The sequence below is a fragment of the Phyllobates terribilis genome, unplaced genomic scaffold (genome assembly GCF_046119375.1).
Source record: "Phyllobates terribilis strain yellow unplaced genomic scaffold, ASM4611937v1 Scaffold_3__8_contigs__length_932513732, whole genome shotgun sequence".
Classification (NCBI taxonomy): domain Eukaryota; kingdom Metazoa; phylum Chordata; class Amphibia; order Anura; family Dendrobatidae; genus Phyllobates; species Phyllobates terribilis.
This window is the reverse complement of record NW_027362763.1, coordinates 859,966,152-860,107,964: the sequence shown is the minus strand read 5'-3', so window position 1 is coordinate 860,107,964 and position 141,813 is coordinate 859,966,152.

The window sequence follows — 141,813 nt, the reverse complement described above, 5'->3', positions numbered from 1 at the left end:
CCTGCTCTTGCTACTGCTGCTGCTACTGCAAGATTTAGGCCCTAATTTTGGGAAATGTGGAGAATTCTGATTGTGTCTCCATACATTGGGTTGGCTGTAGTGGGACAGGTTTGGGTCTGCATTAAACTACTTGTAGTCTGATGACATTGATGCCACTTGAGTGGTGTTAGGCCCTCATTTAGAGCAATGTGAACATTCCTGGTTAGGTCTTCATCTCCTGGGTTGGCTGTACTGGAAGAGGTGTGGGTCTTATTTACACTATTTGTACAATAGTGAAATTGATGCCACTTTACTGGCGTCTGCCACTAGTTTTTTTAAATGTGGGGAATCCTGATTGGGTCTCCATCTATTGGGTTGGCTGTAGTGGAACTGGTTTAGGCCTCCTTTGGAATACTTATACTCTAGTGAAATTGATGCCACTTTGGTGGTGTTAGTCCCTCATTTAGGGCAATGTGAACATTCCTGGTTAGGTCTCCATCTCCTGAGTTGGCTGTACTGGAACAGGTGTGGGTCTTATTTACACTATTTCTATTGTAGTGAAATTGATTAGACATTGCTAGTGCCTGCCACTAATTTTTTGAAATGTGGGAAATCATGATAGGGTCTCCATCTATTGGGTTGGCTATAGAGGAACTGGTTTTGGCCTCCTTTGCAATACTTATACTCTAGTGAAATTGATGCCACTTTGGTGGTGTTAGGCCCTCATTTAGGGCAATGTGAACACTCCTGGTTAAGTCTCCATCTTTTGGGTTGTCTGTACTGGAAGAGATGTGGATCTTATTTACACTATTTCTACTGTAGTGAAATTGATTACACTTTGCTGGCGTCTGCCGCTAATTTTTGGAAATGTGGGGAATCCTGAATGGCTCTCCATCCATTGGGTTGACTGTAGTGGAAGAGGTTTTGGTGTCCACGCATTTCTATAGTTATACTGTAGTGAAATTGAGCATTTGGTGCAGATATTATTCTTCCCAAACAGGTACACAAACATGATAAACTCTAATTTGATTTTTAATAAACAACCATCAACTGCCCCATCAAACACCTCTGCTGCTTCTTCCTACTCCTCTGTTACCATGCCAAGTTGTGTCACACAGGTGTCTGACAGAACCAGCTGTATACCCGCTGCAGTTAGGCTGAGTGACAGCCCATCAGCTGTAAGTGAAGCGGACATGCCTGCTGTGTTTGTTTTTCTTCTGAGCACACCACACGTTTCTCAATCCACCGTAACATCTCCGCCTGCACCTCACTCATGGTCTATCGGTTTTTCTGTTTCACCGTACTCTGTCCTCTCTCAGCACTGCAGCCAGCCCTCAATCCCACTGTTGTGGTTACGTAAAAGTTTGCTTCATCTTACACATGACAAAGTTAAGAGGTTGAACTCCATCATCTTCAATCTTTTGGCCACGGAAATGGTGGTCTTAGGCCCTATTTGTTTAAATGTAAACACTTCTGATTGAGTCTGCATCTCCTGGGTTGGCTGTAGTGGGACAGATTTGGGTGTGCATTAAACTACTTGTAGTCTGATGACATTGATGCCACTTTGGTGCTGTTAGGCCCTCATTTAGGGCAGTGTGAACACTCCTGGTTCGGTCTCGATCTCCTGGGTTGGCTGTACTGGAAGAGGTGTGGGTCTTATTTACACTATTTCTACATTAGTGAAATTGATGCCACTTTGCTGGTGGCTGCCACTAACTTTTTTAAATGTGGGGAATCCTGATTGGGTCTTCATCTATTGGCTTGGCTGTAGTGGAACCTTCCTGTTCTGCAGTCTAAGTTGTGTAAGGTTGCGTACCAGTCCTTGCTGCACTCCTGATACAGACTGTGTGTAACAGGTCTGGGAGGCGGAACCTCTGGGCTACTATACAAGGGAGCGGTCCTTGTAAGGGAGCGGGTGGCGACCAGGCAGGCAGTCACAGCAGGTGACCGGGACAGTCTCTGGGTGTACGGGCAGGAGGTCACGGCAAGTGATCAGGGCAGTCTCTGGAAGAACGGGCTGGAGGTCACGGCAAGTGACCGGGGCAGTCTCTGGAAGAACGGGCTGGAGGTCACGGCAAGTGACCGGGGCAGTCTCTAGGTAAGGGGTAGGTACGACCTGTGATGGCTGAACCTCCAGGTAGGCTAGCAAGGCAGATGGAGGATGTGTGCTCCCAGGTGAGCAAGCGAGAGTCTCTGGAATAGCAGGTGGTCACAGCACGTGACGGCGGAGCCTCCAGGTAGGCAAGCAGGCAGGTAGCGGAGAAGCGCTCCCAGGTGAGCGGGCAAGAGTCTGGAATAGCTGGTGGTCACAGTACGTGACAGCGGAGCCTCCGGGCAGGCAAGCAGGCAGGTAGCGGAGAAGCGCTCCCAGGTGAGCGGGCAAGCTGGTCCATAGACAGACTGACCGGAGTTGTAAGGCAGACCGTCGGACCTCAGGCAAGCAGGCAGGTAGCTGATGTGCGCTCCCAGGTGAGCGGGCAAGTTGGTCCTTAGACAGACTGACCGGAGTTGTAAGGCAGACCGTCGGACCTCAGGCAGGCAGGCAGGTAACAGGAAATCAGGCAGGATTAGGACAGCAAGCTGGCAGGAATCTGGCAGGTAACTGGCAGGTAACTGGCAACGGGACCTGAGGGCTGAAGCAGAGTAGAACGGTGCAACAACATTGCTCGGGCACCTCCATTTTGGAGGAGGTGCCTTATATATGGTAAAGTCCTCCGGCCATTGGCCGGGGACTCCTTAGGACGGCGCGCGCGGCCCCTTTAAGAGGGAGGGAGGGCGCGCGCGCCCTAAGCACAGTGGCCGGGAAGGAGCGCGCGCTGCCAGCAGAGCGGGAGAGGGACGCCGGGCACGGAGCAGAGCGGTGAGGGGAACAGCGTCCCTGCCTAGCAGAGGGCAGGGACGCCGGCACTACAGTACCCCCCCCTTTAGGCCCCCCCTTTTTTAGGCCAGATAGAAATTTAGCTAGGATGAGAGGGGCATGGATGTTCTCCCGGGGCTCCCACGTTCTCTCCTCAGGACCAAACCCCTTCCAATCTACCAGAAAAAAGGTCTTTCCTCTTACCCTTTTGGTGGCAAGAATGTTCTCTACCTCAAACTCGTCCTCAGCAGAAACCGGAGCAGGAGGCGTACCTGTAGACTTGGAAAAAGAGTTAAGCACCACGGGTTTGAGGAGAGATACATGGAAGGAGTTAGGGATCCGTAAGTTGGCCGGGAGTTTCAATTTATAGGCCACCGGGTTGATCTGACTGATGACCTCCAGAGGACCGATGAACCGAGGCCCTAACTTGTAAGAAGGTATCTTGAGTCGAACATATTTAGATGAGAGCCAGACTTTATCTCCTGGACGAAATTGTGGAGGATCCAGGCGTTTTTGTCAGCGTGTCTTTTCATACGCTCGGATGACAGAAGGAGTGCGGACCGGGTACTCTCCCATATGGAGGATAATTTGCTAACGAGAGATTCCGCAGCCGGGTTGTCCACAGAGGTGGAGACAGGAAAAGGAATCCGAGGATGCTGACCAAAGACTACAAAAAACGGGGATTTGGAGGAGGATTCGCTCTTGTGATTATTATAAGAGAACTCGGCCCATGGTAGGAGATCCACCCAGTCAGAATGGTGGGCATTAACGAAGTGCCGGAGGTAACTGGTCAGGTTCTGATTGATCCGCTCCACTTGACCATTGGACTGTGGGTGGTAAGCGGAAGAGAAGTCCAGGGTGACGTCTAGTAGTTTACAAGTGGCTCTCCAGAAACGTGAGGTGAACTGTACCCCACGATCCGACACGATGTGGAGGGGCAGGCCATGAAGACGGAAGATGTGGCGGATAAAGTCTTTAGCCAGCTCGGGTGCAGACGGAAGGCCTGGCAGGGGAATAAAGTGAGCCATCTTGGAAAAGCGGTCAGCGACCACCCAAATGACCGTACAACCGGCAGAGACGGGAAGATCTGTTATAAAGTCCATTGCTATATGCTGCCAGGGGGCAGCAGGTACAGGAAGCGGAAGGAGGCGTCCGGCTGGCAGATGTCTCGGGACTTTGTTGCGGGCGCAGGACACACAGGCAGAAACAAAGTCTATTATGTCCTTGTGCAGGGTAGGCCACCAATAGTGCCGGGCAATAAGCTGGAGGGTCTTTTTCTGACCGGCGTGGCCAGCTAGTTTAGACGAATGGCCCCAGTGTAGGATCTTCTCCCGATCAGGTACTGAAACAAACGTCTTACCGGGAGGGAGACGATTTAGACTCACGGGAGCCACCTGCATTACTCTGGCGGGATCGATGATATGTTTAGGTTCTTCCTCGAGATCGGACACCAGAAAGGATCGGGACAAGGCGTCTGCTTTGACGTTTTTGTCAGCCGGGCGAAAATGAAGAACAAAATCAAAGCGAGCAAAAAACAAGGACCACCGGGCTTGGCGCGGGTTAAGTCTCTGGGCATGCTGGAGGTAAGCCAAGTTCTTGTGGTCAGTGTAAATTATTACCGGATGAAGAGCCCCCTCGAGTAGGTAACACCACTCCTCCAACGCCAGCTTGATGGCCAATAACTCTCGGTCTCCTATGGAATAGTTGCGCTCAGAAGAGGAGAAGAGTTTGGAGAAGAAGCCACAAGTTACCATTCTCCCGGAAGATGATTTTTGAGTAAGTACCACTCCGGCTCCAGAGGAGGAGGCGTCAACTTCCAGGAAGAACTGCTTGTTGCCGTCCGGGCGATGCAGCACCGGGGCGGAAGAGAAGGCCTGTTTTAGGGAAAGAAAGGCCTCCACTGCTTCGGGCGGCCACTCTTTGGGATTAGTACCCTTACGGGTGAGCGCGGAAATTGGGGCAGTCCGGGAAGAGAAGTGCGGGATGAAGAGGCGGTAATAGTTGGCGAAGCCCAGGAACCGTTGAATAGCCTTCAACCCCTCTGGTCGGGGCCATTTCTCGATGGCAGACAGTTTCTCAGGATCCATTTGTAGGCCGGTCTGAGAGATAATGTAGCCCAGAAACGGAAGCGAGGTCTGCTCAAAGAGGCACTTCTCATATTTAGCGTAGAGATGGTTCTGCCTGAGCCTGAGCAGGACCTGACGAACATCCCTCCGGTGAGTCTGGAGATCCGGAGAGAAGACCAAGATGTCGTCCAGGTACACCACTACGCAGGAGTAGAGAAGGTCCCGGAAGATGTCATTGACCAACTCTTGAAAGACGGCAGGAGCGTTACAGAGGCCAAAGGGCATTACCAGATATTCATAGTGGCCGTCCCGGGTGTTGAATGCCGTCTTCCATTCATCCCCCTGACGGATACGAACCAGGTTGTACGCCCCACGGAGGTCCAGTTTGGTGAAGATTCTAGCCCCCCTCAGATGATCAAATAACTCCGGAATGAGCGGAAGGGGGTACTTATTCTTCACCGTGATCTGGTTAAGGCCTCTATAGTCTATACAGGGACGGAGAGAGCCGTCCTTCTTTTTGACGAAAAAGAAGCCTGCTCCCGCCGGGGAGGTAGATTTCCGGATGAATCCCCTGGCCAGATTCTCCTCAATATATTCGGACATTGACCGGGTCTCAGCAGCGGATAATGGATAAATACGCCCACGGGGAGGAGAAGTACCAGGTAACAGGTCGATAGGGCAGTCGTATGGTCTATGAGGGGGTAGTGTCTCTGCCTCCTTTTTATTAAAGACATCAGCATAAGACCAATAAGGAATCGGAAGTCCAGGTAGATTAGCTGGGGTAGGAGAAGGACGGACGGGATGAACGGGAACCAGACAGGTCTTATGGCAGCCCTGTCCCCAGCGAAGGACTTCTCCGGTCTGCCAGTCAAGAATGGGTGCATGTTTCTGGAGCCAAGGTAGGCCTAGCAAGAGGGCGTGAAAGAGTCCAGGCAGAACATGGAAGGAGATACTTTCAGAATGCAGCATTCCCACCTGCAGAGTAATGGATTCGGTGATGAGTTGGATGGGGCGTGGTAAGAGCCCCCCATCCACGGCAGCAACAAACAAGGGTACAGCCAGAGGTTTGGTGGGGATGCAGTATTTCTCTACCAGGGACTGTGAAATAAGATTCCCGGCTGCTCCAGAGTCCAGTTGGGCTAGTTCGAAATAACGGTTCTCCCCGTAGACGATTGAAACTGACAACAGCAGGGATGGAGAGGATTTATTCTTGTCTAGGTGGACCTCTCTGAGCGAACCTAGACACAGGCGTTTCCCGACCTCTCCGGGCAGGCACGGATCCGGTGCTCCTTACTGCCACAGTAGAAGCAGGTCCCCTCGGCACGGCGTAAGTCCTGACGGGTCTTGACCATCTTGGTCTGGTCGACCTGCATAGGCTCAGGAGGGTGTACCTGGTTAGAGACAGAAGGAGTGACGGGTTTCTGAAAAGTAGGAGCTAGACGTGGTAACCTCCTCTCACGGGTGACCTCTCTGGCACGCTCCTGGAACCGTAGGTCAATCCGGGTGGCAAGAGTTATTAAGTCATCGAGAGTGGTAGGAATGTCCCGACCGGCAAGTTCATCTTTAATACGGCCGGACAGACCCTCCCAGAAGACGGAAACCAGAGCGTCGTTATCCCAGGCCAGCTCCGAGGCAAGGGTACGGAACCGTATGGCATATTGGCCCACGGTGAGACTTTCCTGACGGAGGCGTAGCAACGATGATGCGGATGAGGTCTTCCGTCCGGGTTCGTCGAAGACTTTCCGGAAAGCCGTGAGAAAAGCAGGCAAGTTGGACACCAGGGGGTCTCCTCTCTCCCATAGAGGATTTAGCCAGGCCAGGGCCTCCCCGGTGAGATGGGACATGATGAATGCAATTTTGGCTCGGTCGGAGTTAAACTGGTGGGACAATAGTTCAAAGTGCAGGGTGCACTGATTTATGAAGCCCCGAGCCTGGGCTGAGTCGCCTCCGAAGCGAGGAGGTGCAGAAAGCCGAGGTCCGGGGTAGGATATCATGGTGTTAGTGGACAGCGGAGCTGCCGGATTGCGAGACATGGCACTGGCGGAGGTTGTTGGTGGAACAGTCAGAGTGTCCAGGCGAGTATTGACATTCCGCAGGTGACCCAGGATGGACTCCTGTTGGGACCTTTGACGGGACAGTTCATGACACAGGTCCGAGAGCGAGGGAGCTTGGGTGCCACCGGGTTCCATGGCCCGAGCAAACTGTAACGGGTCTGGGAGGCGGAACCTCTGGGCTACTATACAAGGGAGCGGTCCTTGTAAGGGAGCGGGTGGCGACCAGGCAGGCAGTCACAGCAGGTGACCGGGACAGTCTCTGGGTGTACGGGCAGGAGGTCACGGCAAGTGATCAGGGCAGTCTCTGGAAGAACGGGCTGGAGGTCACGGCAAGTGACCGGGGCAGTCTCTGGAAGAACGGGCTGGAGGTCACGGCAAGTGACCGGGGCAGTCTCTAGGTAAGGGGTAGGTACGACCTGTGATGGCTGAACCTCCAGGTAGGCTAGCAAGGCAGATGGAGGATGTGTGCTCCCAGGTGAGCAAGCGAGAGTCTCTGGAATAGCAGGTGGTCACAGCACGTGACGGCGGAGCCTCCAGGTAGGCAAGCAGGCAGGTAGCGGAGAAGCGCTCCCAGGTGAGCGGGCAAGAGTCTGGAATAGCTGGTGGTCACAGCACGTGACAGCGGAGCCTCCGGGCAGGCAAGCAGGCAGGTAGCGGAGAAGCGCTCCCAGGTGAGCGGGCAAGCTGGTCCATAGACAGACTGACCGGAGTTGTAAGGCAGACCGTCGGACCTCAGGCAAGCAGGCAGGTAGCTGATGTGCGCTCCCAGGTGAGCGGGCAAGTTGGTCCTTAGACAGACTGACCGGAGTTGTAAGGCAGACCGTCGGACCTCAGGCAGGCAGGCAGGTAACAGGAAATCAGGCAGGATTAGGACAGCAAGCTGGCAGGAATCTGGCAGGTAACTGGCAGGTAACTGGCAACGGGACCTGAGGGCTGAAGCAGAGTAGAACGGTGCAACAACATTGCTCGGGCACCTCCATTTTGGAGGAGGTGCCTTATATATGGTAAAGTCCTCCGGCCATTGGCCGGGGACTCCTTAGGACGGCGCGCGCGGCCCCTTTAAGAGGGAGGGAGGGCGCGCGCGCGCGCCCTAAGCACAGTGGCCGGGAAGGAGCGCGCGCTGCCAGCAGAGCGGGAGAGGGACGCCGGGCACGGAGCAGAGCGGTGAGGGGAACAGCGTCCCTGCCTAGCAGAGGGCAGGGACGCCGGCACTACACTGTGCCTGCTGCACTCCTGATACAGACTCAGCCTGCTGCACTCTGATACAGACTCTGCCTGTTGCACTCCTGATACAGACTCTGCCTGCTGCACTCCTGATACAGGTTCCGCCTGCTGCACTCCTGATACAGACTCTGCCTGCTGCCCTCCTGATACAGACTCAGCCTGCTGCACTCCTGATGCAGACTCGGCCTGCTGCACTCCTGATACAGACTCTGCCTGCTGCACTCTGATACAGACTCTGCCTGCTGCACTCTGATACAGACTCTGCCTGGTGCACTCCTGATACAGACTCTGCCTGCTGCACTCCTGATACAGACTCTGCCTGCTGCACCATCTAGTCTGTCCTACTGGGTCCAGCTGCTGCACGTCCATTGGTTTGTCCTGGAGTGGCACCTGGCGTTTATCGGGAGCCAAGTCTAACCTCACCATCAGATATTCTAGTGAACAGTCCGATGCTCGCTTAGTCACGCCCCTCCAGGCTCTCCGGGGTCCGTGGCACAGTGGTTCCACAAACCTTGTCCGTGACAGTGCGCCCTCGCAGGCAGGGTCCTCTCTCCTGTTGTACCAGTCAGTGACCCCTTTTGACATGTAAAGCGCAACTGAATAAATGTCGCTGTCACAGTAATAATTGTTATAGTACTTGTACTCTGGGTCAATTAATGGCACGTCCCTGGTGTCTACACCTAATTTGATGTGTTTTGGCAGCTTTTGGTCCAATTTCTAGGTGTTGTATATACATTTTTTTGGTCCCCCCATTGACTCCTATGGGATTCGGAAATGTTCGGAGAATAAATTTGGCGAATATCAATTTGTTCGGCGAACTTTTCCGAACCAAACATTGAAATGCTCGATCATGCCTACTGAAGAGCCACCTCTTCCGACAAGCCTACAACCTGCAGTAACCCTCGCCCCACCATACCGCTGCATGACCAGCTGTACCCTCACCTACTGTATCCTCACCAATCCCTTGTAGACTGTTTGTGCGCCCTCACGGGCAGGGTCCTCTCTGCTCTTGTACCAGTCAGTGACCTCTTTTCACAAAAGCACAATGGAATAAATGGCGCTATAATAATAAGTAATAATAATTATACTACTTGTACTCTGGATCAATTGATGGCACTTTCCGGGTGCTGCCACTAAATTGATGTGTTTTGGCAGCTTTTGGTCCCGTTTGAAGGTGTTATGTATGCGTTTGATTTTGGAACCCATTGAATCCAATGGCGAATATTCGACAATTACATTGGCGAATATTGCAAAAACGGCGATTGTAATCCAAAGCGAATATTGAAATATTCGCTCGTCTCTAATCAGAAACACCCTTAAAAAAACGATGTGGGTGTTGCATCACGGTCACCCTGGTGATATGGTGATGGAGGATAAGGAGAAGGAGGAGGGCGACATAAAATAGAACAATTCCTGAAGTATATACCCATGTCTAGGTGTGAAAGGGTGCATGGGAATAGACCCCCCAAAAAATAACCACTGGATTTGAGTTTATGTTTGATGCTATCATCTGGTGGTATTGAGAAGTATGGCCCAATCCAGCCCTTGTTCATTTTTATAATTCATGACACGTGTCCAGCTTGGATACCCAACAGTTGTAAGGCACAAAGACAGAGAGGAATCATGGAGGATGCTGGTATGGTCGCCAAGGTAGTCCTTCAGCATCTTCTAAAACTTTTCCCTCTTTGTCAGAGTACCCAATGTATCAGGGCCTGGGTGCTGGGAGGGTCTGAGAAAACTGTCTCGGACCTTTGACAGCGTTTTCCTGCCTCTGCCGCATCTGGTTTGTGTCTCCCTCGCTTGTACTCCTTGGTTGTCCAATGAACTATCTGACTGTGACCTCTGCCGCCAGTGTTGTATGATGGGATTTTTTTTTGCTATGAGCCTGAACTTAATATCTCCAAAAATAAACTCCTTCGGTTTCCTCCCTCTACTAACCTACCCATACCTGACTTTGCAATTTCCTTTAGGTGGTGCCACCATAACTCCCACTCGGCACGCCTGCTGTCTTGGAGTCATATTTGACACACAACTTTCCTTTATTCAATGTGGAAAATCACTCACTCGCTCATGTCACCTGCACCGTATAACATCTCCAGAATTCGACCTTTTCTCATCTTTGATACTGCAAAAACTCTTATTGTCGCACTAATTCACTACTGCAACTCTCTTCTAATTGGTTTCCCTCTAAACAAACTGTCCCCTCTCCAATCCCTTCTGAATGCAGCAGCCAGGGTCATATTTCACCGATGCCTCTACCCTGTGCCAGTCATTGCACTGGTTAGGTTAAACAATCACTACAGAATACAATACAAACTCATCTCTCTCACCCACCAAGCTGCCACAGTTCTGCAGCAGCCTGTATCTCTTCCCTCATTTCTGTGCATCAGCCTTCCTGTGCCTTTCGTTCTGCAACTGATCTCTAAGACTGACATCCTCCTTAATCAGAACCTCACACCTCCATCTCCAAGAATTCTCTCAAGCCATGCCAGTTTTCTGTAATGGCCAAAATGCGTACAACGCGATGGTCACGGTAAAGACAGCGTAACATAAAGTCAGCCCATAATGAATAAGGGATAAAGTTGGGGGGTGTTATTTAAAATAAAGTGTTTGTGTGTTTTTTTTTACTTAGTCGGTTAATAATGGCGGTGTCTGATAGATGCCTCTCCATTACTAACCTTAGGGTTTGATGTCAGCAGACATTACACAGCTGACATCAACCCCATAAACCATTACCCCGATTGCCACCACACCAGAGCAATCAGGAAAGGCTGGGCAAAGTGCCAGAATTGGTGCCTCTAATGTGATGTGCCAATTGTGGGGTGGCTGTGGGCTCGTATTTTTAAGCTGGGAAGGGTCAAATAACCATGAACTTTACCAACTTAATAATATAAGTGCCCAGCTGTCTGCTTTATCTTGGCTGGTTATCAAAAATAGAGGGGACCCCAAGTAATTTTTTAAAAACTATTTATTTAATAGGTTAAATAAGGCTAAAATAAACACCCTTTAGTGCCACATGAAATGCACTAAATAGTGTGAGATTACTATGTGTAGGGGACTTGTGACATTAAATATCTACAGGACATCTATCCTATCTAATTTACATATCTATAACATATATATATTCCTTTGAGATGTGTGCGTAAAAATCGGGCAGCACATGCTCTGTGTGCTGTCCGATTTTATTATCCCACCCATTGACCCATTGACTTGCATTAGTGAGTGCAAACCAATTCTCGCAGACAATCGCAGCATGGTATGATTTCTTTCTCAGTGTGATTCCAGCTGAGAAAAAAAATGCAGATGAGCACTGACTCATTTAATAACATTTTCTTCTATTTCCTGAAGTTTCTTGACCTGCGTTTTTTTCATCATTTTTTCCCAGTAGTTTCAACTTTAAAAAGGGAGTGGTTCTGAAGAATGAACTTTGTGTTTACATGGCAGTGCTATATGGTAATTTTTTTGCCAAAGTTTTGCAATGTTTTTCAAGCTGATTCCAGAGGAATTCACCTGAAAAAGACACTGTGTGCACAACCCCTTAGGGCAAAGCTTCTAGAAGTAACTTTAATGCCTTATTCAGACAAACATATGAAAAATCATCCATTTTTGTATAAAGAATAAGGGATAATTTTTCGTCTGCATGAAGTTCCATATGTTATCTGTATGGCATCCATATGTCTGTTTTTAGCATTCTCATGACATCCATAAATCAAAAAATTTAAAAATAATTTGAGACCAAATCCAGTTTCCTATGTAATTAATTGCAATGGATCAATTTAAAAAATGGATGCCCTACAGATTCTTTTAAGCAACTTTTGAGTTTAATGATCGGATCAAAGTAGTCTTACTTTTCTGGGTCAAAATCCGAGCGATTTTTTTTACGCAGATGTGAGCAAGGCCTTCAGGTCAGAATCAGTTTTTAATATCAGCACGTGCATAAAAAATTAAATGCCATAGGGACACAATTATTTGGCTTCATTTTTAACAGATGCCTTGAATTAATAATGTACAGGGACAGTACAGGTAACACTAATAATAGATTATAGGAACACAGCATCCAGGAATAGTTATAGCAAACTAGGGACCGGCGACATTGTAACATAGAGTTGCACACACCAAACCACCTAACCGTAGCTATAGGGGTTGCTCAGGCACCTCTATATTGGGGAGGATGCCTTTTATACAAGATGTCTCCCAGCTATTGACTGAGAGACACCTTGCAGGCGATTACTTTAACAAAATGCCTCCCAGCTGTCAGCTGTGGGCATTTTGCCATGTGCACGCGCTGCCCCTTTAATAGCAGGAGCACAGTGCGGCGTTCATAGAGGAGGAGGAGACAGCTCCTGAGGATGCTGCTGCGTCCGGGCTGGTGAGCAAGCCGGCGTCCTCGCATAGAGGTAGGAGGGGAACCATGCGGGGGCACCGGCTACAGACGTTACAACGGTGACAAAAAACAAACTGGCTGATACTATGTCTCAGCAATAGTAATGGAAAGGTGTCTGTCAGACCCCACCATTACTAATTGTTGTGAAAGTGTTAAAATAATAAACATGCTTTACTTACAAAGCTCTTAGCTAATTTTATTCAACAAATTGATCCTAAGGATATCAGATATACCTCTACTGAATTCAATATAGTTCAAATTGTTAAACCTTGTAAAAACCCAAAACACTACAAAAACATAACAAGAATGAAAAAAAGTTCAAGCGACTTCCAGAAGCTTTGTCCTAACGTAACTGGTGTTATCTTCATTTCATCAGTTGTAGTGTTTACATTGTCTTGTATTATTTGTATATAACTGCATTATAGTCCCCCAAAATTATTTTCTCTATTGAACCCAAGGTCCTCCAGTCCAACACTGGCCATAATGTGCTAACTTGAGATCAAATATCAAATACAATTTACAGCTGTGTTTCACTGCTAGTTTGACAGAGAAGACAAAAAAAGGAACATTGAGTGCAGCACTTGTCGACAAAAGTGAAAAAAAATTGATCCTTGTTATACATTTAAAGAACAATTAAGTAAAGAGAAAAAAATATCAAATTGTTACCAAAAAAGTCCACATTAAATGGCAACAGTTTATTCTCATTTTGTTTTCTTACCCTAAACAGTTTATTCAGAATGGTAAACTGCTGGTTTCTAAATATGATTATTATTTATTGATATACTAAACCGATAGAAAAAAAGTGCAAGGCAATAAGATACGAATAAAAATCTAATTTTATTTCAACATCAATTAAAATTGAATAAGCTAAATAACATAAACATTACACAGGACATTCATGGCTGGTAAATACCATAATGACATAATGGACCCACAATATATACAATCAACTACAATAGAAAGAGGGTACAATCATATGTTACAGAAGGATACCAATGTAATGAAGGTATTGAGGTACAATAAATGTAAATTGTAATTAAAAACAGATCAATTACCACAGGATAATTTAGTATATTTTCATAAGTATGGAGTGTAGAAAAATGCACAGTGGCAATAAGGGAAAAGTAATAAATCTCACCAGACCATGAAGAACCGCACCCAATTCACGTTTCGCATCTAGATTCGACAAGGAAGAGGAAAGAGGACCCTGCCCTTGCAAGCTTACATTCTACAGGAAGGTGGGGAAGGAGACAGTAGGTGGGGGGATTGCAGCAACTCTGGATTAGTGAGCCGGGAGCTCCGGTGGTGGTAAGGAGACAGCGTGATCATGGCTGGCTATAAGCTTTTTTGAAGAGGTGGGTTTTCAAGTTCCGTCTGAAGGATCTGAATGTAGCAGATAATTGGACGTGTTGAGGCACAGAATTCCAGAGAATGGGAGATATTCAGGAGAATCTCTTGGAGGCGATTGGGTGAGGAACGAATAAGTGTGGAGGAGAGAAGGAGGTATTGGGAGGACCGGAGATTACGTGTGGGAAAATGTTGTGAGATTAGTTCGGAGAAATACAAAGGAGACAGGTTATGGATGGTTTTGTTGGTCAGTATTAGTAGTTTGAACTGGATATGCTGGGGAATTGGGATCCAGTGAAGAGATTTGCAGAAGGGGGTAGCAGAGGAGTAACGAGGAGAGAGATGACTTAGTCGGGCAGCAGAGTTAAATACAGACTGGAGACGTGCAAGAGTGTTAGCAGGTAGGCCGCAGAGGAGGATGTTGCAGTAGTCGAGGCAGGAGATGATGAGGGCATGCACAAGCATTTTGGTAGATTGAGGGTTGAGGAAAGGACGGATTCTGGAGATATATTTGAGCTGGAGACGACAGGAGGTGGCGAGAGCTTGGATGTGTGGTTTGAAGGATAAGGCAGAGTCGAGGGTTACTCCAAAGCAGCGGATGTCCAGTACAAGGGAAAGTGTGATGTAATTTATTGTGATAGATAGATCAGGTAGGGAAGATACACGAGATGGAGGAAAAATTTGTTAAAATGTCTTAATCCCAGATATGTATTGAATTAATATACTACCTATGCATGTCCAAAAATTTTTCACTTTAAGGAGAACCTGTCAGAACAATTTTACAACGTAAAGACATGCTGTAATTGTGCTGTAATGCAGATTAAACTGATACATTTGATGAAGAAATCCACTTTGTGGTTCTTCTTTAATCACCATTTGAAGGTTTCTGCTAATTAGACTTTAGTGCACAGGAGCTGAGTTTTTCCCTGCCTGTCTGTAATTTCCCAGCCCCTACGTCTGCCTACGATGTTTCTTTGACAAGTCACTGCTGAGATTTCAAATAGAGAAGGCAGGTCAATGTAAAACCAGATGCAAGCGGAGGGGCCCGGTAATCACAGACAGGGGGGAGAAGACACAGTGTACAGTCTGGTCCCTGTGCACCAAAGTCTGATTAGCAGAAAACTTAAAATGGTGATTAAAGAAGAACCTCAAAGCGGATTCCTTTACCAGAGGTATCAACAGGTATCAATGTAATCAGTATTACACCGCCATTACAGTCATGTCTTTACTTTACATTACAAAAATCTTGCTGACAGGTTCTCTTTAAATAAATGCTGAAAATGAAAAACCTCCCTTAAGGCCTTTTGGACTATTGGTTTGAATTCCTAAAATCTAGGATGCCCCTTCTTGCATCAATTTCCTATCCAGATCATGAATTCTAGGCCATACTTTGACAGCTCTACTGTTCCAGGTGCATCTCACTAAATTAGAATATCATCAGAAAGTTAATTTATTTCAGTTCTTCAATACAAAAAGTGAAACTCATATATTATATAGAGTCATTACACACAGAGTGATCTATTTCAAGTGTTTATTTCTGTTAACGTTGATGATTATGGCTTACAACCAATGAAAAAACAAAAGTTCTTATCTCAGTAAATTAGAATACTTTATAACAGCAGCTTAAAAAATGTTTTTAAAATCCGAAATGTTGGCCTACTGAAATGTATGTTCAGTTAATGCACTCAATACTTGGTCGGGGCTCCTTTTGCATCAATTACTGCATCAATGTAGCATGGCATGGAGACAATCAGCCTGTGGCACTGCTGAGATGTTATGGAAGCCCAGGTTGCTTTGATAGCAGCCTTCAGCTCGTCTGCATTGTTAGATCTGATGTCTCTCATCTTCCTCTTGACAATACCCGATAGATTCTCTATGTGGTTAAGGTCAGGAGAGTTTGCTGGCCAATCAAGCACAGTGATACAGTTGTTTTTAACGCTAGAAGTCCCAGAGAGGGGTCATTTAACATTTCTACCTTTGGAACCCAAAGACGGGTCGAATGACCTGAAGGATTTTAGCTAACATCCTATAATCACCGTCTTTTGTTCTGTAATTAAGGCCATTACTGTCGCACCGCAGGAGGTTGTTGTTTTCCATTGAGTTTAGCCATTTAGTTTCTAGTTAGTGCTATTCAGTTTATTGTATTTGATAAAATAAAGACTATACATATTGTATTTAGTTTAGTTTTATTTGAGCAAAAAAGCACTGAAACAATGAATCGATTTTTATATATTTTAAATAGAGAATTAGAAATTTTAGAGCAAGGTACAGCTGTGAGTAATGACCAGAAGCATTTGTCTAAGGCCTCAAGCACACTAGCAAAAAAAAATCGCGCGAAAATTGCATCGCAATGCGATGTGATTTTTTTTCTGCGATTTGACAATGTATTTCAATGGCACCAAGCACACCTGCGATTTTTTCGTGCGATTTTTTTCATAGGTGTGATTTTCCTGCGATTTTTTTTGTGCGAAAAAATCCCAACGGAGTGATCTATATGACCAATGGGACAGATCGCAAAAAAATCGCAAGTAGCTGCGATTTTTTTGCGATTTTTTTCGCACCCATTGACTTGAATGGGCTGCGATTTTTTTCGTGTGATTTTTTTTGCGCGAAATTCACACAAGAGGACTGAAATTTCCGTGTGAAAAATATACAAAAGAACAACTGTTATTTGTTTCCATGCTTTTTATTTTATTTTTATTTTTATTTTCAATAAAGGGTTATTTCACACCAACATCAAACAATAGTCACATTTTCAAGATGAGCAGTGTATAAGCGGCATGGCCAAACAAATGTGACAAGACAGTGAACAAGAAAACAATATCATCAAATTATACAACAGGGAGGGATGTTGGGGGAGGAGAAGTGGGAAGAGGGGAGGGGGGGAAAGGTAAAGACAAATACATGGGGGTAGGGGAGTAAAGGAGCACGCATCAAAGGATGCTTTTTATTTTTGTTATAAAAATAATAAAAAAAATACAAGGAATAAAACAATTCCACACATATTTACAATAGGCTGCAGTGGGGGGCTGCGGGTGTGTGTGTGAGTGGCATGTCCTTCTTGTGTGACTAGCATTTCAGCACTCACTCAGCAGTCTGTCTGCACTGTCGGAACATACCTGGCACTGCCTGGGTATGTCCCTGGTACATTTGCCACACGTGTATTTGTAGCAGTCAACACATCTCTCAGTTGCACAATTGTTCGTGCATCGATGGTTGACCTGACACTTCGCCCTTTTGCCAGGGCTGGGTGTGGAAGGTTGTTGCCGAAGGAGTTTCTCCTTGCGTGCCTTCTTTTCAGTCACATGAGAGCCACCTAACTCTTTTGCAAGCTCAACCAGGAAGTCCACCCGTCTCTCCTGCACCCCAGTGCATGCCTGATAAAGAACATGAGCATTCAGTGCTGCCATGTCAATCATGTTGTAGAACACGGCGACTGGCCATCTCCGTGTTCCTGCACGCACGCTGTACTCCCGCACCATTTGGTCCATTACATCCACACCGCACTTTGTGTGGTTGTATTGTGTGACCGTGTTTGGCTTTCTTTTGTTAGTATCCTCAGTCTCAACCACGCTGTGCATGCTGCTGAGAATGTAGACGGCCTTCTTTTGTTTGGGTGCATACACTGTCAGTGTGGCACCCGTGGTTGAAAACACCTGAGTGGTGAATTCAGTGCGGTCCATCTGTCTAGCGGATTGAGGAATTTCCCGGCGACTCTTGTTGACTGTGCCGAGGATAGTGGTTTTCCGGCTAAGCAGTCGTTGTGCAAGTGACAATGATGTAAAGAAATTGTCCGTGGTTACAGTTCTGCCCTTGTCCATGAATGGTTCCATCAGCCTCATCACAACAGTTTCGGACAGTCTCTCCCTGCTGGGACGACTGGGGTCCTTGCCAAGATATGGGAGGTCATTACAGATGTACTTTGATTTCAAGTCACAAGCCACCCAAAACTTGATGTCAAACTTGTCTGGTTTTGTTGCAATGTATTGCAGAAAACAGCAGCGAGTCTTTGACGGGAAAAGCTGTTCATCAATAGTGATGTGTCGGCCAGGGTTGTAGGATGCGATGCAGTTGGTGACAAACGATCTCCACACATCGGAGATTGCAGCAAACTTATCGGTCTCCACTCGCTCACTGCGTGTGAACATGTCATCAAAGCGTAGGTGTTGCATGATGTCTTGGAAGCGGTTTCGGGTCATAGTTGCAATGATCCTTGGGTTTGCCAGGTTTGCTGACCAGCTGTCACGTAGTGATGGAACCTTGGTCACCCCCGCAAGATAATGACTGAAATAAATGCCATTAGTTCTGGGAGACCCATGAACCAATCCACCTGCTCCGTGTGATGTGCATGTTGAGTAGTCCATTCTTGAATGCTACGAAGCATGTCAAGAGTGATAAAACAGAGGAGGCTCTGAAGGTGACTCCGGACACTTCGTCTGGCCTTAGCACTTGGCTCTCCATCTGTAGGGTACGGTTCTATTGGGGTGAAATGGAGACGTTTCCCCACTTGTACTTCACGCCACACTGTGCCATCTTTTGCGGTCCCTGTCGGCTCACTCGCCAACCGAGCTCTCTTTTTTGGTAGAGGAAGAGTCTCCTCATCTGCAAGATAAATGATTTCAAATTAACATTTTGTTTTGGTTCTAAATAAAAAAGATAGTCAGGAAATAAAAATAGGTAATTTGAAAAATCAACCTGAAGACAGCTCAGAGTCTGAATCTGGTTGAAGGACTATGTCTTCTCCATCTGAGTCAGAAGGGTTGGTGTTGCTCAGGATCAGTTCCAATGCCTGTTGAATGGTATGCCTGCTCTGCATTTTGTTTCCTATTTATCCCCCACACACAAAAGGCTGCATGCAAATTTGCTAAGGTGTTAGCAACCTTATGCATATCCCCTGCACAACAATGCAGCTGGGGGGTGGGCAGACACACTCAGGAACAGCTTACATTCTTTTGTTTACACTCTCTTACAAGACCTTTGTTGAGGTGGATCAACACAATTGCCCCTTGCAGATTCCTCAGGCAATGGCCACATTTACAAATGAAAGGATGCTAATTGGAGCCATCAGAGTTGTCAGTTTGGACTAAGGGTCTTCAGGGGGGAGCTCGAAATTTCTGGGACTTCTAGTGTTCAACCAGGTATTGGTACTTTTGGCAGTGTGGACAGGTGCCAAGTCCTGCTGGAGAATGAAATTTCCAACTCCAAAAAGCTTGTCGGAAGGGGGAAGCATGAAGTGCTCTAAAATTTCCTGTTAGACGGCTGCGCTGACCTTGGTCTTGATAAAACACAGTGGACCTACACCAGCAGATGACATGGCTCCCCAAACCATCACTGATTGTGGAAACTTCACACTAGACCTCAAGCAGCTTGGATTGTGTGCCTCTCCACTCTTCCTCCAGACTCTGGGACCTTGATTTCCAAATGAAAATTGGAACTCTGGGACCTTGTGGAGTGTGTCAATTACTGCCTTCTGGACATCTGTCAAGTCTGCAGTCTTCCCTATGATTGTGGAGCCTACTGAAACAGACTAAGGGACCTTTTTAAATGCTTAGGAAGCCTTTGCAGGTGTTTTTGTTAATTATTTGAATTTACTGAGATAATGACTTTTGTGTTTTCATTGGCTGTAAGCCATGATCATCAACATTAACAGAAATAAACACTTGAAATAGATCACTCGGTTTGTAATGACTCTACATAATATATGAATCTCACTTTTTGCATTGAAGAACAGAAATAAAATAACTTTTTGACGATATTCTAATTTAGTGAAATGCACCTGTATATTAAGAAATAAAGATAAGTGGATTGTTCTGCTCAAATTTGAGTCAAATTTCCTGGAATTTGCCGTTCCATGCAAATTCAAGCGATTTGATTTGCGAGGATTGGCAAAAAATATGCCCTGTTTCATGCCCTGTGTCATGTCACATATGCTGTACACTCAGTGAGGCGGCACATGGTTAGAGGCATGGCAGCACGGCCTTCCCCATAATATCCTGCAGCAATACGATCACATGGTGTAGCACAGCCAATCATGAGGGCTATCACAGGCAGTATAATCATAGGGGCCTGCCAAGAAACGCCATTTTATATCAGTATTGTGCAGGGATACGAGAGCACACAGCCTATGGATAGAGAAAGGCCTAATGTGATTCTGTGTACTACTTTAGTGCTGATGTACCAGATTGAAAAGGGGAGCAATAGTCTCAGTCTGAGAATAGAAATCCAATATTCAAGTGATTGACAATGATTTGTTGTAGAGTCTAGTGATGAGCGAGCACTAAAATGCTCGGGTGCTCGTTGCTCAGGTCGAGCAAATTGGAATACTCGAGTGCTCGACCCGAGCAATGAGCCCAAAGTAAGTCTATGGGAAACTCGAGCATTTTTCAGGTGGCTCCCCCCGGCGGTCTACAGAGGGCCTAAAAATTGACCAAATCGATGGGAACAGTGCTAAAATGACATGGGAACAACATGGGGAAGATCCCTGGAAGCATCTCTGACTCCCAGATCACTGCTGTCAGCAACGTGGTCAGAGTATTACGCCACTTTTACGGACTCACAATAAAACATACAAAAACAAAATGGATTTTCCTGGGAAATATGTTAAGGAACATCCTTTCCAGGGTAATGACTTGTATATAAGGCAAAATAAATAACCAAAAACAAAAATACTCCTCCACAACTTGGGCTATGTTCACACATAGCGTTTTTGATGCGTTTTTGCACTTTTGCATTGCTTTCAACCAAGACAAATGCATTCACCAGGAAATGTCATTTTAACATTTTACTACCTTATCTGGCCATGTGGGGTGTGACACATCATCAGACACATGCATACAGTGCTGAAAAGACATGGAACAGCATGGGGAAGACCTCTGGAAGCATCTCTGACTCACTGCCTAAAAGTGTGCCTATCATAAGTGATCCTTGGCGCATGCGAAGATGCCTCCCGCCATGCACCTGTCGTTGCAGACTTGCAACAATCACTGTCCACGTCCTTGTCCCAATGCAGCGTTCAGTTGTCCCTACCCCATTCCTTGGAATGCAAGCGCAAGTATGCAGGCAGCCACCCACCCACCCACAGGCAGCAATACTATACTGCCAAATTTTTGACAGCTGCTTACACTTGAAATGTGGCCTCTTAGGCTCATGGAGGCGGAAGCTTTTCACAACCTAATGCCGGTGGCGACCGGGTGTCCATACTCGGTCCCCAGCCGCCACTTTATTTCCCGGTATCGCCTCCGCCTTCCACAAGCACGGGTCCCACAACATTATCCGTGCCCTCCCCCGTGCACTTATTGGGAAGGACCGCCTAACCACAAACACGTGGATAGGTGAATGTGGCCAGGGACGATACGGAGTCAGTCCACAACTTTTTTGCTGAGAGTTGTATTTAGCTCGGTGAAAGGACTGGCATAGAGGGAAACCGTATCTACCCTGCGTGTCATTTCTCCCAGGAAGTCCTGTAATTGAGCTTATTGCAGAAGCAATGGCAGCCCGTCCAACATCATCTCGCACTTGTCGGTGGTGCTTTGACACACACACATCTTCCTTTGCGCATTTAATTTCTTGAATACAGAGCTGGACAATGGCCTGCTCTGTAATGCGTTTTGAGAAATAACATGCATAAGCATGACCGATCCACATTAAAAAAGCAGCCATAGAGTGTACGGGAACCTTCCCCCACACTTTTCTTAGCCAGGGCTGCTTTTCGGCAGGGTTGGACGGGCCCACCAGAGAACCGGAGACTACTGCGGCGGGCCCTGACTTCTCCTTCAGGAGAGTTCATAGTGCCGAGGTGAGGCCATGATGATGATAGAGGCCACCATCTGCTTAGTTTTCTGTTACTTGGAATGCAAGTGCAAGTATGCAGCCAGCCACCCACCCACCCACAGGCTGCAACACTAAACTGCCAGATTTCTGGGCAGTTCTTTGCACTTGAAATATGGCCTTTTAAGCTCGTGAAGGCGGAAGCTTTTCACAACCTCATGCCGGCGACAGCCGGGTGTTCATACTCGGTCCCCAGCCGCCACTATATTTCCCGGTATCACCTCCGCCTTCCACAAGCACGGGAGGTCCCACAACATTACCCGTGCCCTCCCCAGTGCACTTACTGGGAAGGACCGCCTAACCACAAACACGTGGACAGGTGAATGTGGCCAGGGACGTTACGGAGCCAGTCCAAAACTTTTTGCTGAGAGTTGTATTTAGCTCAGTGAAAGAACTGGCATAGAGGGAAACCGTATCTACCCTGCGTGTCATTTCTCCAAGGAAGTCCTCTAAAGCTGCTTGCACTTGAAATGTGGCCTGAACATTACTGCTGGTACTTTTCTGTGGGAATTTGCTTGCCTCCTACCAGCCTGGAATATTTCCAGCAAACTATGGTACAACGCCATGGTATTAGCACTGCCCCCAGTACCAGTAGCGAAGCCATCCCCAATTTCCTTTTCAGGAATTTCATTTCGTAGACTGAGTGGCTGCCCAAATACATTTTCTCACAAAGGAGCTGAAGATAGAGTGGCAGTAGGTGCAAGTTTCTCCAGCCTGTTAGATATTAGAGGGTGAACGGCAGCACATTGGATCAGTGGTTAGCACTGAAGCATTGCAGCGCTGGGATCCTGGGTTCAAATCCCAGCAAGGACAACATCTGCAATGACTTTGTATGTTCTCCCTGTGTTTGCGTGTGCTTACTCCTCAGTAAAAATAGTGTCCAGGAACCTTCCCACACACTTTTCTTAGCAAGGAAGGCTTCTCGACAGGGTTGAACGGTCCCACCAGAGAATCCTCTGGTGTGCCTTGGCTTCTACCTCAGGAGAGTTCATGATAGCACTAACTTTGCAGCTGCTATGGGGCTCTTGAGCGGGTGAGAAAGGTTATCCCTCAGAAACAAATCCTCTGGTGGGCACAATGTTTTTCAATCTGAAACAGCTTCTCAGTGGGAGTTGTATTTCACCACAGCCATATTCTTTAGCTCGGTGAAAGGACTGGCATAGAGGGGAACCGTATCTACCCCGGCTGTCATTTCTCAGTCACCAGGCTCCGTCACCAGGTTGTCACACAAGACCATGCCTGGCTGTTTATTCAGAGGTGAGAACCACAGATCAGGCTGCTGTGTTACAACTCTGCAGTGCTGGGCAGTTTGTCAATTAAGCATTAAGCATGTTATCTTCAGCACAGCCTGTTGCCGCTTGGCCAAGGCAGTGCTGCAGTGCTGTCAGCTTGTGACTGATGTAGTCATTGTGGAGATGGAGGAGGAGGTGCATGAGCTGAACAATGTGATTACATTGAGGTTAAACTGGTGACGCTGTTTTTTATACTAAAGAAAGATCCTATGGTTTTGTTTTTTTTACATTATTTTTTAAGATAAATGCATTCACCGGGAAATGTCATTTTAACATTTTACAACCTTATCTGGCAATGTGGTGTGTGACACATCATCAGACACATTTTATTTATGATGGAGGGACTCTGAAAGTCATAAAGCCTATTTTTATAGGGCCATCAGACGGCCCTTACTATTCTTAAAAGGCCAGCAGTTGGCCCTCGCTATTGTTAGAGAGCCATCAGCCGGCTATGCTTTGTTGTTCCCATTATTAACAAGTGGGTCTCCTATACTGTTATTGCGTATCCAGTGACTGCAAGGTCTGCCAAAAATTTGCACGCAACCCAATACCCCTTTGAAGAGACATAGAGGAGGGTCTCAGTAAAAAAAATGTTCCCATTATAAAGAAGCGGGTGGTAATGCCCATGCTGTGACTGCAAGGGCTGCCAAAATTTGGGAAAAACCCCACTAAGAATTTAAAGACACATAGAGCAGAGCCACAGTAACGACAAATTCCATTTAGAAAGGAGAGAGTCTGCTATACAGTTATAGGGTATGCAGTGAGTCCAACGGGTGACCAATTTTAGGAAAAACCCCACTAAGAATTTAAAGACACACAGAGCAGGCCCACAGTAACAAGTACGACATGTTCCCATTAGAAAGGAGAGGGTCTGCTATACAGTTATAGGGTATGCAGTGAGTCCAACGGCTGACCAATTTTAGGAAAAACCCCACTAAGAATTTAAAGACACACAGAGCAGGCCCACAGTAACAAGTACGACATGTTCCCATTAGAAAGGAGAGGGTCTGCTATACAGTTATAGGGTATGCAGTGAGTCCAACGACTGACCAATTTTAGGAAAAACCTCACTAAGGATTTAAAGATACATAGAGCAGGGCCACAGTAACAACAAATTCCCATTAGAAAGGAGAGAGTCTCCCATAGTGTTGGCCTATGCAGTAATGCAAGGGCTGCCAAAAATTTGGAGGCACTTCAATGACCTTTGGAAGAGATGTGGAGGAGGGCCTCATAAAAAAATGTTCCCATTAGAAAGGAGTAGGCCTCCTATACTTGTAATGCCCATGCACTAAGTGTATAGGCTGACAAACATTTACCCCTGGGGGGTATACATGAACATACTGTATACATTTTTTTATTTACAGGCATCATAAACACCCTTTAAAAAAATTATGTGGGTGTTGCATCACGGACCATGGTCACCCTGGTGATATGGTTGTGGAGGATGAGGAGAAGGAGGAGGACAAGAGCAAATAGCCAAAATCAGGAAGCGTATACCCATGTGAGGGTGTGAAAAGGTGCATGGGAATACACCTCCCAAGAAAAGACACTGGATTTGAGTTTATGTTACGCTGCTATCATTCGGTGGTGTTGAGAAGTCTGGCCCAATCCAGCCCTTGTTCATTTTTATAAGAGTCAGCCTGTCAGCATTTTCAGTTGACAGGCGGATGCGCTTATCAGTTAAAATTCTACCAGCGGCACTAAAAACCCGCTCTGATAAAACGCTGGCGGCAGGGCAGGCCAGGACCTCAAGGCATATAGAACCAGTTCATTCCACGTATCCAGCTTGGAAACCCAATAATTATAAGGCACAGAGGAATTGCGGAGGATGTTGGTACGGTCGGCAAGGTACTCTCTCATCATCTTCCCAAACTTTACACTCCTTGTGAGAGTACCACGCGCCTCAGGGCCTGTGCGATGGGAGGATCTGAGAAAACTCTCCCACAACTTTGACAGTGTTCCCCTGCCTCTGCTGGATTGAAGTTGTGTTTCTCTCGCCTGTACTCCTTGGTTGTCCAACGAAGTGTGCCCTCTGCTGCCAGCGTTTTTAGATGGGAATTTCTTTAATTGTTCCGCAACAAGGGCCTTCTGGTACAGCCCCATTTTTGTAGACCTGTCAGCCTTAGGAATAAGAGATAGAAAGTTCTCCTTGTAGCGTGGGTCTAGAAGTGTCACCAACCAGTAATGACTGTCACCCAAAATTTTGAGAACGCGAGGGTCATGGGAAAGGCAGCGTAACATAAACTCAGCCATACTTGCCAGACTACTAACAGGCAAGACTTCCATGTCCTCACCAAGAGGATGACTGACCATGCTCTCCTCCTCCTCCTCTCTGTTCTCTGGCCATCCACGCTGAACAGACGGTATGACAGCTGTGCAGGTAGTACCGTCTATAGTGCATGAAACTAGCTCCTGTCATTCCTCCTCCTCCTCCTCCTCTTCCTCATTGTCACCCAATCCACGTTGGGATGAGATGAGGCTTGGCTGTGTGTAATCACCCTGTATGGTTCCTTGCTCCATATTATCGTGCTCCGCCTGCAATGCATCCTCTTTGATTATGAGCAGAGAGCGTTTCAGAAGACAGAGAAGCGGGATGGTGATGCTAATTATGGCGTCATCGCAGCTCACCATCTTGGTGGAGTCCTCAATGTTTTAGAGGATGGTACATATGTCTGACATCCATGTCCACTCCTGAGGTCTTATGTGTGGAGTCTGAACTGAATACCGACGGGCTTGTTGATGCTGGTACTCAACAACTGCCCTCTTATGCTCACAAATCCTTCCCAACATCTGCAGTGTAGAGTTCCAAAGCCTGGGGACATCACACACCAGTCTGTGAGCCGGAAGCTGCAAATGCTGCTGAAGCACGGCAAGGGTGGCGGAAGCTGTAGCTGACTTTCTAAAATGGGCACACAGGTGGCGTACATTAACAAGCAGATCCGGCAGCTCCGGGTAGGATTTGAGAAACTTCTGAACCACGAGGTTAAGCACATGGGCCAGGCATGGTACGTGTGTGAGCTCGCCTCGCCTCAGAGGCTGTAGGTTCAGTGGTGTGAGCCACAGATCTGCCTACTCTTTCAGAGCTGTCCACAACTCTTCAGCATTGTGCGTTTTTTCAGCTAAGCATATTAGCTTCAGCACAGCCTGTTGCCGCTTGGCCGAGGCAGTGCTGCAGTGCTTCCAGCTTGTGACTGATGTGGACATTTTGGAGATGGAGGCTGATGAGGAGGCTGAAGAGGATGAGGTGTAGGAGCTGTAGACTATGGAGGCAACCCTGATTGACCTAGGGCCCGCAATCCTTGGCGTCGGGAGGACATGTTCCGCCCAAGGTCTGACTGGTTCCCGGCTTCCACTATGTTAATCCAGTGTGCCATCAGCGAGATGTACCGTCCCTGCCCACAAACACTTGTCCACGTGTCCATGGTTAGGTGGACTTTACCGGTAGCTGCATTCTTGAGAGCACGGCTAATGTTTTGGGACATGTGTCGGTGTAAAGCGGGGACGGCACACGGGGAGAAATAGGGCGGCTGGGGACCTAGTACCGAGGGATGGCCGCCGCCATCAGGTTGTGGAATGCTTCTGTCTCCACGAGCCTAAAAAGCAACATTTCGAGCGCAAGCAGTCGTGAAATGTGGTAATTTAGTAGTGCGGCCTGTGGGGCATTGACTGCATATTTGCGCTTGAGTTCCAAGGACTGGGGTATGGACAACTGAACGATGCACTGGGACAAGGACATGGACGTGCTTCCTGATGCTGCTACTTGAGAGTGTGCAACGACAGGTGCAGGGCAGGAGGTGTCTTCGCATGCAACATGGACAGGGCATAGGCTTGCATGCACATCAGCGGAAGAAGCAATGGTGCCACCCGCAGACACTGTTCCTGGACCCTGGGGTTCGGCCCACAAACTCGGGTGCTTTGCTGCCATGTGCCTGATCATGCTGGTGGTGGTCAGGCTGGTCGTTTTGCCACCCCTGCTGATGCTGGCCTGGCAGGTGTTGCAAATGGCCTTTTTGTGGTTATCGGCAGAGTTTTTTTTAAAAAGAAACAGACTCGGGAAGACCTAACAATTGTACTGGCAACTTCCTTTGTGTTGGTGTTACGGGGAACGGTTGCCTGCCTTCTGTCTGCAGCCACCACACTGCTTCTTCCTGCCTGTTGGGGTGCTCTTCTTCCTTCCCCCTGTGTGCTGCTGTCCTCGCTCTGCATGTCCTCCTGCCAGCTTCGATCAGTTACTATTTCATCCACCACCTCGTCTTCCACTTCCGCACCCTGGTCCTCCTCCTGACTTTCTGGCAATTGTGTCTCATCATCGTCCACCTCTTGTGACACTTTCCCACCGTCGCCTTCCTGTGACCGTGGCTGGTCAAATATTTGGTCATCGCTACACATGATCTCCTCTTGCCCTGCTTCAAGTGGACCGGGCGAGAGGCCCGAATCTATAAATGGAAAAGTGAGCAACTCTTCAGAGTGTCCAAGTGTGGGATCAGTTGTCTCTGGGTTCTCGGCATGGTGGGTTGAAGGAGTATCAGGGTGAGGAATATGCGGTCCAGACTCACGGCTACTGAGACTTGACCGTGTAGAAGACAGGGTGGTGATGGTGGTGGATAAGTGACTGGAAGCATTATCTGCTATCCAACCAACAACCTTTTGACACTGCTCTGGGTTCAATAGTGTTGCGGTCCCCTAGAAATTGGGACAGGAAGGTCAGGCGAGAAGATGTGGGTGTTTGTTGTGGCACAATTTCGGCTTGCCCACGGCCTTGTCCTCGGCCTCTGCATGCACCATTACCATCACATCCAGTTCCCCGTCCATTGCCACGTGCCTTGCCCATTTTAAATGGAGGACCGTATCTTCCATGCTCACTACAAATGACTGAGTTTGGAGCGAACTTATATGTGATCCTTGTGATGGAGAAAACAGAGTTTTAAATACCTGGCATGTAGGTAAGTAGTTTGAACAGCAAACTGCGGTGAATTTCTTCAATGACACACTAAAGGAAATTTTTAATGGAGGCCAGAAATGGCAGTATTTTCTGACAACGTATATGTGAGCCGTGTGATGGAGAAAACAGAGTTTTAAATACCTGGCATGTAGGTAAGTAGTTTGAACAGCAAACTGCGGTGAATTGCTTCAATGACACACGAAAGGAAATTTTTAATGGAGGCCAGAAATGGCAGTATTTTCTGACAACGTATATGTGATCCGTTTGACGGAGAAAACACAGTTTTAAATAGCTGGATTTCTAGCGCTCTAATTTGGAAAGGACCTGGCTGTATTCTGCAGTGCCAACAAGCAAATGGTGCAGAAAAAATGGTGTTCTCTGGAATGCTTTTTAAGCAAATAATGAGAATTAAGATCCAAAGAAAAGTATTCCTGGCCCCTGAGACCTGGGCCTTTGTATACAAATATCTAACAGCAGCAGAAGGCAGAATTGGAATGGAGCCTCTAGTGCTATATGCACTGCAGTCTGCTATATACACTGCCTGCCTATACACCCTGCCTGCCTGATATCTCTGCAGATGGATTAGTCCTCAGAAGGACTGTTTGTTAAGATGGATATGTGTAATGTACGGTTTTTCTCCCTACACTGCCTAATACACAATCAAATCTGTCCCTGACGCAGCAGCAGCTCTCCCTACACTGTCTGATCCGGAGTGACTGTGACGAGCATGGCGGCGCCAGGTCTGATATAGACCTGATGATGCTGTGCGGGCAGTCAATCACTGTAATGCCCACAACCAACATGGCTACAGCATTATAATGCATGGCAGGCAATCCCTGCATGTTCATTGGCTCTCTAAAGAGCGCCAAACATGCAGGGAGGGGACCCGAGTTCCCACCCGAGCAACCCGGAAATACTCGGCGAGCGCCGAGCATCTCGAGCAGTGAGATGCTCGGGCGAGCACCAAGCAGTAGCGAGCATGCTCACTCATCACTAGTAGAGTCTCATCATCACCTTATATTAGCAACTCTTTGTGGGCAGCAGAGGGCAGTAGTTGAATACCAGCTACATGACGTTGATATTCCGCTCAGCCTCCGAACATAACAACAAACGAGTGGCCATGGATGCCTGACATCTGTGTTGTTCTACAAAAATTCAAGAAGTCAACCAAGATGGTGAGCGGCGATGACAACAATCAGTATGACAATCTCGCTTCAGTGTCTACTCAAATGCTCGCTGCTCACAATTAAAGAGGAAGATTTTCATGCAGACCAGGTGGCGCTGGAGGAATAAAGTAGACAGGGTGATTTTTTCCAGCGTGCCTCATCTCATCTTCAAATAGTGAATTGAGCGATAATGTGGAGGAGGAGGAACACTGTTCAGCATGGATGGCCTGAAGAGGAGGAGCATGAGGAGGAGAGGGAGGAGGAGATCAAGAATCACCCTCCTGGTGGGGACCGAGAAGTCTTGCCTGTTGGGAGTCTGACACACATGGCAGGCTTTAGGTCCTACTGCCTTTCATGTGACCCTCACATTATATGAATTTTGGCCACAGCTGATTACTGGTTATTTACCATTTTTGACCCACACTACAAGGAGAACTCTCCATCTCTCCTTCCTACGACAGAGAGGGCTACTAGAATGGTGCAATACCAGATTATCTTAGCTGGAAGTTTGTAAAAAAAATCCCATCTACCAATGCTGGCGGCAGAGGTCATAGTTCCGAATCCTTGGGTAATCAAGGAGGAGACACGTGGGAGACACACAACAGGTCCAACAGAGGCAGGGGAGAGATATCAGGTCTGAGACAGTTTCACTAGATCCTCCCAATGCCCAGGCACTGATGCGATCAGTACTTTGACGAGGAGGGAAAGATTTTGGAAGATGGTGAAGAAGTATCTAGCTGACCGTACCAGCGTCCTCCGTGATTCCTCTGTGCTGTACAACTATTGGATGTCCAAGCTGGACATGTGGCATGAACTGGCCCATTATGCCTTGGAGGTGCTGGTATGCCCGCTAGCATTTTGTCAGAGCGGGTTTTTAGTGCCGCCTGGGTCATGATAACTGATATGCGCATATCTGCCTCTCAACTGAAAATGCTGACAGGTTGAGTCTTATCAAAATGAACAAGGAATGAATTGGCACTGACTTCTCAACCCCACTGGATGACAGCAGTGGGATGTATAGCCAAATAAAATCTTCTCACCCAAACAAGGGTATACTGTTCTTGTTTTGCAATTTTTAGTGTCCTCCTCCTCCATCATATCTACCGGGTCACGATCCAACTCTCGCTCCTAATTTTTCAAGGGTGTGTATGATGCCCTACTATATAATTTTCAAAGGCCTACCTGTAAAATCATCATGTATATACATTATATATATATATATAAATATATATATATACATATATATATATACAGTACAGACCAAAAGTTTGGACACACCTTCTCCTTTAAAGATTTTTCTGTATTTTCATGACTATGAAAATTGTACATTCACACTGAAGGCATCAAAACGATGAATTAACACAGGTGGAATTATATACTTAACAAAAAAGTGTGAAACAACTGAAAATATGTCTTATATTCTAGGTTCTTCAAAGTAGCCACCTTTTGCTTTGATGACTACTTTGCACACTCTTGGCATTCTCTTGATGAGCTTCAACAGGTAGTCACCCGAAATGGTTTTCACTTCACAGGTGTGCCCTGTCAGGTTTAATAAGTGGGATTTCTTGCCTTATAAATGGGGTTGGGATCATCAGTTGTGTTGTGCAGAAGTCAGGTGGATACACAGCTGATAGTCCTACTGAATAGACTGTTAAAATTTGTATTATGGCAAGAAAAAAGCAGCTAAGTAAAGAAGAACGAGTGATCATCATTACTTTAAGAAATGAAGGTCAGTCTGTGCGAAAAATTGGGAAAACTTTGAAAGTGTCCCCAAGTGCAGTTGCAAAAACTATCAAGCACTACAAAGAAACAGGCTCACATGAGGACCGCCCCAGGAAAGGAAGACCAAGAGTCACCTCTGCTTCTGAGGATAACTTTATCCGAATCACCAGCCTCAGAAATCCCAGGTTAACAGCAGCTCAGAGTTCTAGAAGCAGATACATCTCTTCAACAACTGTTAAGAGGAGACTTTGTGCAGCTGGCCTTCATGGTAAAATAGCTGCTAGGAAACCACTGCTAAGGACAGGCAACAAGCAGAAGAGACTTGTTTGGGCTAAAGAACACAAGGAATGAACATTAGACCAGTGGAAACCTGTGCTTTGGTCTGATGAGTCCAAATTTGAGATCTTTGGTTCCAACCACCGTGTCTTTGTGCAACGCAGAAAAGGTGAACGGATGGACTCTACATGCCTGGTTCCCACTGTGAAGCATGGAAGAGGAGGTGTGATGGTGTGGGGGTGCTTTGCTGGTGACACTGTTGGGGATTTATTCAAAATTGAAGGCATACTGAACCAGCATGGCTACCACAGCATCTTGCAGCGGCATGCTATTCCATCCGGTATGCGTTTAGTTGGACCATCATTTATTTTTCAACAGGACAATGACCCCAAACACACCTCCTGGCTGTGTAAGGGCTATTTGACCAAGAAGGAGAGTGACGGGGTTCTACGTCAGATGACCTGGCCTCCACAGTCACCAGTCCTGAACCCACTTGAGATGGTTTGGGGTGAGCTGGACCGCAGAGTGAAGGCAAAAGGGCCAACAAGTGCTAAGCATCTCTGGGAACTCCTTCAAGATTGTTGGAAGACCATTTCCGATGACTACCTCTGGAAACTCATCAAGAGAATGCCAAGAGTGTGTAAAGCAGTCATCAAAGCAAAAGGTGGCTACTTTGAAGAACCTAGAATATAAGACATATTTTCAGTTGCTTCACACTTTTTTGTTAAGTATATAATTCCACATGTGTTAATTCATAGTTTTGATGCTTTCAGTGTGAATGTACAATTTTCATAGTCATGAAAATACAGAAAAATCTTTAAATGAAAAGGTGTGTATATATACACAGTAATATACAGTATACAGTACAGACCAAAATTTTGGACACACCTTCTCATTTAAAGATTTTTCTGTATTTGCAGAACCTAGAATATAAGACATATTTTCAGTTGTTTCACACTTTTTTGTTAAGTATATAATTCCACATGTGTTAATTCATAGTTTTGATGCCTTCAGTGTGAATGTACAATTTTCATAGTCATGAAAATACAGAAAAATCTTTAAATGATAAGGTGTGCCCAAACTTTTGGTCTGTACTGTATATATATATATATATATATATATATATATATATATATATATATATATATATATATATATATATATAACATTATATACACATATTGTTAAAAATGTGAATGAGAGGTCCTTAGTGCACCAATTCTTCCCCCTTAACATCCTCTGCACGTCCCCTTATGTTGAAAGACTTCTCACTTTGGAGCACTGCTTGAACTGAATCCCTGGCCTTGCATGTCTACACTGACACTGAAGGAGCCGAGAGTGCACACACAGTGTCAATGAAGGTGTGCTCTGATCTCTTGCTCATTTGCTGCAGCCCCTCAATGTGCAAAGCAGCATACAGCAGGCGCCCGATGGAGGAAAGAGGGATGAGAACATGCTCACACCAACACCGTGTGTGCTCTCGGCTCCTGCAGTTTCAGTGCCAGCATGCTCTACTGCAACCTGGGCAAAGTGCGGCCCGCGGGGCACATCCGGTCCCCTGGCTGTTCCCGTCTGGCCCGCAGACTGAGTCAGCCGTGGGCAGAAAACAGGGGCCCACAAGCCGCACAGCGCCCTCCCCCGCCTGTCTTCTCACTGCACACTGTCGCCGCTATGTGCATCCTCAGGATGCAGACAGCAGTGACTGCATTGGTGGAAGATAGCACCGCCAGCTCCCTTTTCCACCAATCATCGCGTGAGACAGCTGATGCAATGACGTCATTTCATAGTAAGCTGTGCACTGCGAACCGGAGACAGAAGAGGCACTGCGCCGAGTATGAGTTTGTTTTTTTCATGTGTATGGGATATTTTGTTGGACATGAGGAGGCTGTGGGGCTCTCCTGCTGATCACGGGGAGGCCGTGGGTCTCTCATTGCTCAATTTTAATGTTAACATATTAATTACAGAGTTAATTTCAGCCTATTGGTTCGGCCCTCCACAACAGTCATGGTCTCTCATGTGGCCCCTCTGGAAAATGAATTGCCCACCCCTGGTCTACTATCATCATCGGCTGTCTATGTGATCCTATGTGCAGTGAGTGGGTGCAGCAGAAAGGAGAGAAATATGAGAGTAAGTGCGCACCTAACACTGTGTGCTCTCGACTCCTGTAGCAGATGTGCAGGATGGGGAGTCAACTCAAGCAGTGCTCCAGTGAGTTCGGCCAATCAACATACGGGGAGGCGCACAGCATGCTAATTGATTGGGCAGAACAGTGTACTGATCTCTTAGCAATGCCAAAGGTGCACGGAGAACCTCTCATTTACATATGAAATGCAATTTTTATAACATAAAAGTAGTGAAATTTGTACTTCAGGTATAATTTTTATAGAAGCATAGTTCCCTATCTAAATGTATAATTGGTTTAAAGGAGTATTCCCATCTCCAAGATCCTATCCCTATATGTAGTATGTGTAATAATATTATTATTAGCAAATACCTTACACATTATTCTACACATGTAGTATAGTTCTTCTGATTCGCTATGGCGCTTACTCCATGTGCAGGGCATTGCAGTAGCTTGGGTATCTATGGTTACGACCACTCAGTGACTGCTAGTGGTCATAACCATGGATAACTAAGCACTGCAATGTCCTGCACATGGGGTAAGAGACATAGCTAATTAAAAGAACTATACTAAATTTCTAATTGGAGGTATTGCTATTATTACACCTACTACATTTTTGGATAGGATCTTGGAGACGGGAATACCTTTTTCATTGGAGTTTTGGGAGGACAGACTCCCTTTAAAACCCCTTTATGACATAGGGCTCCTAGGCCATCACCCCCGGTTCAGTGAGGGCTCCGGCGCTGAGCCCGCACTGAACCGAGCACATGTCAGCTGATTCTTACAGATGACATGTGCCCGCAACAGCTGCGGATGGAATCGCGATCCACCCGCGGCTGTTAACATGTTAAACGCCCCTGTCAATCTCCGACAGCGGCATTTAACTCGCGCTTCCGGGAAGCGCGTCACTTACCCTGGCCATCGGCGACCCCATCACATGATCGCGGGTTGCCGATGGGTGGTCATGACAACCCTGGCTCTGCAGCAGACACCAGTGGTTGTCATGAGCTGGTCGCTATGAGCGCCACCTAGTGGTCGGCGCTCATAGCACAGGACTATTTCTGCTGCATGCAGGGGATCTGCTCGTCCCCTGTATACTGCAGAACCGATCAAATGAGTGCTGCTTCTAGTCTCCTATGGAGACTATAGAAGCAAGCAAAAAGTGAAAAAAAATGTTTTAAAAAATATAAAAAAAAATAAAAAAATATAAAAGTTTAAATCACCCCCCTTTCGCCCCATTCAAAATAAAATAATAATAAAAAACCTCACATACACATATTTGGTATTGCCACGTTCAGAATTGCCCAATCTATCAATATAAAAAAAGAATTAATCCGATCGGTAAACGGCGTAACAAGAAAAAAATTCTAAACGCCAGAATTACGTTTTTTGGTTACCGCAAAATTGCAATAACGAGCGATCAAAACATCAGATCTATCAAAAAATAGCATCAATAAAAACTTCAGCTCGGTGCGCAAAAAATAAGCCCTCACCTGGCCCCAGATCCCAAAAAATGGAGACGCTACGGGTCTCGGAAAATGGCACCATTTTTTTTTTTTTTTACCAAACTTTGGAATTTTTTTCACCACTTAAATAAAAAAGAAACTGTACATGTAATAATGGCAGGTCAGTTTTAGCATTCAGTGAACGTGGTAAAAAAAGAAAAAAAAAACATCTGTGGTACTGCACTTTTTTTGCAATTTCACTGCGCTTGGAATTTTTTTCCCGTTTTCCTGTACACGATATGGTAAAACTAATGATGGCGTTGAAAAGTACAACTTGTCCCGCAAAAAATAAGCCCTCACATGGCCATATTGACCAAAAAATAAAAACGTTATGGCTCTGGGAACAAGGGGAGAAAAAAACGAAAACGCAAAAACGGAAAATGCTCCGGTCCTTAAGGGGTTAAGAACAGTAAAAATAAAACCAGACAGTATTCAGATAAACGGATGGCATCAGAGTGATATTCGTTTTTTCGCAGATCCATTCATTTAGATGGTAGCGTTTGAAAAAAGCACACAAAAATCCAACAGACATGTGAACATGCCTATAGACTATAATACAGTGCATTGTGAAAGTATTTGGCCCCCTTGAACTTTTCTACCTTTTGTTACATTTCTGGATTCAAACAAAGATATAAAACTCTAATTTTTGGGGGAAGAATTACCAACAAGTGGGACACAATCGTGAAGTGGAACGAAATTTCTTGGATATTTTAAACTTTTTTAACAAATTCAAAACTGAAAAGTGGGTCGTGCAATATTATTCGGCCCCTTTACTTTCAGTGCTGCAAACTCACTCCAGAAGTTCAGTGAGGATCTCTGAATGATCCAATGTTGTCCTAAATGACTGGTAATGATAAATAGAATCCACCTGTGTGTAATCAAGTCTCCGTATAAATGCACCTGCTCTGTGATAGTCTCAAGGTTCTGTTTCAATTGCTGAGAGCATCATGAAGACCAAGGAACACAGCAGGCGGGTCCGAGATACTGTTGTGGTGAAGTTTAAAGCCGGATTTGGATACAAAAAGATTTCCCAAGTTTTAAACATCTCAAGGAGCACTGTGCAAGCGATCATATTGAAATGGAAGGAGTATCAGACCACTGCAAATCTACCAAGACCCGGCCGTCCCTCTAAACTTTCATCTCGAACAAGGAGAAGACTGATCAGAGATGCAGCCAAAAGGCCCATGATCACTCTGGATGAACTGCAGAGATCTACAGCTGAGGTGGGAGAGTCTGTTCAGAGGACAACAATCAGTCGTACACTGCACAAATCTGGCCTTTATGGAAGAGTGGCAAGAAGAAAGCCATTTCTCAAAGATATCCATAAAAAGTCTCGTTTGAAGTTTGCCACAAGCCATCTGGGAGACACACCAAACATGTGGAATAAGGTGCTCTGGTCAGATGAAACCAAAATCAAACTTTTTGGCCACAATGCAAAATGATATGTTTGGCGTAAAAGCAACACAGCTCATCACCCTCAAAACACCATCCCCACTTTCAAACATGGTGGTGGCAGCATCATGGTTTGGGCCTGCTTTTCTTCAGCAGGGACAGCGAAGATGGTTAAAATTGATGGGAAGATGGACGGAGCCAAATACAGGACCATTCTGGAAGAAAACCTGTTGGAGTCTGCAAAAGACCTGAGACTGGGACGGAGATTTATCTTCCAACAAGACAATGATCCCAAACAAAGCAAAATCTACAATGGAATGGTTCAAAAATAAACATATCCAGGTGCTAGAATGGCCAAGTCAAAGTCCAGACCTGAATCCAATCGAGAATCTGTGGAAAGAGCTGAAAACTGCTGTTCACAAACGCCCTCCATCCAACCTCAATTAGCTCGAGCTGTTTTGCAAGGAAGAATGGGCAAGAATTTCAACTTCTCGATGTGCAAAACTGATAGAGACATACCCCAAGCAACATGCAGCTGTAATCGCAGCAAAAGGTGGCACTACAAAGTATTAACTCAAGGGGGCCGAATAAAATTGCACGACCCACTTTTCAGTTTTGAATTTGTTAAAAAAGTTTAAAATGTCCAATAAATTTCGTTCCACTTCACGACTGTGTCCCACTTGTTGATGATTCTTCCCCAAGAAATTAGAATTTGATATCTTTATGTTTGAAGCCAGAAATGTGGCAAAATGTAGAAAAGTTCAAGGGGGCCAAATACTTTCACAATGCACTGTAAGTACACGTTTTATTCGTGACAAACATTGTTAGGCTATGTTCACAAATCATGGTTTTTTCAGAGTTCATTTTCTGCAGCAAAACCTGATCTCTTGCCAGGAGGTTGTTCAGGATTTTTGTTGCAGTTTTCCTACTTTTTTTTGGTGTGTTTTTTCTCACTGTACTTTTGTCTCTGTTATGTGTGTACATAAACTTCAGTGAAAAAAATAATCCCATTCTGGTTTAGGCACAAAAAACGCTGAAAAAACCATGATGTATGTTCAGCTTTGCTTCCACCACAGAAGCATGAACACAGGTCACCAATGCAAGACATATGAGAAACCATATTAACCAGAATTTCAAATATACAGTGCAGGAGGTGAATTGTTCAGGAATAGTTTGACAGTGCATTGAGTTTGTATTTACTATTTTACTTTTATTTAATTTTTCACTATGGGGTCAGCCATTGAATTGCTCAGGGATTGTTGAATTTCACACCTGCCTGGGCCACAGGTATTGTTCAATCTCACTCCTAGCTCAGCCAATGTTTAAACTGTACATATCACTAACTTAATTACACTATACTAATAAAAACTACCATCTCAGTGACCAAGAGAAGATGGTAAAATCACAAAAATAAATTAGGTTCATATATTGCTCTACTTGCTTATTTTCACTAAAAACACAGCAAAACCTGATAGTTATGTTCACACTAGGCATTTTTTCAGCGTTTTTTTTTTCACTACCTATTACTTCCAATGAGTGAAAAACACTGAAAAAACGCTGAAAGAAGTGACATGCTTTATTCTGAAAAAAAACATGTAAAGCACAAAATCCTGATAAAAAAAGCCAAACCCAAGATGTGTGCACAACACATCTGTCCTGTTTTTTTTCTAATGCTGGACAAACCCTTTTTAAACAAGAGGTAATCATAGAGAGGGACTCCTTTATCAACAGATAAAAGCCCCCAATATGGTCAGCGAACACTTGGGTGACATCTAAGAATATTAACTAACTATGCTAAGGAAACATTTTTGTAAAACCCTATAAAAAAAATTAAATAAAAAAATTAAAAAAATTGTTAAGATGCTCAAATGTGTGACCTAGACATCAGTACACAAAATCTAAGCTCTTAGAGAAATACTTCTCTTTATTCATACAACTATATGTTATACACTTTGCAATTGTAACAGTTTCCAGAAATAAATTACAGTTTAATTTTACTTCTCCACGAAGGGAACATATTATTGCCTGTTTGTCCATCAGCAGTGATATACACCAGACAGTTCTCAGCACTACTGGAATCAGTAACTAGCTTTCCCTAACTGACTACACAGTTGGTGACCGGTCCCATATCTCAGTTACTCACAAGGCACAGCTTCTTCTTGGACACACAGTCTGGCTGCAGTCTGTACAAGCTCCCAAACGTCCCCTAGGAATCAGTCACATCTCGTCTCCTCGGAGGACTTCCTGGTTCTGTGTTTCCCGGGCTTTTTTACAGATCCCCGGGCTTTTTCTTTACTTATTTTTTGCTGACCCCTAATGGTCGGACTAAGTCATTGCAGGAGAAATTTATACTGTCAGTAATATAAACTCATTACTAAAAAGACATGTCAACATGTTACAGATATCACATCAGTCGGGTTCTGTTACCTGGAACCCCCACCGATCAGCTGTTTTCAGTGCTGGTGACGGACAGTTGTTGGCAGTTGTGGAGCAGAGCAGCACAACTCCATCCACTGTGTAGTGACGATGGCCAAGTACTGCAGATTCACTCCTATTCATTCTAAATGGAATGTCTGACAGCAGTCATTACAGAGTTGATGGAGCAGTGCTACTCTGTTCCACAACTGCCAACATATGGCAGCCGCCAGCACTGAGAACAGCTCATCAGTGGGGGTGCCAGGTGTCAGGACCCCACTGATCTGATAACAGTAAAGATAATGGAGCAACCCATTAAGCAGCATATGCATTTTAGGGATCAAGTCGCATCTTGAAACTGCAATACTGCTACACCAGAAATGTTAGTTTAGCCGGGAGTTGGTGTAGTTTTGTGGTGTAATTTACTCCACCTTAGTGGCATAAAATATGATGAACCTGCCAGGTGGGCACACACTGCAAACATACCACTCACACACTGGCCATGGCACTCACACACTGGCTGCATACCGCACACAGCACTCACACACTGGCCGTATACCGCACAGAGGCACTTACACACTGGTCGTATACCACACACAGCACTCACACACTGGCCATATACTGCACAGAGGCAGTCACACACTGGCCCTATACCAGACACAGCATTCACACATTGGCCGAGTAGCGCACAGTGGCACTCACACAGTGGCTGTATACTGCACACACCCTTCACACACAGGCTGTATACCCCACACAACCCTCACACACTGGCAGTATATCACACACAGCACTGACTCAATGGCCATATACCGCACACAGCACTCACACACTGGTCATATACCGCATACAGCATTCACACACTGACCGTATACCGCACACAGCACTCACACACTGGCCGTATACCACACACAGCACTCACACACTGGCTGTATATCGCACAGAGGCACTAACACACTGGTCATATACCACACACAGCAATCACACACTGGCCATATACCGCACAGATGCATTCACACACTGGCCGTATACTGCACACAGCACTCACACACTGGCAGTATACCACACACAGCACTCACACACTGGCCATATACCGTACACAGAACTCACACACTTGTCATATACCGCATACAGCACTCACACACTAGCCGTATACCACACACAACACTCACACACTGGCCGTATATGACGCGCCCCCTGGGCCATATTCTTTAGGGGGAATATCCGGAGCCGGATCCGATGGGAGTTGTAGTCTTCCGAGTGGCTGTGACCCGGTCCGTGCCCAGGGTGTCAAACTCAGTTGTATGTGGCAGTCCTACAGATGTTAATAAGTTCTTAATGTCGACTACGCCACCCGTTGTATTGCGGTCACTATGGCCGCCGCTGCAGCAGGGTCCGCTGAGGCTGATGGTGTAGGTGCAGCTTTGGTGATATAACCCCCAACGGGTGGGGTATAGCCTCAGGGGGTCAGGTGCAGAGGATGGGGGTTGTGGTGGTGCAGCATAGATGTTAAAGGAAGACAGAGTCGGGTTATGCAGTTTAGGATATTTACTCACTGCTGATGTTCCGGTCACTCCAGCTTCAAGTGACCTCCCGAGCCGTGCTGCATCCACCAGGTCCTGGATCCAGCCAACCCCCAAGCGAGTCCGGAGCGTGACCCTGAGCTCTCCTTCTGTCCTTTCTCTGGCCGTCCCCACTAGTGATCCACCCAGGTCCAGCTCCCTCGGGCCTTCTGTTGGGAGACCCTTGGCCTTGGGTTCCCTGACCCTCCACGTGGTATGCCTTCGTGGTGGATGTGGTGGGTGGCCGTGGCAGACGCTGCCCACGGCCTCCGGTCTCTGGCTGGGGTGTGTTTTTGCCCCCACCAGCTTGGGTTCCGGTACCCTGATGCCGACTCTTCACCCGGGGATTTAATTTGGGTTCTTAGAGTCCTCTCTTCTGTTTCCCCCTCTGGGTCTCTCTTTCTCCTCTCTCACTCTGGGTCTCTCTTCTCCTCTGCTCGCTGACTTTCTCTCTGCAACTGACCCTGTTCTTAGTTGGTGCCCACCTTATATATCCCTCTATGTGTGAGCTCAGGTGACCAGCACCCAATGAGCTCCTATCTTTACCCAGGCTGCTCCCCCTATCTGCCCCTACACTACTTGGGATGTACCACCCCCCTCCCACTCCAGCCAGGAACAGACTCGGTCGTACCTGCACATTTCTAAGTGGGAGTACCGTCGGTCTGCTCCTCGGAAATGGGATGTATGTAGTGCATGCAGCCTACCGAGCTCAGTTCCACACTCCATCCTTACCCGGGAGTGGAATATCACACCTCTGGGTTGAGGTGCAATACCCCTGTAGCAGCCGAATCCTCAGGGTGCTACATTCCCCCCTGGTAAATCACAGCACGTCCTCGGGCTGTAAGACAACACCAAAACATACAAATTTTTGCATAAACATATAAAACATATAAAACAACATATATTAGCATAAAACTTTTCATATAAAACATTCTCGTCGCCTCTGGCTCCTCCTCCGGTCACTGTGCAACGTGTGACCGGGTAAAGTGCGACAGTCTCTCTGGAAAACTGGTTTTCCTATAAAACCGGTAGGGGGCGCTTTAGGACGCGCAACTATATACAAGGAATATGGCCGCTCTCAGTCCTCGGCCAGGTATTGGGGAGGAATGACCGCTCTCAGTCCTCGGTCAGTGGGATTAAGGGAAATACGGGTAACAGTTCACACTTGCTGGTCCCAACGGGGACTATATTATCAGCAACAGTTTCTTTGGTACCCCTACGGGTAACTATATACAGCTTCTACTCTGCCGTACTCAACGACGACGTCCTCCTGCTCTTTCTTTGTGGTTACCTTTGGCTCTAGTTTCAGACCCGTCCGGGTCCTCTTGTTCTTCCTCCTCACACCGCAGCTCTTCTTCCGTCAGACGATGCACATGGAGGGCGTAGGGACCTTTGGCACACTTGTGCCGGGTGAAGGTGACCTCGTCCCCGATGTAGAGGTCACGACCTCTGTGTCCCTCCGGTAGGTGGGATTCAACGTCTCTCCTGGTCACGAAGACGTCGCCTGGGGTGCAGTGGTCTCGGATGAAGCCCCACCCATGCTGCATGTTAAACTTGATCACAGTCCCGGTGTTGCGGGGACTATGCGCTGCACGGGGGTCTCTCCTGGTCCGGCTCTTCTGCTCCGCGCTCCTTATTTGAGCTTGCTGTTCCCGGACCCGCCTCTCTCTCCGCTCCCTCGCAAACTCCTCGAGCTGCTGTCGGCAGCACTCAGCACGCTCCGCTGCAGCTGCCCGGGTTTCTTGAGTGAACCCCATTAGATCTTCTCCGGTGGGGTCCCACTCAAATTGGGTCTCTTCAAGCGGGGGCGAGATCCTTATCACGGGCTTCGGAGCCGGAATCAGGGGTGCACACATGGCCCCAACCCTCCTCTGGTGCTCCAGTCCATAATATTCCTGGGGCCAGATGAAAGGCTGCCCGTCCGGCCACGTGTGCTGGGCAAACAAGTCCTCTCCCAGACGTGGCACCCTTGGTTTTACGGGCGCGGGCGCGGTGGTGGTGGCGCCCGGGTTGCCCAGGCCTTGCGGCCAGGCCTGGGGCACCTGGAAGGTGAAGGGCACCGTTAGGACGGCGGCGCCCTGGGCTACCTGGCCTTGCGGCCAGGCCGGAGGCTCCGCGGAGGTAGGGGGCGCTGTTGGTGATGCGACGCCCGGGAATTCTAGGCCCTGCGACCAGGCTGGTGTTGCTTCCTGTTTTGCCACGCTCGGGGTCGTTGCGCATGGCGTCACAGGGGTCGCGGCGGCGGCTTCCGGTTGGGGCCTAGTCTGCGTCGGTGACATGGCGTTTTCGGGCACAGCAGGGGGACTTTCGGGCTCTGCGACGGGGAGCTGGGGCAGGTAAGCGGTTTCCCGGTTTGGGGTATAGACGTCCCCTTTACCTGCCTCCATGCGTTCGGCTCCCTTCTCGGCGCCGTCTCCGGCCTTGGGTCCTCCCGCGCCATCCTCAGAGGCGGTCTGTCTCCTCATCTTGGCTGGCGTGCTCCGGGTCTTGGTTTGCTGGGCCATCTCTCGGCTCCACTCCGCCAATGTCTCTCGCTGTACCCGGGCCATCCTCCGTGCGAGGCCCTCCAGGGCAGTCTGTGCACACTCCCGGTCTCGGGGGAGCTGTGCGAGGACCTCCACTAGGCCTAGTGGGGTCGTGGTTTCCAGCAGGCTCCTGACCAACGGGTCGGTGCTGCTCTGCTCTTCTTCCAGCAGGCTCCTGGCCAGCGGGCCGGTGCTGCTCTGCTCTCCTTCCTCTGTCTCTAGCAGGCTCCTGGCCAACGGGCCGGTGCTGCTCTGCTTTCTCGCCATCTCCGGGTAAGCTCCTCCGCTACTCTTCTCCAGGCTTCTTGCCTCCGGGTGCGCTCGCTCTAGACTGCTCCAGGCGGCACCCATCTTTGTTCTCTCCTTTCGTCTCCTCCCCCTTCGAGGGCGGTCCCGGGGCCACTTGGTGACTGTCAGCTCCAGGGGCAGTTCTTTCACGCTGACAGACACCTCTAGCATCACAGTCTCTGTTGGTGGGGGCGGTTTCCACTTTTGGCGCCATTTTCGGTCCTGGCCCACGATGGGAGGTGGCCTCTTGCCACCCTCTGGCACGCCCATAATGGCGTCCGCTCTTCCAAGGCGGGAAACCTTTGGAAATGGCGGGAATCGTCTCCCAGTGGCGGGAAACTCCATGGATGGCGGGAAAAAGCTGTTAATGGCGGACAACCGGCGGGAATCGACCTGTGATGGAGTCCGATGGCGGGGACCCTCCAGAACCGGCAGGAGACTTCTTTTTGAGGTAAACTTGTTCTTTTCTTCAGGCACGCAGTACCCGGTTGTTGCGGGCACGTAATCCTGCCGACTACGCCAAAGTTGACGCGCCCCCTGGGCCATATTCTTTAGGGGGAATATCCGGAGCCGGATCCGATGGGAGTTGTAGTCTTCCGAGTGGCTGTGACCCGGTCCGTGCCCAGGGTGTCAAACTCAGTTGTATGTGGCAGTCCTACAGATGTTAATAAGTTCTTAATGTCGACTACGCCACCCGTTGTATTGCGGTCACTATGGCCGCCGCTGCAGCAGGGTCCGCTGAGGCTGATGGTGTAGGTGCAGCTTTGGTGATATAACCCCCAACGGGTGGGGTATAGCCTCAGGGGGTCAGGTGCAGAGGATGGGGGTTGTGGTGGTGCAGCATAGATGTTAAAGGAAGACAGAGTCGGGTTATGCAGTTTAGGATATTTACTCACTGCTGATGTTCCGGTCACTCCAGCTTCAAGTGACCTCCCGAGCCGTGCTGCATCCACCAGGTCCTGGATCCAGCCAACCCCCAAGCGAGTCCGGAGCGTGACCCTGAGCTCTCCTTCTGTCCTTTCTCTGGCCGTCCCCACTAGTGATCCACCCAGGTCCAGCTCCCTCGGGCCTTCTGTTGGGAGACCCTTGGCCTTGGGTTCCCTGACCCTCCACGTGGTATGCCTTCGTGGTGGATGTGGTGGGTGGCCGTGGCAGACGCTGCCCACGGCCTCCGGTCTCTGGCTGGGGTGTGTTTTTGCCCCCACCAGCTTGGGTTCCGGTACCCTGATGCCGACTCTTCACCCGGGGATTTAATTTGGGTTCTTAGAGTCCTCTCTTCTGTTTCCCCCTCTGGGTCTCTCTTTCTCCTCTCTCACTCTGGGTCTCTCTTCTCCTCTGCTCGCTGACTTTCTCTCTGCAACTGACCCTGTTCTTAGTTGGTGCCCACCTTATATATCCCTCTATGTGTGAGCTCAGGTGACCAGCACCCAATGAGCTCCTATCTTTACCCAGGCTGCTCCCCCTATCTGCCCCTACACTACTTGGGATGTACCACCCCCCTCCCACTCCAGCCAGGAACAGACTCGGTCGTACCTGCACATTTCTAAGTGGGAGTACCGTCGGTCTGCTCCTCGGAAATGGGATGTATGTAGTGCATGCAGCCTACCGAGCTCAGTTCCACACTCCATCCTTACCCGGGAGTGGAATATCACACCTCTGGGTTGAGGTGCAATACCCCTGTAGCAGCCGAATCCTCAGGGTGCTACATATACAACACACAGCACTCACACACTGGCTGTATACCACACAGAGGCACTAATACACTGGCCGTATACCACACACAACACTCACACACCGGCCATATACCGCACAGAGGCATTCACACACTGGCCGTATAATGCACACAGCACTCACACACTGGCTGTATAGTGCACAGTGGCACTCACACACTGGCCATATACCACACACAATACTCACACACTGGCAGAATACCGCACACAACACTCACACACTGGCCTTATACCACACACAACACTCACACACTGGCAGTATACTGCACACAACACTCACACACTGGCAGTATACCGCACACAGCACTCACACACTGGCCGTATAACGCACAGTGGCACTCACTCACTGGCTGTATACCGCACACAGCCCTCACACACTAGCTGTATACCACACACAACACTCACACACCGGCCGTATACCGTGATCTGACAGAAGAGTGTGTAGGAGCTCAGAGGGAGAGGAAGTCGCACATAGCTAAGGCTGGCCATGATCATGACTAGCACACATTGTCCTACTCCAGATCTGTGCCCGCTGTTCTTCTATCTCACCTCCAACTTACAAAAGCCACTTAAACACATTAAACAAACTGCATACACAACTAAGAAACCTTACACTGTTAGCTACATCAATTGAGCACAATTAAACTAACTGCGATTAACAGTGAATTTATTCACAGAAAATATATATTTTTTTAAATTCACTGAACCTGGCAAATATGAATTTCTAAAGGTTTGATCATCTCTAATTAATACCAATACAAAATTGAGACAATTTGGGAGAGATGGGTGTGATTATATAAAATGGAGTGTGGGTAACATGCAAATTTTCAAATCATGAATAAATTAGGTTGGTTGTAGAGAGGCACAAACGAGATCAAAATGATAAATAAGCTCGCATTCAGTTCATCTGTCATTGTGATGGGGGAGAAATATCATTACTAAATGAACTCTGAACTAAGCAGAGGGAGATAATATGGTATTCCTGGAATCGAACAGTGTAGAATGTAACACACACACATATTCTACATACAGGGAAAATGTAGTGGAGTACTGGTAGGAAAAGAAGTTAGGGTTGCTACCACTAATACACATGCATTTATAATGACAGGGGAGATCATATGAAAGATGCAAAGTAGTGAAAAGGTGCTGGCTGTAGGAACCACTATGTTGGTGAATGGGAGCATAAGGCTATGTTCACATGTTGAGTTTTGCTGCGTTTTTTTGCTTTTTTATGCAAATTAAAAGCTGCATTTTACAGTAGCAGCAAAGGCTATGGATTTCAGAAATCTCATGCACACACATTTTTTTCCTGAAATGCTGTGTTTTTTTTAAAACTGCAGCATGTCACTTCTTTCAGTGTTTTTGCAGCGTTTTTTTCACAGATAGAAAGCAATGAATGAACGTGCAATAAAAGCAGCAAAAACACATCAAAAAACGTTGCTATCACTTTTTGCTGCTTTTTTAGTGAAAAAAGCATGCACAGCAGGCTGTGAAACCCATTTGTTTTTGTGATTTTCCCAAGTTTAAACCATAATGTCTTGGTCTCCTCACCAGAGAATGGCAGTTAGGATTAATGCTGTTTAATTAAATTAGTGCTATTTGTAAACATTGGCTGACCAATTGTGAAATTTAACAAGACTTTACCAACTCAAAAGCTGACCAAAGTGTAAAAGTAAACAATGTTCTACAAACTCAATGCTCAGCCAATGTCTTCAATACAACTACCCCAGCTGTTACATTTGTAATTGTGTATTTTTTTATGAACTCATATGAACTTTTTTGTTCAGAATAGTCACTATTTTTTCAGACATAAATCTTTTTCCACTTAATTATTTGATCAAATTGCCCTATGTTCCAAAAATGGGTTTATGGTTTCACATATGTCTTGCATTGGTGACCTAATACCTTGCATTGTTTATGCTTCTGTGGTGGAAGCAAAGCTTTGCTTTGGGATACTGAAAAACGCAGCAAAAATGGAGCAAAAAATGAAGCAAAACCTGCTTTTTGTAAGCAGCTTCTTTACTGCCAAGAAAGCAAGTTTGCTGCAGAAAAAAACGTGTGAGCATAGCCTAAAGGTTACTATAGGGAGCTCATTTAGGTGAGCAGGTATCGCTTAAGTAGTTAATCAGAAGTGAGGGTGTTCATTAATATAAAGCATGCAATGTGATATACACATACAGAACGAAAAAGGAGTCAATATCACCAAAGAAAATCAAATTGCAAAATTATGTATATGGCAAAATGACTCTCTCTATGCTCTTCTTTTTAATGGAGTCAGTTGTGCGCATGCACGGTGTGACCTGTACACTGGTGCTTTGTCTTGCGGGACGCATGTGCTGAGATCACTGGAAGTGCACCCCCTGACCTGCGCGCGTCACTGCATGATCCGCAGGCAGCACTGGTGTCTCGGCGCATGCGCCTCTGACTTCTTACATCCGGCTTGAGCAGTATATAAATACACAATTTCACCATGTATCACAGCTCTCCCTGAAGAAGGTGTTTTCTATACCGAAATATGTGTTGGGGCACGAGGGTCCACACTGGGAGGCATGGGTAAGTTATTTACATTGAAATATACGTGTTTGATTATGTAGTTCATTTTGAATGGGTTTTCTTTGATGGCCCTTATGAGATACATAACAAATACTTCGGCCTGGATAGTGGCCCGCTATGCACCAGTTAGTTTAGGTATAATATACTGAAATATAACTGATAGTAATTCATATAAAAAATTGACTAAATTGATTTATACTTACTGGGATGGTGTGATATATGCTGTTTTATGTGCGTTATCTCTGAACCTGATCCATTGTCTCTCCTGTGTAATTTTCCCCTCTATTTTTGAGCCAGTCTGTCACATCATCTGATCTACATAGTGGAAAAAATATTTCCTTTGTGCTGGTGCTAATTAGCACGGCTCTTTCCTTTTTAATATTGTCTGTTATTTGGGATTAATTATTAATAAAATAAAACATTTTGCAATTTGATTTTCTTTGGTGATATCGACTCCTTTTTGGTTCTGTATAGGTTATATAAGATTGTTGAGTCTACTTCACCGACTATGTGTACGGTAGTTCAGGAATTTTCTGTTTCCAATATGATATACATGTCTCATGACAATGCTCCTTCCTTATCCACGTACATATCTGATCTGATGGAACCTTGTGGCAGTGCTATGTGTGTGAGCCCTAAAAATGTAAAAAAAAAATGAATGAGCATATGAGTTGTTGGTCTATACGTCTATGTGTGTTATCAGTCAAAAGCTCCAGCACCAGAAATTTAGAATAAACTAAAGTTATATTTAGAGAGCGCAGAGACACAAGAGTTATGTGCAATGTTCACCAATATGGGCCTCAATTCTTTTATTTATATGTCTCATCAGATGCTTTAGTGCATATACCTCCACAAACTATGGCTACTGTCATCTCAGAGCTGCTACTGAACTGCTATACTAGATGATTCACTGCTATGCTATCATATTTGCATGAGGTTCATAATTAGGTGAAGTAGTTGGACACCAATATTCCCGGCAAGAGGCAATATCATTGTGCACAGTAACTTCCTGAAACACCAATGTGGATCATTTTTCAGAGTAAGCATGGCCATCAACTTCCATCTGACATTCTGATGCAGTATAAGACTTGAGCATTTGTAGCAGTCATCTGCTGAGAAGTCAATTACTTGTAGATGTGTTTGCGCTTTATATAGTGAATGACTACTTACGCCTTAATTAAATGTCTATAGACCGAAAAAAAACTTGCCATCGTTTGCAGTTTGTTTCACCTGATACGGCACTCTGAAAAGGTCATGACAAAACCCTCTGTAGTAAAAGCTGCCATTTATGGCTTTAATGTGGTTGTTTTGTATCCAAACTAGTAAAATCCAATAGGTATTCATAGTATTTGCTGGGCAGATAAAGGATAATCCATGTAGACTATAACACAAATCCATTAATTTATACAATTTACGTATTACAGCTCTGTAGCAGTCTTAAATTGAATGATGGGTTATTTGGAGCATGTCACAATATGACATATTGGTAGGTCTATGTTAAATATATCTAAAAGCAAGAACAAGAACAGAAGACATGCTATGAAGCAGTGATCACCAAGATAAATATGTAAATTTTATTAATCAAAAAAAGATAAATACATGTGCACATCACACAAAAAGAGATGTAAGGCTGTGTGCCCACTATGCGTTTTTCAAGCGTTTTTGCCTCGGAATTTCCGCAGTGAAAATGCTTAAATGCTTGGTAATTCGTGCCCCATGGTCCCCAATGATAATCCGCATGTGCTGTGCACATGCTGCGGAAATTTCCGCTGCGGATTATCATTGCGGAAAAATCCGCTGCATGACCATTAATTTTGCGGACACGCAGCGTATTTGCCGCCATTGACTTGCATTGAAACACTTCATATCCGCATCACTACATGTGCACAAGCAGATATGAAGCGATTCAATGTGTGGATGGTACCCAGGCCTGGAGAAGAGGAGACTCTCATCCAGACCTGGGTACCATAGAAACTGTAAAAAAAAGAATTTAAAATAAAATATAAAGATTATACTTACCTTCCGATGTCGCCCAGTCTCAGCAGCGATGCGTGCGGTGTGTTGGGCGGCTCGTGGTGGTGTAAGGACCTGACTCGACAACATTGAGCTATGTGACAGGTCACGCGACCGCTGACGTCGGCAGTCGCGTGACCTGTCACATGACTGAATGACGTCATTGCAGGTCCTTCACACCACCGCGAGACACCGGGGAGACCGGATGGAGCGGAGAAGGAGACCAGGGCCATCGGAAGGTAAGTATAATCTTTATTTTTTATTTTTCACCATTCTTATTCTTTTTTTTTTAACTATTACTTGGTCACACTATATAAATCCATGCCAGTTGCAAGGATTTATATAGTGTGACCAAGTTGTCAATCACTTTTCCAAGTGATGCTAAAATCGCTTGGAAAAGCGCTTGATAACCCGCATGCAAAAATGCATGCAAAAACGCTTGACAAACGCTTCTACCTGGTGGGAAAAACGCATGTAAAATCTGCATGTGAGCGTGGGAGGGTGAGAATGTGAGGGTGAGCAGGTGAGCGTGGGAGCGGGTGAGCGTGGGAGCGTGTGAGGGTGAGAGTGTGAGGGTGAGCGTGTGAGCGTGTGAGTGTGAGCGTCGGAGCATGTGAGTGTGGGAGCGTGTGAGGGTGAGCGTGGGAGCATGTGAGGGTGAGCGTGGGAGCGTCAGAATGTGAGCGTAAGAATGTGAGCATCTGAGGGTGATTGTCCGAGGGTGAGCGTCAAAGCGTGAGCGTCAGAGCGGGAGCATGAGCATCCGAGCATGAGCGTTAGAGCCAGAGCGTGAGCATCAGAGCGTGAGCGTCAGAGCATGAGCGTGAGCGTCAGAGCCTGAGCATGAGCGTCCGAGCGTGAGCATCAGAGCGTGAGTGTGAGCATCAGAGCGTGAGCGTCAGAGTGTGAGCGTGAGCATCAGAGCATGAGCGTCAGAGCGTGAGCGTCAGAGCCTGAGCGTGAGCATCAGAGCGTGAGCGTCAGAGCCTGAGCGTGAGCGTCAACCTGAGCGTCAGAGTGTGAGCGTCAGAGCGTGAGCGTCCGAGCGTGAGCCTGAGTGTCAGAGCCTGAGCGTCAGAGCGTGAGAGTCCGAGCGTGGGCGTCAGAGCGTGAGCATCAGAGCGTGAGCATCAGAGCCTGAGCGTGAGTGTCCGAGCATCAGCATGAGCGTCCAAGCGTGAGCGTCAGAGCGTGAGCGTTAGCGTCGGAGCGTGAGCGTCAGAGCGTGAGCGTCAGAGCATGAGCGTAAGAGCGTGAGCGTCAGAGCGTGAGCATGAGCGTCTGCGCGTGAGCGTCTGCGCGTGAGCGTCTGAGCGTGAGCGTCAGAGCATGAGTGTCCGAGCGTGAGCGTCAGAGCATGAGTGTCCGAGCGTGAGCGTCAGAGCGTGAGCCTGAGAATCAGAGCCTGAGCATCAGAGCCCGAGCGTTAGAGCATGAGCGTCCGAGCGTGAGCGTCCGAGCATGAGCGTCCGAGCGTGAGCGTCAGAGTGTGAGCATGAGCGTCAGCGTGAGCGTGAGCGTCAGCGTGAGCGTGAGCGTCAGAGCCTGAGCGTGAGCGTCCAAGCATGAGCATCAGAGCGTGAGCGTCAGAGTGTGAGCGTCAGAGTGTGAGCGTCAGAGTGTGAGCGTCCGAGAGTGAGCATCTGAGCATGAGCATCAGAGAGTGAGCGTGAGCATCAGAGCGTGAGCGTCCGAGCGTCAGAGCGTGAGCATCCGAGAGTGAGCGTCAGAGCGTGAGAGTGAGCGTCAGAGCGTGAGCGTCTGAGTGTGAGCGTCAGAGAGTGAGCGTCCGAGCGTGAGCGTGAGCGTCAGCGTCCGAGCATGAGCGTCAGAGCATGAGCGTCTGCGTCAGAGCGTAAGCTTCAGAGCGTGAACGTGAGCGTCAGAGCCTGAGCCTGAGCGTCCGAGCGTGAGCGTCAGAGCGTGAGCATGAGCGTCCGAGGGTGAGCGTCAGAGCGTGAGCGAGAGCATGAGCGTAAGCGTCAGAGCGTGAGCATGAGCGTCTGAGCGTGAGCATCAGAGCGTGAGCGTCCGAGCGTGCGCGTCCGAGCGTGAGCGTCAGAGCGTGATGGTCTGAGCGTGAGCATCAGAGTGTGAGTGTCCGAGCGTCCGAGCGTGAGCGTCAGAGCGTCCGAGCGTGAGCGTCAGAGCGTGAGCGTCAGTGTGTGAGCGTGAGCGTCAGAGCGTGAGTGTGAGCGTCTAAGAGTGAGCGTCAGAGAGTGAGCGTGAGCGTCAGAGCGTGAGCGTCCGAGCGTCAGAGCGTGAACGTCCGAGAGTGAGCGTCAGAACGTGAGAGTGAGTGTCAGAGCGTGAGCATCTGAGTGTGAGCGTCAGAGAGTGAGCGTCCGAGCGTGAGCGTCAGCGTCCGAGCGTGAGCGTCAGAGCATGAGCGTCCGAGAGTGAGTGTCAGAGCGTGTGAGTGAGCGTCAGAGCGTGAGTGGCTGAGTGTGAGCGTCAGAGAGTGAGCGTCTGAGCGTGAGCGTCAGCGTCCGAGCGTGAGCGTCAGAGCATGAGCGTGAGCGTCAGAGCGTAAGCTTCAGAGCGTGAGCGTGAGCGTCAGAGCCTGAGCGTGAGCGTCCGAGCGTGAGCGTCAGAGCGTGAGCATGAGCGTCAGAGCGTGAGCATCAGAGCGTGAGCGTCCGAGCGTGAGCGTCCGAGCGTGCGCGTCAGAGCGTGAGCATCCGAGCGTGATTGTCCGAGCGTGAGCGTCAGAGCGTGAGCATCAGAGCGTGAGCGTCAGAGCGTAAGCGTCCGAGCGTGAGCGTCAGAGCGTGAGCGTCTGAGCGTCCGAGCGTGAGCGTCAGAGCGTCCGAGCGTGAGCGTCAGAGCGTGAGTGTCAGTGCGTGAGCGTGAGCATCAGAGCGTGAGCATGAGCTTCAGAGCGTGAGCGTCCGAGCGTTAGAGCGTGAGCGTCCGAGAGTGAGCGTCAGAGCGTGAGAGAGAGCGTGAACGCGTGAGCGTCAGAGTGTGAGCGTCAGAGCGTGAGCGTGAGCATCAGAGCGTGAGCGTCAGAGCCTGAGCGTCAGAGCCTGAGCGTCAGAACGTGAGCGTGAGCGTCAGCCTGAGCATCAGAGCGTGAGCGTCTGAGCGTGAGCGTCAGAGCCTGAGCGTCAGAGCGTGAGCGTCCGAGCATGAGCGTCAGAGCGTGAGCGTCCGAGCATGAGCGTCAGAGTGTAAGCGTCAGAGCGTGAGCGTCAAAGCCTGAGCGTGAGCGTCCGAGCGTGAGCGTCAGGGCATGAGCATGAGCGTCCGAGCGTGAGCGTCAGAGCGTGAGCGTCAGAGCCTGAGCGTCAGAACGTGAGCGTCAGCCTGAGCGTCAGAGCTTGAGCGTCCGAGCGTGAGCGTCAGAGCCTGAGCGTCAGAGCGTGAGCGTCCGAGCATGAGCGTCAGAGAGTGAGCGTCCGAGCGTGAGCGTCAGAGCGTGAGCGTGAGCATCAGAGCGTGAGCATCAGAGCGTGAGCATCAGAGCGTGAGCGTCAGAGCCTGAGCGTCAGAACGTGAGCGTGAGCGTCAGCCTGAGCATCAGAGCGTGAGCGTCTGAGCGTGAGCGTCTGAGCGTGAGCGTCAGAGCCTGAGCGTCAGAGCGTGAGCGTCCGAGCATGAGTGTCAGAGCGTGAGCGTCCGAGCGTAAGCGTCAGAGTGTAAGCGTCAGAGCGTGAGCGTCAAAGCCTGAGCGTGAGCGTCCGAGCGTGAGCGTCAGGGCATGAGCATGAGCGTCCGAGCGTGAGCGTCAGAGCATGAGCGTCAGAGCCTGAGCGTCAGAACGTGAGCGTCAGCCTGAGCGTCAGAGCTTGAGCGTCCGAGCGTGAGCGTCAGAGCATGAGCGTCAGAGCGTGAGCGTCCGAGCATGAGCGTCAGAGCGTGAGCGTCCGAGCGTGAGCGTCTGAGCGTGAGCGTCAGAGCGTGAGCGTGAGCATCAGAGCGTGAGCGTCAGAGCCTGAACGTCAGAACGTGAGCGTGAGCGTCAGCCTGAGCGTCAGAGCGTAAGCGTCCGAGCGTGAGCGTCAGAGCCTGAGCGTCAAAGCGTGAGCGTCAAAGCGTGAGCGTCAGAGCGTGAGCGTCCGAGCATGAACGTCAGAGCGTAAGCGTCAGAGCGTCCGAGCGTGAGCGTCAGAGCGTCCGAGCGTGAGCGTCAGAGCGTGAGCGTCAGTGCGTGAGCGTGAGCGTCAGAGCATGAGCGTGAGCATCAGAGCGTGAGCTTCAGAGCATGAGCGTCCGAGCGTTGGAGCGTGAGGGTCCGAGAGTGAGCGTCAGAGCGTGAGAGAGAGCGTGAACGCGTGAGCGTCCGAGCGTGAGCGTCAGAGAGTGAGCGTCAGAGCCTGAGCGTGAGCGTCAGAGCGTGAGCGTCAGAGCCTGAGAGTCACAGCTTGAGCGTCAGAACGTGAGCGTGAGCGTCAGCCTGAGCATCAGAGCGTGAGCGTCTGAGCGTGAGCGTCAGAGCCTGAGCGTCAGAGCGTGAGCGTCTGAGCATGAGCGTCAGAGCGTGAGCGTCAGAGCATGAGCGTCAGAGCGTGAGCGTCAGAGCGTGAGCGTGAGTGTCAGAGCGTGAGCATGAGCATCAAAGCGTGAGCGTCAGAGCGTGAGTGTCTGAGCGTGAGCATCAGAGCCTGAGCGTCAGAGCGTGAGCGTCAGAGCGTAAGCGTCAGAGCGTAAGCGTCAGAGCGTGAGCATCAGAGCATGAGCATGAGCGTCCGAGCGTGAGCGTCCGAGCGTGAGCGTTAGAGCGTGAGCGTGAGCATCATAGTGTGAGCGTCAGAGCGTGAGCGTGAGCATCATAGCGTGAGCGTCAGAGCGTGAGGGTCAGAGCGTGTGTGTCAGAGCGTGAGCATGAGCGTCAGAGCCTGAGCGTCCGAGCGTGAGCGTCAGAGCATGAGCATGAGCGTCCGAGCCTTTATGTCAGAGCGTTAGCGTCAGAGCGTGAGCGTCAGAGCGTGTGCGTCAGAGCGTGAGCGTAAGCGTCTGAACGTGAGCGTCAGAGCGTGAGCGTCCGAGCGTGAGCGTGCAAGTGTGGCATTGCGTCAGCGTCATTGCGTGAGCGTCCAAGCGTGAGCGTCAGAGCGTGAGCGTGAGCATCCGAGCGTGAGCGTCAGAGCGTGAGCGTCCGACCGTGAGCGTCAGAGCGTGAGCGTGAGCATCAGAGCGTGAGTGTCAATGCTTGAGCGTCCGAGAGTGAGAGTCAGAGTGAGCGTCAGAGCGTGAGTGTCTGAGCGTGAGTGTCTGAGCGTGAGCATGAGAGCGTGAGCGTCTGAGCGTGAGCGTCTGAGCGTGAGCGTCGGAGCGTGAGCGTAAGAGCGTGAGGGTCCGAGCGTGAGCGTCCGAGCGTGAGCGTCAGAGCGTGAGCGTCCGAGCGTGAGCGTCAGAGCGTGAGCATGAGCGTCCGAGCTTGAGTGTCAAAGCGTGAGCGTCAGAGCGTGAGCGTCTGAGCCTGAGCGTGAGCGTCCAAGCGTGAGCGTCCAAGCGTGAGCGTGAGCATCAGAGCGTGAGCGTCTGAGCCTGAGCGTGAGCATCCGAGCGTGAGCGTCAGAGCGTGAGACTGAGCGTCAGAGCCTGAGCGTCAGAGCCTGAGCGTCAGAGCGTGAGCGTTAGCCTGAGCGTCAGAGTGTAAGTGTCAGAGCGTGAGCGTCAGAGCGTGATCGTGAGCGTCAGAGCCTGAGCGTCAGAGCGTGAGCGTCAGAGCGTGAGCGTGAGCGTCTGACCGTGCGCGTCAGAGCGTGAGCATCAGAGCGTGCGCGTCAGAGCGTGAGCGTCCGAGAGTGAGCGTCAGAGCGTGAGCGTGAGCATCCAAGCGTGAGCGTCAGAGCGTGAGCATGAGCGTCCGAGCGTGAGCGTCAGAGCATGAGCGTCAGAGCGTGAGCATCAGAGCGTGAGCGTGAGCGTCAGAGCGTGAGCGTCAGAGCATGAGCGTCCGAGCGTCAGAGCATGAGCGTCTGAGAGTGAGAGTGAGCGTCAGAGCGTAAGCGTCAGAGCGTAAGCGTCTGAGCGTGAGCATCAGAGCGTGAGCATGAGCGTCAAAGCGTGAGCGTCAGCCTGAGCGTCAGAGCGTGAGTGTTCGAGCGTGAGCATCAGGGCCTGAGCGTCAGAGCGTGAGCGTCAGAGCGTAAGCGTCAGAGCGTAAGCGTCAGAGCGTGAGCATCAGAGCATGAGCATGAGCGTCCGAGCGTGAGCGTCCGAGCGTGAGCGTCAGAGCATGAGCCCGAGCATCATAGCGTGAGCGTCAGAGCGTGAGCGTGAGCATCATAGCGTGAGCGTCAGAGCGTGAGGGTCAGAGCGTGTGTGTCAGAGCGTGAGCATGAGCGTCAGAGCCTGAGCGTCCGAGCGTGAGCGTCAGAGCATGAGCATGAGCGTCTGAGCCTTAACGTCAGAGCGTTAGCGTCAGAGCGTGAGCGTCAGAGCGTGAGCGTCCGAGCGTGAGCGTGCAAGTGCGGCATTGCGTCAGCGTCATTGCGTGAGCGTCATTGCGTGAGCGTCAGAGCGTGAGCGTGAGCATCCGAGCGTGAGCGTCAGAGCGTGAGCGTCCGACCGTGAGCGTCAGAGCGTGATCGTGAGCGTCAGAGCCTGAGCGTCAGAGCGTGAGCGTCCGAGCGTGAGCGTCAGAGCGTAAGCGTCAGAGCGTGAGCGTCAGAGCATGAGCGTGAGCGTCAGAGCGTGAGCGTCAGAGCGTGAGTGTCTGAGCGTGAGCGTCAGCCTGAGCATGAGAGCGTGAGCGTCCGAGCGTGAGCGTAAGTGTCAGAGCGTGAGCGTCAGAGCCTGAGCTTCAGAGCGTGAGCGTCCGAGCGTGAGCGTCAGAGCGTAAGCGTCAGATCATGAGCGTGAGCGTCAGAGCGTGAGCGTGAGCGTCAGAGCGTGAGCGTGAGCGTCAGATCGTGAGCGTGCGAGTGTCAGAGCGTGAGCGTCCGAGAGTGAGCGTCAGAGTGTGAGAGTGAGCGTCTGAGCGTGAGCGTCCGAGCGTGAGCGTCAGAGCATGAGCGTGAGCGTCAGAGCGTGAGCGTCTGAGCGTGAGCGTCAGCCTGAGCGTCAGAGCGTGAGCGTCCTAGCGTGAGCGTGAGCGTCAGAGCGTGAGCGTCAGAGCCTGAGCTTCAGAGTGTGAGCGTCCGAGCGTGAGCATCAGAGCGTAAGCGTCAGAGCATGAGCGTGAGCGTCGGAGCGTGAGCGTCAGAGCGTCGGAGCGTGAGCGTGAGCGTCAGAGCGTGAGCGTGAGTGTCAGAGCGTGAGAATCTGAGTTTGAGCGTCAGAGCGTGGGTGTCAGAGCGTGAGCGTCAGAGCGTGAGCGTCCGAGCGTCAGAGCGAGAGCGTCCGAGAGTGAGCGTCAGAGTGTGAGAGTGAGCGTCTGAGCGTGAGCGTACGAGAGTGAGCGTCCGAGCGTGAGCATGAACGTCACAGCGTGAGCGTCACAGCGTGAGCGTCAGAGCATGAGCATCAGAGTGTGAGCGTGAGCGACATAGCGTGAGCGTGAGCGACATAGCGTGAGCGTCTGAGTGTGAGCATCTGAGCGTGAGCGTCAGAGCGTGAGCGTCAGAGCGTGAGCGTCCGAGCGTCAGAGCGAGAGCGTCCGAGAGTGAGAGTGAGCGTCTGAGCGTGAGCGTCCGAGAGTGAGCGTCCGAGCGTGAGCGTGAACGTCAGAGCGTGAGCGTCACAGCGTGAGCGTCACAGCGTGAGCGTCAGAGCGTGAGCATCAGAGCGTGAGCGTGAGCGTCAGAGCGTGAGCGTCTGAGCGTGAGCGTCTGAGCGTGGGCGTCTGAGCGTGAGTGTCAGAGCGTGAGCGTGAGCGTCTGAGCGTCAGAGCGTGAGCGTCTGAGCGTGAGCGCGTGAGCGTCAGAGCGTGAGCGTCAGAGCATGAGCGTCAGAGCATGAGCATGAGCGTCTGAGCGTGAGCGTCAGAGCGTGAGCGTGAGCGTCAGAGCGTGAGCGTCAGAGCTTGAGAGTGAGCGTCAGAGCGTGAGCGTCAGAGCGTGAGCGTGAGCGTCTGAGCGTGAGCGTCAGAGCTTGAGAGTGAGCGTCAGAGCGTGAGCGTCAGAGCGTGAGCGTGAGCGTCAGAGCGTGAGCGTCCGAGCCTGAGCGTCAGAGCGTGAGCGTCAGAGCCTGAGCGTCAGAGCGTGAGCGTCCGAGCATGAACGTCAGAGCGTGAGCGTCCGAGCGTGAGCATCAGAGCGTAAGCGTCAGAGCGTGAGCGTCAAAGCCTGAGCGTGAGCGTCCGAGCGTGAGCGTCCGAGCGTGAGCGTCAGAGCGTGAGCGTCAGAGCGTGAGCCTGAGCGTCTGACCGTGCGCGTCAGAGCGTGAGCATCAGAGCGTGCGCGTCCGAGCGTGAGCGTCAGAGCGTGAGCGTGAGCATCCAAGCGTGAGTGTCAGAGCGTGAGCATGAGCGTCCGAGCGTGAGCGTCAGAGCATGAGCGTCAGAGCGTGAGCGCCAGAGCGTGAGCGTCAGAGCGTGAGCGTGAGCGTCAGAGCATGAGCGTCCGAGCGTCAGAGCAAGAGCGTCTGAGAGTGAGCGTCAGAGCGTGAGAGTGAGCGTCAGAGCGTTAGCGTCAGAGCGTAAGCGTCAGAGCGTGAGCGTCCGAGCGTGAGCGTCTGAGCGTGAGCATGAGCGTCAACGCGTGAGCGTCAGCCTGAGCGTCAGAGCGTGAGTGTCCGAGTGTGAGCATCAGAGCCTGAGCGTCAGAGCGTGAGCGTCAGAGCGTAAGCGTCAGAGCGTGAGCGTCAGAGCGTGAGCGTCACAGCGTGAGCGTGAGCATCATAGCGTGAGCGTCAGAGCGTGAGGGTCAGAGCGTGTGTGTCAGAGCGTGAGCATGAGCGTCAGAGCCTAAGCGTCCGAGCGTGAGCGTCAAAGCATGAGCATGAGCGTCCGAGCCTTAACGTCAGAGCGTTAGCGTCAGAGCGTGAGCGTCAGAGCGTGTGCGTCAGAGCGTGAGCGTCAGAGCGTGTGCGTCAGAGCGTGAGCGTCAGAGCATGAGCATGAGCGTCCGAGCCTTAACGTCAGAGCGTTAGCGTCAGAGCGTGAGCGTCAGAGCGTGTGCGTCAGAGCGTGAGCGTAAGCGTCTGAACGTGAGCGTCAGAGCGTGAGCATCCGAGCGTGAGCGTGCAAGTGCGGCATTGCGTCAGCGTCATTGCGTGAGCGTCCAAGCGTGAGCGTCAGAGCGTGAGCGTGAGCATCCGAGCGTGAGCGTCAGAGCGTGAGCGTCAGAGCGTGAGCGTCCGACCGTGAGCGTCAGAGCGTGAGCGTGAGCGTCAGAGCGTGAGCTTGAGCGTCAGAGCGTGAGCGTCAATGCTTGAGCATCCGAGAGTGAGAGTCAGAGTGAGCGTCAGAGCGTGAGTGTGTGAGCGTGAGTGTCTGAGCGTGAGCGTGAGAGCGTGAGCGTCCAAGCGTGAGCGTCAGAGCGTGAGCGTCCGAGCGTGAGCGTCAGAGTGTGAGCATGAGCGTCCGAGCATGAGCGTCTAAGCGTGAGCGTCAAAGCGTGAGCGTCAATGCTTGAGCATCCGAGAGTGAGAGTCAGAGTGAGCGTCAGAGCGTGAGTGTCTGAGCGTGAGTGTCTGAGCATGAGCGTGAGAGCGTGAGCGTCCGAGCGTGAGCGTCCGAGCGTGAGCGTCAGAGCGTGAGCGTCCGAGCGTGAGCGTCAGAGTGTGAGCATGAGCGTCCGAGCGTGAGCGTCCAAGCGTGAGCGTCCAAGCGTGAGCGTGAGCATCAGAGCGTGAGCGTGAGCGTCTGAGCCTGAGCGTGAGCATCCGAGCGTGAGCGTCCAAGCGTCAGACTGAGCGTCAGAGCCTGAGCGTCAGAGCGTGAGCGTTAGCCTGAGCGTCAGAGCGTAAGTGTCAGAGCGTGAGCGTCAGAGCGTGAGCGTCCGAGCGTGAGCGTCAGAGCGTAAGCGTCAGAGCGTGAGCGTCAGAGCATGAGCGTGAGCGTCAGAGCGTGAGCGTCAGAGCGTGAGTGTCTGAGCGTGAGCGTCAGCCTGAGCGTGAGAGCGTGAGCGTCCGAGCGTGAGCGTGAGCGTCAGAGCCTGAGCTTCAGAGCGTGAGCGTCCGAGCGTGAGCGTCAGAGCGTAAGCGTCAGATCATGAGCGTGAGCGTCAGAGCGTGAGCGTCAGAGCGCGAGCGTGAGCGTCAGATCGTGAGCGTGCGAGTGTCAGAGCGTGAGCGTCCGAGAGTGAGCGTCAGAGTGTGAGAGTGAGCGTCTGAGCGTGAGCGTCCGAGCGTGAGCGTCAGAGCATGAGCGTGAGCGTCAGAGCGTGAGCGTCTGAGCGTGAGTGTCAGCCTGAGCGTCAGAGCGTGAGCGTCCTAGCGTGAGCGTGAGCGTCAGAGCGTGAGCGTCAGAGCCTGAGCTTCAGAGTGTGAGCGTCCGAGCGTGAGCATCAGAGTGTGAGCGTCCGAGCGTGAGCATCAGAGCGTAAGCTTCAGAGCATGAGCGTGAGCGTCGGAGCGTGAGCGTCAGAGCGTGAGCGTGAGTGTCAGAGCGTGAGCGTCTGAGCGTGAGCGTCAGAGCGTGAGTGTCAGAGCGTGAGCGTCAGAGCGTGAGTGTCAGAGCGTGAGCGTCAGAGCGTGAGCGTCCGAGCGTCAGAGCGAGAGCGTCCGAGAGTGAGCGTCAGAGTGTGAGAGTGAGCGTCTGAGCGTGAGCGTCCGAGAGTGAGCGTCCGAGCGTGAGCGTGAACGTCAGAGCGTGAGCGTCACAGCGTGAGCGTCAGAGCGTGAGCATCAGAGCGTGAGCGTGAGCGACATAGCGTGAGCGTCTGAGCGTGAGCGTCAGAGTGTGAGCATCTGAGTGTGAGCATCTGAGCATGAGCGTCAGAGCGTGAGTGTCAGAGCGTGAGCGTCAGAGCGTGAGCGTCCGAGCGTCAGAGCGAGAACGACCAAGAGTGAGCGTCAGAGTGTGAGTGAGCGTCTGAGCGTGAGCGTCCGAGAGTGAGCGTCCGAGCGTGAGCGTGAACGTCAGAGCGTGAGCGTCACAGCGTGAGCGTCCGAGCGTGAGCGTCAGAGCGTGAGCATCAGAGCGTGAGCGTGAGCGACATAGCGTGAGCATCTGAGCGTGGGCGTGTGAGCGTCAGAGCGTGAGAGTCTGAGCGTGAGCGTCAGGGCGTGAGCGTCAGAGCATGAGCGTCAGAGCATGAGCATGAGCGTCTGAGCGTGAGCGTGAGCGTCAGAGCGTGAGCGTCAGAGCGTGAGCGTAAGCGTCAGAGCGTGAGCGTCCTAGCGTCAGAGCGTGAGCGTCAGAGCTTGAGAGTGAGCGTCAGAGCGTGAGCGTCAGAGCGTGAGCATCAGAGCGTGAGCGTGAGCGACATAGCGTGAGCGTCAGAGCGTGAGCGTCTGAGCGTGGGCGTCTAAGCGTGAGCATCAGAGCGTGAGCGTCTGAGCGTCAGAGCGTGAGCGTCTGAGCGTGAGCGCGTGAGCGTCAGAACGTGAGCGTCTGAGCATGAGCGTCAGAGCATGAGCGTGAGCGTCTGAGCGTGAGCGTCAGAGCATGAGCGTGAGCGTCAGAGCGTGAGCGTGAGCGTCCTAGCGTCAGAGCGTGAGCGTCAGAGCTTGAGAGTGAGCGTCAGAGCGTGAGCGTCTGAGCGTGAGCGTCTGAGCATGAGCGTCAGGGCGTGAGCGTCAGAGCGTGAGCGTGAGCATCAGAGCGTGAGCGTCCTAGCGTCAGAGCTTGAGAGTGAGCGTCAGAGCGTGAGCGTCTGAGCGTGAGCGTCTGAGCATGAGCATCAGAGCGTGAGCGTCTGAGCGTGAGCGTCTGAGCCTGAGCGTCTGAGCGTTAGAGCGTCAGAGCGTGAGCGTCAGAGCGTGAGCGTCTGAGCCTCAGCGTCAGAGCGTGAGTGTCAGAGCGTGAGTGTCAGAGCGTGAGCGTCCGAGCGTCAAAGCGAGAGCGTCCGAGAGTGAGCGTCAGAGTGTGAGAGTGAGCGTCTGACCGTGAGCGTCCGAGAGTGAGCGTCCGAGCGTGAGCGTGAACGTCAGAGCGTGAGCGTCACAGCGTGAGCGTCACAGCGTGAGCGTCCGAGCGTGACCGTCAGAGCGTAAGCGTCAGAGCGTGAGCATCAGAGCGTGAGCGACATAGCGTGACCGTCTGAGCGTGAGCGTCAGAGTGTGAGCGTCAGAGCGTGAGTGTCAGAGCGTGAGCGTCAGAGCGTGAGCGTCCAATCGTCAGAGCGAGAGCGTCCGAAAGTGAGCGTCAGAGTGTGAGAGTGAGCATCTGAGCGTGAGCGTCCGAGTGTGAGCGTCCGAGCGTGAGCGTGAACGACAGAGCGTGAGCGTCACAGCGTGAGCGTCCGAGCGTGAGCGTCAGAACGTGAGCATCAGAGCGTGAGCGTGAGCGACATAGCGTGAGCGTCAGAGCGTGAGCGTCTGAGCGTGGGCGTCAGAGCGTGAGCGTCAGAGCGTGAGCGTCTGAGCGTGAGCGTGAGCATCTGAGCGTGAGCGCCTGAGCGTCAGAGCATGAGCGTCAGAGCATGAGCGTGAGCGTCAGAGCATGAGCGTCAGAGCATGAGCGTGAGCGTCTGAGCGTGAGCGTCAGAGCGTGAGCGTCCGAGCGTCAGAGCGTGAGCGTCAGAGCGTGAGCGTGAGCGTCCTAGCGTCAGAGCGTGAACGTCAGAGGTTGAAAGTGAGCGTCAGAGCGTGAGCGTCAGAGCGTCCGAGCATGAGCGTCAGAGCGTCCGAGCGTGAGCGTCAGAGCGTGAGCGTCAGTGCGTGAGCGTGAGCATCAGAGCGTGAGCATGAGCTTCAGAGCGTGAGCGTCCGAGCGTTAGAGCGTGAGCGTCCGAGAGTGAGCGTCAGAGCGTGAGAGAGAGCGTGAACGCGTGAGCGTCCGAGCGTGAGCGTCAGAGCGTGAGCGTGAGCATCAGAGCGTGAGCGTCAGAGTCTGAGCGTCAGAGCCTGAGCGTCAGAACGTGAGCGTGAGCGTCAGCCTGAGCATCAGAGCGTGAGCGTCTGAGCGTGAGCGTCAGAGCCTGAGCGTCAGAGCGTGAGCGTCCGAGCATGAGCGTCAGAGCGTGAGCGTTCGAGCGTGAGCGTCAGAGTGTAAGCGTCAGAGCGTGAGCGTCAAAGCCTGAGCGTGAGCGTCCGAGCGTGAGCGTCAGGGCATGAGCATGAGCGTCCAAGCGTGAGCGTCAGAGCGTGAGCGTCAGAGCCTGAGCGTCAGAACGTGAGCGTCAGCCTGAGCGTCAGAGCTTGAGCGTCCGAGCGTGAGCGTCAGAGCCTGAGCGTCCGAGCGTGAGCGTCCGAGCATGAGCGTCAGAGCGTGAGCGTCCGAGCGTGAGCGTCCGAGCGTGAGCGTGAGCATCAGAGCGTGAGCGTCAGAGCCTGAGCGTCAGAACGTGAGCGTGAGTGTCAGGCTGAGCGTCAGAGCGTAAGCGTCCGAGCGTGAGCGTCAGAGCCTGAGCGTCAGAGCGTGAGCGTCAGAGCGTGAGCGTCCGAGCGTGAACATCAGAGCGTAAGCGTCAGAGCGTCCGAGCGTGAGCGTCAGAGCGTCCGAGCGTGAGCGTCAGATCGTGAGCGTCAGTGCGTGAGCGTCAGAGCGTGAGCGTGAGCATCAGAGCGTGAGTGTGAGCTTCAGAGCGTGAGCGTCCGAGCGTTAGAGCGTGAGCGTCCGAGAGTGAGCATCAGAGCGTGAGAGAGAGCATGAACGCGTGAGCATCCGAGCGTGAGCGTCAGAGAGTGAGCGTCAGAGCGTGAGCGTCAGAGCCTGAAAGTCAGAACCTGAGCGTCAGAACGTGAGCGTGAGCGTCAGCCTGAGCATCAGAGCGTGAGCGTCTGAGCGTGAGCGTCAGAGCCTGAGCGTCAGAGCGTGAGCGTCTGAGCATGAGCGTCTGAGCATGAGCGTCAGAGCGTGAGCATGAGCTTCAGAGCGTGAGCGTCCGAGCGTTAGAGCGTGAGCGTCCGAGAGTGAGCGTCAGAGTGTGAGAGAGAGCGTGAACGCGTGAGCGTCCGAGCGTGAGCGTCCGAGCGTGAGCGTCAGAGCGTGAGCGTGAGCATCAGAGCGTGAGCGTCAGAGTCTGAGCGTCAGAGCCTGAGCGTCAGAACGTGAGCGTGAGCGTCAGCCTGAGCATCAGAGCGTGAGCGTCTGAGCCTGAGCGTCAGAGCCTGAGCGTCAGAGCGTGAGCGTCCGAGCATGAGCGTCAGAGCGTGAGCGTTCGAGCGTGAGCGTCAGAGTGTAAGCGTCAGAGCGTGAGCGTCAAAGCCTGAGCGTGAGCGTCCGAGCGTGAGCGTCAGGGCATGAGCATGAGCGTCCAAGCGTGAGCGTCAGAGCGTGAGCGTCAGAGCCTGAGCGTCAGAACGTGAGCGTCAGCCTGAGCGTCAGAGCTTGAGCGTCCGAGCGTGAGCGTCAGAGCCTGAGCGTCAGAGCGTGAGCGTCCGAGCATGAGCGTCAGAGAGTGAGCGTCCGAGCGTGAGCGTCCGAGCGTGAGCGTCAGAGCGTGAGCGTGAGCATCAGAGCGTGAGCGTCAGAGCCTGAGCGTCAGAACGTGAGCGTGAGTGTCAGGCTGAGCGTCAGAGCGTAAGCGTTCGAGCGTGAGCGTCAGAGCCTGAGCGTCAGAGCGTGAGCGTCAGAGCGTGAGCGTCCGAGCGTGAACATCAGAGCGTAAGCGTCAGAGCGTCCGAGCGTGAGCGTCAGAGCGTCCGAGCGTGAGCGTCAGAGCGTGAGCGTCAGAGCGTGAGCGTCAGTGCGTGAGCGTGAGCGTCAGAGCGTGAGCGTGAGCATCAGAGCGTGAGTGTGAGCTTCAGAGCGTGAGCGTCCGAGCGTTAGAGCGTGAGCGTCCGAGAGTGAGCATCAGAGCGTGAGAGAGAGCGTGAACGCGTGAGCGTCCGAGCGTGAGCGTCAGAGAGTGAGCGTCAGAGCGTGAGCGTCAGAGCCTGAGAGTCAGAACCTGAGCGTCAGAATGTGAGCGTGAGCGTCAGCCTGAGCATCAGAGCGTGAGCGTCAGAGCGTGAGCGTCAGAGCCTGAGCGTCAGAGCGTGAGCGTCTGAGCATGAGCGTCTGAGCATGAGCGTCAGAGCGTGAGCATGAGCTTCAGAGCGTGAGCGTCCGAGCGTTAGAGCATGAGCGTCCGAGAGTGAGCGTCAGAGCGTGAACGCGTGAGCGTCCGAGCGTGAGCGTCCGAGCGTGAGCGTCAGAGCGTGAGCGTGAGCATCAGAGCGTGAGCGTCAGAGTCTGAGCGTCAGAGCCTGAGCGTCAGAACGTGAGCGTGAGCGTCAGCCTGAGCATCAGAGCGTGAGCGCCTGAGCGTGAGCGTCAGAGCCTGAGCGTCCGAGCGTGAGCGTCAGGGCATGAGCATGAGCGTCCAAGCGTGAGCGTCAGAGCGTGAGCGTCAGAGCCTGAGCGTCAGAACGTGAGCGTCAGCCTGAGCGTCAGAGCTTGAGCGTCCGAGCGTGAGCGTCAGAGCCTGAGCGTCAGAGCGTGAGCGTCCGAGCATGAGCGTCCGAGCGTGAGCGTCCGAGCGTGAGCGTCAGAGCGTGAGCGTGAGCATCAGAGCGTGAGCGTCAGAGCCTGAGCGTCAGAACGTGAGCGTGAGTGTCAGGCTGAGCGTCAGAGCATAAGCGTCCGAGCGTGAGCGTCAGAGCCTGAGCGTCAGAGCGTGAGCGTCAGAGCGTGAGCGTCCGAGCGTGAACGTCAGAGCGTAAGCGTCAGAGCGTCCGAGCGTGAGCGTCAGAGCGTCCGAGCGTGAGCGTCAGAGCGTGAGCGTCAGTGCGTGAGCGTGAGCATCAGAGCGTGAGCGTGAGCATCAGAGCGTGAGTGTGAGCTTCAGAGCGTGAGCGTCCGAGCGTTAGAGCGTGAGCGTCCGAGAGTGAGCATCAGAGCGTGAGAGAGAGCGTGAACGCGTGAGCGTCCGAGCGTGAGCGTCAGAGAGTGAGCGTCAGAGCGTGAGCGTCAGAGCGTGAGCGTCAGAACCTGAGAGTCAGAGCCTGAGCGTCAGAACGTGAGCGTGAGCGTCAGCCTGAGCATCAGAGCGTGAGCGTCTGAGCGTGAGCGTCAGAGCCTGAGCGTCAGAGCGTGAGCGTCTGAGCATGAGCGTCAGAGCGTGAGCGTCCGAGCGTGAGCGTCAGAGTGTAAGCGTCAGAGCGTGAGCGTCAAAGCCTGAGCGTGAGCGTCCGAGCGTGAGCGTCAGGGCATGAGCATGAGCGTCCGAGCGTGAGCGTCCGAGCGTGAGCGTCAGAGCGTGAGCGTCAGAGCCTGAGCGTCAGAACGTGAGCGTCAGCCTGAGCGTCAGAGCGTGAGCGTCCGAGCGTGAGCGTCAGAGTCTGAGCGTCAGAGCGTGAGCGTCAGAGCGTGAGCGTCCGAGCATGAGCGTCAGAGCGTGAGCGTCCGAGTGTGAGCGTCAGAGCGTGAGCGTGAGCATCAGAGCGTGAGCGTCAGAGCCTGAGCGTCAGAGCCTGAGCGTCAGAACGTGAGCGTGAGCGTCAGCCTGAGCGTCAGAGCATGAGCGTCCGAGCGTGAGCGTCAGAGCGTGAGCGTCGGAGCGTGAGCGTCAGAGCGTGAGCGTGAGTGTCAGAGCGTGAGCGTCTGAGTGTGAGCGTCAGAGCGTGAGTGTCAGAGCGTGAGCGTCAGAGCGAGAGCGTCTGACAGTGAGCGTCAGAGTGTGAGAGTGAGCGTCTGAGCGTGAGCGTCCGAGAGTGAGCGTCCGAGCGTGAGCGTGAACGTCAGAGCGTGAGCGTCACAGCGTGAGCGTCAGAGCGTGAGCGTCTCAGCGTGAGCATCAGAGCGTGAGCGTGAGCGACATAGAGTGAGCGTCTGAGCGTGAGCGTCAGAGTGTGAGCATCTGAGCGTGAGCGTCAGAGCGTGAGTGTCAGAGCGTGAGCGTCCGAGCGTCAGAGCGAGAGCGTCCGAGAGTGAGCGTCAGAGTGTGAGAGTGAGCGTCTGAGCGTGAGCGTCCGAGAGTGAGCGTCCGAGCGTGAGCGTTAACGTCAGAGCGTGAGCGTCAGAGCGTGAGCGTCACAGCGTGAGCGTCCGAGCGTGAGCGTCAGAGCGTGAGCATCAGAGCGTGAGCGTGAGCGACATAGCGTGAGCGTCTGAGCGTGAGCGTCAGAGCGTGAGCGTCTGAGCGTGGGCGTCTGAGCGTGAGCGTCAGAGCGTGGGCGTCTGAGCGTGGGCGTCTGAGCGTGAGCGTCAGAGCGTGAGCGTGAGCGTCTGAGCGTCAGAGCGTGAGCGTCTGAGCATGAGCGCGTGAGCGTCAGAGCGTGAGCGTCTGAGCATGAGCGCGTGAGCGTGAGCGTCAGAGCGTGAGCGTGAGCGTCAGAGCGTGAGCGTCAGAGCGTGAGCGTGAGCGTCAGAGCGTGAGCGTCAGAGCGTGAGCGTCAAAGCATGAGCGTCAGAGCATGAGCGTGAGCGTCAGAGCGTGAGCGTCAGAGCGTGAGCCTGAGCGTCAGAGCGTGAGCGTCCTAGAGTCAGAGCGTGAGCGTCAGAGCTTGAGAGTGAGCGTCAGAGCGTGAGCATGAGCGACATAGCATGAGCGTCTGAGCGTGAGCGTCAGAGCGTGAGCGTCTGAGCGTGGGCGTCTAAGCGTGAGCGTCTGAGCGTCAGAGCGTGAGCGTCTGAGCGTGAGCGTGTGAGCGTCAGAGCGTGAGCATCTGAGCATGAGCATCAGAGCATGAGCGTGAGCGTCTGAGCGTGAGCGTCAGAGCATGAGCGTGAGCGTCAGAGCGTGAGCGTGAGCGTCAGAGCGTGAGCGTGAGCGTCCTAGCCTCAGAGCATGAGCGTCAGAGCTTGAGAGTGAGAGTCAGAGCATGAGCGTGAGCGTCAGAGCGTGAGCGTGAGCGTCAGAGCGTGAGCGTGAGCGTCCTAGCGTCAGAGCGTGAGCGTCAGAGCTTGAGAGTGAGCGTCAGAGCGGGAGCGTCAGAGCGTGAGCGTCAGAGCGTGAGCGTGAGCGTCAGAGCGTGAGCGTGAGCGTCCTAGCGTCAGAGCGTGAGAGTGAGCGTCAGAGCGTGAGCGTCTGAGCGTGATCGTCTGAGCATGAGCATCAGAGCGTGAGCGTCTGAGCGTGAGCGTCTGAGCCTGAGCGTCTGAGCGTTAGAGCGTCAGAGCGTGAGCTTCAGAGCGTGAGAGTCTGAGCCTGAGCGTCAGAGCGTGAGTGTCAGAGCGTGAGCGTCAGAGCGTGAGCGTCCGAGCGTCAGAGCGAGAGCGTCCGAGAGTGAGCGTCAGAGTGTGAGAGTGAGCGTCTGACCGTGAGCGTCCGAGAGTGAGCGTCCGAGCGTGAGCGTGAATGTCAGAGCGTGAGCGTCACAGCGTGAGCGTCACAGCGTGAGCGTCCGAGCGTGAGCGTCAGAGCGTGAGCATCAGAGCGTGAGCGTCAGAGCTTGAGAGTGAGCGTCAGAGCGTGAGCGTCAGAGCATGAGCGTGAGCGTTAGCATCAGAGCGTAAGCGTGAGCGTCCTAGCGTCAGAGCGTGAGCGTCAGAGCTTGAGAGTGAGCGTCTGAGCGTGAGCGTCTGAGCATGAGCGTCAGGGCGTGAGCGTCAGAGCGTGAGCGTGAGCGTCAGAGCGTGAGCGTGAGCGTCCTAGCGTCAGAGCTTGAGAGTGAGCGTCAGAGCGTGAGCGACATAGCGTGAGCGTCAGAGTGTGAGTGTCTGAGTGTGAGCGTCAGAGCGTGAGTGTCAGAGCGTTAGAGCGTCAGAGCGTGAGCGTCAGAGCGTGAGTGTCAGAGCGTGAGCGTCAGAGCGTGAGTGTCCAAGCGTCAGAGCGAGAGCGTCCGAGAGTGAGCGTCAGAGTGTGAGAGTGAGCGTCTGACCGTGAGCGTCCGAGCATGAGCGTGAACGTCAGAGCGTGAGCGTCACAGCGTGAGCGTCCGAGCGTGAGCATCAGAGCGTGAGCGTGAGCGACATAGCGTGAACGTCTGAGCGTGAGCGTCAGAGTGTGAGCGTCTGAGCGTGAGCGTCAGAGCGTGAGTGTCAGAGCGTGAGCGTCAGAGCGTGAGCGTCCGAGCGTCAGAGCGAGAGCGTCTGAGAGTGAGCGTCAGAGTGTGAGCGTGAGCGTCCTAGAGTCAGAGCGTGAACGTCAGAGCTTGAGAGTGAGCGTCAGAGCGTGAGCGTCCTAGAGTCAGAGCGTGAACGTCAGAGCTTGAGAGTGAGCGTCAGAGCGTGAGCGTCTGAGCGTGAGCGTTTGAGCATAAGCGTCAGAGCGTGAGCATCAGAGCGTGAGCGTGAGCGTCAGAGCGTGAGCGTCGGAGCGTGAGTGTCAGAGCGTGAGCGTCTGAGCGTGAGCGTCTGAGCGTGAGTGTCAGAGCGTGAGCGTCCGAGCGTGAGCGTCCGAGCGTCAGAGCGAGAGCGTCCGAGAGTGAGCGTCATAGTGTGAGAATGAGCGTCTGAGCGTAAGCGTCCGAGAGTGAGCGTCCGAGCGTGAGCGTGAACGTCAGAGCGTGAACGTCACAGCATGAGCGTCACAGCGTGAGCGTCCGAGCGTGAGCGTCGGAGCGTGAGCGTCTGAGCGTGAGCGTCAGAGCGTGAGCGTCTGAGCGTGGGCGTCTGAGCGTGAGCGTCAGAGCGTGAGCATGAGTGTCTGAGCGTGAGAGTCTGAGCGTGAGCGCGTGAGCGTCAGAGCGTGAGCGTCAGAGCATGAGCGTCAGAGCATGAGCATGAGAGTCTGAGCGTGAGCGTCAGAGCGTGAGCGTGAGCGTCAGAGCGTGAGCGTCCTAGCGTCAGAGCGTGAGCGTCAGAGCTTGAGAGTGAGCGTCAGAGCGTGAGCGTCTGAGTATGAGCGTCAGGGCGTGAGCGTCAGAGCGTGAGCGTGAGCGTCAGAGCGTAAGCGTCAGAGCGTAAGCGTCAGATCATGAGCGTGAGCGTCAGAGCGTGAGCGTGAGCGTCAGAGCGTGAGCGTGAGCGTCAGATCGTGAGCGTGCGAGTGTCAGAGCGTGAGCATCCGAGAGTGAGCGTCAGAGTGTGAGAGTGAGCGTCTGAGCGTGAGCGTCCGAGCGTGAGCGTCAGAGCATGAGCGTGAGCGTCAGAGCGTGAGCGTCTGAGCGTGAGCGTCAGCCTGAGCGTCAGAGCGTGAGCGTCCTAGCGTGAGCGTGAGCGTCAGAGCGTGAGCGTCAGAGCCTGAGCTTGAGAGTGTGAGCGTCCGAGCGTGAGCATCAGAGCGTAAGCGTCAGAGCATGAGTGTGAGCGTCGGAGCGTGAGCGTCAGAGCGTGAGCGTCGGAGCGTGAGCGTCAGAGCGTGAGCGTGAGTGTCAGAGCGTGAGCGTCTGAGTGTGAGCGTCAGAGCGTGAGTGTCAGAGCGTGAGCGTCAGAGCGTGAGCGTCAGAGCGAGAGCGTCTGAGAGTGAGCGTCAGAGTGTGAGAGTGAGCGTCTGAGCGTGAGCGTCCGAGAGTGAGCGTCCGAGCGTGAGCGTGAACGTCAGAGCGTGAGCGTCACAGCGTGAGCGTCAGAGCGTGAGCGTCACAGCGTGAGCATCAGAGCGTGAGCGACATAGAGTGAGCGTCTGAGCGTGAGCGTCAGAGTGTGAGCATCTGAGCGTGAGCGTCAGAGCGTGAGTGTCAGAGCGTGAGCGTCAGAGCGTGAGCGTCCGAGCGTCAGAGCGAGAGCGTCCGAGAGTGAGCGTCAGAGTGTGAGAGTGAGCGTCTGAGCGTGAGCGTCCGAGAGTGAGCGTCCGAGCGTGAGCGTTAACGTCAGAGCGTGAGCGTCAGAGCGTGAGCGTCACAGCGTGAGCGTCCGAGCGTGAGCGTCAGAGCGTGAGCATCAGAGCGTGAGCGTGAGCGACATAGCGTGAGCATCTGAGCGTGAGCGTCAGAGCGTGAGCGTCTGAGCGTGGGCGTCTGAGCGTGAGCGTCAGAGCGTGGGCGTCTGAGCGTGGGCGTCTGAGCGTGAGCGTCAGAGCGTGAGCGTGAGCGTCTGAGCGTCAGAGCGTGAGCGTCTGAGCATGAGCGCGTGAGCGTCAGAGCGTGAGCGTCTGAGCATGAGCGCGTGAGCGTGAGCGTCAGAGCGTGAGCGTGAGCGTCAGAGCGTGAGCGTCAGAGCGTGAGCGTGAGCGTCAGAGCGTGAGCGTCAAAGCATGAGTGTCAGAGCATGAGCGTGAGCGTCAGAGCGTGAGCGTCAGAGCGTGAGCCTGAGCGTCAGAGCGTGAGCGTCCTAGAGTCAGAGCGTGAGCGTCAGAGCTTGAGAGTGAGCGTCAGAGCGTGAGCATGAGCGACATAGCATGAGCGTCTGAGCGTGAGCGTCAGAGCGTGAGCGTCTGAGCGTGGGCGTCTAAGCGTGAGCGTCTGAGCGTGAGCGTCTGAGCGTCAGAGCGTGAGCGTCTGAGCGTGAGCGTGTGAGCGTCAGAGCGTGAGCATCTGAGCATGAGCATCAGAGCATGAGCGTGAGCGTCTGAGCGTGAGCGTCAGAGCATGAGCGTGAGCGTCAGAGCGTGAGCGTGAGCGTCAGAGCGTGAGCGTGAGCGTCCTAGCCTCAGAGCATGAGCGTCAGAGCTTGAGAGTGAGAGTCAGAGCATGAGCGTGAGCGTCAGAGCGTGAGCGTGAGCGTCAGAGCGTGAGCGTGAGCGTCCTAGCGTCAGAGCGTGAGCGTCAGAGCTTGAGAGTGAGCGTCAGAGCGGGAGCGTCAGAGCATGAGCGTGAGCGTCAGAGCGTGAGCGTGAGCGTCAGAGCGTGAGCGTGAGCGTCCTAGCGTCAGAGCGTGAGAGTGAGCGTCAGAGCGTGAGCGTCTGAGCGTGATCGTCTGAGCATGAGCATCAGAGCGTGAGCGTCTGAGCGTGAGCGTCTGAGCCTGAGCGTCTGAGCGTTAGAGCGTCAGAGCGTGAGCTTCAGAGCGTGAGAGTCTGAGCCTGAGCGTCAGAGCGTGAGTGTCAGAGCGTGAGCGTCAGAGCGTGAGCGTCCGAGCGTCAGAGCGAGAGCGTCCGAGAGTGAGCGTCAGAGTGTGAGAGTGAGCGTCTGACCGTGAGCGTCCGAGAGTGAGCGTCCGAGCGTGAGCGTGAACGTCAGAGCGTGAGCGTCACAGCGTGAGCGTCCGAGCGTGAGCGTCAGAGCGTGAGCATCAGAGCGTGAGCGTCAGAGCTTGAGAGTGAGCGTCAGAGCGTGAGCGTCAGAGCATGAGCGTGAGCGTTAGCGTCAGAGCGTGAGCGTGAGCATCCTAGCGTCAGAGCGTGAGCGTCAGAGCTTGAGAGTGAGCGTCTGAGCGTGAGCGTCTGAGCATGAGCGTCAGGGCGTGAGCGTCAGAGCGTGAGCGTGAGCGTCAGAGCGTGAGCGTCCTAGCGTCAGAGCTTGAGAGTGAGCGTCAGAGCGTGAGCGACATAGCGTGAGCGTCAGAGTGTGAGTGTCTGAGCGTGAGCGTCAGAGCGTGAGTGTCAGAGCGTTAGAGCGTCAGAGCGTGAGCGTCAGAGCGTGAGTGTCAGAGCGTGAGCGTCAGAGCGTGAGTGTCCGAGCGTCAGAGCGAGAGCGTCCGAGAGTGAGCGTCAGAGTGTGAGAGTGAGCGTCTGACCGTGAGCGTCCGAGAGTGAGCGTCAGAGCGTGAGCGTCCGAGCGTGAGCATCAGAGCGTGAGCGTGAGCGACATAGCGTGAACGTCTGAGCGTGAGCGTCAGAGTGTGAGCGTCTGAGCGTGAGCGTCAGAGCGTGAGTGTCAGAGCGTGAGCGTCAGAGCGTGAGCGTCCGAGCGTCAGAGCGAGAGCGTCTGAGAGTGAGCGTCAGAGTGTGAGCGTGAGCGTCCTAGAGTCAGAGCGTGAACGTCAGAGCTTGAGAGTGAGCGTCAGAGCGTGAGCGTGAGCGTCCTAGAGTCAGAGCGTGAACGTCAGAGCTTGAGAGTGAGCGTCAGAGCGTGAGCGTCTGAGCGTGAGCGTTTGAGCATGAGCGTCAGAGCGTGAGCATCAGAGCGTGAGCGTGAGCGTCAGAGCGTGAGCGTCGGAGCGTGAGTGTCAGAGCGTGAGCGTCTGAGCGTGAGCGTCCGAGCGTGAGCGTCCGAGCGTCAGAGCGAGAGCGTCCGAGAGTGAGCGTCATAGTGTGAGAATGAGCGTCTGAGCGTGAGCGTCCGAGAGTGAGCGTCCGAGCGTGAGCGTGAACGTCAGAGCGTGAACGTCACAGCATGAGCGTCACAGCGTGAGCGTCCGAGCGTGAGCGTCGGAGCGTGAGCGTCTGAGCGTGAGCGTCAGAGCGTGAGCGTCTGAGCGTGGGCGTCTGAGCGTGAGCGTCAGAGCGTGAGCATGAGTGTCTGAGCGTGAGCGTCTGAGCGTGAGCGCGTGAGCGTCAGAGCGTGAGCGTCAGAGCATGAGCGTCAGAGCATGAGCATGAGAGTCTGAGCGTGAGCGTCAGAGCGTGAGCGTGAGCGTCAGAGCGTGAGCGTCCTAGCGTCAGAGCGTGAGCGTCAGAGCTTGAGAGTGAGCGTCAGAGCGTGAGCGTCTGAGCGTGAGTGTCTGAGTATGAGCGTCAGGGCGTGAGCGTCAGAGCGTGAGCGTGAGCGTCAGAGCGTAAGCGTCAGAGCGTAAGCGTCAGATCATGAGCGTGAGCGTCAGAGCGTGAGCGTGAGCGTCAGAGCGTGAGCGTCAGATCGTGAGCGTGCGAGTGTCAGAGCGTGAGCATCCGAGAGTGAGCGTCAGAGTGTGAGAGTGAGCGTCTGAGCGTGAGCGTCCGAGCGTGAGCGTCAGAGCATGAGCGTGAGCGTCTGAGCGTGAGCGTGAGCGTCCTAGCGTCAGAGCGTGAGCGTCAGAGCTTGAGAGTGAGCGTCAGAGCGTGAGCGTCAGCCTGAGCGTCAGAGCGTGAGTGTCCGAGCGTGAGCATCAGAGCCTGAGCGTCAGAGCATGAGCGTCAGAGCGTAAGCGTCAGAGCGTAAGTGTCAGAGCGTGAGCATCAGAGCATGAGCATGAGCGTCCGAGCGTGAGCGTCCGAGCGTGAGCGTGAGCATCATAGCGTGAGCGTCAGAGCGTGAGCGTGAGCATCATAGCGTGAGCGTCAGAGCGTGAGGGTCAGAGCGTGTGTGTCAGAGCGTGAGCATGAGCGTCAGAGCCTGAGCGTCCGAGCGTGAGCGTCAGAGCATGAGCATGAGCGTCCGAGCCTTAACGTCAGAGCGTTAGCGTCAGAGCGTGAGCGTCAGAGCGTGTGCGTCAGAGCGTGAGCGTAAGCATCTGAACGTGAGCGTCAGAGCGTGAGCGTCCGAGCGTGAGCGTGCAAGTGCGGCATTGCGTCAGCGTCATTGCGTGAGCGTCCAAGCGTGAGCGTCAGAGCGTGAGCGTGAGCGTCAGAGCGTGAGCGTCAGAGCATGAGCGTCCGACCGTGAGCGTCAGAGCGTGAGTGTCAATGCATGAGCGTCCGAGAGTGAGAGTCAGAGTGAGCGTCAGAGCGTGAGTGTCTGAGCGTGAGTGTCTGAGCGTGAGCGTGAGAGCGTGAGCGTCTGAGCGTGAGCGTCGGAGCGTGAGCGTAAGAGCGTGAGGGTCCGAGCGTGAGCGTCCGAGCGTGAGCGTGAGCGTCAGAGCGTGAGCGTCCGAGCGTCAGCGTCAGAGTGTGAGCATGAGCGTCCGAGCGTGAGCGTCAAAGCGTGAGCGTCAGAGCGTGAGCGTGAGCGTCTGAGCCTGAGCGTGAGCGTCCAAGCGTGAGCGTCCAAGCGTGAGCATCAGAGCGTGAGCGTCTGAGCCTGAGCGTGAGCATCCGAGCGTGAGCGTCCAAGCGTGAGACTGAGCGTCAGAGCCTGAGCGTCAGAGCGTGAGTGTTAGCCTGAGCGTCAGAGCGTAAGTGTCAGAGCGTGAGCGTCAGAGCGTGATCGTGAGCGTCAGAGCCTGAGCGTCAGAGCGTGAGCGTCCGAGCGTGAGCGTAAGCGTCAGAGCGTGAGTGTCTGAGGGTGAGCGTCAGCCTGAGCGTGAGAGCGTGAGCGTCCGAGCGTGAGCGTGAGCGTCAGAGCGTAAGCGTGAGCGTCAGAGCCTGAGCTTCAGAGCGTGACCGTCCGAGCGTGAGCGTCAGAGCGTAAGCGTCAGATCATGAGCCTGAGCGTCAGAGCGTGAGCGTGAGCGTCAGAGCGTGAGCGTCAGATCGTGAGCGTGCGAGTGTCAGAGCGTGAGCGTCCGAGAGTGAGCGTCAGAGTGTGAGAGTGAGCGTCTGAGCGTGAGCGTCAGAGCATGAGCGTGAGCGTCAGAGCGTGAGCGTCTGAGCGTGAGCGTCAGCCTGAGCGTCAGACCGTGAGCGTCCTAGTGTGAGCGTGAGCATCAGAGCGTGAGCGTCTGAGCCTGAGCGTGAGCATCCGAGCGTGAGCGTCCAAGCGTGAGACTGAGCGTCAGAGCCTGAGCGTCAGAGCGTGAGCGTTAGCCTGAGCGTCAGAGCGTAAGCGTCAGAGCCTGAGCGTCAGAGCGTGAGCGTCCGAGCGTGAGCGTAAGCGTCAGAGCGTGAGCGTCAGAGCATGAGCGTGAGCGTCAGAGCATGAGCGTCAGAGTGTGAGTGTCTGAGCATGAGCGTCAGCCTGAGCGTGAGAGCGTGAGCGTCCGAGCGTGAGCGTCAGAGCGTGAGCGTGAGCGTCAGAGCCTGAGCTTCAGAGAGTGAGCGTCTGAGCGTGAGCGTCAGAGCGTAAGCGTCAGAGCGTAAGCGTCAGATCATGAGCGTGAGCGTCAGAGCGTGAGCGTGAGCGTCAGAGCGTGAGCGTCAGATCGTGAGCGTGCGAGTGTCAGAGCGTGAGCATCCGAGAGTGAGCGTCAGAGTGTGAGAGTGAGCGTCTGAGCGTGAGCGTCCGAGCGTGAGCGTCAGAGCATGAGCGTGAGCGTCAGAGCGTGAGCGTCTGAGCGTGAGCGTCAGCCTGAGCGTCAGAGCGTGAGCGTCCTAGCGTTAGCGTGAGCGTCAGAGCGTGAGCGTCAGAGCCTGAGCTTCAGAGTGTGAGCGTCCGAGCGTAAGCATCAGAGCGTAAGCGTCAGAGCATGAGCGTGAGCGTCGGAGCGTGAGCGTGAGCGTCAGAGCGTGAGCGTCGGAGCGTGAGCGTCAGAGCGTGAGCGTGAGTGTCAGAGCGTGAGCGTCTGAGTGTGAGCGTCAGAGCGTGAGTGTCAGAGCGTGAGCGTCAGAGCGAGAGCGTCTGAGAGTGAGCGTCAGAGTGTGAGAGTGAGCGTCTGAGCGTGAGCGTCCGAGAGTGAGCGTCCGAGCGTGAGCGTGAACGTCAGAGCGTGAGCGTCACAGCGTGAGCGTCAGAGCGTGAGCGTCTCAGCGTGAGCATCAGAGCGTGAGCGTGAGCGACATAGAGTGAGCGTCTGAGCGTGAGCGTCAGAGTGTGAGCATCTGAGCGTGAGCGTCAGAGCGTGAGTGTCAGAGCGTGAGCGTCCGAGCGTCAGAGCGAGAGCGTCCGAGAGTGAGCGTCAGAGTGTGAGAGTGAGCGTCTGAGCGTGAGCGTCCGAGAGTGAGCGTCCGAGCGTGAGCGTTAACGTCAGAGCGTGAGCGTCAGAGCGTGAGCGTCACAGCGTGAGCGTCCGAGCGTGAGCGTCAGAGCGTGAGCATCAGAGCGTGAGCGTGAGCGACATAGCGTGAGCGTCTGAGCGTGAGCGTCAGAGCGTGAGCGTCTGAGCGTGGGCGTCTGAGCGTGAGCGTCAGAGCGTGGGCGTCTGAGCGTGGGCGTCTGAGCGTGAGCGTCAGAGCGTGAGCGTGAGCGTCTGAGCGTCAGAGCGTGAGCGTCTGAGCATGAGCGCGTGAGCGTCAGAGCGTGAGCGTCTGAGCATGAGCGCGTGAGCGTGAGCGTCAGAGCGTGAGCGTGAGCGTCAGAGCGTGAGCGTCAGAGCGTGAGCGTGAGCGTCAGAGCGTGAGCGTCAGAGCGTGAGCGTCAAAGCATGAGCGTCAGAGCATGAGCGTGAGCGTCAGAGCGTGAGCGTCAGAGCGTGAGCCTGAGCGTCAGAGCGTGAGCGTCCTAGAGTCAGAGCGTGAGCGTCAGAGCTTGAGAGTGAGCGTCAGAGCGTGAGCATGAGCGACATAGCATGAGCGTCTGAGCGTGAGCGTCAGAGCGTGAGCGTCTGAGCGTGGGCGTCTAAGCGTGAGCGTCTGAGCGTCAGAGCGTGAGCGTCTGAGCGTGAGCGTGTGAGCGTCAGAGCGTGAGCATCTGAGCATGAGCATCAGAGCATGAGCGTGAGCGTCTGAGCGTGAGCGTCAGAGCATGAGCGTGAGCGTCAGAGCGTGAGCGTGAGCGTCAGAGCGTGAGCGTGAGCGTCCTAGCCTCAGAGCATGAGCGTCAGAGCTTGAGAGTGAGAGTCAGAGCATGAGCGTGAGCGTCAGAGCGTGAGCGTGAGCGTCAGAGCGTGAGCGTGAGCGTCCTAGCGTCAGAGCGTGAGCGTCAGAGCTTGAGAGTGAGCGTCAGAGCGGGAGCGTCAGAGCGTGAGCGTCAGAGCGTGAGCGTGAGCGTCAGAGCGTGAGCGTGAGCGTCCTAGCGTCAGAGCGTGAGAATGAGCGTCAGAGCGTGAGCGTCTGAGCGTGATCGTCTGAGCATGAGCATCAGAGCGTGAGCGTCTGAGCGTGAGCGTCTGAGCCTGAGCGTCTGAGCGTTAGAGCGTCAGAGCGTGAGCTTCAGAGCGTGAGAGTCTGAGCCTGAGCGTCAGAGCGTGAGTGTCAGAGCGTGAGCGTCAGAGCGTGAGCGTCCGAGCGTCAGAGCGAGAGCGTCCGAGAGTGAGCGTCAGAGTGTGAGAGTGAGCGTCTGACCGTGAGCGTCCGAGAGTGAGCGTCCGAGCGTGAGCGTGAATGTCAGAGCGTGAGCGTCACAGCGTGAGCGTCACAGCGTGAGCGTCCGAGCGTGAGCGTCAGAGCGTGAGCATCAGAGCGTGAGCGTCAGAGCTTGAGAGTGAGCGTCAGAGCGTGAGCGTCAGAGCATGAGCGTGAGCGTTAGCATCAGAGCGTGAGCGTGAGCGTCCTAGCGTCAGAGCGTGAGCGTCAGAGCTTGAGAGTGAGCGTCTGAGCGTGAGCGTCTGAGCATGAGCGTCAGGGCGTGAGCGTCAGAGCGTGAGCGTGAGCGTCAGAGCGTGAGCGTGAGCGTCCTAGCGTCAGAGCTTGAGAGTGAGCGTCAGAGCGTGAGCGACATAGCGTGAGCGTCAGAGTGTGAGTGTCTGAGTGTGAGCGTCAGAGCGTGAGTGTCAGAGCGTTAGAGCGTCAGAGCGTGAGCGTCAGAGCGTGAGTGTCAGAGCGTGAGCGTCAGAGCGTGAGTGTCCAAGCGTCAGAGCGAGAGCATCCGAGAGTGAGCGTCAGAGTGTGAGAGTGAGCGTCTGACCGTGAGCGTCCGAGCATGAGCGTGAACGTCAGAGCGTGAGCGTCACAGCGTGAGCGTCCGAGCGTGAGCATCAGAGCGTGAGCGTGAGCGACATAGCGTGAACGTCTGAGCGTGAGCGTCAGAGCGTGAGCGTCTGAGCGTGAGCGTCAGAGCGTGAGTGTCAGAGCGTGAGCGTCAGAGCGTGAGCGTCCGAGCGTCAGAGCGAGAGCGTCTGAGAGTGAGCGTCAGAGTGTGAGCGTGAGCGTCCTAGAGTCAGAGCGTGAACGTCAGAGCTTGAGAGTGAGCGTCAGAGCGTGAGCGTCCTAGAGTCAGAGCGTGAACGTCAGAGCTTGAGAGTGAGCGTCAGAGCGTGAGCGTCTGAGCGTGAGCGTTTGAGCATGAGCGTCAGAGCGTGAGCATCAGAGCGTGAGCGTGAGCGTCAGAGCGTGAGCGTCGGAGCGTGAGTGTCAGAGCGTGAGCGTCTGAGCGTGAGCGTCTGAGCGTGAGTGTCAGAGCGTGAGCGTCCGAGTGTGAGCGTCCGAGCGTCAGAGCGAGAGCGTCCGAGAGTGAGCGTCATAGTGTGAGAATGAGCGTCTGAGCGTAAGCGTCCGAGAGTGAGCGTCCGAGCGTGAGCGTGAACGTCAGAGCGTGAACGTCACAGCATGAGCGTCACAGCGTGAGCGTCCGAGCGTGAGCGTCGGAGCGTGAGCGTCTGAGCGTGAGCATCAGAGCGTGAGCGTCTGAGCGTGGGCGTCTGAGCGTGAGCGTCAGAGCGTGAGCATGAGTGTCTGAGCGTGAGAGTCTGAGCGTGAGCGCGTGAGCGTCAGAGCGTGAGCGTCAGAGCATGAGCGTCAGAGCATGAGCATGAGAGTCTGAGCGTGAGCGTCAGAGCGTGAGCGTGAGCGTCAGAGCGTGAGCGTCCTAGCGTCAGAGCGTGAGCGTCAGAGCTTGAGAGTGAGCGTCAGAGCGTGAGCGTCTGAGTATGAGCGTCAGGGCGTGAGCGTCAGAGCGTGAGCGTGAGCGTCAGAGCGTAAGCGTCAGAGCGTAAGCGTCAGATCATGAGCGTGAGCGTCAGAGCGTGAGCGTGAGCGTCAGAGCGTGAGCGTGAGCGTCAGATCGTGAGCGTGCGAGTGTCAGAGCGTGAGCATCCGAGAGTGAGCGTCAGAGTGTGAGAGTGAGCGTCTGAGCGTGAGCGTCCGAGCGTGAGCGTCAGAGCATGAGCGTGAGCGTCAGAGCGTGAGCGTCTGAGCGTGAGCGTCAGCCTGAGCGTCAGAGCGTGAGCGTCCTAGCGTGAGCGTGAGCGTCAGAGCGTGAGCGTCAGAGCCTGAGCTTCAGAGTGTGAGCGTCCGAGCGTGAGCATCAGAGCGTAAGCGTCAGAGCATGAGTGTGAGCGTCGGAGCGTGAGCGTGAGCGTCAGAGCGTGAGCGTCGGAGCGTGAGCGTCATAGCGTGAGCGTGAGTGTCAGAGCGTGAGCGTCTGAGTGTGAGCGTCAGAGCGTGAGTGTCAGAGCGTGAGTGTCAGAGCGTGAGCGTCAGAGCGAGAGCGTCTGAGAGTGAGCGTCAGAGTGTGAGAGTGAGCGTCTGAGCGTGAGCGTCCGAGAGTGAGCGTCCGAGCGTGAGCGTGAACGTCAGAGCGTGAGCGTCACAGCGTGAGCGTCAGAGCGTGAGCGTCACAGCGTGAGCATCAGAGCGTGAGCGACATAGAGTGAGCGTCTGAGCGTGAGCGTCAGAGTGTGAGCATCTGAGCGTGAGCGTCAGAGCGTGAGTGTCAGAGCGTGAGCGTCAGAGCGTGAGCGTCCGAGCGTCAGAGCAAGAGCGTCCGAGAGTGAGCGTCAGAGTGTGAGAGTGAGCGTCTGAGCGTGAGCGTCCGAGAGTGAGCGTCCGAGCGTGAGCGTTAACGTCAGAGCGTGAGCGTCAGAGCGTGAGCGTCACAGCGTGAGCGTCCGAGCGTGAGCGTCAGAGCGTGAGCATCAGAGCGTGAGCGTGAGCGACATAGCGTGAGCATCTGAGCGTGAGCGTCAGAGCGTGAGCGTCTGAGCGTGGGCGTCTGAGCGTGAGCGTCAGAGCGTGGGCGTCTGAGCGTGGGCGTCTGAGCGTGAGCGTCAGAGCGTGAGCGTGAGCGTCTGAGCGTCAGAGCGTGAGCGTCTGAGCATGAGCGCGTGAGCGTCAGAGCGTGAGCGTCTGAGCATGAGCGCGTGAGCGTGAGCGTCAGAGCGTGAGCGTGAGCGTCAGAGCGTGAGCGTCAGAGCGTGAGCGTGAGCGTCAGAGCGTGAGCGTCAGAGCGTGAGCGTCAAAGCATGAGTGTCAGAGCATGAGCGTGAGCGTCAGAGCGTGAGCGTCAGAGCGTGAGCCTGAGCGTCAGAGCGTGAGCGTCCTAGAGTCAGAGCGTGAGCGTCAGAGCTTGAGAGTGAGCGTCAGAGCGTGAGCATGAGCGACATAGCATGAGCGTCTGAGCGTGAGCGTCAGAGCGTGAGCGTCTGAGCGTGGGCGTCTAAGCGTGAGCGTCTGAGCGTGAGCGTCTGAGCGTCAGAGCGTGAGCGTCTGAGCGTGAGCGTGTGAGCGTCAGAGCGTGAGCATCTGAGCATGAGCATCAGAGCATGAGCGTGAGCGTCTGAGCGTGAGCGTCAGAGCATGAGCGTGAGCGTCAGAGCGTGAGCGTGAGCGTCAGAGCGTGAGCGTGAGCGTCCTAGCCTCAGAGCATGAGCGTCAGAGCTTGAGAGTGAGAGTCAGAGCATGAGCGTGAGCGTCAGAGCGTGAGCGTGAGCGTCAGAGCGTGAGCGTGAGCGTCCTAGCGTCAGAGCGTGAGCGTCAGAGCTTGAGAGTGAGCGTCAGAGCGGGAGCGTCAGAGCATGAGCGTGAGCGTCAGAGCGTGAGCGTGAGCGTCAGAGCGTGAGCGTGAGCGTCCTAGCGTCAGAGCGTGAGAGTGAGCGTCAGAGCGTGAGCGTCTGAGCGTGATCGTCTGAGCATGAGCATCAGAGCGTGAGCGTCTGAGCGTGAGCGTCTGAGCCTGAGCGTCTGAGCGTTAGAGCGTCAGAGCGTGAGCTTCAGAGCGTGAGAGTCTGAGCCTGAGCGTCAGAGCGTGAGTGTCAGAGCGTGAGCGTCAGAGCGTGAGCGTCCGAGCGTCAGAGCGAGAGCGTCCGAGAGTGAGCGTCAGAGTGTGAGAGTGAGCGTCTGACCGTGAGCGTCCGAGAGTGAGCGTCCGAGCGTGAGCGTGAACGTCAGAGCGTGAGCGTCACAGCGTGAGCGTCCGAGCGTGAGCGTCAGAGCGTGAGCATCAGAGCGTGAGCGTCAGAGCTTGAGAGTGAGCGTCAGAGCGTGAGCGTCAGAGCATGAGCGTGAGCGTTAGCGTCAGAGCGTGAGCGTGAGCATCCTAGCGTCAGAGCGTGAGCGTCAGAGCTTGAGAGTGAGCGTCTGAGCGTGAGCGTCTGAGCATGAGCGTCAGGGCGTGAGCGTCAGAGCGTGAGCGTGAGCGTCAGAGCGTGAGCGTGAGCGTCCTAGCGTCAGAGCTTGAGAGTGAGCGTCAGAGCGTGAGCGACATAGCGTGAGCGTCAGTGTGTGAGTGTCTGAGCGTGAGCGTCAGAGCGTGAGTGTCAGAGCGTTAGAGCGTCAGAGCGTGAGCGTCAGAGCGTGAGTGTCAGAGCGTGAGCGTCAGAGCGTGAGTGTCCGAGCGTCAGAGCGAGAGCGTCCGAGAGTGAGCGTCAGAGTGTGAGAGTGAGCGTCTGACCGTGAGCGTCCGAGAGTGAGCATCAGAGCGTGAGCGTCCGAGCGTGAGCATCAGAGCGTGAGCGTGAGCGACATAGCGTGAACGTCTGAGCGTGAGCGTCAGAGTGCGAGCGTCTGAGCGTGAGCGTCAGAGCGTGAGTGTCAGAGCGTGAGCGTCAGAGCGTGAGCGTCCGAGCGTCAGAGCGAGAGCGTCTGAGAGTGAGCGTCAGAGTGTGAGCGTGAGCGTCCTAGAGTCAGAGCGTGAACGTCAGAGCTTGAGAGTGAGCGTCAGAGCGTGAGCGTGAGCGTCCTAGAGTCAGAGCGTGAACGTCAGAGCTTGAGAGTGAGCGTCAGAGCGTGAGCGTCTGAGCGTGAGCGTTTGAGCATAAGCGTCAGAGCGTGAGCATCAGAGCGTGAGCGTGAGCGTCAGAGCGTGAGCGTCGGAGCGTGAGTGTCAGAGCGTGAGCGTCTGAGCGTGAGCGTCTGAGCGTGAGTGTCAGAGCGTGAGCGTCCGAGCGTGAGCGTCCGAGCGTCAGAGCGAGAGCGTCCGAGAGTGAGCGTCATAGTGTGAGAATGAGCGTCTGAGCGTGAGCGTCCGAGAGTGAGCGTCCGAGCGTGAGCGTGAACGTCAGAGCGTGAACGTCACAGCATGAGCGTCACAGCGTGAGCGTCCGAGCGTGAGCGTCGGAGCGTGAGCGTCTGAGCGTGAGCGTCAGAGCGTGAGCGTCTGAGCGTGGGCGTCTGAGCGTGAGCGTCAGAGCGTGAGCATGAGTGTCTGAGCGTGAGCGTCTGAGCGTGAGCGCGTGAGCGTCAGAGCGTGAGCGTCAGAGCATGAGCGTCAGAGCATGAGCATGAGAGTCTGAGCGTGAGCGTCAGAGCGTGAGCGTGAGCGTCAGAGCGTGAGCGTCCTAGCGTCAGAGCGTGAGCGTCAGAGCTTGAGAGTGAGCGTCAGAGCGTGAGCGTCTGAGCGTGAGCGTCTGAATGTGAGCGTCAGGGCGTGAGCGTCAGAGCGTGAGCGTGAGCGTCAGAGCGTAAGCGTCAGAGCGTAAGCGTCAGATCATGAGCGTGAGCGTCAGAGCGTGAGCGTGAGCGTCAGAGCGTGAGCGTCAGATCGTGAGCGTGCGAGTGTCAGAGCGTGAGCATCCGAGAGTGAGCGTCAGAGTGTGAGAGTGAGCGTCTGAGCGTGAGCGTCCGAGCGTGAGCGTCAGAGCATGAGCGTGAGCGTCAGAGCGTGAGCGTCTGAGCGTGAGCGTCAGCCTGAGCGTCAGAGCGTGAGCATCCTAGCGTGAGCGTGAGCGTCAGAGCGTGAGCGTCAGAGCCTGAGCTTCAGAGTGTGAGCGTCCGAGCGTGAGCATCAGAGCGTAAGCGTCAGAGCATGAGTGTGAGCGTCGGAGCGTGAGCGTGAGCGTCAGAGCGTGAGCGTCGGAGCGTGAGCGTCAGAGCGTGAGCGTGAGTGTCAGAGCGTGAGCGTCTGAGTGTGAGCGTCAGAGCGTGAGTGTCAGAGCGTGAGTGTCAGAGCGTGAGCGTCAGAGCGTGAGCGTCAGAGCGAGAGCGTCTGAGAGTGAGCGTCAGAGTGTGAGAGTGAGCGTCTGAGCGTGAGCGTCCGAGAGTGAGCGTCCGAGCGTGAGCGTGAACGTCAGAGCGTGAGCGTCACAGCGTGAGCGTCAGAGCGTGAGCGTCACAGCGTGAGCATCAGAGCGTGAGCGACATAGAGTGAGCGTCTGAGCGTGAGCGTCAGAGTGTGAGCATCTGAGCGTGAGCGTCAGAGCGTGAGTGTCAGAGCGTGAGCGTCAGAGCGTGAGCGTCCGAGCGTCAGAGCGAGAGCGTCCGAGAGTGAGCGTCAGAGTGTGAGAGTGAGCGTCTGAGCGTGAGCGTCCGAGAGTGAGCGTCCGAGCGTGAGCGTTAACGTCAGAGCGTGAGCGTCAGAGCGTGAGCGTCACAGCGTGAGCGTCCGAGCGTGAGCGTCAGAGCGTGAGCGTCAGAGCGTGAGCATCAGAGCGTGAGCGTGAGCGACATAGCGTGAGCGTCTGAGCGTGAGCGTCAGAGCGTGAGCGTCTGAGCGTGGGCGTCTGAGCGTGAGCGTCAGAGCGTGGGCGTCTGAGCGTGGGCGTCTGAGCGTGAGCGTCAGAGCGTGAGCGTCTGAGCGTCAGAGCGTGAGCGTCTGAGCATGAGCGCGTGAGCGTCAGAGCGTGAGCGTCTGAGCATGAGCGCGTGAGCGTGAGCGTCAGAGCGTGAGCGTCAGAGCGTGAGCGTGAGCGTCAGAGCGTGAGCGTCAGAGCGTGAGCGTGAGCGTCAGAGCGTGAGCGTCAGAGCGTGAGCGTCAAAGCATGAGTGTCAGAGCATGAGCGTGAGCGTCAGAGCGTGAGCGTCAGAGCGTGAGCCTGAGCGTCAGAGCGTGAGCGTCCTAGAGTCAGAGCGTGAGCGTCAGAGCTTGAGAGTGAGCGTCAGAGCGTGAGCATGAGCGACATAGCATGAGCGTCTGAGCGTGAGCGTCAGAGCGTGAGCGTCTGAGCGTGGGCGTCTAAGCGTGAGCGTCTGAGCGTGAGCGTCTGAGCGTCAGAGCGTGAGCGTCTGAGCGTGAGCGTGTGAGCGTCAGAGCGTGAGCATCTGAGCATGAGCATCAGAGCATGAGCGTGAGCGTCTGAGCGTGAGCGTCAGAGCATGAGCGTGAGCGTCAGAGCGTGAGCGTGAGCGTCAGAGCGTGAGCGTGAGCGTCCTAGCCTCAGAGCATGAGCATCTGAGCTTGAGAGTGAGAGTCAGAGCATGAGCGTGAGCGTCAGAGCGTGAGCGTGAGCGTCAGAGCGTGAGCGTGAGCGTCCTAGCGTCAGAGCGTGAGCGTCAGAGCTTGAGAGTGAGCGTCAGAGCGGGAGCGTGAGAGCATGAGCGTGAGCGTCAGAGCGTGAGCGTGAGCGTCAGAGCGTGAGCGTGAGCGTCCTAGCGTCAGAGCGTGAGAGTGAGCGTCAGAGCGTGAGCGTCTGAGCGTGATCGTCTGAGCATGAGCATCAGAGCGTGAGCGTCTGAGCGTGAGCGTCTGAGCCTGAGCGTCTGAGCGTTAGAGCGTCAGAGCGTGAGCTTCAGAGCGTGAGAGTCTGAGCCTGAGCGTCAGAGCGTGAGTGTCAGAGCGTGAGCGTCAGAGCGTGAGCGTCCGAGCGTCAGAGCGAGAGCGTCCGAGAGTGAGCGTCAGAGTGTGAGAGTGAGCGTCTGACCGTGAGCGTCCGAGAGTGAGCGTCCGAGCGTGAGCGTGAACGTCAGAGCGTGAGCGTCAGAGCGTGAGCGTCACAGCGTGAGCGTCCGAGCGTGAGCGTCAGAGCGTGAGCATCAGAGCGTGAGCGTCAGAGCTTGAGAGTGAGCGTCAGAGCGTGAGCGTCAGAGCATGAGCGTGAGCGTTAGCGTCAGAGCGTGAGCGTGAGCGTCCTAGCGTCAGAGCGTGAGCGTCAGAGCTTGAGAGTGAGCGTCTGAGCGTGAGCGTCTGAGCATGAGCGTCAGGGCGTGAGCGTCAGAGCGTGAGCGTGAGCGTCAGAGCGTGAGCGTGAGCGTCCTAGCGTCAGAGTTTGAGAGTGAGCGTCAGAGCGTGAGCGACATAGCGTGAGCGTCAGAGTGTGAGTGTCTGAGCGTGAGCGTCAGAGCGTGAGTGTCAGAGCGTTAGAGCGTCAGAGCGTGAGCGTCAGAGCGTGAGTGTCAGAGCGTGAGCGTCAGAGCGTGAGTGTCCGAGCGTCAGAGCGAGAGCGTCCGAGAGTGAGCGTCAGAGTGTGAGAGTGAGCGTCTGACCGTGAGCGTCCGAGAGTGAGCGTCAGAGCGTGAGCGTCACAGCGTGAGCGTCCGAGCGTGAGCATCAGAGCGTGAGCGTGAGCGACATAGCGTGAACGTCTGAGCGTGAGCGTCAGAGTGTGAGCGTCTGAGCGTGAGCGTCAGAGCGTGAGTGTCAGAGCGTGAGCGTCAGAGCGTGAGCGTCCGAGCGTCAGAGCGAGAGCGTCTGAGAGTGAGCGTCAGAGTGTGAGCGTGAGCGTCCTAGAGTCAGAGCGTGAACGTCAGAGCTTGAGAGTGAGCGTCAGAGCGTGAGCGTGAGCGTCCTAGAGTCAGAGCGTGAACGTCAGAGCTTGAGAGTGAGCGTCAGAGCGTGAGCGTCTGAGCGTGAGCGTTTGAGCATGAGCGTCAGAGCGTGAGCATCAGAGCGTGAGCGTGAGCGTCAGAGCGTGAGCGTCGGAGCGTGAGTGTCAGAGCGTGAGCGTCTGAGCGTGAGTGTCAGAGCGTGAGCGTCCGAGCGTGAGCGTCCGAGCGTCAGAGCGAGAGCGTCCGAGAGTGAGCGTCATAGTGTGAGAATGAGCGTCTGAGCGTGAGCGTCCGAGAGTGAGCGTCCGAGCGTGAGCGTGAACGTCAGAGCGTGAACGTCACAGCATGAGCGTCACAGCGTGAGCGCCCGAGCGTGAGCGTCAGAGCGTGAGCGTCTGAGCGTGAGCGTCAGAGCGTGAGCGTCTGAGCATGGGCGTCTGAGCGTGAGCGTCAGAGCGTGAGCATGAGTGTCTGAGCGTGAGCGTCTGAGCGTGAGCGCGTGAGCGTCAGAGCGTGAGCGTCAGAGCATGAGCGTCAGAGCATGAGCATGAGCGTCTGAGCGTGAGCGTCAGAGCGTGAGCGTGAGCGTCAGAGCGTGAGCGTCCTAGCGTCAGAGCGTGAGCGTCAGAGCTTGAGAGTGAGCGTCAGAGCGTGAGCGTCTGAGCGTGAGCGTCTGAGTATGAGCGTCAGGGCGTGAGCGTCAGAGCGTGAGCGTGAGCGTCAGAGCGTGAGCGTCCTAGCGTCAGAGCTTGAGAGTGAGCGTCAGAGCGTGAGCGTCTGAGCGTGAGCATCTGAGCATGAGCATCAGAGCGTGAGCGCCTGAGCGTGAGCGTCTGAGCGTTAGAGCGTCAGAGCGTGAGCGTCAGAGTGTGAACGTCTGAGCGTGAGCGTCAGAGCGTGAGTGTCAGAGCGTGAGCGTCAGAGCGTGAGCGTCCGAGCGTCAGAGCGAGAGCGTCCGAGAGTAAGCGTCTGAGCATGAGCGTCAGAGCGTGAGCATCAGAGCGTGAGCGTCAGAGCGTGAGCATGAGCGTTAGAGTGTGAGCGTCAAAGCGTGAGTGTGAGCGTTAGAGGGTGAGAGTCTGAGCATGAGCGTCAAAGCGCTAGCGTCTGAGCGTGAGCGTCCGAGCGTGAGCGCGAGCGTCTGAGCATGAGCATCAGAGCGTGAGCATCCGAGCGTGAGCGTCAGAGCGTGAGCGTGAGCGTCAGAGCGTGAGCGTCCGAGCGTGAGCATGAGCGTCAGAGCGTGAGCGTCAGAGCGTGAGCATGAGCGTCAGAGCGTGAGCGTCAGAGCGTGAGCGTGTGAGCGTCAGAGCATGAGCGTGAGCGTCAGCGTGAGTGTCAGAGCGTGAGCGTCAGCGTCAGAGCGTGAGCGTCTGAGCGTGAGCACGTGAGCGTCAGAGCGTGAGCGTCAGAGCGTGAACGTCCGAGCGTCAGAGCGTGAGCGTCAGAGCGTGAGCGTCAGAGCATGAGCGTGAGCGTCAGAACATGAGCGTGAGCGTCAAAGCGTGAGCATGAGCGTTAGAGTGTGAGCGTCAAAGCGTGAGTGTGAGCGTTAGAGGGTGAGCGTCTGAGCGTGAGCGTCTGAGTGTGAGCTTCAGCGTCAGAGCTTGAGCGTCTGAGTGTGAGCGTCAAAGCGTGAGCATGAGCGTTAGAGTGTGAGCGTCAAAGCGTGAGTGTGAGCGTCTGAGTGTGAGCGTCAAAGCGTGAGTGTGAGCGTTAGAGGGTGAGCGTCTGAGCATGAGCGTCAAAGCGCTAGCGTCTGAGCGTGAGCGTCCGAGCGTGAGCGCGAGCGTCTGAGCATGAGCATCAGAGCGTGAGCATCCGAGCGTGAGCATCAGAGCGTGAGCGTGAGCGTCAGAGCGTGAGCATGAGCGTCAGAGCGTGAGCGTCAGAGCGTGAGCGTGAGCGTCAGAGCGTGAGCATGAGCGTCAGAGCGTGAGCATGAGCGTCAGAGCGTGAGCGTCAGAGCGTGAGCGTGTGAGCGTCAGAGCATGAGCGTGAGCGTCAGCGTGAGTGTCAGAGCGTGAGCGTCAGCGTCAGAGCGTGAGCGTCTGAGCATGAGCACGTGAGCGTCAGAGCGTGAGCGTCAGAGCGTGAACGTCCGAGCTTCAGAGCGTGAGCGTCAGAGCGTGAGCGTCAGAGCATGAGCGTGAGCGTCTGAGCGTGAGCGTCAGAGCGTGAGCGTCCGAGCGTCAGAGCATGAGCGTGAGCGTCAGAGCGTGAGCGTGAGCGTCCTAGCGTCAGAGCGTGAGCGTCAGAGCTTGAGAGTGAGCGTCTGAGCGTGAGCGTCTGAGCATGAGCGTCAGAGCGTGAGCGTCAGAGCGTGAGTGTGAGCGTCAGAGCGTGAGCGTCCTAGCGTCAGAGCGTGAGAGTCAGAGCTTGAGAGTGAGCGTCAGAGCGTGAGCGTCTGAGCGTGAGCGTCTGAGCATGAGCATCAGAGCGTGAGCGTCTGAGCGTGAGCGTCTGAGCCTGAGTGTCTGAGCGTTAGAGCGTCAGAGCGTGAACGTCAGAGCGTGAGCGTCAGAGCGTGAGCGTGAACGCGTCAGAGCGTGAGCATCTGAGCCTGAGCGTCTGAGTGTGAGCTTCAGCATCAGAGCTTGAGCGTCTGAGTGTGAGCGTCAAAGCGTGAGCATGAGCGTTAGAGTGTGAGCGTCAAAGCGTGAGTGTGAGCGTTAGAGGGTGAGCGTCTGAGCGTGAGCGTCTGAGTGTGAGCTTCAGCGTCAGAGCTTGAGCGTCTGAGTGTGAGCGTCAAAGCGTGAGCATGAGCGTTAGAGTGTGAGCGTCAAAGCGTGAGTGTGAGTGTCTGAGTGTGAGCGTCAAAGCGTGAGCATGAGCGTTAGAGTGTGAGCGTCAAAGCGTGAGTGTGAGCGTTAGAGGGTGAGCGTCTGAGCATGAGCGTCAAAGCGCTAGCGTCTGAGCGTGAGCGTCCGAGCGTGAGCGCGAGCGTCTGAGCATGAGCATCAGAGCGTGAGCATCCGAGCGTGAGCGTCAGAGCGTGAGCGTCCGAGCGTGAGCATGAGCGTCAGAGCGTGAGCGTCAGAGCGTGAGCATGAGCGTCAGAGCGTGAGCATGAGCGTCAGAGCGTGAGCGTCAGAGCGTGAGCGTGTGAGCGTCAGAGCATGAGCGTCAGCGTGAGTGTCAGAGCGTGAGCGTCAGCGTCAGAGCGTGAGCGTCTGAGCAAGAGCACGTGAGCGTCAGAGCGTGAGCGTCAGAGCGTGAGCGTCAGAGCGTGAACGTCCGAGCGTCAGAGCGTGAGAGTGAATGCGTCAGAGCGTGAGCATCTGAGCGTGAGCGTCTGAGTGTGAGCTTCAGCGTCAGAGCGTGAGCGTCTGAGTGTGAGCGTCAAAGCGTGAGCATGAGCGTTAGAGGGTGAGCATCTGAGCATGAGCGTCAAAGCGTGAGCGTCTGAGCGTGAGCGTCCGAGCGTGAGCGTCTGAGCATGAGCATCAGAGCGTGAGCATCCGAGCGTGAGCGTCAGAGCGTGAGCGTCAGAGCATGAGCGTCCGAGCGTGAGCATGAGCGTCAGAGCGTGAGCATGAGCGTCAGAGCGTGAGCGTGTGAGCGTCAGAGCATGAGCGTGAGCGTCAGAGCGTGAGCGTCAGGGTCAGAACGTGAGCGTCTGAGCATGAGCGCGTGAGCGTCAGAGCGTGAGCGTCCGAGCGTGAGCGTCTGAGCGTGAGCATCTGAGCGTGAGCGTCTGAGCATGAGCATCAGAGCGTGAGAATTAGAGCGTGAGCGTCTGAGCATGAGCGTCTGAGCATGAGCGTCAGAACGTGAGCGTGAGCGTCAGAGCATGAGCGTCCGAGCGTCCGAGCGTGAGCGTCAGAGCGCGAGCGTGAGCATCAGAGCGTAAGTATGAGCGTCTGAGCATGAGCGTGTGAGCGTCAGAGCGTGAGCGTCAGAGTGAGCGTCTAAGCGTGAGCGCGTGAGCTTCAGAGCGTGAGCGTGAGCGTCTGAGCGTGAGCGTCAGAGCATGAGCGTCTGAGCGTGGGCGTCTGAGCGTGTGCGCTTGAGCATCAGAGCGTGAGCGTCTGAGCGTGAGCATCAGAGCGTGAGCGTCTGAGCGTGAGCGCCCGAGCGTGAGCGTCAGAGCGTGAGCATCTGAGCGTGAGCGCGTGAGCATCAGAGCGTGAGCGACAGAGCGTGAGCGTGAGCGTCTGAGCGTGAGCGTCAGAGCGTGAGCGTCCGAGCGTCAGAGCGTGACCATCAGAGCGTGAGTGTCCGAGCGTCAGAGCGTGAGCATCAGAGCGTGAGTGTCAGAGCGTGAGCGTCAGAGCGTGAGCGTGTGCGTCTGAGCGTGAGCGTCTGAGCGTGAGCGTCTGAGCGTGAGCATCAGAGCATGAGCATCAGAGCGTGAGCGTCAGAGCGTGAACGTCTGAGCGTGAGCGTCTGAGCGTCAGAGCATCAGAGCGTGAGCGTGAACGCGTCAGAGCGTGAGCGCCTGAGCGTGAGCGTCTGACCGTGAGCTTCAGTGTCAGAACGTGAGCGTCTGAGTGTGTGTCAAAGCGTGAGCATGAGCATTAGAGTGTGAGCGTCAAAGCGTGAGTGTGAGCGTTAGAGCGTGAGCGTCAAAGCGTGAGCGTCTGAGCGTGAGCGTCCGAGCGTGAGTGTGAGCATCTGAGCGTGAGCGTGAGCGTCTGAGCATGAGCATCAGAGCGTGAGCATCAGAGCGTGAGCATCCGAGCGTGAGCGTCAGAGCGTGAGCGTGAGCATCAGAGCGTGAGCGTCAGAGCGTGAGCATGAGCGTCAGAGCGTGAGCATCAGAGCGTGAGCATGAGCGTCAGAGCGTGAGCGTCAGTGTGAGCGTGAGCGTCTGAGCGTGAGCGTCAGAGCGTGAGCGTCAGTGTGAGCGTGAGCGTCTGAGCGTGAGCGTCAGAGCGTGAGCGTCAGAGCGTGAGCGTGAGCATCTGAGCGTGAACGTCAGAGCGTGAGCATCTGAGCGTGAGCGTGAGCGTCTGAGCATGAGCATCAGAGCGTGAGCATCAGAGCGTGAGCGTCTGAGCATGAGCGTCTGAGCATGAGCGTCAGAACGTAAGCGTGAGCGTCAGAGCATGAGCGTCAGAGCGTGAGCGTGAGCGTGTGAGCGTCAGAGCGTGAGCGTCTGAGCGTGAGCGTCCGAGCGTGAGCGTCAGAGCGTGAGCGTGAGCGTCTGAGCGTGAGCGCCAGAGCGTGAGTTTCTGAGCGTGAGCGTCTGAGCGTCAGAGCGTGAGCGTGAGTGTCTGAGCGTGAGCGTCAGTGTGAGCGTCAGAGCGTGAGCGTCAGAGCGTGAGCGTGAGCTTCAGAGCGTGAGTATGAGCATCTGAGCATGAGCGTGTGAGCATCAAAGCGTGAGCGTGAGCGTCAGAGCGTGAGCGTGAGTGTCAGAGCGTGAGCGTCTGAGCGTGAGCGCGTGAGCATCAGAGCGTGAATGTCAGAGCGTGAGCATCAGAGCGTGAGCATCAGCGTCTGAGCGTGAGCGTCAGAGCGTGAGCGTCAGAACATGAGTGTCCAAGCGTCAGAGCGTGAGCGTGAGCGCGTCAGAGCGTGAGCGTCTGAGTGTGAGCTTCAGCGTCAGAGCGTGAGCGTCTGAGTGTGAGCGTCAAAGCGTGAGCGTGAGCATTAGAGTGTGAGCGTCAAAGCGTGAGCGTGAGCGTTAGAGCGTGAGCGTCCGAGCATGAGCGTCAAAGCGTGAGCGTCTGAGCGTGAGCGTCCGAGCGTGAGCATGAGCGTCTGAGCGTGAGCGTGAGCGTCTGAGCATGAGCATCTGAGCATCTGAGCGTGAGCGTGAGCGTATGAGCGTCTGAGCATGAGCATCAGAGTGTGAGCGTCAGAGCGTGAGGGTGAGCGTCTGAGCGTGAGCGTCTGAGCGTCAGCGTCAGAGCTTGAGCGAGAGCGTGTGAGCGTCAGAGCGTCTGAGGGTGAGCATCAGCATCAGAGCGTGAGCGTCAGAGCATGAGCGTCTGAGTGTGAGCGTCTGAGCATGAGCATCAGAACGTGAGCATCAGAGCGTGAGCGTCTGAGCGTAAGCGTCAGAGCGTGAGCGTGAGCATCTGAGCGTGAGCGTCAGAGCGTGAGCGTCCGAGCTTCAGAGCGTGAGCGTGTGAGCATCAGAGCGTGAGCGTCTGAGCGTGAGCATGAGCATCTGAGCGTGAGCATGAGCATCTGAGCATGAGCATCAGAGCATGAGCATCAGAGCGTGAGCGTCCGAGCGTTGGCGTCCGAGCGTGAGCGTCAGAGCGTGAGCGTGAGCGTCTGAGCGTGAGCGTCAGAGTGTGAGCGTCTGAGCGTGAGTGTCAGAGCGTGAGCGTGAACGTCTGAGTGTGAGAGCGTGAGCGTGAGCGCCTGAGCGTCAGCGTCAGAGCGTAAGCATCTGAGCGTAAGCATCTGAGCGTGAGCATCTGAGCGTGAGTGTCAGAGCGTGAGCGTCAGCATGAGCGTCAGAGCGTGAGTATGAGTGTCTGAGCGTGAGCGTGTGAACGTCAGAGCGTGAGCGTCAGAGTGAGCGTCAGAGCGTGAGCATGAGCATCAGAGCGTTAGCGTCTGAGCGTGAGCATCTGAGCGTGAGCGTCAGAGCGTGAGCGTCCGAGCATGAGAGTCTGAGCGTGAGCGTCAGAGCGTGAGCGTGAGCATCTGAGCTTGAGCGTGAGCGTCTGAGCATGAGCATCAGAGCGTGAGCATCAGAGCGTGAGCGTTCGAGCATGAGCGTCAGAGCGTCAGAGCATCAGAACGTCAGAGCGTGAGCGTCTGAGCGTGAGCGTCAGAACATGAGCATGAGCGTCAGAACGTGAGTATGAGCGTCTGAGCGTGAGCGTGTGAGCGACAGAGCGTGAGCGACAGAGCGTGAGCGTCTGAGCGTGAGCGTGTGAGCATGAGCGTCCGAGCGAGAGCGTGAGCGTCTGAACGTGAGCGTCTGAGCATGAGCATCTGAGCGTGAGCGTCTGAGCGTGAGCGTCTGAGCATGAGCATCAGAGTGTGAGCGTCAGAGCGTGAGCGTCCGAGCGTGAGCGTCCGAGCGTGAGCATCAGTGCTCGAGCGTCAGAGCGTGAGCGTCCGAGCGTGTGAGTGTCAGAGCGTGAGCGTCTGAGGGTGATCGTCAGCGTCAGAGTGTGAGCATCAGAGCGTGAGCGTCTGAGCGTGAGCGTCAGAGCGTGAGCGTGAGCGTCCGAGCATGAGCGTCAGAGCGTGAGCGTCCGAGCGTGAGCGTCCGAGCGTGTGAGTGTCAGAGCGTGAGCGTCTGAGCGTGAGCGTGAGCGTCCGAGCATGAGCATCTGAGAGTGAACGTCTGAGCGTGAGCGTCAGAGCGTGAGCGTCTGAGCGTGAGCGCCTGAGCGTGAGCGTCAGAGCGTGAGCGTCCGAGCGTGTGAGTATCAGAGCGTGAGCGTCTGAGGGTGATCGTCAGCGTCAGAGCGTGAGCATCAGAGCGTGAGCGTCAGAGCGTGAGCGTCCGAGCGTGTGAGCGTCCGAGCATGAGCGTCAAAGCGTGAGCGTCCGAGCGTGAGCGTCCGAGCGTGTGAGTGTCAGAGCGTGAGCATCTGAGGGTGAGCGTCAGCGTCAGAGTGTGAGCATCAGAGCGTGAGCGTCTGAGCGTGAGCGCCTGAGCGTGAGCGTGAGCATCCGAGCATGAGCGTCTGAGAGTGAACGTCTGAGCGTGAGCGTCAGAGCGTGAGCGTCCGATCGTGAGCGTCCGAGCGTGTGAGTGTCAGAGCGTGAGCGTCTGAGGGTGATCGCCAGCGTCAGAGCGTGAGCATCAGAGCGTGAGCGTCAGAGCGTGAGCGTCCGAGCGTGTGAGTGTCAGAGCGTGAGCGTCCGAGGGTGATCGTCAGCGTCAGAGCGTGAGCATCAGAGCGTGAGCGTCTGAGCGTGAGCGCCTGAGCGTGAGCGTCAGAGCGTGAGCGTCCGAGCATGAGCGTCAGAGCGTGAACGTCTGAGCGTGAGTGTCAGAGCGTGAGCGTCCGAGCGTGAGCGTCCGAGCGTGTGAGTGTCAGAGCGTGAGCGTCTAAGAGTGAACGTCTGAGCGTGAGCGTCAGAGCGTGAGCGTCCGAGCGTGAGCGTCCGAGCGTGTGAGTATCAGAGCGTGAGCGTCTGAGGGTGATCGTCAGCGTCAGAGCGTGAGCATCAGAGCGTGAGCGTCAGAGCGTGAGCGTCTGAGCGTGTGAGCGTCCGAGCATGAGCGTCAAAGCGTGAGCGTCCGAGCGTGAGCGTCCGAGCGTGTGAGTGTCAGAGCGTGAGCGTCTGAGGGTGAGCATCAGCGTCAGAGTGTGAGCATCAGAGCGTGAGTGTCTGAGCGTGAGCGCCTGAGCGTGAGCGTGAGCGTCCGAGCATGAGCGTGAGCGTCCGAGCATGAGCGTCTGAGAGTGAACGTCTGAGCGTGAGCGTCTGAGCGTGAGCGTCCGAGCGTGAGCGTCCGAGCGTGTGAGTGTCAGAGCGTGAGCGTCTGAGGGTGATCGTCAGCGTCAGAGCGTGAGCATCAGAGCGTGAGCGTCAGAGCGTGAGCGTCCGAGCGTGTGAGTGTCAGAGCGTGAGCGTCCGAGGGTGATCGTCAGCGTCAGAGCGTGAGCGTCTGAGCGTGAGCGTCTGAGCGTGAGCGCCTGAGCGTGAGCGTCAGAGCGTGAGCGTGAGCGTCCGAGCATGAGCGTCAGAGCGTGAACGTCTGAGCGTGAATGTCAGAGCGTGAGCGTCCGAGCGTGAGCGTCCGAGCGTGTGAGTGTCAGAGCGTGAGCGTCCGAGGGTGATCGTCAGCGTCAGAGCGTGAGCATCAGAGCGTGAGCGTCTGAGCGTGAGCGCCTGAGCGTGAGCGTCAGAGCGTGAGCGTGAGCGTCCGAGCATGAGCGTCTGAGCGTGAACGTCTGAGCGTGAGTGTCAGAGCGTGAGCGTCCGAGCGTGAGCGTCCGAGCGTGTGAGTGTCAGAGCGTGAGCGTCTGAGGGCGATCGTCAGCGTCAGAGCGTGAGCATCAGAGCGTGAGAGTCTGAGCGTGAGCGTCCGAGCGTGAGCGTCCGAGCGTGTGAGTGTCAGAGCGTGAGCGTCTGAGGTTGAGCGTCAGCGTCAGAGCGTGAGCATCAGAGCGTGAGCGTCTGAGCGTGAGCGTCAGAGCGTGAGCGTCCGAGCGTGAGCATCCGAGCGTGTGAGTGTCAGAGCGTGAGCGTCTGAGGTTGAGCGTCAGAGCGTGAGCATCAGAGCGTGAGCGTCTGAGCGTGAGCGTGAGCGTCCGAGCATGAGTGTCAGAGCGTGAACATCTGAGCGTGAACATCTGAGCGTGAGCGTCAGAGCGTGAGCGTCCGAGCGTGAGCGTCTGAGGGTGAGCGTCTGAGGGTGTGAGGGTGAGCGGGTGAGGGTGAGCGTGTGAGGGTGAGCCGCTAACGGCCGTCATCTTGTTCTGAAATCCCGCGTCGCTGATTGGCCGCGGCCTGACCAATCAGCGACGTGGGATTTCCTGGACAGACAGACAGACAGAAAGACAGACAGACAGACCGGATAAGACAATTATATATATTAGATACTTCTGGGATGATTATAAATATTATCAAACAAAAAGCCGGCTAATGGCCCTTGATACATGCATAGTTTCTTGTAGTGCTCAAGAGGTGTCCAATAGTGAGTATATATAATATATTCCACAAATGGGTATATCTCACAAACCCCAGACCAAAAACAGAGAATTCAATGTAAAGTGCCCAGAAAAGTGCAGAAATACATTTTTTAGCAATGTGTGTCCAAAAAAGGGGGAAGGAACACAGTATGTATAGTCATCTACATCCAGATAATCCTATAAGTCCAACCAGTCAGTTAGTCAAAAGGAGTTGAGTCCAAAGCATGCCCCTTAGGTACAGCATTGATTCGCTGGCTGGACCTGTGCAAATGCGCAAGGGAAAAAGAAAGGGAGAGGTGGAAGGGAGGGAGAAGGGGAGGAGTGATGGTCGGGCAGTAAGATAGCCGTACGCGTGTCGCCACACAAGGTGGCTTCCTCAGCGGCCTGTAAAGAATGTGTGCCATGCACTCCCATATATGTGTATCAACAAATTAATTAGGATTAGACAGCTGGAAGACTCACCTGTGCTTCGGGGGAAGACAGGAGCGGCTGGCGGAAGCACTCATTCTGTGCCAGAAGTAAAGGAAAGTTCTTGTGCAGCCGCAATATGCGATCCCGCATAGTCACAGTGGGAAAACTGTTTTGCACATGTGCGGCTCACCATCTCTGTATATCCTATTGTGCCGATTGAAGACAAGATGTAAATGCGCACAATATGTGGGTCTGGAAAGCATACAAACCAATATTAGGCGGTGTGACATCACTAACGCCCTCCTTCGTTGTGAGTCCAAATGGATCTTTAATCTCCAGAGCTTGGCCCCTCATGGACTTAATGGAGAACTATTATTTACGGGTTTTTACAAACAACTTTGACGCTCCACTATGAGTAATTTGCCACTTTTTGATGTGCTACGATCCTTCTTTTTTTTTTCTTTGCTGTACATATCTTAGTTGGTAATTGTACTATTTTTGGTTACCCCGATAGGATTTCAGAATTGGCGGTACCACGTTATAACATCTCCTTTTTTTTTTTGCTATTTAGAATCAAATAGAATGCACTACAGCCTGGGGGGGTTCTTCATCACAGATCAGGTTTCTATTGGAGTGGGGTAACTAATGCATACAATACTTGGACATAAATAATGATGAATAAAAACATTTTCTCTTCTTTAAATCATACAAGTTATGCTGGCACGGTTTATGCTACATGATGTACACCATCATATATGCCTCATCCTTTGATTAGTACATGACATTTAATCTTCACTTTGTTCTAAACATCCTATTTTGTAGCACTCTCTTCTCATTGTTTGGCACCTGAAGACTGTAGTTTTCTTATATTACTTGATATATACCATTCATTTGTCCCTGCTGGCTCCCTAATCCCCCTATGGTCCCTTTCTATCCGGCTATGTGTGCAGGCTTAGAAACATGGGCTGCATTGTAACCTGCTAATTGCAGGCGCGGTGTTTCCCATCACCATGATGATGAAGTTTACATAGGGAGATTAATCTTTCTCTAGTACAGCTACTCGCAGGCGCTGAGCCGTGCATTCAGGAAACATCTTAATGCGGCTGCGCAGGGTCGCATATTGCGGCTGCGCATTTACATCTTGTCTTCAATTGGCACAACTACAGCCTAAAGAAAAGAGAACCAGGGGATACAAGACTTGGTCCCCCACATACAAACGAGAAACTCGACACAACAAGAGACGTTAAGGACAAATATGGCTCAATCTCCCAAAATGGATACAGGTAACTTACAAATCATTAACTTATCTGAGTATCCTTTATCGGATCTGGAAAAATCAGTATTAACACGGGGATTATCTTTCTCCCCAATGAAAATCCTCAACAAATTCGAAGTGATCAAGGATTTTTAATTGTTTTGTCGGCAACTAACCTTTAAACTTTTGTACCATCAGCCTTCACTTTTAGACAGTATGCCCCTGGACGAGAGACACACTTTTCAGGATCTGTTGGAGCTCCTAGACAAGAATGAGAGACCAAACTTGAGGACAAGATTTGTGGGGAGAACGCCCTCGCAAGCTACACGATCCTTTTCTCTGTTTCCAGTGGTGCAAATTTTCTTCGACAGCACATGCAGAGATATCCGCAATCTAAGAATTGATCGGCACAAAAGAAACAACCTCAACAAAAAAGAGAGGGAGGCCGTAAGTAAACTGAAAACAAACCAGGAATTTATCACCCGGGAGGCAGATAAAGGAGGTAATATTGTCTTATGGTCGAATACCATGTGTGTTAGAAAAGCTAAACGTCAATTACAAAATTTGACATGCTATCATTTGTTACCCTCTGATCCCACTTCCTTTTTAAAGGACAAATTGGACTCCCTGATCAGCCTGGCCTTTAATAAAAACATCATAAACAAAAAGGAAGCAGACTTCCTCACTACGCGTTGTCCAAGAGTACCGACAAAAGTGCATAAGTCGTTACAGGAACCTCCAGGTAGGCCAGTTGTTTCAGGTATTGGGGGCCTTTTTGAACACCCCTGTATTTATCTTGATTTTTTTTTTCAACCTTTAGCCCTGGCCTTGAAGTAATTTGTGAGAGACTCAGCCCATTTCATTCAGCATCTAAATGGACTCGTCATCCCAGATAACACGATCCTAGTAACTTTGGATGTCAAATCCTTATATACCAGCATTTCCCACGATTTGGGCATTCGTGCGGTGAGTTATTTTTGGACCAGCCTCCTACAGGAGATCGTAGACATGATGCTTTCATTCTGGAGCTGTTATTTTTTGTGCTTGATAAAAATTATTTCACTTTTGATAGAAATTTTTACAGGCAAATCTCTGGTACCGCCATGGGTGCACGGTGTGCACCCTCTTATGCAGAAGTATATCTTGGATGGTGGGAAGCGACTTTGGTTTACCTACATGAACATTTCAGGAAAAAAATCTTCACCTGGCTCAGGTATATCGACAATGTAATTTTTCTATGGACGGGGACAGAACAAGAGTGTGTGACATTTATTGACGAGCTTAACAACAATGTCCTTAACATCAGACTAACCTCCAATCTTTATCACACAGAGGTTGATTTCCTGGATCTAAAGTTGATTAAAAATGGTTCCCAGATCTCCACTACCCTCTTCAGAAAACCGACTGTGACGATCAATTTATTACACTATACAAGCTTCCACCCATCACATCTTCACAATGGTATCCCAAAAGGCCAGTTTTTGCGCCTAAGAAGAAATTGCAGCAACATGGTTGACTTCAAACGGGAGTCGAAGGACCTAACCCAACACTTTATAAAAAGAGTATATCCACGAAAGGTTGTGTCAGATGCATATTTACAGGCAAGAGACAGGGATCGCCAGGAACTGCTACGCATACAGGTGCGTGACCTCATAACACCTCTCAGTCTTATCATAACCTTTAATAATCAGTGGCAAGATGTTTGAGATATTCTTACAAAAAATTGGGGTATTCTTCTAAGCAAACCTAAGCTGGGTCCACATATTGCAGCCACTCCCAGCATGGTCGCTCGTAGAGCTAGGAACCTGAAAGACAACCTCTGCAATAGTCATTACAAACGCCGCTCCATCAGGCTCGGGGTTGGCAGAAGGGTTGTTGGTACTTACCCATGTGGCGGCTGCAATATTTGCCAGTTCACTATTTCACAGGAGGCAATTGACTTACCCATTTTCCCTTATCAGATTCCATCTAAGTAGTATTTCAATTGCAGATGTAGAAATCTGGTTTATGCCATTATCTGCAGTTGCCCGAAAATCTATATTGGACAGACAACTCAGGAAATGAGAAAGAGAATTCGATAGCATCTCTCGAATGTGTCCACGGCCAAGAGGGACCGAGAAAAAGAAAAGTCTTTGAAATCAGTTGCCTCGCATTTCTTGGATTGTCACAATAGTAACATTTCCGGAATGCAGGTAATGGGTCTGGAAAGCATAGAAACCAATATTAGGGGGGGGGGGTGACATCACTAATGCCCTCCTTCGTTGTGAGTCCAAATGGATCTTTAATCTCCAGAGCTTGGCCCCTCATGGACTTAATGGAGAACTATTATATACGGGTTTTACAAACAACTTCGACCCTCCACTATGAGTAATTTGCCACGTTTTGATGTGCTCTGATCCTTCCTTTTTTTTTTCTTTGCTGTACATATCTTAGTTGTATTATTTTTGGTTACCCCGATAGGATTTCAGAATTGGTGGTACCACGTTATAACATCCGTTTGGGAGTTTTTCCAATAGGCCATGATGTCAGCATTGGAGATCCAACAGCAACATCACGTAGACAAATGCCAGACTCACAGTCACCAAACACGGCTGGACTTGGCTGTTTGACAAAAATGACTACGCTACAAGTATTTCTGCTCCCAGATGGGATCTCTAAGGACGCTTAACCCCCTCTCTCATCTCCTTTTTTTTTGGCTATTTAGATTCAAATAGAATGTCCTACAGCCGGGGGGGGTGGTTCTTCATCATGGATCAGGTTTCTATTGGAGTAGGGTAACTAATGAATACAATACTTGGACATAAATAATGATGAATAAAAACATTTTCTCTTCTTTAAATCATACAAGTTATGCTGGCACAGTTTATTCTACGTGATGTACACCATCAGATATGGCTCATCCTTTGATTAGTGCATGACATTTAATCTTCAATTTGTTCTAAACATCCTATTTTGTAGAGCTCTCTTCTCATTGAGAGCTATGTTTGGCACCTGAAGACTGTAGTTTTCTTATATTACTTGATATATATCATTCATTTGTCCCTGCTGGCTCCCTAATCCCCCTATGGTCCCTTTATATCCCGCTATCTGTGCAGGCTTAGAAACATGGGCTGCATTGTAGACTGCTAATTGCAGGCTCAGTGTTTCCCATCACCATTGGTGTGAAGTTTAGATAGGGAGATTAATCTTTCTCTAGTACAGCTACTCTCAGGCGCAGAGCCGCGCATTTAGAAGTCAACGTCTTAATGCGGCTGCGCGGGGCCGCATAATGCGGCTGCGCATTTACATTTTGTCTTTAATCGGCACAATAAGATATACACAGGAGCTGAGCCGCGCATGTGCAAAACAGTTTTTCCACTGCAACTGCGTGGGACCGCATATTGCGGCTGCACAAGAATTTTCCTTTACTTCCGGCACAGAAGGAGTGCTTCTGCCCGCCGCTCCTGTCTTCACCCATAGCATGGGTGAGTCTTCCAGCTGTCTAATCCTAATTAATTTGTTGATACATATATATGGCAATGCAGGGCACACATTCTTTACAAGGCCCTGAGGAAGCCACCATGTGTGGCGACGTGCGTAGGGCTATCTTACTGCCCGATCGTCATTCCTCCCCTTCTCCCTTCCTTCCACCTCTCCCCTTCTTTTTCCCTTGTGCACAGGCCCAGCCATCGAATCAATGTTGTACCTAAGGGGCATGCTTTGGACTCAACTCCTTTTGACTAACTGACTGGTTGGACTTAGAGGATTATCTGGATGTAGGTGACTATACATACTGCTTTCCTTTTCCTTCCCCCTTTTTTTGACCATGCATTTGACGCGCCCCCTGGGCCGTGTGTGTGTGGGGATACCCGGAACCGGACCCTTTGTGGATGCTGAGGGTTGCAGTCCTTGCGTGGAGGGGACCCGGTCCCGTGGCTCAGGGTGGTCAACCCAAATGGCAATCTATATGATGAATATCCGACTACGCCACCCGTGGATTGCAGTCAGAGTGAACCGCCGCTGCAGGGCAGACCGCTGAAGCTGGTGTTGTGGGTGCAGCAGAGGGTCGTATAACTCCCCACGGGAGGAGTACAGCCTCAGGGCAGTAAATGGGGATGTTGGTGGTGATGGTGCACGGGAGCAGCAGTAACCACACGGAGTCTGTCTGTCACGGGTGTGTCGCCACGAAGATCGTCACGAGTACACAGCCTGACTTCTCGCAGCTGACTTGTTGGTGCTTTGTGTTTTTCGGCAGTGAGGGAGTTAATTCTCTCTCTCTCTGTGCTAGACGAGGTCCAGCCTCGCCCAGCTGCAATCAATACTGCTGTAGTGAGACTCCTTCAAATGCCTGCTGGTCTGTTTGGGAAGTGTCGGTGAAAGCATTTCATTCAGACTAACAGAGCGGATGGTGGTGTTTGGAGTTTCTGAGATAAGTGTATTTGGAGTGTTTTTTCCCTTCCTCGCTTTATCATTTATCTCCTTTCCCGTTGGTGTTCCCTCTGTTGTAGTTGTGTAGTTGTTGTATGCAAGGTGGTTTTGGTTTTTCCCTTGTACTGTCTCGTTCGTCTAAGTACTGTGTGTGGGCATATTATTACTTGTCCCCTTTTGTTGTGATCGGGGTCCTTCTCAGGACTAGATTTCTTAGGTGCAGGGATCCTCAGGAGGTAGGGGTTACGCTGGCGGCCTGGACCTCTGTACCTTTAACAGTACCTCCAGGTTGAGGGACTAGTCAGGGCCCCAGCTTAGGGTCAGCTTAGGCCCCCTACCTCCAGTATACAGAGACAGCGTGACATTTTCACCGACCCACTTAGTTTTTCTCCAGCTACCATGGATCCAGTAGCCGGTCTAGCTCGGCAGTTGCAGAGTTTGTCCATGGAGCTGGCGGACGTTAGGTCCAAGGTTTTGCATCCTCAGGAGCAAGCCGGACCAGAACCTAAAGTAGCTCTCCCTGACAGGTTCACTGGGGGGCGGGACAAGTTTTTTGTTTTCCGGGAGGCATGCAAGTTGTTCTTTCGGCTGCGGCCTCGGTCATCGGGGAGTGAAGAACAAAGGGTGGGAATTGTCATCTCGCTCCTACAAGGGGACCCACAATCTTGGGCGTTCTCTCTTCCCCCGGGCTCCCCGGCTCTCCAGTCAGTGGATAGGTTTTTCGCTGCTCTGGGACTCGTATATGATGACCCAGATCGGATCTCCCTTGCTGAGTCTAAGTTACGTTGGATCCAGCAGGGAGATCGTCCGGCGGAGGAATTCTGTTCGGAGTTCCGTAGGTGGGCCACGGACACCCAGTGGAATGACCCGGCTCTTAGGAGCCAGTTTTGTCATGGTTTATCCGACAAATTACAGGATGTGTTGGCACAGTATGACTCTCCCGCGTCACTGGAAGCCGCTATGGCCCTTGTTATTCGCGTTGACAGACGGCTTCGGGAGAGGTGCGGGATAACTCTACCCCCTGTGATGACTCCACCTCCTACAAGGTCCCCTCATATGGTGGTTCCCCTGGTCAGTCCAGAGGAGCCTATGCAAATAGGAGGGACATCATTTCGGGGGAGGGGACCGGTGGTGCGCCATGAGACAGGAAGGTGTTTCTTCTGCGGGAGAAAGGGACATTTTATTGGGGGGTGTCCATCCCGTCCCTTGCAGAGTGAAGAGTCGTCGGAAAACTGTTGATCCCAGGTTGTGTGGTGGACGGCAATCTGGGAGTAGGTATTTCATCCCTAGGTTCGTCTCAGTTTCTCGTACCGGCGGAGGTGGTGGTGGGTACGAGAACTGAGAGGATATCTGTTCTTCTGGATAGTGGGGCCGGGGCTAATCTGGTTGATGCTCGGTTTGCCCGGGTTCAAGGTATGCGATTGAGTGAGTTGGCTAAACCCATCCCCATATTCTCGATCGATGCCAGGCCTCTCGGTCAGGGAAGTTTTTTGCAAGCTGTGCATGACGTAAAACTTCAAGTGGGGGCGATACATAAAGAACTGTTGTCTTGCTACGTGTTGGAGGGTCTTCCCACTCCTATAGTGTTGGGCCTTCCTTGGTTAGCTAAGCATAACCCGGTTATTAATTGGCAAACCAGAGAGATAAGCCAATGGAGTAAATTCTGTAATAAAAACTGCATGAACACGGTCATCGGTGCGGTTACTCCTTGGGTCTTACCTCCATTTCTGGCGGACTTTGAGGATGTATTCTCGGAGAAAGGGTGTCAGGAACTACCTCCTCATCGCGAGTATGACTGTTCTGTAAAACTGCTCCCTGAGGCCAAGTTACCTAAAGCTAGGTTGTATAACCTTTCTGGTCCTGAGAGGCAGGCCATGAAGGATTATATTTCAGAAAGTCTGGCTAAGGGGCATATTAGACCTTCATCTTCACCGGTGGCTGCGGGGTTCTTCTTTGTTAAGAAGAAAGATGGAGGCCTACGCCCTTGCCTGGATTTCCGTGAACTTAATCGGATTACGGTCCGAGATCCGTATCCGCTCCCACTTATTCCCGATCTCTTTAATCAGATCGTGGGCGCCAAATGGTTCTCTAAGTTGGATCTCAGGGGGGCGTACAATCTGATTAGGATGAAGGAGGGGGATGAGTGGAAGACGGCGTTTAACACTCCGGAGGGGCATTATGAGAACCTTGTCATGCCATTCGGTCTGACTAATGCCCCGGCGGTGTTCCAACACTTTGTTAATGACATTTTTCGCCGCCTGGTGGGACAGTTTGTTGTCATATATCTGGATGATATCTTAATTTACTCGCCAGATCTGGTGTCTCATCAGGAGCACGTTAGGCAGGTGTTACAGATCTTGCGGGATAATAAACTGTATGCCAAATGGGAAAAGTGTGTGTTCGCCGTACAGGAACTCCAGTTTTTAGGCTTCCTGGTTTCAGCGTCCGGTTTTCGTATGGACCCTGGGAAAGTGAGGGCAGTTCTTGAGTGGGATCGGCCAGAGAATCTTAAGGCACTACAACGTTTCCTGGGGTTTGCTAATTATTACCGGAAGTTCATTCGTAATTTCTCGTCCATGGTTAAGCCTCTCACAGACATGACTAAAAAGGGGACGGATTTTTCTAGGTGGTCTGACAAGGCTTGTCAAGCATTCTCCTCCTTGAAAAAATGTTTTGCCTCGGCACCCATACTCATTCAACCTGATGCGTCACAGCCATTCATTGTAGAGGTAGACGCTTCCGAGGTAGGGGTGGGAGCAGTATTGTCACAGGGTTCGTCCCCTGGTAAGTGGCATCCGTGCGCCTTTTTCTCTAAAAAATTGTCGTCCGCTGAGAGGAATTACGATGTCGGCAATAGGGAACTCTTGGCCATTAAGTTAGCTTTTGAGGAGTGGCGTCATTTTTTGGAGGGGGCAGTCCATCCGGTCACCGTCATCACCGATCACAAGAACCTGCTATATCTGGAGTCCGCGAAACGTCTGAATCCCAGACAAGCTAGGTGGTCATTGTTTTTTACCAGGTTTAATTTTGTCGTTACATATCGTCCTGGGTCAAAAAATGTAAAGGCGGATGCCTTATCTCGTAGTTTCCCTGGGGCCGGGAATACGGACGACCCGATTCCTATCCTTCAGGAGGGGGTGGTGGTTTCGGCAGTATGCTCTGAGCTGGAGGAGGAGGTATTGGAGGCTCAGGGGGACGCCCCTGTTGGACCTCCGGGGAGACTGTTTGTTCCAGATCAGTTGCGACAAAAGGTGATCGAGGCACACCATAACTCAGTTTTTGCAGGACACCCGGGGAGTAAAGCAACTGTGGATCTCCTCTCGCGTCGGTTTTGGTGGCCTAACTTACATAAGGAGGTGGTAACTTTTGTCGCGTCCTGTGGGGTTTGTGCGCGCTCTAAGACCTCACATACCCGTCCGTCTGGGGCCCTCTTACCTTTGAAGATCCCGGAGCGTCCTTGGACTCATCTGTCTATGGACTTTATTACGGACCTCCCTCCGTCTTCGGGTAAAACGGTCATACTCGTTGTAGTGGACAGGTTCAGCAAGATGGCACATTTTATCGCTCTTCCGGCTCTCCCTAATGCTAAAACTCTTGCGCAGGTGTTCATTGGGGAGATTGTGAGGCTTCACAGGGTACCCTCCGAGGTGGTGTCTGATCGGGGGTCTCAGTTTGTGTCCAAGTTCTGGAAGGCGTTTTGTGCACGGCGGGGGATGCATTTGTCATTCTCATCGGCTTTTCATCCTCAGACCAATGGTCAGACGGAACGTATGAACCAGAGCTTGGAGACATATCTCCGGTGTTTTGTGTCAGAGAACCAGGAGGACTGGGCTTCTTTCTTACCTCTGGCAGAGTTTGCTCTTAATAATAGGCGGAGCGAGTCCACTGGTAAGTCCCCGTTTTTTGGGGCATATGGTTTTCACCCCCAGTTTTGTACTTTCAGTAGGGGGGGCTCTTCGGGGGTTCCTGAGGAGGAACGATTTTCCTCATCACTCGCTTCAGTATGGAGAGGGGTGCTGAAGAATCTGAATACTATGGGGAACCGATACAAACGTATGGCTGATAGGAGGAGAGTGTCTGGTCCGGACCTAAGTGTGAACGATCGGGTATGGTTGTCTACCAGGAATATTAAACTTAAGGTTCCCTCCTGGAAACTGGGTCCCAGGTTCATCGGGCCGTACAGAATCAGTTCTATTATTAATCCGGTGGCATTCCGTCTTGACCTCCCCCCTACGTTTAAAATTCACAACGTGTTCCACAGATCGTTGCTTAAGAGGTATGTGGCGCCGGTGGTACCGTCACCTTTACCTCCCCCTCCAGTGGTGGTCAATGGTAACTTGGAGTTCCAGGTATCGAGGGTCATCGATTCACGCTTTAATCGCCGGTCCCTTCAGTACCTGGTTCATTGGAAAGGGTATGGTCCTGAGGAGAGGATGTGGGTTCCTGCGTCGGATATTAACGCAGACCGATTAGTTCGGGCCTTCCACACGACTCACCCGGATAAACCTGGCCCTGAGGGTCCGGAGGCCCCTCGTAGAAGGGGGGGTACTGTCACGGGTGTGTCGCCACGAAGATCGTCACGAGTACACAGCCTGACTTCTCGCAGCTGACTTGTTGGTGCTTTGTGTTTTTCGGCAGTGAGGGAGTTAATTCTCTCTCTCTCTGTGCTAGACGATGTCCAGCCTCGCCCAGCTGCAATCAATACTGCTGTAGTGAGACTCCTTCAAATGCCTGCTGGTCTGTTTGGGAAGTGTCGGTGAAAGCATTTCATTCAGACTAACAGAGCGGATCGTGGTGTTTGGAGTTTCTGAGATAAGTGTATTTGGAGTGTTTTTCCCTTCCTCGCTTTATCATTTATCTCCTTTCCCGTTGGTGTTCCCTCTGTTGTAGTTGTGTAGTTGTTGTATGCAAGGTGGTTTTGGTTTTTCCCTTGTACTGTCTCGTTCGTCTAAGTACTGTGTGTGGGCATATTATTACTTGTCCCCTTTTGTTGTGATCGGGGTCCTTCTCAGGACTAGATTACTTAGGTGCAGGGATCCTCAGGAGGTAGGGGTTACGCTGGCGGCCTGGACCTCTGTACCTTTAACAGTACCTCCAGGTTGAGGGACTAGTCAGGGCCCCAGCTTAGGGTCAGCTTAGGCCCCCTACCTCCAGTATACAGAGACAGCGTGACACTGTCATGCAATTCAGGGTCTTTACTGTTGACAGTATTAAGGGACCCGTCCGGAGTACAGGTTAACAATGGAGGCCTGGTCATTCTGAGAGCAACTGGGAAATCCCGCTGGTGAGGGGGAGTTTGTAGGCCTACCTTGCTGACTTCACTCTTTCTTGGCTATCCCGCTGTAGTGTGGTGGTAGCCCATGTCTCTGAGTGTACCGTGTTGTTCTCACCTGTATGACTGGCGACTCGGGCCTTCCATACTTCTCACCCCTCCGGGGCAGTAGTGGTCCCTCTCGTGTGGCTGAGCCTCTGGGCTTCCTTGGGCCAGAGGACTTGAAGTCCCTTGCGTGGTTGTTTTCTGCTGCTGGGCTTAGAACCCTCACAGCCTCGGACTCCAGTGTCCAGCCTTGTAGTCTCTAGCCAGGTCGAGCTTCTGCTAGCTCCCCTCCTGGCCTCGTGTTCCTCCTCTGCCTACAGGGACTCCTCAGCCTGCTGCTGACCTGTCCCTGTCCCTCTCTGGACTCTGTCTGGAACTTCCCTCTGGCTGGACTCCCTAACCCCGCCCTAGATCCAGTTTATAAAGGGCAGGTTTCTCCCCTCCCTGGACTGAGGCAGGAGGTGCTGCATGCTAATTGTCCCCAACCAGGGAACCTCCGACCTGCTCTCAGACATGACATTTCTGCCACTGTGCACCAGACCTGGGGTGCCACATTCCCCCCTAGTGAAATTTAGTACTCCGGGACTAAACACATTTTTGAAACATAACATAACAGGGTATAAACAATAATACAGCAACATATGTACAAGAAGTTTAGTCTTTAGAGGCCACGGTGCGTCCGTGACCAGGTGTCCTTGTCACCCAAGATGCACTTTGAGGGACCCGTCCCAAACCCTCCACGTAGGCCCTGAGGTGGCTACAGGGCTTTGATGATCCCGAGCTGGACCACGTCTTCAGCCACCTCCACAGGTTTTGTGTTCTGTGGTCGTCTTCAAAAGAGGGCACCTTACCAGGTGCAACTATGGACAAGGTACAGTTCCGGTTATTCATTGTCCATAACCTGTTAGTCCATGAACCCTGTCGGGTAACTAGAAAAACATAATTAGTAACCAGGCAACAAACATAAAACATTTGCAATTTACAGGTAGATATATACTTTGCATTTAGACTCTCCAGCGAGCGGGCATTTGACCTTTAGTGCTCCTGGTGGACCTACGTAACCCACTGTCTGGTGGTACTCTATTCGTGTCCCCTGTTTCCACCCCCTGTGTACTGGGTGTGCTCGTGTCTGCACTAGAGGTGTTTGCAGATGTTACGGGTAGGTTGGGCATCTTTCTGCGTACTCTTTGGCTCACCACGGGCATGGCAGGTTCACTACTAGCAGAGGGTTGATTCTCCTGGGCTGCTGGTATGGAATCTTCTGCCTCCGGGGCCGGTTGCTCTCCCAACTCTACTTGCTCTTCTGCAGGCCCTTGAGGGTCTGGCTGGAGAAAGGTAAGGACGGGTACCACTATAGCATTGTTGATTTGTGTCCAGGACCGGGGAAATTCTCCGAGCACTGTATTGACCATTTCTTCCCTTTCCTCTGCGGGTTGAGGGCTATCTTGGTCTTCATCAGCACCTTTCAGCTGCTCGGGACACTTCTTCACGTGGTCTCTGGAGACAGTGGCTGTGGTCTCTCCTCCATCCTTACTGATGACACATACCTTTGGGTTTTCATGGCTTGAGGGCAGTATGGTGTACGGGTCTTCCTCCCACTGGTCGTCCAACTTGTGGAGCCGTCTCTTCCTCTTCAAGACCTGCTCTCCAGGTGCCAGGGGAGCAGCAGGAGCATGCTGATTGTAATTCCTCTCTTGCCTCTCCCTTGCTTGAGACAGACTTCGCTCAACACCCTCCTGTACTTTCCAGTACTGTTGCTGTCATTCTGTGTCCCAGTCTGCTTCTGGTGAGGTGTCCTCGGGTGTCAGGACTCCCATCTCCAGGTCAATTGGCAGCTTACCAGGTCTTTCTCTCATTAGGTAAGCTGGGGTGCAGTTGGTAGAACCCACTGGGATATGATTATACAAGTCCACCAGATCTGGCAGCTTCTCAGGCCACAGGCTGCGTTCCTCCAGGGGCAACGTCTTGAGCAGGTCTATTACTACTTGATTCATTTTCTCACACATACCGTTGGTTTGGGAGTGGTAAGGTGTTGTCCTTATCTTCTTGCAGCCATACAGGTTGCAGAATTCCTGGAAAACTTCGGCCTCGAACGTTTGGCCTTGATCAGTCAACACTTGCTCTGGATACCCGTGTGGGTGGCAGAAATGCTGCTGAAAGGCTCTGGTGGCCATCTGAACTGTTAAGTCTTTGACAGGGACCACCACTAGGAACCGGGAGTAGTGATCTACGATTGTGAGGGCGTAGACGTATCCCGATCTGCTTGGAGCCAGCTTTACGTGGTCCAGGGCCACCAGCTCAAGGGGCTGCTTTGTGATGATGGGCTGCAGGGGAGTCTTCTGGCTGGCGCGTTCCTTCCTCCTTAGGTTGCACGGGCCACAGTCTCTGCACCATCTCTCTATAGCCCCTCTCATGCCTACCCAGAAGAACCGCTCACGCAACAGGAACTCCAGTTTCTTCCATCCAAAGTGCCCTGCCCCGTCATGGTATGCTTCCAGGACCATAGCCGCATCCTGCCTTGGGACCACTACCTGCCAAGTCAGCTCGTGTGTTCGAGAGTTGACGGTCCTGCGGCACATCCTCCCCTCGTAGAGAAACAGCTTGCTCCTCTCCTTCCACAGCTGTTTGGTCTCTTCTGGAGCATCCAGATCAAGGTGGGCATCAGCCTGGGTCAGCATTTCTTTTACCAGGCGGACTGCGGGGTCACTATCTTGTGTCTCTGCCCAGCCGTGGTGGGGTAAGGGATTGAACGTAGTGGTGGCAGAGCACCTATCCTTTATGCAGTGGGAACACTGGGTGATCCAATGACGGTGGAATGCAGGAAGTTCAATTTCTTCCAGTTCTTCTGGATCCTCTCCCCCGTCCTGCAAGTGAGGCATTCTGGACAATGCATCTGCGTTGGCATTTGCGCGCCCTGTCCGGTACTTGATGGTAAATTCAAAATTGGACAGCCGGGCCATCCATCTCTGCTCTAGGGCACCAAGTCTTGCAGTGTCCAGGTGTGTCAACGGGTTGTTGTCCGTGTACACAGTGAACTTAGAAGAAGCCAGGTAATGCTTGAAGCGTTCGGTGACCGCCCACACCACTGCCAGGAACTCTAGCTTGAAGGAGCTGTAATTCTCAGGGTTTCTCTCTGTGGGTCTCAGATTTCAGCTAGCATAACCAATTACCCGTTCTCTGCCCTGCTGGATCTGGGACAGTACGGCTCCTAGCCCCACGTTACTGGCATCGGTGTGGAGGATAAAAGGCTGGCCGTAATCAGGGTAGGCCAGGATCTTATCCCTCGTGAGGGCCATCTTCAGCTGGCGGAAAGACTCCTCCTGCAGCTTGTCCCACTTAAAGGGCGGCTTCTGACTTTTAGTCTTTGACTGACCTAACAGGAGGTCCTGCATAGGGGCTACCATTTTGGTGAACCCGGAGATGAATCTTCGGTAGTAGCCTACCAACCCGAGGAACTGCCGCACTTCCTTTATGCTGGAGGGTCTTGGCCAGTCCTTAATCACCGTGATCTTGTCAGGGTCTGGGGCTACTCCGTCAGCACTCACCACATGTCCCAGGTACTGTACTTTTGGCTTCAGTAGATGACACTTGGAGGGTTTTACCTTTAGGCCGAAGCCTGCCAGGGCATCGAACACCTCTGCCAGGTGCTTTAGATGGTCCTCATAGGTCTTGGAATACACGATGACATTGTCCAGGTAGAGTAGGACCGTTTCGAGATTCCTGTGCCCCAGGCAGCACTCCATCAGCCTCTGGAAGGTCCCTGGTGCGTTGCAGAGTCCGAACAGCATACAGTTGAATTCACTGAGACCCATCGGGGTGGTGAAGGCGGTCTTCTCGTTGTCTGTCTCTGCTACAGGAACCTGCCAGTACCCGCTAGTGAGATCCAAAGTAGAGAAGAAGTTAGCAGATTTTAATGCAGCCAAAGACTCCTCTATCCTAGGTAACGGGTACGCATCTTTGTGTGTTATTCTGTTGACCTTTCTATAATCTACACACATCCTCATCGTGCCATCTTTCTTTTTTACAAGAACTAGAGGAGCTGCCCAGGGGCTAAAGCTATCCCTGATCACCCCAGCCTCCTTCATTTTTCGTAACAAACCCTTGGCATTCTGATAGTGTGCAGGGGGTACAGGCCAGTATCTCTCTTTTATGGGTGGATGGTCTCCTGTGGCGATTTGGTGTTCTACCCCCTTTACTTGCCCAAAGTCTAGCGGGTGTTTGCTAAAAACCTTTTCGTACTCCTGAACCACCCGGTAGATTCCCTGTTTTTGGTGTGAGGGAGTGGAGTCGGTGCCCACATGCAGTTTCTGACACCAGTCCTCCATCTGTTTCTTGGAGCCATTACCCTCCTCTGGTTGAGATGGAGGCAAGGGTTCCACGGCCTTTACAGAGTTCTGGTTAATGGTGAACAATTTGGCTAGAGTGGCATACCGGGGCAAGTATACTTCTCTTTCCCCAATGTTTAGGATGTGGACGGGTACCCTCCCATTGCGTACATCAACCACCCCCCGTGCTGTCAAAATGGTGGGCCTACTGTCCGAGTAAACGGGTTCTACCATAGCTTGGTAGTCTCTACCTCTTAACCCGATTGCAGTCCGGCACCAGATCATCATTTCACTTTTTGGGGGCATGGCGATAGGGAACGGGTTACTCATCCTAACACTACCAATCTCACCACAAGACAGTTCTACCTGTTGCCGCTTCATCAGGACTCTGATCTCTTTTTGTAAGACACGTTTCTGGCTGGAGCTGACATTCATTGCAACCTGCTGTAGGATAACAATTATCTCTGAAAGACAATTTTCGATAACGTTAGTACCCAAGGTTATTTTAGGGTGACTTTCACGACGGTCAATGTCCACAATAATCAGTCCTTGCGCCAGCAGTTCAACTTTACCAATTTTGATGGTCACCTCCTTGAACCCCACTTGTGGCACGAGCTGACCATTGCTAGCGATGATGCTCAAGTCATTATCTGGGTAGCGGGTAATATCCGTGTCATTCCAGTACCGCTTGAAAAGTACATAGGGGATGGTAGTTACCTGTGACCCGGTGTCCAACAGTGCACTCATGGGAATGCCATCCAGTACCACAGGCAAAACCGGTCATCCCCCCACGCCAGTTTGACGGGCCTGATGATCTTATGCCTGGGGGTTGGCCCTCTGCCCCAGGTTTTGCCCGTTTAAATTACAGTACCTCGGAATATGTCCTGGCTGGCTGCAGTGGCGGCAGATGGGTTGTCCTTCCTGGTCGTAGCGATCCGTTGGCTTCCTTCTGGATGGTGGGATCCTCTTCTGTTGGTGCCACGGGACGTCCTCCGGACTGGTAGCCAGCTGGATCTTTCCTGGAGAGGATACCTGCAATGACTGCACAGTCCTGGTTAGTGCGGCAACGCTTTTGGTCAGTTCTTGAACCTGATGGTGCAGGTCTGTAGAAGGGGTACTATTCATAGTCTGTGCATTAGCTCCTGCAGGTTCTGTAGACTGAGGAGCCGCCTCCTGGTAATAGGTGATAGCGGGGCGCCTGGAGGCCGCAAAGCCACCGGGTGCGGGTTCTCGGAGTACCCGGATGGCTTTGTCCTTAAACTGTGCAAGTCCAACTCAGGGTTCTGCAGGGCCATCAGGAGTAACTGGGTTCGGTGGGCATTGGACAGTAGACCCTCAGTGAACTGTTCAGTCAGCAGTTTATCGGCATTCCTCACACTGTCAGGGTCTGCCTGCTTAATGGCTCCCAGGGCCTCCTGTAGATTCAAAGCATAGTCCCTTATACTGTCTTGGGCCCGCTGCTTGCACCCATAAAATCTCATTTTGATCTCTGCGGAGGAGCGGGTATCAAAAGTGTCCTTTAGACGGGCTAAAATCTCCTTCACGGCCCCCTTGTCCCTGACTGACCAGGACTTTACTTCTCGTTGGGCCGCGCCGGTTATCAGTATGGTCACTTTTTGTTCCTCCGTCAGGCGGTATACCTTGAATAGGCTATACAGTCTCTCTTTAAAGTCGCTCAGGGTATGCGACTCCCCTGAGTACTGGGGTAACCAGGCCGCTCGGGGGATATAAGGCATCGTGAACGGCATTATTGCAGCAGCAGCCGCGCTAGCGGTGACAGTTCCCTCTGCTTCCGTCATCCTCTTCCTCCCTAGTCAACCGTGGCCTACCTTCCATTGATTTTCTTCTGTAGGCCACGGCTCCGCAGGCGATCGTCGGGGTGGAGGACCTTGCGTCGCATCCTGGTGACGTCAGCGTCCGCTCGGCTCCTTTCAGGACCTTGCGCAGAGTCCGTGCGTAAGGCGGGGCTCCAGATCTCGCGCGCTTTCGTCGTCCATGCCCCTCTTCTTCCTGCGTGGCGTCCCAGAAATGGCGCCCGATGGCGGGAAAATGGCTGCGGATGGCGGGAAACGGCTGCGGATGGCGGGAAACGGCTGCGGATGGCGGGAAACTCCACCAAGGTAATTATTACAGTATTTCTTCAGGCACGCAGTACCCGTTGGTGGCGGGCACGAAATCCTGCCGACTACGCCAAAGTTGACACCCCCCTGGGCCGTGTGTGTGTGGGGATACCCGGAACCGGACCCTTTGTGGATGCTGGGGGTTGTAGTCCTTGCGTGGCGGGGACCCGGTCCCGTTGCTCAGGGTGGTCAACCCAAATGGCAGTCTATATGCTGAATGTCCGACTACGCCACCTGTGGATTGTGGTCAGAGTGAACCGCCGCTGCAGGGCAGACCGCTGAGGCTGGTGTTGTGGGTGCAGCAGAGGGTCGTATAACTCCCCACGGGAGGAGAATAGCCTCAGGGCAGTAAATGGGGATGTTGGTGGTGATGGTGCGCGGGAGCAGCAGTAACCACACGGAGTCTGTCATGCAATTCAGGGTCTTTACTGTTGACAGTATTAAGGGACCCGTCTGGAGTACAGGTTAACAATGGAGGCCTGGTCAGTCTGAGAGCAACTGGGAAATCCCGCTGGTGAGGGGGAGTTTGTAGGCCTACCTTGCTGACTTCACTCTTTCTTGGCTATCCCGCTGTAGTGTGGTGGTAGCCCATGTCTCTGAGTGTACTGTGTTGTTCTCACCTGTATGACTGGCGACTCGGGTCTTCCATACTTCTCACCCCTCCGGGGCAGTAGTGGTCCCTCTCATGTGGCTGAGCCTCCGGGCTTCCTTGGGCCAGAGGACTTGAAGTCCCCTGCGTTTTGGTTTTCTGCTGCTGGGCTTAGAACCCTCACAGCCTCGGACTCCAGTGTCCGGCCTTGTAGTCTCTAGCCAGGACGAGCTTCTGCTAGCTCCCCTCCTGGCCTCGTGTTCCTCCTCTGCCTACAGGGACTCCTCAGCCTGCTGCTGACCTGTCCCTGTCCCTCTCTGGACTCTGTCTGGAACTTCCCTCTGGCTGGACTCCCTAACCCCGCCCCAGATCCAGTTTATAAAGGGCAGGTTTCTCCCCTCCCTGGACTGAGGCAGGAGGTGCTGCATGCTAATTGTCCCCAACCAGGGAACCTCCCACCTGCTCTCAGACATGACATTGCTGCCACTGTGGTGACCAGACCTGGGGTGCCACACATTGCCAAAAAATGTGTTTCTGTGCTTTTCTGGGTCCTTTACATTGAATTCTCTATTTTTCGTCTCGGGTTTGTGAGATATACCCATTTGTGGAATATATTATATATACTCACTATTGGACACCTCTTGTGTGCTACAAGAAACTATGCATGTATCAAGGGCCATTAGCCGGATTTTTGTTTGATAATATTTATAATCATCAGAAAAGTATATTGCTATAAGGGGTTTTGAGTGTACATTAGAACATCTGGAATACTGTACATTATTATATGCATAGGGGTATGGGATGTAAACTCGGATTGAGTGTTCTGGTCTGGCATTTACCCAGCAGACATCGTTTGAGCTTTTAAGCGTTTTTAGCATCTCTTTTTGTGTGATGTGCACATGTATTTATCTTTTTTTGATTAATAAAATTTACATATTTATCTTGGTGATCACTGCTTCATAGCATGTCTTCTGTTCTTGTTCTTGGTGTCATGTTATTTATGACATGCTGCAGGAAGATCCCAATTACATGATGGTGCCCTCCTTTTTTGTCTTTTACTATGTTATATATAGTATATCTGTTATGCATATATATTTAATATAAGATAATCTTACCTCAAGCAATAGAACAAAAGGACAACACGATAATTCTTATAAAAAATATAGTGGTTTATTGAATTGTCTTCTTAAAATCCTTATTGTAGAAAAAAAGAGAATATGTGAAGAAGTTCTAATAGTAGTTACATAGTTACATAGGTTGAATAAAGACCTAGGTCCATCAAGTTCAATCTTCCTCCCCCAATTGTACATTTTGTCTAATTTAACTGTAACCCACAATGTTATGTGAAATCATCCAGCCATTTTTTGAAAGCTGTTATAGTATCAGCCATTACAACGTCTTGTGGTCGGGCATTCCACAGTCTGACTGCAAAAAACCCTTTCCTGTTTAGGTGCCGGAATCGCCTTTCTTCCACCGATAATGAGTGCCCTGTGGTCCTTAGTTTGATCTTTTGGAGAAATAAGTCATGTGCTAGTCCTTTGTACTGACCACACCTATATTTATACATGTAAATGAGATCCCCTCTGAAGCGTCTTTTTTTCTAAGCTAAACAAGCTCAACTTTTTCAACCTCTCATCATTTAAGAGGCCATCGATTCATTGTAATAATCTAGTTGCCCGCCTTTGAACTGACTCTAACTTCTGAATATCCTTTTTAAAATGTAGAACCCAAAACTGGATCCCATATCTAGATGTGGCCTCACAAGTGATTTATAAAGGAGTACAGTACATTGGGATTGCAGGATTTTATCTGTTTTTATACATCCTAAAATCTTGTTTCCTTTTGCAGCTGCTGTCTGACATTGAGTACTGCTGCTCAGCTTACTTGTAACCAGAATACCCAAGTCCTTCTCCTGCTCTGTAGTCCCGAGTATACTCCCAATTAATGTATATGCAGCAATAGGATTACTCCACCCTAGGTGTATTACTCTGCATTTTTCTACATTAAACCTCATTTTCCAAGTGTTTGCTCATTAAGTCATCTTATCCAAATCGTTCTGCAATATCGTAATGTCAAGATCAGATTTTAATATCCTACATAGTTTAGTGTCGTCAGCAAAGACTGACACTTTACTCTCAATCCCATCCACAAGGTAATTAATAAAGAGGTTAAAAAGAATTGGTCCTAGCACAGATCCCTGCATTAACCTGCTGCTGACTATATCCCATTTAGAGAATGTACCATTTATGACAAATTTTTGTTTTCTGTCATTTAGCCAATTCCTTACCCATCTGAATATAGTTCCTCCACGTCCTTGCTTCTGTAGCTTCAGTATAAGGCTGTTATATCGTATAGTATCAAATGCCTTTGCAAAGTCCAGATAAATCACATCAGCCACATTTCCAAAATCCAGATTTGCGCTTACCTTCTCATAGAGCCCCAACATGTTGGTTATACATGACCTATTTTTAATTAATCCATGCTGGTTATCATTTATTATATTATTCTATGCGATAAAACTCTGCAGGTCATCTCTTATGATGCCCTCAAAAACTTTGCACACTACTGATGTCAGATTTACCGGATGGTAGTTATCTGGATCCACCTTCTTACCTTTCTTAAATATCGGTACCACATCAGCTATCCTCCAATCCTGTGGCACCACCCCTGTTACAAGAGAGCCTAAGAATATGAGATACAGCGGTCTGTCAATTACTGAGCTCAATTCCCTCAGTATCCGTGGATGAATGCCATCTCAGCCGGGGAATTTGTCAATGATTAATTTACTCAGACGCAGGCGTACTTCTTTTTGTGTTAAACTAGTTATATCAGGTACGGAACTTTGATTTTTGCCTTGTTGTAAGATTCTTGGAACATTGGTGAACATGGATGAAAAGTGCCTGTTTAATATCTCAGCCTTTTCTTTGTCCTCTATAATTATCTTGTTATTATCGTCTTTTAAGGGGCTGATACCTTCTGTTTTTTTATCTTTGGCATTGATGTATTTATAAAAAAAATTGGGATTTATTTTAATGTCGCTGGCGATTTGTTTCTCTGTAGAGTCATAAGTTTGCTAGCTTGATTTCTTTTTTACATTTCTTATTTAGATCTTTATACTCCTGAAATGTGTAACAGGTCTGGGAGGTGGAACCTCTGAGCTATTATACAAAGGGGCAGTCTTTGTAAGGAGGCAGGTGGCTCCCAGGGAAGGTGGGAAGGAAGGCACGGCAGGTGACAGCAGAGCCTCCAGGTAGGCTAGCAGGCAGGTAACAGGTGAGCGCTCACAGGTGAGCGGGCAAGAGTCTCTGGACAGGCAGGTGGTCACAGCAAGTGACGGTTAAGCCTCCAGGTAGGCTAGCAGGTGGATAGCAGGTGAGCGCTCCCAGGTGAGCGGGCAAGAGTCTCTGGACAGGCAGGTGGTCACAGCAAGTGACGGTTAAGCCTCCAGGTAGGCTAGCAGGGGGGTAGCAGGTGAGCGCTCCCAGGTGAGCGGGTAAGAGTCTCACGGCTGGCTGGCAGATGGTCATGGCAAGTGACGGCAGAGCCTCCAGGTAGGCTAGCAGGCGGGTAGCAGGTGAGCGCTCCCAGGTGAGCGGGTAAGAGTCTCACGGCTGGCTGGCAGGTGGTCACGGCAAGTGACGGCAGAGCCTCCAGGTAGGCTAGCAGGCAGGTAGCAGGTGGGCGCTCCCAGGTGAGCAGGCAGACTGATCCATAGACAGACTGGCAGGTGCTGGTAGGCAGACTGTCAGACCGCAGGAATGCAAGCAGATAGACTGGTATCAGGCATGTATCAAGCAGGAATCTGGCAGGTAACTGGCAGGTATCTGGTAACGGGACCTGAGGGCTGAAGCAGAGTTGATAGGCTTTGCAACAACATTGCTCGGGCACCTCCATTTTGGAGGAGGTGCCTTATATATGGTGAGATCCTCCGGCCATTGGCCGAGGACTCCTTAGGACGGCGCGCGCGGCCCCTTTAAGAGAGGGGGAGCGCGCGCGCGCCCTAAGCACAGTCCCCGGGAAGCAGCGCGCGCTGCCAGCAGAGCGGGAGGAAGACGCCGGGCATGGAGCGGAGAGGTGAGGGGAACGGCTAGGCAGGGACGCCAACGCTACAGTACCCCCCCTTTAGGCCCCCCTTTTTTAGGCCAGAGAGAAATTTATCAAGGACCAAACCCCTTCCAATCCACTAGAAAAAAGGTCTTTCCTCTTACCCTTTTGGTGGCTAGAATGTTCTCTACCTCAAACTCGTTTTCAGCGGAAACCGGAGCAGGAGGCGTACCTGTAGACTTGGAAAAAGAGTTAATTACCACGGGTTTGAGTAGAGATACATGGAAGGAGTTAGGAATCCGCAAGTTGGCCGGGAGTTTCAATTTATAGGCCACCGGGTTGATTTGTTTTATAACTTCCAGTGGGCCGATGAACCAAGGCCCTAACTTGTAGGAAGGAATCTTGAGCCGGACATATTTGGACGAGAGCCAGACTTTATCTCCAGGATGGAATTGTGGTGGATCCAGACGTCTTTTGTCAGCCTGTTTTTTCATCCGCTCGGATGACCGAAGAAGTGCGGATCGGGTACTCTCCCAAATGGAGGAAAATTCGCTAACGAGAGATTCCGCAGCCGGATTGTCCACCGAGGTGGAGACGGGAAACGGGATCCGAGGATGCTGACTGAAGACTACAAAAAACGGGGATTTGGTGGAAGATCACTCTCGTGATTATTGTAGGAAAATTCGGCCCATGGTAAAAGATCCACCCAATCGGAATGGTGAGCATTAACAAAGTGCCGGAGGAAACTGGTTAAAATTTGGTTGATGGCTCTACTTGGCCATTGGACTGTGGGTGATAAGCAGAAGAAAAGTCCAAGGTGACCCCCAGCAATTTACACATGGCTCGCCAAAAGCGAGAGGTGAACTGAACCCCTCGGTCGGATACAATGTGGAGAGGAAGACCATGAAGACGGAAAACATGATGGATAAAGTCTTTAGCTAACTCAGATGCAGACGGGAGACCCGGCAGGGGAATGAAGTGAGCCATCTTGGAAAAGCGGTCAGCGACCACCCAAATGACCGTGCAACCGGCAGAGACAGGGAGGTCTGTTATAAAGTCCATAGCTATATGCTGCCACGGGGCAGTAGGTGCAGGAAGAGGTAGGAGGCGGCCGGCTGGCTGGTGTCTCGGAACTTTGTTGCGGGCGCAGGACACACAGGCAGAAACAAAATCTATTATGTCCTTGTGCAGGGTAGGCCACCAGTAATGCCGGATAATAAGCTGGAGGGTCTTCTTCTGACCAGCGTGGCCAGCTAGCTTAGATGAGTGTCCCCAGTGTAGGACCTTCTCACGAACAGGTACTGTTACAAACGTCTTTCCGGGTGGAAGACGATTTAGATTCATAGGGGCCACCTGCATTACTCTGGCGGGGTCGATGATGTGCTTAGGCTCCTCCTCAAGATCAGAGACCAAAAAGGATCGGGACAAGGCATCAGCTTTGATGTTTTTGTCCGCCGGGCGAAAATGAAGAATGAAATCAAAGCGGGCGAAGAACAAGGACCACCGAGCTTGGCGCGGGTTAAGTCCCTGGGCGCTCTGGAGGTAAGCCAAGTTCTTGTGGTCCGTGTAAATTATTACCTGGTGAAGAGCCCCCTCGAGCAGGTAACACCACTCCTCCAGTGCCAGCTTAATGGCCAATAATTCTCGGTCTCCTATAGAATAATTGCGCTCAGAAGAGGAGAAGAGTTTGGAGAAGAAGCCGCAGGTTACCATGCTTCCGGAAGACGACTTTTGGGTAAGTACCGCTCCGGCTCCGGAGGAGGAAGCGTCAATCTCTAGGAAGAATTGTTTGTTGCCGTCCGGACGATGCAGCACAGAAGCGGAGGAGAAAGCTTGTTTTAAGGAAAGGAAGGCCTCCTCTGCTTCGGGCGGCCATTCACTGGGATTAGCACCCTTACGGGTGAGCGCAGAGATAGGGGCAGTCCGGGAAGAGAAGTGCGGAATGAAGAGGCGGTAGTAGTTGGCGAAGCCCAGGAACCGCTGAATAGCCTTCAACCCCTCTGGTCGGGGCCACTTCTGGATGGCAGACAGTTTCTCAGGATCCATTCCTAGGCCGGTCTGAGAGATTATGTAGCCCAGAAACGGAAGCAAGGTCTGCTCAAAGAGGCACTTCTCATATTTACCGTAGAGGTGGTTCTGCCTGAGCCTGAGCAGGACCTGACGAATGTCCCTCCGGTGAGTGAGAAGATCCGGAGAGAAGACCAAGATGTCGTCCAGGTACACCACCACGCAGGAATAGAGAAGGTCACGGAAGATGTCATTGACCAACTCTTGAAAGACGGCGGGAGCGTTACAGAGACCGAAGGGCATTACAAGGTATTCATAGTGGCGGTCCCGGGTGTTGAATGCCGTCTTCCATTCATCCCCCTGACGGATACGGACCAGATTATACCCCCCACAGAGGTCCAGCTTGGTGAAGATTCTAGCCCCCCTCAGACGGTCAAATAATTCAGGAATGAGCGGAAGGGGGTATTTATTTTTCACTGTGATCTGGTTAAGGCCTCTATAGTCTATACAGGGACGGAGTGAGCCATCCTTCTTTTTGACGAAGAAGAAGCCTGCTCCCGCCGGGGAGGTAGATTTCCGGATAAATTCCCGGGCCAGATTCTCCTCAATATATTCAGACATGGACCGGGTCTCAGCAGCGGACAAAGGGTAAATACGCCCACGGGGAGGAGTAGCGCCGGGCATCAGGTCGATTGGGCAGTCGTATGGTCTATGAGGGGGTAATGTCTCTGCTTCTCTCTTATTAAAGACGTCCGCATAAGACCAATAGGAAACCGGTAGGCCGGGTAGATTGGCTGGGGTAGGAGAAGGACGAGCAGGATGAACGGGAACTAAACAAGTCTTATGGCAGTCCTGTCCCCAGCGAAGGACTTCTCCGGTCTGCCAATCAAGCACGGGTGCATGTCTCTGGAGCCAAGGTAGGCCTAGCAAGAGGGCATGAGAGAGTCCAGGCAGAACATGGAAGAAGATGCTCTCAGAGTGCAGCATTCCCACCTGCAGAGTTATGGATTCGGTGATGAGTTGAATGGGATGTGGTAAGAGGCCCCCATCCACGGCGGCGACCGATAAGGGTACAGCCAGAGGTTTGGTGGGAATGCGGTATTTCTCTACCAGGGACTGAGAAATGAGATTTCCGGCAGCTCCAGAGTCAAGTTGAGCCAGTTCAAAATAACGGTTCTCCCCGCAGATGATAGAGACCGACAGCATCAGAGATGGAGAGGGTTTACTTTTGTCTAGGGCGACCTCTCTGAGCGATCCTAGACACAGGCGTTTCCCGACCTCTCCGGGCAGGAACGGATTCGGTGCTCCTTACTGCCACAGTAGAAGCAGCTCCCCTCGGCACGGCATAATTCTTGACGGGTTTTGACCATCTTGGTCTGGTCGACCTGCATAGGCTCGGATGAGTGCGCCTGGGGAGTAACGGAGGAAGTGACGGGTCTCTGGAAGGTAGGGGCAAGGCATGGAAACCTCCTCTCACGGGTGACCTCTTTGGTGCGCTCCTGGAACCGGATGTCAATCCGGGTGGCAAGTGTAATTAAGTCGTCGAGAGTTGTAGGAATGTCCCGACCGGCGAGTTCATCTTTAATACGGCCGGACAGACCCTCCCAGAAGATGGACACCAGGGCGTCGTTATCCCAGGCAAGCTCCGAAGCAAGGGTACGGAACCGTATGGCATATTGGCCCACGATGAGACTTCCTTGGCGGAGGCGTAGCAGAGATGAGGCGGATGAGGTCTTCCACCCTGGTTCGTCGAAGACTTTCTGGAAAGCCGTGAGAAAGGCTGGCAGGTTGGACACCAGGGGGTCTCCTCTCTCCCATAGAGGATTAAGCCAAGCCAGCGCCTCCCCCGTGAGATGGGACATGATGAAGGCTACTTTGGCTCGGTCGGTGGAAAACTGGTGTGCCAACAGTTCGAAGTGCAGAGTGAACAGGTTAATGAAGCCCCATGCCTGGCCGGGATCTCCGCCAAAATGAGGCAGGGCGGAGAGGCGGGGACCGGGAAGAGATGCCATGGTATTGATGAGCAGCGGCGGTGCCAGGGTAGTAAGTGTGCGAGTGGAGGCAGCTCCCGATGAGGCAGTCAATGTGTCCAGGCGGGAGTTAACACTACGCAGGTGACTCAGGATGGACCTCTGACGGGAGAGTTCATGACATAGGTCCGAGAGCGAGGGAGCTTGGGTGCCACCGGGTTCCATGGCCCGAGCAAACTGTAACGGATCTGGGAGGTGGAACCTCTGAGCTATTATACAAAGGGGCAGTCTTTGTAAGGAGGCAGGTGGCTCCCAGGGAAGGCGGGAAGGAAGACACGGCAGGTGACAGCAGAGCCTCCAGGTAGGCTAGCAGGCAGGTAACAGGTGAGCGCTCCCAGGTGAGCGGGCAAGAGTCTCTGGACAGGCAGGTGGTCACAGCAAGTGACGGCTAAGCCTCCAGGTAGGCTAGCAGGCGGGTAGCAGGTGAGCGCTCCCAGGTGAGCGGGTAAGAGTCTCACGGCTGGCTGGCAGGTGGTCACGGCAAGTGACGGCAGAGCCTCCAGGTAGGCACGCAGTCGGGTAGCAGGTGAGCGCTCCCAGGTGAGCGGGTAAGAGTCTCACGGCTGGCTGGCAGGTGGTCACGGCAAGTGACGGCAGAGCCTCCAGGTAGGCTAGCAGGCGGGTAGCAGGTGAGCGCTCTCAGGTGAGCGGGTAAGAGTCTCACGGCTGGCTGGCAGGTGGTCACGGCAAGTGACTGCAGAGCCTCCAGGTAGGCTAGCAGGCAGGTAGCAGGTGTGCGTTCCCAGGTGAGCGGGCAGACTGATCCATAGACAGAATGGCCGGTGCTGGTTGGCAGACTGTCGGACCGCAGGAATGCAAGCAGATAGACTGGTATCAGGCAGGTATCAAGCAGAAATCTGGCAGGTAACTGGCAGGTATCTGGTAACGGGACCTGAGGGCTGAAGCAGAATTGATAGGCTTTGCAACAACATTGCTCGGGCACCTCCATTTTGGAGGAGGTGCCTTATATATGGTGAGATCCTCCGGCCATTGGCGGGGGACTCCTTAGGATGGCGCGCGCGGCCCCTTTAAGAGAGGGGGAGCGCGCGCCCTAAGCACAGTGGCCGGGAAGCAGCGCGCGCTGCCAGCAGAGCGGGAGGAAGACGCCGGGCATGGAGCGGAGAGGTGAGGGAAACGGCGTCCCTGCCTAGCAGGAGGCAGGGACGCCGATGCTACAAAATGCTATTTCTGTATTCTTGGCCTTCAAGATTTTGAATGCCCTTTGTTTTCGTCTTATTAAACTTTGTACTGTCTTCTTTATCCATAATGGTTTCTGCGTATTCCTTGACATTTTATTACCAGAGGGTATACATTTTTTTACAGGATTCTAGTAGTATTTCCTTAAACGTGCCCTATTTATGTTCGGTATCCCCAGTTACCATGACATGGTCCCAGTCTACACGATTAAGCTTGTGGGAAATCAGAATCCATTTTGTCTTCTCAGCTCCCATTTTATGCTCTAAAATCTATCACAAAGAACTTTTAACACAGAAACCTTCCCCCTCCACATTCCAAGTCTCTGAGATTCTGGATCAAACCAGGCACTTAGACACAACTATCTCTGAATCCCACAAACCAATTCTTGCTTGTTGCAATAAAGTCCTTTCTAACAAAGGGGGTATATAAACCCCTTCTGCACTTAATTAAAGTGGAATCTTATGTTGGACACCCTTGTGTGCGTGTACTCTATTGATTCTCCAAGCTCGTTCTTTCCACCTCTAATCCGGCCTCACACATCAACTCTGGTGGGCCCATTGCACTCACAAGCTCTTCCCTTAATTTGTTGAAATTAGCTTTGTGAAAGTTCCAGGTTTTAGCATTTCCCCTCTTGAATGCTTGATTGAAGATTACATTGTAACTTACCAAATTATGGTCGCTGCTTCCCAAATGCTCACTGACCTGTAGATCTGAAATTGTATCTGGTCTATTTGACAGAACCAGATCCAGCAGATTACCTCTCCTGGTTGGTTCATCTACCAGATGAGAGAGGTAATTGTCCTAAACTGTGGATAAGAACTTGCAGGTTTTAGCACAACCAGAAGATTCTATATCCCAATGATTGTCTGGATAGTTAAAATCCCCCATAATATGGACCCTATTGTTATTTGCTGCCTTTTAAATTTTTGCAGCATTTCATCCTCTGCCTATTCAGCTATATTAGTGTGGTAATCTCATGTGGTGTACGGCAGAGGGTTATACTCCTGGCACTGTACAATGTGCCTAACGATGGTCAAGCTTTCTGTCAGGATGTGAGTTTTCCCTTCTGAAATTATACACACAAAAATTTCCACAATATAAGGTTTGCACAGGAGCTACCTCTAAGTAGAGGATGATGGTGATGGTAGTAATTTGTGCAACGGAGCCCCAATCATGAAAGAAGCCATAAGAACTTAAACAGAAGTCTCTTTACTTATGATAATGGGGCAAATTATTATTTACAAACAGTTGGGAATTCGTATACAGGGTTACACTCACGGTTGAAGATTGCTGTGTACCTGCAGACAAGCAGATCTCTGTAAACACTTGTTTCATTAAATCCGAATATTTTTTAGTATGAAGGCTGTCAGCTTCCCTTATTTTATTAGTCCCCTTTTTAAGCACAGCAGTCAGGGGGGTAGGTATCTCCTTCACCTACAAAATGGCTTCCTCTTCACAAAATGTCTCACCACCAACTGTCATCTCAATTCTTAACTACCTCACGGGATTTGGCTCCTCCCACTCTCAAGTGACTCTTACAGCTGCAGTCATTGGCTGACTGCCCAGTGGCATTTGTTCCAGAAATTTTTGCATACTAAACAGAGCTGGGTCACATGATCAAGCCGATGAAAGATTAACTCTTTTTGTGCTGCCTGTCAGCAGGTCTCACATTGTGTTTACAATGTACAGTTTACACAAAAAATCACAGCATTTGGAACACATTATACATCCAGTACCCATAGAAATGGCCACTTTGTGGGATACCACATGTCTCCCCTCTTGAAGTGTGTCATCCCCGACACATCTGCATCTGTAAAACAGAATGAAACAGCATACATGTGCACATATTCAATCCATACTGTTGCTTAAAATATTCTTGGTTTCATGAATACCTGTGAAGAAACATAAAACTATGCAACATCTGAATACAAAGGTAAAACAACATATAAACGTAATAAAATAGTCCTTTTGGTCCTGGAGTAGGCTCTTGCAGGAACAACCCCAACTAAGTGGGGAGCGGGATAACAGCTAACCCGTTATAACTTCTTTGTTTTGTCCACGTGTGCAGTCGGGGCACATAGACCATAAAGAAACTTTCTGCACCAGCTGTTTTTTGGAGGGCTAGGATACAGTGTGGCAGTAATAAGGCTCTCGTAAGCCAGGGAGTCTCTTATTACATAGTACAAGTACATCTCTATAGGAGCCACACATGCAAAGTCTCTCCAGTTTAGATAAGTAGTGACCAACTAGTCCTGGTAACGAGCGGGTAACTGTCCCTTGGTCGCTCGTTTGGATCTCCGCAGAGCAAGCACTTCCTCTTCTTCTTGGGTGGATGCAGGAGCTACAGTATGTCTGAATCCTCTAACAGAGAATAAGGCACTGGCAGAATAAACTGAAGACAGTGCTCATGAAGCAAAACAAGCGAGGTGGTGGGAATTATGGAAGTCTCTTCTGGTGCAATAAGGTTAGAAACTGATGGGACTGGAACTTCCAAGGGTATACAAATCTTGATCTGACTACAATGGGCCACCTTTTCTTGCTGAGTGTCCTCCCTGTCAATTCTGTACACTTCCACCCCTGGAAACGGGATACTGGTGATGATGTAAGGGCATGATTCCAACTGGTCATGCAGTTTGTGGGAGCGGTGGTTCTTTTTAGCCCAAACTCTGTCTCCAACTTATAAGGGTTTCCCCTTGGCCCTTGCATTGAAATCATCCTCCTGCCATTGGCAGACAGCTTTCATTCGGTCTTCCACAATTTCGTTGGCTTCTTGGAGACGTCTTTGGTGATCTGCAACCCAATCTGTCTGTGGTAGGGAATTAGAGTGATCTTCCACTTGAACATTTAAGTGAAGGTCGGAAGGCAGTTTCCCTGGATGGCCAAACATCAAGTAATATGGAGTGTAACCGGTAAAGCAGTGGGTGGTATTGTTATACAGGTAAGTTAACTCTTGGAGAAACTCAGGCCATTCTTGTCTTTCTTTAGCATGTCAATCAAAGTTTTATTCATCCTTTCACACAGTCCATTGCATTGGGGATGGTATGCAGTTGTGTGAAGTTTCTTGCAGCCATAGATTGCACACAGTTCTTGGAATAACTCTGACTCAAATGTGGAACCTTGATCTGTCAGGATCTGCTCGGGGTATCCATTAAGCCTTACAAAATGTTTCCAAAATATTGTGGTAGTGGTCCAGGCAGTCTGATCTCTGACAGGCACAGCCACAACAAATTTAGTGTAGGGGTCGATAATGGTCAGAGCATAGAGGTATCCAATACGGCTGGGTTGCAGTTTCACATGGTCAAGAGCAACAAGCTCCAGAGGATGGTGAGTTTCAATGGGATGCAGCAGGACTCTTTGTTCCATACCTTCTCAGCTACTTAGAGTACATGAGACACATTCTCTGCACCATTTCTCAATGTCTTGGCGCATTCCTATCTAATAGAAGTGTTCTTGGATGGTCATTCAGTCGTTTGGCAGCCAAAGTGTCCTGATTGGTTGTGATAGACCTCTAGGATGAGGCTGGCATCTTGTCTGGGTGCAACTACTTGAAACACTCTCATGAGTGTGGGGGTTCACGGTGCATCGAACAAGCACTTCTTTGTGGAACTGCAGATGTTTTTTCTGTCGCCATAATCGAGAAAGTTCTGGGTCTGATTGTTTGTAGCTCACAGGTAGTTTTGGGGTATAAATTCTAGTAACTTCTGTAGGGTTTTGAAAGTTCTGCTCCCCTTCTGAATTGCAGCCCAATCATGGTTCACCGTGGATCTAGGGCTACCTTCTGAAACAGTTTTTTTTTTTGGACTCTCCGCACATTTTGTTTGGCGACATAGGAGTAAGAAGGTGGGTATTTCTACGTCTTCCCACTTGTATTCGTCATAACGAGGTGTTTCTGTGGTGGGCAACCTGGGCAGGGCATCGGCATTGGCATTTGATTGGCCTGCTCGGTACTTGAGGATAAATTGGTAGTTGGCCAGGCTAGATGCCCATCTCTGCTCAAGGGCAGTCTGTAACTGGGACAATGGGTTATTGTGAAAGCGATGAAGGGGGTTGCAGCCAAGTAATACTTACATTTTTCAATGACGGCACACACTAATGCAAAAGATTCCAACTTAAACTAACTGTAATTCTGATCGTTTTTCTCGGTTGGCCGGAGGGATCTGCTGGCATAAGCTATAACTCTTTCTTTGTCATCTTGGACCTGGGCTAGCACTGCACCTAGTCCCATATTGCTGGCATCTGTATACAGGTGGAAGGAGATATTGTAGTCCGGATAAGCAAGGATCGGGGCTTCAGTTAACTTCATTTTAAGTTCTTGGAAGGACCATTGAATGGAGGGGCTTTTCTATGTCTTTCGGCACGGTTGTCCTTTTAGGAGGTCTTGTAAGAGGGCCACCTAGAGCGCTGCTCACAGGCAGAAACAGCACCAGGAGGTAATTAGAAAGAAGCTTCTATCTATCATTAAAACACATTAGCATATTTTTAAAAGTACTGGACAAACCTTTTAAGCCGGCTGCCCGGTACAATCCACTATCCAAGTGTACCCCATGGGAACAGACACCCCAGTTTACAATGCCAGCACTGATGGGCCTGGCTGCACCCTGGAATAAAAAAGTGCAAAAATGCATATATATAATATATGAGGTATTAGTCGATATTTGGCCAAAATACGTAAGCTCGTAACCCGCGTCAAGGGTCCTCATGCTTACGAGTCCCTACACTAAACACTAAAAGCAAAGCCACAATAAGAAGAATTAAAATTCCCCCCCAAAAAAGTGAAAGTCCCATAGTGGGACAAAGAATAAAAGTAGAAAAACTGTCAGAAAGTGAAAAAAAAAAAAATAAAAAATAATCCACCAAAAATAAAAATATAATGTACCCATCAATAAATATTATTATGAAAAAAAAAACAAAAAAACAATAAAAGTGCACATATATGGTATTGCGGCATCCGGAACGACCTGACCTATAAAACTGTCCCACTAGTTAACCCCTTTAGTGAACATGGTAAAAAAAATAAAATTAAAAACGAAGCAAAAACAATGCTTTATCATCATACCGCCAAACAAAAAATGGAATAACACGTGATCAAAAAGACGAATGTAAATAAAAATGGTACCGCTGAAAACATCATCTTGTCAAAAAACAAGCCGCCATACAGTTCCATGAGCCAAAAATTAAAAAAGTTATAGCTCTCAGAATAAAGCGATGAAACAAAAATTTAAATAGAAAACAAGATAAATGTGGTACCGCTGTAAACGTACTGACCCGAAGAATAAAGCTACCTTATCAATTTTACCACACGTGGAACAGCATAAAAAAATAAAAAAAATAAACAATTCCGGAATTGTTGGTTTTTGTTTATTCTGCCTCCCAAAAATCGGAATAGAAAGCGATCAAAAAATGTCACGTGCCTGAAAATGGCACCAATAAAAAGGTCAACTCATCCCACAAAAAACAAGCCATCACATGACTGTCGTCCAAAATATGGAAAAATTAGAGCTCTCAAAATATGGCGATGCAAAAACTACATTTTAGAAAAAAATGCGTCTTTTAGTGTGTGACAGCTGTCAATCATAAAAACCCAATATGATTCTGGTATCACTGTAGTCGCACCGACCTGAAGAATAAAGTCGTCTAATCACTTATCACTTATACAGCACGAGGAACATAAAAAAATAAACTCTAGGGTTAGGGTTGTGCTAGGGGTAGGGTTGGGGTTAGGCTTGGTCTAGGGTTAGGGTTGGGGCTAGGGCTAGAGTTGGGCCTAGGGTTAGGGTTGGCGTTAGGGTTGGGGTTGAGGTTAGAGTTGGGGTTGGGATTTTTTTCAAAAGTAAAAAAAAAAAAAAAAAAAAAAGATGACGATATGCCGACTAGCGTTGAGTGCAAGTGCTCGCTACTTGAGTTTGCATCGGGTGCTTGGGTACGCACTGAGTATCACGGGTAGAGATGAGCGTTGTTCTACTCGAACTGTTCGCCAATCTCAAATTCGAGCTGTTTTGGGCGGTGTTCGAGCCGTTCGGCGAACACGAACAATTTGAGAAAAATTCTGCTGTTCGAGGTTATGTTCGATAACTGTTCGTGCACCAAAATCATAACTGGATTTTTTCTCAGTAATGATGAAAATTAATGTTAATACGCAGTTTGAGTGTACAGCGGGGTGGGGGGAGGGGCAGGGGATGGATCTCTGCAGGAACAATGAAGATCTCCATTTTTTTTTCTCTTTCCCGCATTTGCAGTGGGGAGGTGCAATCTGTCAGCCTATCAGCAGCGCACACACGGAGCGAAGTGCTTTTTTTCACACAAGCAAGGGCATGTGTCATTGGCAGTGTATATCACATGTCCTTGCCCTATAAGACCAAGCCATTTTCCCCGTCGCCACCATTTTCTCACTGCTGCAGCTGCGTGTTAGACGGCACCGCTGTTGCTGTGTGCGCTATACCTTGTTAATTTCAAGCCAATTTTCGCACAAATCTACAGATAGCTTGGGAGTAGGGAATAGTTGTGATTGCAGTCCTTTTAAGGACTAGGTTACAGCATTTCCTACGACTTTTATCAGGCAGGTCTGTGCTCTTAAATAGATAGATTGTGGGAGTAAAGACTAATTGTAATTGGAGTCCTTTTCAGGACTAGGTTACATCAGTTCCTATCAGTTTTTGCCAGGCAGGTCTGTGCCAGTGCTGTGCAAGTTTTTTTCACAGCATTTGGCTGAATCTAGCAAAGCTAATCCTTTTTGGCCTATTGCAGAGTGTGTTAGTCAGTGGAGTAGCCTATCTGTGTTGCAAGATATACCACCTGTGTATAGAATACCAATTTTTTTACTGCACCTAGTGAAGTAAAATCTTTTGGGCATAGCATCATTCTATTAGTCCATCTATACTGACCTCCATCAGGTTGCAAATTGAATATAATTTTTTTCTGCATCTAGCTCTGAAAAAATATTGGGCTTCTAGCTGTGTGTGGGACTTGTTCTATTAATCCATCTATACAGACCTCCATTAGGTGGCAAACTGAATATATTTTTTTCTGCATCTACCTCTGAAAAAATATTGGGCTTCTAGCTGTGTGTGGGACTTGTTCTATTAATCCATCTATACAGACCTCCATCAGGTTGCAAACTGAATATATTTTTTTCTGCATCTACCTCTGAAAAAATATTGGGCTTCTAGCTGTGTGTGGGACTTGTTCTATTAATCCATCTATACAGACCTCCATCAGGTTGCAAACTGAATATATTTTTTTCTGCATCTACCTCTGAAAAAATATTGGGCTTCTAGCTGTGTGTGGGACTTGTTCTATTAATCCATCTATACAGACCTCCATCAGGTTGCAAACTGAATATATTTTTTTCTGCATCTACCTCTGAAAAAATATTGGGCTTCTAGCTGTGTGTGGGACTTGTTGTATTAGTCCATCTATACTGACCTCCATCAGGTTGCAAACTGAATATATTTTTTTCTGCATCTACCTCTGAAAAAATATTGGGCTTCTAGCTGTGTGTGGGACTTGTTCTATTAATCCATCTATACAGACCTCCATCAGGTTGCAAACTGAATATATTTTTTTCTGCATCTAGCTCTGAAAAAATATTGGGCTTCTAGCTGTGTGTGGGACTTGTTCTATTAATCCATCTATACAGACCTCCATCAGGTTGCAAACTGAAAATATTTTTTTCTGCATCTACCTCTGAAAAAATATTGGGCTTCTAGCTGTGTGTGGGACTTGTTCTATTAATCCATCTATACAGACCTCCATCAGGTTGCAAACTGAATATATTTTTTTCTGCATCTAGCTCTGAAAAAATATTGGGCTTCTAGCTGTGTGTGGGACTTGTTCTATTAATCCATCTATACAGACCTCCATCAGGTTGCAAACTGAATATATTTTTTTTCTGCATCTACCTCTGAAAAAATATTGGGCTTCTAGCTGTGTGTGGGACTTGTTGTATTAGTCCATCTATACTGACCTCCATCAGGTTGCAAACTGAATATATTTTTTTCTGCATCTACCTCTGAAAAAATATTGGGCTTCTAGCTGTGTGTGGGACTTGTTCTATTAATCCATCTATACAGACCTCCATCAGGTTGCAAACTGAATATATTTTTTTCTGCATCTACCTCTGAAAAAATATTGGGCTTCTAGCTGTGTGTGGGACTTGTTCTATTAATCCATCTATACAGACCTCCATCAGGTTGCAAACTGAATATATTTTTTTCTGCATCTAGCTCTGAAAAAATATTGGGCTTCTAGCTGTGTGTGGGACTTGTTCTATTAATCCATCTATACAGACCTCCATCAGGTTGCAAACTGAATATATTTTTTTCTGCATCTACCTCTGAAAAAATATTGGGCTTCTAGCTGTGTCTGGGACTTGTTCTATTAATCCATCTATACAGACCTCCATCAGGTTGCAAATTGAATATAATTTTTTTCTGTATCTAACCCAGCCAATAGTTTTGGCCTAATACCACAGTTTGGCCACTCAGCTCTGCTCGGTTCCCATCCATTGTTTTTTTGTGCAAACAACTCCAGAGTTGTGAATTAGTTAACCACCAAAATGAGTGGAAAAAGGCCTGCTGCTGGTGGAAAGGGGAATAGGCGTGTTGGGAAGGGGAAAAAAGGTTGTGTCCGTGGGGTAGGTGTTAAAGCAACAGTAACATCTGCAGAAGAAAGACCATCTTCCAGCCAAACTAAAATGTCTACTTCTTTTAGCGGACAATGTGATAAGATCCCTTTCTTACGGCCACGCCAATCGCTACAAATTCCAGATGAGGCACAAAAACAGCAGGTGCTTCAACGGATATCAAGTGCTCCTTTAAGTGGGCTCTCCTCCACATCAACTTCAACATCACAAATACTCCAGTCCTCAAAGGTGTCACCCCAATCGCACTTGCTTCCTCACAGCTCCCAAATCTCCAGCTGCCCGTCTGAGTATGAGGTAGAACAGATGGTTGAGTCTGCAGAGCTGTTTACTCATACTATAGCCTGGGAATCAGAGGTCGACTCCAGCGCTTCTGTGAATCCAGACGAGGAAATGATCTGCACTGATGCCCAGAATCTTTATGAGTCGGATCCAGGACCAGACGCAGAAGGTTCTGACCATAATGTAGACCCTCATTCCCAAACTGTAACTCCTGTTGGTGGAGACAATGAGGAAGACGATGATAAGACTCAAATACCTGATTGGAGCGACAACTTTAGTTTTTTGTCAGGGCAGGAACAGGTTGGCTCTGAGGACGACGGGTGTGATAACGCACAGGGTGATGATGATGAGGTTGGAGATCCCACTTACTGTCAACCCACAGTCAGCCAAGAGATGAGGTCAGCAGAGGAGGTGGAGGAAGATGCTAGTGACGACGAGGTCAGGTTGCGCCTTCCTGGACAGAGACGTAGTACTGGAAGCACGTCAACAACTGCATTCTCAAACACAACTCTGCCTCTCACCACAAGTCGTGGTGGCTCTTCAGGTCGCATGGGTGCTAAGCCTTGCATAGCCTGGGCATTTTTTCAGATCGATAAAGATGACCCAACTCGTGTTATCTGTAACATTTGTCAGCAAAAGCTAAGTAGAGGCCAAAAAATACATAGTTTGAGTACTTCATGCATGAACCAGCACATGGACATGAAGCATAAGTTGCAGTGGGAAGCTCAGTGTGCTACAATGCGGCCTAGCCGGCCGGGCCAACCACCGTCTGCCATATCTTGTGCATCCGCGGCCTCTTCATCCTCTGTGACTGGGGGGACAGCAGTCACACCTGTTTTGGGGCGCAGACCTGCCACCTCTTTACCCGCAACAGCCAGCGTGATTGGCAGGTCATCATTTTCTTTGGAGGTGGTAACACCAGCTGGTGTTGAGCGCTGTCCGACATCGATAGTACCACCTTTGGATCAAGGCAACCTAACATGTCCGCCTGCATCTTCCTCACAGACCGGCAGTTTGCCGGGGACACCCTTATCAACCCCGTCTAAGCACAATAGCCAGCCCTCGGTCCCTCAGATGTGGACAAGTAAAAGACAATTTCCTCCTAGCCATGAGAAAGCTAAGAGGTTGAATTTCACCATCTGCAAGCTCTTGGCTACAGAAATGCTGCCTTTCCGCCTGGTGGACACAGAGGATTTTCAAGACCTTATGTCCGTCGCAGTGCCCCAGTACCAGATGCCCAGTCGGCACTACTTCTCAAAGAAAGGTGTGCCTGCGCTCCACCAGCATGTCGCACACAACATCACCGCTTCTTTGAGAAACTCTGTGTGTGACAGGGTGCATTTCACCACAGACACTTGGACGAGTAGGCATGGACAGGGGCGTTACATGTCGCTGACTGGGCACTGGGTAACTATGGTGACAGCAGGACAAGGGGCTGCTGTCCAAGTCTTGCCGTCCCCACGAGTTGTGCGTCAATCCTCTTTATGTCAAAGTTCCTCCACTGCTTCTGCCTCCTCAACCTCCTCTCGGTCTTCCACCTGCACCCAAAGCCTGTCTGGTCATGCCACAAGCTTTCTAACTGCGCAGAAGGGATCCTGCACACCTCCTTACTATGCTGGCAGTAGGGCTCAACGTCATCAGGCGGTTTTTACATTGAAATGTCTGGGAAATGTAAGTCACACAGCTGAGGAGTTGTGGTCAGCTCTGGAGAACCAATTTCATGAATGGTTGTCTCCACTGGACCTGAAACCAGGGAAGGCCGTGTGCGACAATGCTGCAAACCTGGGTGCGGCCCTTCGCCGGGGCAATGTCACACACGTGCCTTGCATGGCTCACGTGTTGAACCTGGTTGTCCAGCAATTTTTAGCCCACTATCCCAGACTAGATGGCCTTCTGCAGAGGGCACGGTCGCTGTGTGCTCACTTCCGCCGTTCGCATCCCGCAGCTCAGCGACTTACATCTCTACAGAAGTCGTTGGGCCTGCCACTTCACCGGCTAAAATGCGATGTGCCTACCCGGTGGAATTCAACTCTGCACATGTTGCAGCGACTGTGGCAGCACCGACAAGCCCTGGTGCAATACGTTCTGACGTATAGCCTGGGCCAACGAGATTCAGAGGTGGGGCAAATCACGCTGGAGGAGTGGTCTCAGATCAGGGACCTATGCACCCTTCTGCACAGTTTTGAAATGGCGACAAAGATGTTTAGTGCTGACGATGCCATTATCAGCATGACTATTCCGGTGATTTACATGCTGAAGCACATGTTAAACAGAATTCGGAGTCAGGTGGTGGCACAAGAGGAGGTGGAGGAAGTAGAGGAGGAGGAGTTGTATGCGGAAGGGCTAACATCTGCAAGGTCCAGACGGTCGGCAGCACCAAGGCGGCAGGCATGTGAGGGTGGGGGAGATGGTTTTACCAGGGCGCATGGTAGCAGCCAAACTAGTGAGGAAGGTGCAGGAGCCCAGGAAGAAGTGGAGGACGAACTGATGAGGGAGACCTTGATCACATTTCTGTTGTGCGAGGTTGGGGGGAGAGGACAGAGGAAGGAAGCATGATTGTTACCTCGCCACCAACACAACAGGGACTTGGTGCTCCTGGATGGGCAACACACATGAGTGCCTTCTTGCTGCACTACCTGCAACATGACCCTCGAATTGTGAGAATTAGAAATAATCCTGACTACTGGGTTGCCACACTGTTAGATCCCCGGTACAAAAGTAAATTTGCAGAAATTATTCCTGCCATAGAAAGGGATGCACGCATGCAGGAGTATCAGCAGAGACTGTTGCAGAATCTTACATGTGCTTTTCCACAAAATACCAGTGGTGCACGTAGTGAATCTCACAGTTCCAACTTGCCAACCGTGGGACCGTCAAGTGTTCAGCACTCAAACCGTAACAGAACCACAGTATCTACTGGTAACATCAATTTTGCGGAATCATTTCACCACTTTTTTAGCCCATCCTTTGCAAGGCCACAGGAGACAAGAAGTCTGACACATAGTCAACGCCTAGAGACGATGGTACAGGAGTATCTCCAAGTAAACATTGAAGCCACGACTGTGTCACTGGACCCTTGCTCTTTTTGGGCTTCCAATCTGGATAAATGGCCGGAGCTAGCCACTTACGCCTTGGAGATCTTGTCATGCCCCGCAGCCAGCGTTCTGTCTGAACGTGTGTTCAGCGCTGCTGGTGGTGTGCTGACAGATAAGCGCACGCGGCTCTCCACTGATAATGTAGACAGACTCACGTTCATAAAGATGAACAAATCATGGATCCGAAACGACTTTTCTACCCCTGTGTCATCCTGGGGAGAGTAAAAGCTTGATGATTGGTTAAAATCACCCTACCAACCGTTTTAAGCTTTCAAATTACTAATCATGTTTATCTGTATCTTGGCTGGAAAATAATTTGGGCTTTGTAGCAGTGTGCAGCACTGATTCTATTAGGCCATCTATAATAAGCTCCACCAGATTTAAAATTACTAATCATGTTTATCTGTATCTTGACTGGAAATTAATTTGGGCTTTGTAGCAGTGTGCAGCACTGATCCTATTAGGCCATCTATACTAAAGCTTCACCAGATTTAAAATTAATAATAATTTTTAGCTGCATCTAGCCCGGAAAATAATTTTGGGGCTCCGAGATGCGCAAGACACATAAGTGCCTTCTTGCTGCACTACCTGCAGCATGACCCTCATATTGTCAGAATTCGAAGTAATCATGACTACTGGGTTGCCACACTCTTAGATCCCCCAAACTTTTCGGTCAACCTTTTCATTTTAATAAAGACCAAAAAAATGGTCATTTTTGAAATTATAAGCATTAGCAGGTTGTTAGAAACTGAAATCAAACAGTTTTCAACTCAAAACTTTATTCTAGGTGATGTTACATTTTCACATAGGACCCCTTGTTCGAAAGGAGCTTCTGAACTCTCTCGTCCATTGAATTTGTCAGGTTTTGGATGGTTTCTGCTTCAATTGTTTTGCATGAGGACAGAATACCCTCCCAGAGCTGTTGCTTAGATGTGAACTGCCTCCCGCCATCATAGACACTCCTTTTAATGATGCTCCAAAGGTTCTGAATGGGGTACAGGTCAGGGGAGCATGGGGGTCACACCATAAGTTTGTCCCCTTTTATGCCCATATCAGCCAGAGATGCAGATGTTTTATGTGCAGCATGAGATGGTGCATTATCATGCAGAAAAATGATCTTGCTGTGAAATACACGGTTCTTCTTCTTGAACCATGGCAGGAAGTGCTGTTTGAGAAAATCCACATACATTATGGAGTTCATCTTTAGCGCCTTCAGGGATCCTAAAGGGGCCGACAATCTCTCTCCCCATGATTCCAGCCCAAAACATTACTCCACCTCCTCCTTGTTGGCACTGTAGCCGTGTTTGCGTGGGGTGTCCATCAACCAGCCATCCTCTACTCCATCCATCTGGACCATCGAGCACTGCACGGCACTCATTCGTGAACAAAACAGTTTTGAAATCAGTCTTCATGTAATGTTTGGCCCACTGGAGCCGTTTCTGCTTGTGTGAAGTGGATAGAGGAGGTCGACAGGATGGCGTATGCACAGCTGCAAACCTCTGAAGGACCCTGCATCTTGTTGTTCGGGGGACGTTGGAGGCACAAGCAGCTTCAAAAACTTGTCTGCTGCTATGACAAGGCTTTTTTGCCGCTGCTCTTTCAACCTGACGTAATTGCCTGTAGGAAAGAGTCCTCAATTTGCCCTTATCAGCACGCACACGTGTGTACTGTGAATCAGCTACATACTTCTTGATTGCCAAGACACTTCATCCTGATCATCGCACAATGTTGATTGTAGTCATGCCTTGACCTAAACACTCCACAATTTGTTGCTTCTCAGCAGCCGACACATCCTTTTTCTTTCCCATTTTGGCAGAAAATGTAGGCTGCTTAATAATGTGAGACAACCATCTTAAGTAGTCTTGCCTTTCATTGGACACACCTGCCAAACTAATTAGCACAGGTGTCTGCAATTGCTTACAGTGATATAAAGAGCCCTGACACACATCACCATCAATGAGTTTAACTGACAAACAAACAAATTCTTCCCTTATCACTCCTAAACACTTTTTGCATAATAATTTGGAACGCAGTGTACATGTGCTTTTCCACAAAACACCAGTGGTTCACGTAGTGAATCTTACAGTTCTAACTTGCCAACCGTGGTCTGTATGGAGTTGTTCAATAAAGGGCCCAAAATTAAGATAACATAGATGGGAGAGGTCTCTATGAATAGGAATTCCTAAGTATTTGATACCCTGTGAGGGCCAGGCAAAGGGAAAGTTGGACTGGATGGAATCCTATATGGATTTGGGGAGGGAGACATCAAGGGCCTCAGACTTCGCTGCATTGATTTTAAAATTTGACCATGTAACAAAGTGATCTATTTCAGCCATAACAGCATGGATGGATATATGTGATTGAGTGATATATACTAGGACATCATCAGCAAATAGAGAGCACTTGTACTCGGTGCCTCCCACCTCAATCCACCTAATATTGGGGTTATGGCGAATTGATGAGAGCAGGTGCTCCGTCACTAGGATGTATAAGAGAGGGGACAGAGGACATCCCTGCCTTGTCCCATTGGTGATTGTGAAAGGTGATGAAAATGGTCTGATGCACCCCCTGGGCCTTGGGACACCCGGAGCCGGACCCTTTTTGGTGGATGCTGGTGGTTGTAGTCTTCGTGGCGGCGACCCGGTTCCGTGGCTCAGGGTGGTTAAACCAGTGGCGGAACTATTTATGTGGTTTTGATGTTTAAATGTCCGACTACGCCACCCGTGGATTGCGGTCAGAGTGAACCGCCGCTGCAGGGCAGACTGCTGAGGCTGGTGTTGTGGGTGCAGCAGAGCGTAGCATAACTCCCCACGGGAGGAGTATAGCCTCAGGGCAGTGTATGCGGAGGATGGGGGTGATGGTGCAGGGCAGCAGCAGTAACGACACGGAGTCAGTGATGCAGTCCAGGGCCTTTACTCACAGTTCTTATTATCCAGACCACGTCTGCAGGTAACGGCTGCCCACGTCGTACTGTGCTCACCAGGTGAGGGGCTCAGACAACTCCCAGATAACTTTGGAGCGCTTCACAGGACCCCCTTTGTGTGTCCTTTGTCTGGCCTTTCTTACCAACCCTTCTGTCCGGCTGCCTCGGGCCTCCTCTTGGTAAACTTGGCGCCAGTTTCCCTGACCCTATGTGGTGCCTTCCTAGCGGGTGTAGCGAGCGGCTGCGCCACATAAAATGTCACAGCCTCCGGTTTCTAGCTGAGGGTCGTTTCCTGCCTCCACTAGTTTCGGGGACCGGTCTCCCCCTTTGGCCTGACCCCTCCACGCAGGTGGATTCGGGCATGCGGTGGCGACTCGCCCGTCCGCACCCCTGGGATCCCTTCATTCCTCGTTCCTGGAGCCTTCTCCGCTCCTCTTCCTTCCTTCTCCCTCTTCCAGGCCTGGGCCTCTGTTACTAGGCCCGCCTCCGGAGCAGAGCTCATGCAGAGCCCCTGCTCCCTGCCACTTCTGCTCAGACTTCTCTGCACTGAACTAAGATGGTGCCCACCTTTTATACTCCCTTCTCAATGCACCCAGGAACTGCTTCCTCCCTGCTCCTGCACTACAGGTTTCCCCTTCCTCAGTGTTCCCTCCCCCCACTCCAGCCAGGGACAGGGACTGTCGTGCCCATCTCAGAGGCATATTGGTCGCCCTGCCCCACGGCAATGTGGTGTAATGCATGCAGGTGTCGGGTCCTGATCCACACTCCATCCTTACCTGAGAGTGAGATATCACACCTCTGGGTGAGGTGCAATACCTCTGTAGCAACCGAGCCCTCAGGGTGCTACAGTTCCATTTATCTTCAGCCTAGGTGACGTATTGTGATACAGGGCCGTGATTTTGGCTATATAAGGGTCCCCTAGACCCCTACCCCAAGCTTTTTAAGAGAATCATATATGGCGTGCCAGGAGACTCTATGGAATGCTTTCTCAACATCCAACGAGAGTATCTAATTACAAATTTTTAACTGCATCTAGCCCAGGAAATACTTTGTGCCTAGTAGCAGTGTCTGCTAGTCAGCGGATTATCCCGGCTGTTAAGCAAGCTACACCACCTGTAGTTTAGACACTTAATTTTTTCAAAGGAAATGCTTTGGGACCATGGGATACTCAGTGAAGAGCATCAGGAGGCACCCCAAGGCATAGGGGCTGGGACTGGCAGTAGGATGCCTTGCGGTGGACAGCCGAGCTCGATCCTTATAAAAGCTTTTTAACTGCAGCAGCTTTAGTGGACGCTACTGGAGCTGGAATTACGCGGCTGCTGGCATGAGACTTGCCCTCCAATAGATCCTTGTAAATGGATTTAAAGTGTATTCATTCAAATTAGAGAGACAATTTAAATTAAAAAGCTTAGAGCTGCCTCCACCACAGGGGGGCTCGCTCGACCCACCAGCGGACAGGCACCAGTATTGGGAGAGGGGGGCTGGCCATCAGGGTTCACCGCGGCTCTGGCACAAACCCGGCGACACGGAGGTGGCACGGGCAGGAGTGGACTGGCCGTGTCGGCTTCTCACTTTTTGGATTTTAGAAGGGCATGACATGCCTATATCTGTGTCTCCCCCTCCTTTTACTCCTCCACCTCTTTTATTTTCGCATGACTATATGTACTTGTCACTTTTCCATGTGTTAGTTATGTCTTCTGAGCAGTTTGTCAGCTTTTGAACACCTTTGAAGGTGTTTTCTATGTGTTTCTATGTGTTTTTGTTTGCCTGCCATTGGTTTTAACGGTGTTCGACGAACAGTTCGACGAACAGTTCGGCGAACACACGGGTGTTCGACGAACCGAACCGAACTCGAACACTACGGGGGTGGCTCAACACTAATCACGGGTGCTCAAGTGACATGCTCGAGTCTCCACCCCATATGCTTCGAGGCCGAAAAAAACTTGCGGGGATTGCCTGCAATGCACGAGCGATCCCCGCATATTTTTTTTTTGGGTGTCTTATAACCGTGAAACATGCGGGTGGGGACTCGAGCATGTCACTCGAACACCTGTGATACATGGTGCATACCTGAGTACCCGATGCATACTCAAGTAGCAAGCACTTGCGCTCAAGACTAATGACAACTTATTCAATATGGTGACCTAATGTTATCAAATTCTGTGTCGTACCTCTGGGTTCAAAATGTTCACTATACCCCTTGATAAAATCCTTGAGGGGTGTAGTTTCCAAAATGAGGTCACTTGTGGGGGGTTTCCACTATTTAGGCACATCAGGGGCTCTCTAAACGCGACATGGCATCCGCTCTCGATTCCGGCCAATTTTGCGTTCAAAAAGTCACACAGTGTTCCTTCCCTTCTGAACTCTGCCGTGTGCCCAAACACTGTATTTTCCCCACATATGGGGTATTGGCGTACTCAGAAGAAATTTCACAAAAGTTTTTGGAGTCCATTTTCTCCTCTTACCCTTGTGAAAATAAAAAAATTGGGGCTAAAACATCATTTTTGTGGAAAAAGTTTGATTCTTTTATTTTCACGGCTCCATGTTATAAACTTCTGTAAACCACTTGGCAGTTCAGGATGCACACAACACATCTAGATAAGTTCCCTGAGGGGTCTAGTTTCCAAAATGGTGTCACTTGTGGGGGGGGGGTTTCCACTGTTTAGGCACAACAGGGGCTCTCCAAATGCAACATGACGTCCGCTAATTATTCAAGCAAATTTTACAATCAAAAAGTCAAATGGCGCTCCTTCCCTTCCGAACCCTGCCGTGCGCCCAAACAGTGGTTTTCCCCCACATATGGGGTATCTGCATGCCCCTGGGGAAATTGCACAACAAATTTTGGGGTCCATTTTTTCCTGTTACCCCTGCAAAAATAAAAAAAATTGGGTCTAAAGTAACATTTTTGTGAAAAAAGTTAAATGTTCATTTTTTTCTTCCACATTCCAAAAATTCCTGTGAAGCACCTGAAAGGTTAATAAAGTTCTTCAATGTGGTTTTGAGCACCTTGAGGGGTGCAGTTTTTAGAATGGTGTCACTTTTGGGTATTTTCTGTCATAAAGACCCCTCAAAGTGACTTCAAATGTGATTTGGTCCCAAAAAAATGGTTTTGTAAATTTTGTTGGAAAAATGAGAAATCGCTGGTCAAATTTTAACCCTTATAGCTCCCTAATAAACAAAAAATTTGGGTTCCAAAATTGTGCTGATGTAAAGTAGACATGTGGAAAATGTTATTTATTAACTATTTTGTGTGACATATCTCTCTGATTTAAGGGCATAAAAATTCAAACATTGAAAATTGCAAAATTTTCAAATTTTTTGCCAAATTTCTGTTTTTTTCACAAATAAACACAAGTGATATCGAAGAAATTTTACCACAATATCAAGTATAATATGTCACGAAAAAACAATCTCAGAATCAGGGGGATCCGCTGAAGCGTTCCAGAGTAATTACCTCATAAAGTGACAGTGATCAGAATTGTAAAAATTGACCTGGTCATTAACGTGCAAACCACCTTGGGTTGTAAAGGGGTTAATGAGAAAAAAAATGAACTTTTTAGAATATACCAAATGGCTGCAATGAAACAAAGAGTGAAAAATGTAAAGGGGTCTGAATACTTTCCGCACCCACTGTATGTATAATGCAGTAGTTCTTACTAGTGTTGAGCGAGCATGCTCGACACTGCTCGGTACTCGCCCGAGCATCACGCTACTCGGGATGTTCGGCGAGCACCGAGAATTTCTGGGTTACTCAGGCGGGATCTCGGGTCTCCGCCCTGCATGTTTGGTGCTCTTTACAGAGCCAATGAACATGCAGGGATTGCCAGCCAGTCACTGTAATGCCGCAGCCATGTTGTTTGTGGGCATTACAGTGATTGGCTGGCCGCACAGCATCACCTCGAGTATTTAAAACCGGGCGCCGCCATCTTGGACACAGTCGCTCCGGATTAGACAGTGTAGGGACAGTGCTGCTGAGCTAGGGAGAGATTTATCCTGCGAAATAGTTAGTGCAGGGTCTGTAAAGGCTGCCAGATCAAACAAACAGTCCTTCTCAGGACTAATATCCATCCCAGATATCAGGCAGGCAGGCAGGCTGTATAGGAGATGCAGTGGTTATACCAGCAAACACTGCATTACAGTCCTGTGTGCTCCTGTTTCTGAAATTGCTGGACTTAGCTCCAGGTCTCGGGGGCCAGTAAAAATCCTTTTTTTTCATCTAAATCCTCTTTTTTTTTTCCTCCTTCACACTGTACAAATACCCGTCTTATTAACCTATTGGTGTCCCCCCCCCCCAAAAAAAAAGGTGTGTCTCTGATTTTTCAGACACAAATATATCTGTTGAAAAGAGTCTGGTATAGGCCACAGAAACAGAAGTGTGGTTTTGCAGCTCCACGGGTCAAATCTCTGTAGTATCCAGTTTTGGGCCTTTTGTATCTAAAAAAAAAACAGTTTGAGTGTGTCGCTCACTGTTCAGCCGCAAATCTATATTTTTAAAAAAGTCTGGTATACACCAGTAAATTAAAACTGTGGTTTTGCTGTTCCATGGTAAAAAATCTCTA